We start from the raw sequence: 144,179 nt of genomic DNA on the forward strand, positions 1-144,179 counted from the left end.
CCTTAGGCATTATTTTTTTCTTGGAAGATTTATCAATCCTTAAATTATCTCATCACATTCAGCATTTTTTTTTTTTTTTTTGTATTATAGAGCTCTCATATGTTCTTCTGTTTGTTTTTCTTTAGATTTGGCTTTCTTAATTTTCCTTCTGCTTCTATATTTTTCCTTCTAATTTGGTTGCTCTCACTGTGTTTCTCTGTGTCTATCTCACTCTGTCTTTTATACCTCTGATTTCTCTCTCTCTCTCTCTTTCTGTGTGTGTGTGTGTGTGTGTGTGTGTGTGTGTGTGTGTGTGCGTGTCTGTCTCTGTCTCTCTCTGAGACCTTCTTATTTTGGAAAATGCCTCTGTCTTTTGTTCCAGTAGCTACCTTATTATTGGAGACTTTTTGTTTGATGATGGGATTTTACCCTAACAGAGAACTATTTCAGGGGGCCCTCTTGAGAATAACAAAGATTTTTGAAGAGATTTTTCTCCATGCTATGGATTTTTGGGGGGAAGAAAATGAAAAATAATAGGAATAGAAAACAGGAAAAAAAAGACAGAATAGTCACTATACTTTGTGAGATAGAAGAATCTAAGGGACAATCAGCAAATGCGGTATTTGGACAGTAGTTATTAAACCCATCATAATTAAACTATTCACTATTAATTGATGAATGGATATAATGCTTTCATATAAAGAGCAAGATGGACTGGGGCTGATGTAAAAAGTTTGCTAAGGTAAATGACACCCTTTTCTATATCCACCTATACAGTGTCAGCTCCTTCAGTATTCAATGTTCCAAAACTAATAATACCCTTCCAAGTAAACAGTGTTCCAAGCAACCCACATAGACATTAATTCTACCGTATAGGTTAGGCAGTTGGTCAACATGTAAAAGTAGCAGGTTACGCAATTTCGTAAGTTTTAATCATTCCAAACACCATATAGAGATTTGTTTGTTTAAATTTAGACTTCTAATTTCAACAATGTGGAGAATTCTTGATGTGGAAACTTCTCTATCAGTCAGATTAGCAACTCATTTGTAACTTTCCCCCAAGTTCTCCCTAATTCCTACCTACTCTTAAGGACGAACTAATATCCTTCATAAAGCCCTTCCCTGACTTCCCTAACCATACATTTTCTTTCTCTAAACTCCATAACCCATTGAATCTCTTTGGCAGTATTTTCACATTATTCCTTGTATTAGAATGATTTATATTCACTTATCTGATGTATCTCACTATAGGTTTAGGAGGTTGAGAATGCAATTTTATTTTTTATGACCCTAAGGCCAACCCTTTATCCACTATGTCACAGTGCCAAGGATATGACACTGAAGTAAAGTGGCAGTAAGGAACTAATTAAGAGCCTCAGGGAATTTGATTTTGATATGTTTCTTGAAAATGCATCATTCTGAGCTTATAGTAATCTAGGGCTTATAGTTTTTAGATAGACAGTTCAGAGTACTGAAAGTACCTATGGTGACTACATTGAGTTCTTGAATACTCTTCAAAAAGAGGAAGCTACAGTCAATTTTGTATTATTATTGGAAAGGTTGGTTGAAAGATCAATAATCCAAAGAGCAGAGGAACAAAACTAGGCCGATTCATTTGACCAGGAATAGTCTAAAACAAAATCCTATGATTATACGTATCTATGAGTGAGAGATCAATGAACTTCAAATATTACTGAAGAAGTTTGGGCTATATCTGTTGGAAAGAAATAAGCAAACAAATCCACCCCTCTTGACTTGGCAAAGGAACCTTGGACCAGAAATTAAGATGACTCAGTAACAACTAAACATAAAGAAAATGTTATTTTTTGTTATTACCATGAATAAAATGGAGGTCCACATTACCATGAGTAAAATGGAGGAATCCATTATTAGTTTGCCCAAAGCTGAAGCCCAGTGAAACAATGCTGAGGATGGACTTCTTCATCGGTTTGTCAAGATGGAAGTCCCCTAGACTTATATTTCTCATTGGCAAAAAAAATAAAGCACCAATACCAACTGCTTATGCTAATAATGGTGATTTTTCAGCAGTGCTAAGAAGAGGTAATGTGGCCAAAATGCTGGAAACAAGAAAAGGTTAGTGAGACTTATTGAATCATTTCAATTGTGCCCAACTCTTCATGACTCCAAGGACCACTGTTCATGGGGCTTTCTTGGCAAAAATAATGAAATGATTTGCTCTTTCCTTCTGCAGCAGCAAATAGAGATTAAGCAATTTGCCCAAAGTCACATAATTAGGATGTGTCCGAAGCTAGATTTGAATTCATCTTCCTAACTGCCAACCCAGCTCTCCATCCAGTGTGTCATCTAGCTTCCTAGGAAGATTTAGGAATACATAAGATGGATTATCAGCCTCCAATTGGCTATGTAGTCTTTTTTTCAGTTCATTAGCACGTAGTAGTTTCAATTACTTGTATGTTTATTTCAGCCGTTTTTCAATCATGTCTGACTTTTTGGGATTCCATTTGGAGTTTTCTTCGCAAAGTTATTGGCGTGATTTGCCATTTCCTTCTATACCTGATTTTATACAAGAGGGAACTGAAGCAAACAGGGTGAAGTAATTTTCCCAGGGTCACACAGCTAGGAAGTGTCTGAGACCAGATTTAAACTCAGAAAGACGAATCTTTCTGACTTGAAGCCCCGTACTCTAATTCATTGTGTCACTTAGTTGCCCAATAGCTTCAATGTAAACCACTGTAATTCAATAATGTACTAAGAGACTTTCACTAAAAAATGCTCCCAAAGAATCTAATGAAAAGACTCCAAAAATTATTCCTAAAACATCTATAGAGAGACAGCTAAGTGGTGTAGTGGATAGAGCACCAGCCCTGAAGTCAGGAGGACCCAAGTTCAAATCTGCTCTCGGACACTTAACAATTCCTAGCTGTGTGACCCTGGGCAAGTCACTTAACCTCAATTGCCTCAGCAAAAATCAACCAAACAAACAAAAAACCTCTAGGGTTTTAATTAATTAATATTCTTAGATAAATGGATTATGATTTCTGAAAAGTTGTAATAGATTTTAAAAACAAGAATTTTTATTTAAAAATTGGTAACTCAAATTTTCAAATAACAATGCTTGAAAAGTCATTAGTACAATTCATTTTTAAAAAACAATTGCAAAATTTGAAGACATTTTCATAGGGTAAACATTAGTGCCAATTCAGTAACCCTTCAAAGTCACTTTACTGCTGTTGCAGCTCATGGATATACATTAATCTCCTGTTACAACATGTTACTAAGGGAGATTAACATTTCTTTTTTCATATTTTTCACAGAAGTCACATGTTGTCATAATTATAAAAATTACTTAAAGTAATCTGAGAAAGTTTACTCAAGATTAACACTGATGATTTTATAACCATGATGAACATCAGAAATGTGCCTTTGGGGCTTCAACAAAAAGCCCCTGGCAGATAACATTTTGTCCTTCACTACTGGATTTAATTAAAAGACAACCCCAAAAGAAAGAATCAGTCATTGACCTACTTCCCAAGTTCTTTTTAATCAGATTGTTTTAGTGACTGATTAGAATTCACATGTTCATATTTATGTATATGTTTATATGTTTATTTACATACACATATACTCAGATGTTCTTGTACAAAGTTCTTCTTTCATTGGTCACGTATTTAAGCCATTGGAAGATCATGATAAGCTGCATATCTTCCAGTTACATGATGGTAGATCTAGAAGGAAATTTTTAAATTTTAATTCAAAATATGAATTAAAAAAACTCTTAGATTCAACGGGCCCCCCAACCCATCTCTCAATAGATTTCAAGGAAAGGATCATAGAATTTAGAACAAGAATGGTTAGAAATTATCCAGCCCAATTCCTACATTTTACAAATGAGGAAACAGAGGCCTAAGGAGGTTAAATTGTTTAATGGTATTTACAGAGCAAAGCAGGGATTGGAAGAGAGGCCCTTTGTCCTCAAAGCCAGTGCTCTTTCCACCACACTACGCTGACTCATCAGGGATAGATGAGGAAAGGCACAAAAGGGATTTGACAATAAAATGAAACAGATGGATTTTCATTTCCAGTTTTGGACTTTTAACTCCTCTCTGGAGACAACTATAATTTGCAAGTATTACACAGAGAGATATGCAACTTTTAATTTGTTTCTCAAAAACCCATGCAGATTTAATTGAAGAGGGGCTGGGGGGAGCCATACCTTGACGTGAAGGTCTTCCTGCAACTCACCTGTCTCTCAATGTCAGAAAGCAAAGTGCTGGCTCCTATGCGAAAGAGTTCTGGTTTCAGCCAATCATCCCCAAGCTCCTCTTTAATAAGTGAAAGCCAAGCAAGAGAATCCTTTGCAGTCCGGATACCTCCTGCTGGTTTAAAACCTATCTGAAAAAGGAAAGGAAAAGGGCCATTTGTTTTGTTTGAATGGCTAAAAATTGGCTGAGAATTGGTTCTCAAATATCTTTAGTCAATGGATCCCTGGAAAGCTAGAGACAATTCATTGGCAGCCATTTAGTTGTATCCCACAAACAGTTACTAAGCACTTTTCTTCATGGAATCCTATAAGGGATAAAACTTCACAGGAAATTTCAATGCACAATATAAACATTGAAGAAGTATAAAGCAAAATGCAGTCTGAAGGGATGTCACTTTCCCTGTTGTTTAATCTCTCTATTCCTCCCTCTCCCTATCTTTGCAGGTATTGTTTGAACAGAGTAACTTCATGGAGGAGTGGCACTTGAGCTATGTTTGAGAGAATGGGTAAAAATCCAATAAAGAAAAAGGAAGTAGAAGAATACTATTTCTGCTCTTCTCTATACCTGCACTTTTATTATAATGAAAAGGAGCTCAAATATAATGAAATATAATGAAAAGATCTCAAAAAGTGGTCAGGTAGAAAGATAGATATACAGAGATATATACACACAATCATAAGTGTATGTATCTGTGTGTGTATATGTATATAACACATATTTCAATCAAGTTCAACATGGGTCAATAAGCCTTCTGGACACAGCATGCATCTAAAGAGAGTTTCCATCTTTGAAAAAACAAGAAACATGAAAAGCATAAACCTGAAATGAAGCCTTTTATGAAATATTAAATCTTTACTTTCCGAAGGATCATTCAGCATGGACTGTGAGGCAGACAGCATCACACACTTAAAACACCTTTTACCTCAGTCACATAAAACTTTACAGGCTGAGATGCTGGAGCCAAAAAGGGCAGCAGAAGGAATCTAGTTCAACTCAGAGTTGGGATTAGAATATTCACTTTCTAAATCAGTGGTTGTTGGATTTTTTTTGTTTGCTTGTTTTGGGGTTTGTTTTTATTTTCCCTATTAGGTCACAGTATCTAATTATTAAGTTGTTATCAATATAAGAGAGTGTAACTTGCCAACATTTATTCAGTTGTTCATTTTTTTTTAACATAAATATACTTGGCTTGTATTTCTAGCTTTCTAAGTGAAAGACAGAAATTTGTCCATACTGCCTAAAGAAAGAAATCATCAACACAGTAACAAGAGACAAAACTGAGTTCTCAATAGTAAAAATTATTAGTTTCCAAGGACAATTATTCAGTTTTCATAACGTCTAAGGAACACACTAGTGGAATATTCTGAGACTCTCGTCTAAGACATCTTAGTTTAAAAAGGCAAAGGTCAGATCTATATTTGTGTCATGGCTATTCTGCCCAAAGTCAAGCACACTTCTACTTAACTAAGATATCATTGTCAAGTGCATGGCTCTGTATGTGTATATGTGTGTATATATTCACGTGTTTGAGGCCCTAAGGCTGAGAAGAATAAATCTCCAACAGATATATTTATTTTGTCAATACTATTCTTAATATGCCAGGATATGAAGTTATTCATCAGGAAAAAATTCTGGAAGGAAGAGGCCCATCCAAACCAAAAACGACCCTCTCCATAAATGAACTTGAATTGTAGCTACATATAAAGTTGTCACATCCAATTGGCAAAGGATTAAAGGATTTTTCAGTTTCCTTTCTGAAAGAATGTAAAGATTGGCTTTAAAGGGCTTCCCAGGAAGGAAAAGTAAAAATATTTTTGAAGCATGCTGTATTCTCCCCACTTGCGTGCTAAAAAAATAAAAAAAAAAAAAAATCCTCTAAGATAATTTGTAGCTAACAAGCAAGTTGATACAAAAAGAGAAAATCTAAGGACATTAAAAAAAAAAAAAAACCTCATATACTTTTTTCCCTTTTAACTTCATATATTTTCCCCCAAAATTATTATTTTTCAAAAGTTGACAAAGGCTAGCATATACCCTCCTCAGCTTAACAGTCTTCCAGAGAGCACATCCAACTGCCATAAAACGCAAAAATGGATATTTAATTCAAGAGCTATATAACGCCTAGCTACCTTTTCCCTGCTGTTTCACAGTATTTCATTATTTTGTTTAATAAGTTCATCTCCTCAAGAATTTTCTCTTCACCTCATATTATTAAAAGTAATAAGTTTTTCTGGACCAGGGGTTTCCCAACAGAAAAACCAATTTATGTGTGTCCTTCAATAATGACAGGAAAAGATTATTTCCCATTATATTGCATACTTTTCATATCACCACCACAGCTTATCATTCAATAAATGTTAGTCTGCAATTTTTTCCGTTCCTCAAGGAAGTTTAATTTCTGCATTAACCTGTTTTCACTAGCCAATGCCTTGCCAGAAAGCTTCTGTGTAGAAGCAAAATTAGTTCGTTAAAGAACCCATTTAGGAATCTCTTGTCAGTGATAAAATTGTCTTCAGTTAATAAAAGGAGAGAAAGTCAGTTTACATCTCGGTCACACACACTTACACCTCCACTCACACTCACTTTCTGTTAATGGAACGATTTTTACTATAAATTTATTCTTTTGTAATGAAAGGTAAATTAAACATTTATCTTAATAAAGGTAAGTCGTTCATGCCTTCAATATTAAAAAAAAAAAAAAGGTTATCATGGCTGCAACCTGGTATCATAAGCAACATTATTTTTATTTAGAAAAAAAGATCTGCTTGCAATAAAGATACCTTCTTTCCAGTTTTCCGATAGAAGTCTCTAATGGCCCGGACCATCACTACAGCTACAGGAAAGGTAGCATTTACTGTTTCTTTTCCCGTAGATGTCTTAATGAAATCAGAACCTAAAACAAAAAGAAATAAAATTTTCAAGCTAATTAGAAAACTCTTTAGAGCTTTAAATCAGCTGAAAACCAAACTGTGTAGTCTTTATTTAGAGAGAAAAAAAATTTAAGTTTATTGGAAAAATATAAATATTTTAAAATATTCCCCTTCTTAAAAATTCAACAGTAGATATAAGTACTGGTTACATATGTAATTTCAAAAAATTATTTTAACTTCCTATTATTAAATTTTATTCCAGACTTAACTATATTATGTATACTTAAGTCTGGGATAGGATTTTTAAAAGGAAATTTTTGTTGTTGTCACTAAGTAATAAATTTAATAGTAAGCTAAATTAGCCCTACTAACAAAACATAAGAGTCATAGAATTTGAGAGCACAAAAGGAATCCCCATTATAACATACCCACTACCTGTTTAAGCATCCTATTTCATTTTTGGACAACTCTAAATGTTAGGAAGTTTTTCCAGTCATCTAGTTTAAATCTCCAGCTTCCACTGATTCCTTTTGATTCTTCTTTCTGGGACCAAACTGAAGTTCAGGCTCTTCTCCATACATCAACCCTTCAAATATCATTATGTAAAACCCTAGGTCTTCAGTATTAGAAAATAAAGATCCCAATTCAATCAATGGACTAAAAACCCTTCACTATACTGGTTATTCTTCTCTGGACAGTCTCTGATTTATCAAAGTCCTTCCTAAACTGAGTCCAGAACTGAGAACAATATTCTAGGTAATGACTGTCTACTAAGGGCAGAATATTAGTAGGACAATCACCTCTGTTCCTAGAAACTATGCCCTTCAATGTAGGTTGATGGATATTTTTTCTTATAACTCCTGCTTAATCATTCCTTTCCCATCTTGAAGTCATGAAACTGAGATTTATTTGTTGTTGGTTTGCTGTTTTGCTGAGGGATTTTTGAACCCGAATAGAGAGCATTACCTTTATCATTATAAAATTTTATCTTACTAGAGTAAGTCCAGTAATATAGGCTGACAAAGCCTTTTTGGGTCCTGATTCTTAAGTTAGATATCCCTGCCACATTTATGTCATCAGCAAATTTCAGGAGCATACTATGTGTGCCTTTATCCAAGTGTAGAATAAAAAAAAATTCATTAGAACAGATCTCAGCACAGATCCCTGGGTACTCCACTAGAGACTTCTCACTTCATTGATATTGAATCATTTACAAGGACTCTGAGTTCAGCTATCCAACCACCATTTAACTCATCTGATTGCATTAGCATCAAATCCATATCCTTCCATTTTCTCCACATAGCATGAAAGATTTTACTGAAAATTGGGCTAAGATCTAGGTAGATAATATCCTACTAAATCATACTATATCATCTATATCAAACTATATCATCTATTAGCTTATTAATCCTGTCAAAAAAGGAAATGATATTTCACAATCTCACAGCTGTTTCTGTAATGATGTGTCACTAATTAAAATAAAGTCAGCTCATTTTACTCAATAACTAAATAATGAAGAAATAAAGAAAAATTGTCTTTTCCCCTCAAGATGTGTGGCAGCATAGTAGATAGAGAATTCTTTGGAATCAAGAATTGGTTTTAAGCAGGCAACTCTCTTTAAAAAAAAAAAAAAAGGTTTGCTGATTTGCATTGGAAAAAGTAGTTTCCACGTTGGGTATTTCCCACACTGATGAAATTACAGGTTCAGACCAAAATCAAGTATGTGTACATAGGGGCAGTGAGGGATGGAAAGAGGGAGGAGGGAAGAAAAAGAGTGAGAATAACAGCAAGGGAGAAAGAGAGCGAGAGAGAGAGAGAAAGAGATTCATTTAATAACCAATTTTTTTCAGCTCTCTCTTTTCCTAAAAAAACAAACACTTCTCATTCATTTTCTTTCCTTTTTTACTGCAAAATTTCCAGGGGGAAAAAGTAGCCTATACTCATTGTTTCCTCTTCTAAACTACTAGTTCATTTCTCAACAAATTAGATTATGAGCAACTTGAGTACAATCTCTGTCGTTTTTTTTTGGTATCCTAATTCTTAGCAGTGACTGGCCTGTGGCAGGTACTGAATAAATATTTGTTGACTGACTAACCGAGCTAGCAATATGATTTGTTTCCAGAAGTACTAAGAAAATAATGTAGTTCTACTGAAATTATATTCTCAGGGTCATCAATGATTGCTTAACTGTCAAATTAAAATACCTTTCCTTAATCTTCATCTCCACTTCCAAATTTAATCATTCAACAAGCTTTAATGATTGCATGTGTACTGAGGATATACAGATAAATATTTCTTGCCCTCAAGGAGCCTGGATTTTCCATAGCATTTGATTCTGTTGACAGCCCCATCTCCTTGATTCTTTCAAATTAAAATACTGTTTTAATAGTTTATTAGCTGTGTGACCTTGGACAAGTTCCTTAATCTCAGTTTCCTAAACAGCAAAATGTGAATAATAATAGAATCTATTTCTCAAGGATTGTTAGATTCAAATGAAATAGTATTTGTAAAGTATGCAGCCCAGGGTTTGACACATAGCTGGTACTATATATAATGGTTAATTGTTGTCATTGTTGTTATGCTTATAACAAAATCATTTCTGATTTTCCAGCTATCAAAGAATCTAGTGTTTTAGCACATGGATGAGAGATGAATTCTGTGGGTAACTCAAGTCTGGGTTTTGTTCCACTGAGTTTTATTTCTGCTTCCAAATAGAAAAAAGAATGGCATAGGTAGAATAGGATCCCTAACAAAATAGGGATAAAATTATGGAATTGGTTTCCAGAGTTTTATCTTCTGAAGAAGTCCAAAGATTAACCTGAGAAAGAAAAAGGAAAGAGAAAGATTGAATAAAAACTGAAAACAATTCAAATCGAAGGAGAAAAAGGGTTCAATGAGGAAGGACTCAATGTAAAGAAGAAAAAGATTGAAAAAGGAGGAGACTCAAGGAGAAGATAAGAAAAGATAAGGCAAGGTTAAGAAGTTAATAAAAAAAAAGATCAGAGAAATTGGGTGTGACTTTTAAGTTGTAGAGAGATAACAGAAGAGTAAGGAAAGATGTCAACAACTTACTAAAGGAGAAAGATTATAATCATGCACACACCAAGATTATAGTTACCCCCACACCCATAGCAATTTAAATTAAGAGAAAAGAAAATCTCACTACAAGCAAGACTAGAGAAGAGAGAGAATTTGGAATGGCTTGCATTAAATATGCCATGGCCAAGGGACTACTTTCCATATTCAAAATGCATGAATATTTGTAAATACAGTGAGGTGAAAGGACTAGAAAAATGTTTTTCTATATTCCAAAATATCAGGGACTATGAAGTGTTTAAAAAAGAAAGAAAGAAAGAAAGAAAGAAATAGAAGTTGTGCTTCAACAGGGAGGAGAAAGAGTTGAGAAGGAAGAAAGTGGAGAGAGGGAGGGTGATCTGAAAAGGAAGAAAGGACCCATGACCTCTATCAAGCATTTAAAGAGTGGAAGAAGAAAATAAGAAGTACTACTATATACTCAGAGTTTTAAATAAAAAGTACTTGAAATTCTTTCTGAAGTGAAACAAACTAGAAAACAGTTACTTGTCCTCTTAGAAAAGATCCAGCAAAACCAAAAGCACTGCCAATTAGAGGCCATTAGGTAAACCAGAAGAAGGTTCGAATACTGATAATTGCTGACTTCCTATTCAGGGGTACTATCCAAAACACAACAGAGAACTTTCTGATGTAAATCAGGGAGGATAGTGATTTGTGTCAGCATAAGTGATATTTTCAGAAGAGATCTAGAAAGCAATATTAAAGAAATCTAAATGCCTCCTTAAAATATAAGAATGACAGTATCCTGACCAAGAATTGACTGTGTCTAACAAAAGTATGTAAGAATATAATTGTCTGGTATCTTAGAAATTTAATCAAGAGCTATAAGCTTAAAAGGAAATGGGAAGAAATGCTGTACCCCGACATGTTGGAGAGAAGGGGTTTGGACCTCAAAAATATATTGGGGTCTTAGGTCAGTGTCACAAGATGAATGAAAAGAATTTGTAGTCTTAGACCTTCTCCAAATCAACTGGAAAAAATTTTATTACATTGCTGATAGCACACTAATTTCTAAAAGGGAGTTTTAGCAATTAACAAGGGGAAGAAGAGAGCTAAGTTCCCTAGTACAACTCACCATTAACAAGGAGGGAAGTATTCATTATGGCAGACTGAGCCTTAATGACCTGGCTATGACAAGGAGAAAGATAATATAAGGCAGTCAAAGTTACCTTACTACCATAAGGCGGGCAGTTCTTTAAAAATCCACAAAGAATCGGGGGATAGCACGATTGACTACAAACTAACCCTAAAAGGAGTTAGCTGGGGATTGGAGTACAGGTAGGTTCTATTAGGAGAAAAATAATTTCTGGCATTGACATCAGAAGTTGACCTTCCTACTGGATACAGTTATTGTGAGGTTATGATTTTTTTTTCATTGCCAAGAATTCAACCAGGGGCTGACTACAATAAAAGCCCACTTAAAGATAACAAAAGGCATTTTAATTAAGACGGAAAGATTGAAATACTCAGTGCTCCTCCTTGCCAGTCTCAGGGAGTAGCTTAGGCAACAAAATTCAGTCTCTTTCCCTATAATGCCATTCCCTGCTTCCAACAATACCCTAAGGAATAGATAAAGTATAGGATGAAGAAGAGTAGTTGAGATCTATAAGGCACACACACACACACACAAAAATATATATATATATGTATATATATATATATATATAAAATCATGGGACCATTAGTAAAACCAAAGGCCTGGAACAAAAGGCCACAAATGCACAAAATAAGAGGCAACAAGAAAGATGAACTAGAGGCATTAATGCAAGGAGGTCAACTTGACCTCTTGGAGTTCATAAAATCATGGTAGGATGATAATGGTAATATTAATATAGTTTATAAAGATATATATATATATATATATATATATATATATATATATATATATATATATATAAACATAAAATATATTACCTTATTCAGGTAGACCTATAACCAGAAAATGTTTCTAGATTGGTATATTATTCAAAGAAAACAGCAAGTACCTGATCTAAAATTATATTATAAAGCAGCAGTCACCAAAACCATCTGGTATTGGCTTAGAAATAGATTAGTTGATCAGTGGAAAAGGTTAGGTTCACAAGACAGAATAGTCAACTATAGCAATCTAGTGTTTGACAAACCCAAAGATTCTAAATTTTGGGATAAGATTTCATTATTTGATAAAAACTGCTGGGATAACTGGAAATTAGTATGGCAGAAATTAGGCAAGGACCCACACTTAACACCACATACCAAGATAAGATCAAAATGGGTCCATGACCTAGGCATAAAGAACGAGATTATAAATAAATTAGAAGAACATAGGATAGTTTATCTCTCAGACTTGTGGAGGAGAAAGAAATTTGTGACCAAAGATGAACTAGAGACCATTACCAATCACAAAATAGAAAATTTTGATTATATCAAATTAAAAAGCCTTTGTACAAACAGAACGAATGCAAACAAGATTAGTAGGGAAGTAACTAACTGGGAAAACATCTTTACAATTAAAGGTTCTGATAAAGGCCTCATTTCCAAAATATATAGAGAACTGACTCAAATTTATAAAAAATCAAGCCATTCTCCAATTGATAAATGGTCAAAGGATATGAACAGACAATTTTCAGATGAAGAAATTGAAACTATTACCACTCACATGAAAGAGTGTTCCAAATCACTATTGATCAGAGAAATGCAAATTAAGACAACTCTGAGATATCACTACACTCCTGTCAGATTGGCTAAGATGACAGGAAAAAATAATGATGAATGTTGGAGGGGATGCGGGAAAACGGGGACACTGATGCATTGTTGGTGGAGTTGTGAACGAATCCAGCCATTCTGGAGAGCGATCTGGAATTATGCCCAAAAAGTTATCAAACTGTGCATACCCTTTGATCCAACAGTGTTTCTATTGGGCTTATACCCCAAAGAGATACTAAAAAAGGGAAGGGGACCTGTATGTGCCAAAATGTTTGTAGCAGCCCTGTTTGTAGTGGCTAGAAACTGGAAAATGAATGGATGCCCATCAATTGGAGAATGGCTGGGTAAATTGTGGTATATGAACGTTATGGAATATTATTGCTCTGTAAGGAATGACCAGCAGGATGAATACAGAGAGGCTTGGAGAGACCTACATGGACTGATGCTAAGTGAGATGAGCAGAACCAGGAGATCATTATACACTTCGACAACGATATTGTATGAGGATGTATTCTGATGGAAGTGGATTTCTCTGACAAAGAGACTTAACTGAGTTTCATTGGAGAAATGATGGACAGAAACAGCTACACCCAAAGAAGGAATACTGGGAAATGAATGTGAACTATTTGCAATTTTGATTTTCTTCCCGAGTTATTTTTACCTTCTGAATCCAATTCTCCCTGTGCAACAAGAGAACTGTTTGGTTCTGCAAATATGTATTGTATCTAGGATATACTGCAACATGTTTAGCATATATAGGACTGCTTGCCATCCTGGGGGGGGGGGGGAGGAGGGAGGGAGGGGAAAAAACGAAACATAAGTGATTGCAAGGGATAATGTCGTGTAGAAATTATCCTGGCATGGATTCTGTCAATGCGAAGTTATTATTAAATAAAATAAAATTTATTATAAAAAAAAAAAAAAAAAAAAAAAAAAAAAAAAAGAATGAGTTAAATACAGAAGTAAAATCCATGTCTTTTGATGATGAGGCAAAAGTTTTTTCATCTGGTTCAGCTGTATCTAGACATAATCTCAATAAAACCTACCACCTCTTAAAAAAAAAAAAAAAAAAAAAAAAAAAAAAAAAAAAAAACAAAGAAAACAGCAAGAAGTAAAAAGCATGAATTCACAGAGTATTTTTGTTAAGAAAGCATACTCATACAAGATAATCCAGGAACCATAGTAAAAAGCATGGAGGAAAGCATTTAGATAAAGATCAATGGAGAGAGAAATGAAAATTATTTTATTTTCAGAGCATACAATATATCATTTCAATAGAAATGTCAGGAAAAACTTTTAGAAGCTTGCATTAGAGACATGTTGGAATAAAAAGGCAATAGCCCTATTGTACACTGCTTAGACTATATCTAAATGTTGTATTTAATTTTGTTGTTGTTGTACCATTTTCAGTTGTGTCTGACTCCTCAAAACACCTTTGGAGTTTTCTTAGCAAAGATGTTAGAGTGATCTGTCCCTTTTCTTCTCTAGATCATTTTAAAGATGAGGAAAATGAGGCAACAGGGTTAAGTGACTTGCCCAGGGTCACACAATTGATAATGTTTAGTTCTGACCACTATACATTAGGAAAGAAACTGACAACCTGGAGAATGTTCGGAAGCTCACAATCAGACTGGTACGAAGCCTTAAGTTTATGATGCCTAGGAACTGATTGAAGGAATTAGGACTACTTATCCTGGAGGAGGGATTGGATAGCTACCTTTAAGTTTTGTTCAGTAGGTTTGGGACTTACCTATCTGACCTGAGGACAGAACTAGAGAACGATAGATGAAATCCAGAGAGGTAAATTCAGCCTAGAAATAAGGGGAAAAGTTCAGAAAAAAAAAAAAAGTTATCCATAAATAGAATGGACTATCTCAGAAGGTTCCCTCTCTTTGGAGATCTGGTGGATGAGGGGAAGGGGGAGATGAAGGGGGTCTTTTGGGTGTTGGATTGGATAAACACATGGTCTCTTCCAAACTCCAAAATTTGTTGAGGAGGGGAAAAAAGAGGAAAAAACTGAGAGTAAGGTGAAAGAACACTAAATATGAGAAAGGTCTCAAGGAAAAAAATAAGACCGAGAAAAAGATGGACTCAAAGGAGAAGGTAAGTGGTAAAGCAAAGTAAGTATGAAAAGATAAAGAAAAATGGTAAGTGTATATAATTAGCAAATAATATACTCAGTGAAATGCATTTGTACCTGTCAATCAGTTGTTTGATTATGAAAATGAGGTCTGAATGTCAAAATTCACTTGTGAAAGAGGGCTTCTTTCTTCAGATATATTCATCCATGATACCTGGATCCATATAGTTTTATACATCAAGATCTGCCATTTCAACAATAGAATACTAATACAAATAACATCTACTACTTAGTAGATAAGTCCTGGAGAGCTTGTGAGAAAAGGCATGTGACTTGTTCATGGTATCATAGGTACTAAGAGGTATAAGCAAGATGGGAACCCATGCCTTCTCTCAAAGTCCATTACTCTTTCTTCTATAGTTCAACTTCTTAAACTATAGTTCAGAATCCCTATGGAGTCTCATACTTGAATGTGGAAGTTGCAATATTATGATTTATTATCAGTAAGTATTTGATTTGAATATCTATTTTATATACCTATATATATACCTGCGTCACATAAAAATTTCTTGGGTGTAAAGGAGGCATGAGTGGAAAAAGTTTAAGAAGTCCTGTTCTATGGCATAGTGCCTCTAAAAGTTTTTAAAGAGACGAGAAAATAGAAAAATAGTTCAGTATTTTATGTTCTTATGATTACCTTTATTGGTTATTGTTGCTAATATCATCTATAATTTTTTTTTTTTTTTTTTTTGCTAAGGCAATTGGGGTTAAGTGACTTGCCCAGGGTCACTCAGGTAGGAAGTGTTAAGTGTCTGAGACTAGATTTGAACTCAGATCCTCCTGACTTCAGGACTGGTGCTCTATCCACTGTGCTACCTAGCTGCCTCCTATAATTTTTTTAAATTAGTCTTTCTCCCAGAAATGTTAAAAATTATATTCCTCAATTTTTAAAATGGTGTCATTTTCAACACAGACTTCATCAGTGTGGCCTGAATATTTTTCATACTCAGCTTTTATACTTCCCTCATTTAACATCTTGGGGACTAAAGTGTGAGAGTCCCATTGTGGTGATATTTTTATTATGGATGATGAAACTAGTTTCCTCTAGAAATGCTGATAGATTGATTCCATTTTTCATCTGTTATCATCATTCCAGTTCATCTTTAAAACTTCTGGGGATGAATTGACATAACTGGATGTCATGTTAAGCTCTTTTCAAATTCATTTCCTCTCTTTTCTGAGACCCAATATTATTCATCTTTTATCATATTTCTCCATGATATTCTGCAAATGAATTTAAGGCTAAATTCAAATCATCTTTTCTTTCAGTCTTAAAGAAAAAAAGAAATCAAATGTTTCAGAAAAGCCTAGAAAGACTTACATGACCTGATGCTGAGAGAAGTGAGCAGAATCAGGAAAACATTGTACACAGTAACAGCAACACTGTGCAATGATCAACTGTGATAGACTTTGCTCTTCTCAGCAACACAATGATCCATATCAATTCCAAAAAACTCATGATGAAAAATGCCATTCACATGCTGAGAAAGAATTATGAAGTCTGAATGCAAATACTATATTTCCCTTTTGTTTTTTCTTTTTTTTTTCCTGGTGATTTTTTCCTTTTTTGTTCCTTCATTCACAACATGACTAATGTGGAAATATATTTACCATGATTACTCATGTATAACCATATCAGATAGCTTGCTACTTGAGGGGAAGGGGAAAGAAGAAATGAAGGGAGAAAAAATTTGGAACAATTCATTCCCTTAATCCTTTCCTCCATATTCTACTAGGAAAGAAGATACCAACTTATTTAAGTATATAAAAAAATCTACTTATATGGTACATACACAAGACATGAATTTATACAAAGAAATACAAGCTAATATTTTGGAGTAGAGACAGCATTAGCAATAAGGAGATAAGAAAAAAGTCGATAGAAAGTGATACTTCAGTTGAAGTTTGAAGGAAACAAGAGATTCTAAGAAATGAGGAGGAACTGAATTTCAAGCATAGGAAATTTATATAAAAGTACAAAAGAGAGACAGAATATCAACTGTGAGTGATACTAAGATCACTTTGGCTTGACTCTAAAGTATATAAAGTTAGAATAAGGTAAAAAGGCAAGTTGGAACCAAGTTGTGAAGATCTTAAAATTATTTTAAAAAAAAAGATTTATTTTTGACTAAACATCAACTATAAATAGGGAAACACTGAAGTTTAGTGAGTGGAAGATGGGTATGTGTGAGAACTATGCTTTGGGATAATCACTGTGCCAGTTGTATGACAGATTAGGATGGGGAAAGACTTGAGGAAAGGACACAAATTAGGAGATTTATTGCAATAGTTCAGTCAAGAAATGATAAGAGACTAAATTAGCGTGATTGTTATTTGAGTAAAGAGAAGAGGACAGATATGAGGGATATTGTGGAGGAAGAAATCAAGATGATCTGGCAACTGATTTAGATCTGTAGGGATGCCAGCATGAAATGTCCAATAGCAAGCTTATGATGTTGGACTGGAGTTTAGGAGAGAAATTTTGACTGGATACAGATCAACTACATACATAACAAGTTGTAGCTAAAGAACATTGACCCTTCTAGAAATCAATCTTTATCTACCTATCTATAAAGATATATATACTCTGGGCTTATTATGGACCAAGTTTAATTCTAGGGGCAATTTGTTCAAATCTTATTTCTTTGACTTGTTTGACACTAAAAAGAGTTTAGTCTGACAAATTTCAGGGTATGACTTATGTCTAAGTATCCACGGATATATGTAAAAAGGTCCCTAAATCCTAAATGAGCACAGTGAACCAAATATGCCAACTCTTGTGTTTGCTTCTTCAAAGAGAAGGTATCAGTCATTCATTCATTTAATGTAACATCCTAGTTTCTTCCAGTTTTATTTATAGGGAGAATGTAAAAAATATTAGGATTTTAGTTCCTCTTAGATTTAATAGATGATTAATTCATAAGTAATCCTAAATTTATAAGCTTTAATATTTGCTGTCCGCTTATCCACCATTCTGTCACTATCACCGTAGAAACAAAAAGAAATCTCTTTTTGTAGTTTTATTTACTTTTGTGGATATCTATGATCAAATAATTAATCTCCACTTAGCTAAACTACTAATGACTAATCTCTTCTTATTTATGGAAACTGCCCTTCAAACAGCAAAGCAGTAACTCTATAGAAATGTGAAATGTGAAAATTTAGATATATCTCCATTCCAAAGGTTCTATTTGTGCCCAACCTGTGGCAAATCTTTCCAAGCTCATATTAATCTGATAGTCATATTCAGACATATTATATCTTGACTCCAACATAGTGATGCCATTTTGGTCCTCTTCAGTTATGAAGGACAACCACCACTACTTTTCAGGTAGACATAGTCTTTCACCACAACCTTACTTTTCAACTTTAAAGTAAAACCTAATACGGCTTAAATCCTAATGATCTAGCCTTCAAAAACACAATGTCACCTGCATGGCACAATGAGGCATTGGAATAGTGAAGGAAACTATCTGTTGTGCAACATACATAGCAGTAAGGATGGATCCCCAGTTGCTATTGTAGAAAAGATAAATTATTTCCAACTAGGGTAATCAAAGAAAAGTAGGAATAGGTAGGATTTAGTATGAATATGCAGAGAGGAAGAGTTGAATATTCAAAGGTCAAAGGAATAATATGGCTATGGTGGAAAATTATAAGGCATGTTACTGGAAGGAAGAAGAACAGAAGAAAATGAGGCAATGAATGGACTAATCTGATTAGAGCAGAGTTGGTAAAAGGCATTAATAGAAGATAAGATTTAAAAAGTAGGATTAAGGAAGGGCCTTAAATGCCAGGCTAAAAAATTTGAATTATATCTTATATGACTTGGGAATACCCTGAAGGATTTTGATCAGGAAAATAATTGCTTTAGGAAGGATAAGATAATGGTAGAATGAAGAAAAGATTGAAGCAAGAAGAAGAGGCTATTGCAGCAAAATGAGAACTAAATTATTGTCAATTCTTTTTATCAAAGGATCTGATCTATCTTTATATCCAACCTACTTCAGAAAACACATTAATGTTCTACTACTATTAAAAGAACAATGTAATTAATAATTATATTAAATTTTGGTTTTTCTTCTAACACTACTATTCCAAACTTTCTGGCGTGTGAATTCAAATATCTCCTCAAATAAACACCTTCTATTTATTTCTATAATAGACAGCATTACCAAAAACACACAAGCTTTCTTTAAAGCTCTTCTAAGAATTGTACTGAGTTCAATTTTTCCCATTCATCTTGTAGGAGCCAAGCCCATGAGAAAACACCTTGAGACAAAATAAAGCCTACCAAAAAAAGGTCCTCTCATCACTGGACTCCAATTTTAAGCACAGACTCTTTGGCCTGGAAGGGAACTCTGGTAGTAATCAAATTCAAACCTCTCTCTTTTTACAGATGAAGAATTTGAGACCTAAAAAGGTCAAATGATCTCCTTAAGTTCACACAGCATTAATTGGCAGAGCAAGACATAGAATCCAAGCCAGAAAGTCTTTTAACTCTGTCATGCCTTTTCTTAGAATTTACATAAGTTTCACTAAACTAAAATTTAAAAGATTGAAAAAAGTCAAGACTACAAAGTAAATACACTGATAATCAACTCTGATTGACTGAAAGTAAATCTGATACATTTATATCATAATATCAAATAGTATTTTTTTATTTTTCCAATTTAAGCCCTTCAGTACAATATCGTTTTTTGTAGTTTAAAGCAAGTAAAAGCTTTTATAAGTCCCATAATTACAAGTCTCCATGGTACAGTTTCATTAAAAACTTTCATTAAGCAACAGCTGCCCTTGTATATGGTCGTCTAATCAATTTGGTCAAACAGAATGACTTCTAATCAGCTGTTGATAAAAATAGAAGATGAAATTTTAATTCTAATAGATTAACCACAAACTCAAGACAGTCTTCAAAATCTATCTAGCTCTATTCTCCAGTGGATTTAATGACTATTCAGCAACTCATTACTAAATAGAACAAGATGAACATTTTCCAGTTCATTAAAGAAATGTACTATGTATTTTTGCATTGTCCTCATGATTCGTTACAGGGAGTCTTAATTACAAGATAATGGATAATGGTTATTAAATGCAGACTGCAGTAATGAAGCTCTATTCATTTGCGAACCTCAGAGACTGCAAAGAGGGGAAAATAAAATTACTAGCTTCAAAAGATTAACGGATCAAATTATTATTCAATTTTGAAAATCTCATTCAGACTTCATAGAAACAAGGAGAGATTAAAAAGTAGTATTAAGACCAAAGTAGTGCTTTTAAAAATAATAATATTTTAAAGCTATTACTAGCATAATCAGTTTCAGATGTGATAATTAGAAAAACATATAGCTAGTTTAACAGCATCTCCTAACAATGAGAAAACTACATTTTAATTTCATGAACGATTCCTATTTATGATATAAGAAGTTGCTACCAGGAACCTGAAAAGTCTTGGGGAACATGGAAGATATATGATGCCACTAAAGAGCAATATAATGAAAGGTATTATTAACATTTTATATTTCACTAATGAAAAATGGGAATTAAAATCAAGTGCTGCTTGAGAAACCTTGTAATTAAGTGGAATGCATGCCAACCCTATAATAAGGGCTTCTGGACACATTATTCACTGGCTCCATATATTCTTCCCTTCTAAAACAAATTATAAATTAAAGTTTGCAAGTGAGTTTTGCATGGTGATTCTGGTGATTCTGATAATAGTTTATACACATAATAAGCAGGCAAATAGTTTTTATTTGTATTAGATAAGCAAAAGATGGACTTCTGGCACATAAAATGAAAGGCTAAAACCAGCATTTTCCAAACCTGTTTAAAACATCAAAACATGCATCAGATGAGTAATTAAAAACAAGAACAAGATAAGGAGAAAAGAAACTTCTCTATACAAGCCAGTTTTTGAAGGAAAATAAACAAAAAAGCAAAGGAAAGTTACTACATGACTATTACTACTCACCACTTGTAGCTGTGCCCATTGCCCAATGCTACCTTCATCAACCTGCCACATTGGGCTTTACATTTCACATTTCACTACATAATGGTAAAATGTTATTTCCCATCAATTTTTTCCCCCGTAATGATCCAGGTATACAGCCCCCTATTACCTAGCAGGTGAAAATTCTGGAAGATAGTGTGTGAGAATAGTTCCCCTCTATTGTTGGAATCCTTACTAACTGCTAAGTAATTAGAGTTGATCTAATCTTACAAGAAGTTGTTTTGGCCAGAACCTGAAACAAGGTACTAAGTAGAACTAATCAAGACAAGGCTTGTGTTCCCACCTTTACTCATTGGACTCCACAAGTATGCTAGCTTCACAAAGTACACTTTCTAACTTCAAGAGAGTTCACACCTCCCTTAAAGTCATTGGGCCAGAGAGCACTATGGGAGAAAACCCATAATCCCATTCTCTCAGAAGAGGCAGATAAAAAGCCAGCGATGAAGGATCTATGGCAGAATACATTTTTTCCTCTTGGCTGGCTGATCGCGCTAGACTCGAGAGAAACGACTCTGCTGCAGAGAACACTTTTGACGGACTTCAGTGGAGCTACGCCAGAAGCCCTCTCTCCGCAAATTGGTGGCTGGGCTCCCCAGAAGGAGATAAGAGAGATCTTCCATCTCTGTTGGAGGCAGAAGAAGGCAGAGGCAGAGGCTGAAGGACAGAACCTTTGGATTTGGAGACATCCGAAGGGCTCTAAGCCTCTAAACCGGCTGTCCTCTGAGAACAAACTCCAACATTTGAACTCTTAACACTCTATCATCTCAAATTCATCATAAACGTTCTAGTTAATGTAAAGGGAATAATAACAAATAGATAAGATGGTCTAGGAAAGAAATCAAAGCAGAAAATCTGATTTTTTGGGGAAAAAAAGTGAGCATGAGGATTCAATATGACTATATAATATGTACTGAAAGAAGCTAACTAGTAAAAATCTGAATGAAAAAGAAAATACTACAATAAACTCAATCAGAAAGGTTAGTTGTTATGTGAAACCTTATGACAAAATTAATTTTTAAAATTCTTCAAATATTCAAATAGACCCAACATCTCATGGACATTAGTGATCCCTCCAAATGGAATGGTCATTGGGAGACCACTGAAGGATGCATGCACAAGATAGTCTCTGCTTAGTTTCAGTTCTTAAAACATGCACAATTACTCTCTGACTGCTTCCAATCCAACTCAATGGAAACTTTGGGGAACTGAGTTTCAGTCAGAAGTGATTTAGAAATTGGTCCAATGTAATGAATTTTCTAATTAACTGCAAAAGTAGAAGCAATGAGTTGGTGAATTTAAAACAAGTGTGCATACATCTCAGCACCTTTCTTTAGTGGCCATAAGAAGGCAATACAGTTCTGAGCTTCCAGACAGAAAAAAAAGGAAGGTTTTCCTATATTTCCCCCCAGTTATTATGGGTCCATAGGCAAACCATCCTTCAGTTTCCTTTATATGTTTGCTCATTCCTGATTTAAATGAATAAGTATATTGAGATGACAGAACTAAAGTTCCATAGGTCCCATCAAAGTTGTCACTATCAAGTCAAGTCAGGCGTGAAGTCCACCAGAGCTGGTAGCAATAAACTCAGGAATCCAGAGGTGAATGAGCAACAATCTTGAGATATATATACTCAAGGATATACCCAGTGTTTTCAAACTTAGCAAGGTTATGCAAGATTGAAGGATGGCAACTGAGTGATCCAACCCTCAGTGGCTAATCAATCTGCTTGAACTGGGCCAGCAGTGGAGAAATTCATCTATCACCTACATCACACAAGATCAACTTAATGAAGACTACATGAAGAGAAAGAATTCTAGAGCCAGCAGTTGTGGATTCCTCTTGGCTGCATGTTCTTTTCTACATGTGTCTTGCTACTTTAAATTTTAGTCTAAAATCTCTAGGGATGGTATGTATAGAGGCAGACAGTGTGCCCTGCTTTGAGGATGGAGTGTGGAGAAAAAATGTACTGTACCAACTACAACTTAAATTTTTTCAGTAAATCCCTTTTGTAACAGCTAATGTAGTCAGTCAGCTGATTGATTGTTAAAGAAGAGTACACCCCCATTGGTGTGATGGTGGTGATTCATGGAGCATCAGGAGTAAAAAACCTTTAGCTTCTCAGAGTTATTCTTTTTTTTTTTTTTAATAACTTTTTTATTGACAGAGCCCATGCCAGGGTAATTTTTTTACAACATTATCCTTTGCATTCACTTCTGTTCCGATTTTTCCCCTCCCTCCCTCCATCCCCACCCCAGATGGCAAGCAGTCCTTTATGTGTTAAATATGTCGCAGTGTATCCTAGATACAATATATGTGTGCAGAACCGAACAGTTCTCTTGTTGCACAGGGAGAATTGGATTCAGAAGGTAGAAATAACCCGGGAAGAAATACAAAAATGCAAGCAGTTTACATTTATTTCCCAGTGTTGTTTCTTTGGGTGTAGCTGCTTCTGTCCATCCTTGATCAATTGAAACTGAGTTAGTTCTCTTTATTGAAGACATCCACTTCCATCAGAATACATCCTCAAATAGTATCGTTGTTGAGGTATATAATGATCTCTTGGTTCTGCTCATTTCACTTAGCATCAGTTCATGTAAGTCTCTCAGAGTTATTCTTAAAGCCCAAAAGGAGAGTAGCAGTTACCCCTCTCAGGACTCAATCTATGAATGCTGTTTGGAGTAAATTCAGGGAAAGTGCTATATAGTCATATAAATCACAACTATAAATGTCTTCCCATCTTATACAATTCTTATCTGTGTTCCCATAAGTCCACTACTGAGGAATAACCCAATGTGCTGGAAAGTTCTTCACTGTCTCTTAACATCATTGAAATTCCAATACAGTATGGAGGTTCTTTGTTGGTTATCCTTTTCTCTCATGTAACTAAGCTATCTCCTTTTTCTTGCATACATTTCTTTGATGATACATGTTACTCTTTTTGTTTTATAAACTTCATATTATTTATGTGATACAGCCTGCTCAAGTCTACCATGAGTTCTTTTTTCACCTATCAAGTCAATCAAATATATGTCAAGGATAATTGTAGATTCTTTTGGTCTCTAGTTACAATTGATTTATACCAGTTAAACGTCATATAAATTATTGTTAATTGATGTCAATGTCCTTTTATCTATCCACATTCATTTATTTGGCATCAATATGATTATTTTAAATAAAAGTTTTTTTAAATTGTTTTTGTTCTTCTAGTTTTATACTAATTTTTATTAGTCAGTGGTCTGACTATACACAGTTGATTCAGTAATGTCTCCCACATTAATTACACATAATTTCCCATCTGTTAAAATAATTAATTTTTTCTTATTATATTTGGTGTTCATCATGTAGAGGAATAAAGGCTATGTGTAAGCTATAAGCCTTTGGTCTTCCTCATCCCTTGTTTCTGATCTAGCCTCATTTTACATTGTAGTGTTCACGTATTTGCTAAGAAATTACCATAAAAATAATTGCAGTTTATGCACTAATATTTGATGCAAAGCATGAAGTTAGAGAAATGCTGTGAAAAATTCTGTAAGACCTTATAAATTAGATTAACATATACTTTAATAGTAATTACTTTACAAAGGTAAGAATGGTAAAGATATCATTGAAATGTATGAAAAATATGGGAGCATGATTAAAAAATTAGTTCTACCTATTTGTATTTATCTAAAAAAAACTGTTGTATTCTTCCTTCATTAATGAATAATTTGGGAGGTGGAGATGGATAAAAAAGCACAGAAAAAGGTCTTTCACGTAGGGAAAAGAAAGAAAAGGAGAAGTTGTCTAGCATTAGTACAAAAAAAAAAAATTCCTTTTAAAGGATGGGGATGGGAGGAAATTTTATAACCCCATTTAGATTTTGAGTTAGAAAGGAAATCATCACAGAGGATATAAAACCTTGAGCAGGAATAAGATTTGGGTTCCATTGATAAAAGGAAAGATTCCAGGAGTAAGTATGATGCCTTTTCCTAAAACTGGGTTTTCTCCCACTTCACAAGACTTTAAGGTAGAAGTTGTGGTTCCCAAGATCAGTTGCCACCCTACGAGAAGAAAAGTCCGAGTTGAATAGGAAATTATCTGATAAAGAAATAGAAATGTAATGAGAAATAGATTCAAAGAGATGGGTTATGGCTTTAGAATGGTCAAAAAATGACTGAAAGGGCTTCAACTTTGAAGTTGTATGGAGCCCTTTGACGCTGGATATAGAATATGGATACATACTACCATCCCTCACTTCTTCCATCATTAATAAATATTTCTAGGAATAATATTTCTTGAAAGAACCATTTTTTAAAAAGAGATGGGAAATAAAATGATTTAGGAAGCTCATATTCAAACTAATAATTTGGCTAAGTAAAAGAAAGAAGTAAAGCTTTTTGACTTCCAAAGACTTCACTTTGTTGATTATCACAGAATAAAAAATGAGTAAAAACAGGTAATAAGAAAATAGTGTGTTCTTGTAAAGGACTGAAACTCTAAAAAGATGTGCTTGAATCAGACAACCAAGCACTTAAGGCTAATTACCTATTGGACAATTACTCTATTAGCATATGCTTGGGAAAATGGCCTTTCTCACTATTTGGTGCTGGCTCGATCTTTTGGCATATACAGATAATCATAGGAGGGATTAGAGAGTAGAGAGAGACAAGCCAGACTCACTTGGCTGCAGGACAGATAGGAGAAAAATATGGAGATTCTGAACTCTAGATCCTTGGCAAAACTTCTGGCAGTTTTGTCCATCTCCTTCACTCCTCCCCCTAAAGACCAAGGACTTTTGCTCATCCTGACTCTGGCTGACCCTGAGGCCTTCAGGGAGCTAGCCCAGGACTTCATGTTCTGGGCAGAAGAAATTAATAGGAAAGGAATAAATTAAATTAACATTTTTCAAAAAGGAATACTGTAAAGTCAAAGAAGGAGAAGAGAATGATGGAAACAGAAACAAAACAATAATAATAATTTAAAAAAACAAGGAATTTGGACTGGATAAGAATAACAAGGAAAATGATTAGAGTCTAGGAGGAAAGAGAAATCAGATTGAGGTAAACAAACTAAACCACAAAGATTCATCATTGACTATTTTTTTTAAAGAGCTGAAAATCAAATTAATGTCAGAATTTAACAGGAAAAGAAAGCCTTAACAATTATAATAATAAATGTAAGTGGATTTCCAACTTCCAATAAAATGAAAGAATAAATTTTCAAAAGGAAAAACTTCCTACACATAAGAAATATTTTATGACAAAGACATATATGAAGTAAAAATGGCTTAAAACCAAATTATACTTCTTATGATTTCCTCCAAAGCAGAAATTCCAGTCACAATTTCAAATAAAACTACAAAAATAGATAATGTCAAGAAAAACAGGAAATCTACTTTATGCCTAAAGTCTAAGCAATGAAACAATGTTGTGGAATATGTATATATCCAAAGGTATAACACCTAAGTACTGAAAGAAAAAGCAAGATAAGTCACAAAAAATGATGTTGATCATAATGTGACCATCACGCACATCCACGTGCACACACACAGCTCAATGAGTTATTGGAAAAAATATTTCAAAGATCTATGGCAGTTTTTGAATGGGAATATTTTAAAAATGCATACTTAGCAGCAGTGAATTTTTATGTTCTAGGGCAAAAAAAAAAAAAAATAAATAATATACAAAGTAGAAATACTAAGCACATCAATTACCCAAAATATTCCAAAAAATCTGTGATCTAATAATGAAGGCATGCTTTCCAGTGATACAAACTATGCTTCATTCATACCTGTTTATCCTACAACTATTACCTCTCATAAGTTTATTTCAGTATGATACCCAGTATTCCAGAGGCCTTCCTCATATTTCTCTAATATCATATGCCTATCAGTGGAGTATTTAAGCTTTTTGCTTTTATTCCTCACTCTCACCATGTTCCCTATCCACATTATTTTTCAATTACATATTTCTTTAATACTATCCTTTATACTATTTTGCATATTTGTTTTTGGTTAAATGCAATGAAGCCTTTTTGGACATCCATTATATAATTCTCTATTCTCCTTTGGGTGATATTTAACTTCAATTTTTTGCAGATGGTGGTGTCCATAATTTGTAGCCATAAAAGACATCCAAAAAGATATCCAACTGATTCAGTGCTATGACTTTATTTTCATGAAGAACTCTCAGTAAGAAAACACCTCTCTCAATACAGATTGACAACCATTTTGTACATTAGTCCGAGAGTTTTCTGAAGTGATTGAGAAGTTAAATGATTTGCTGATAATCAACACAGTCAGGGAACTAATCCCTGACCAGATATAAAGTCCATTTTCAGGAACTTTTAGAGCTTAGAGAAGGTAATAAATCAAAGAAATACTGATCAATATAAAAATTGTAATAAATTTGATTGGTGGTTGTTCTTCATTCTCAGAGAGAACCTAAGTGATATCAAGCCTCAAATTACAGTATTCCTGACTATAGCTAATCAGATCGATAAGAATTTGGAATGCTCTACCACAGGTCAGGCACTAAAAGTCCATGTGAACATTTGGGATGGATTCTCTAAATTTGTTCATCTTGCATTTCTTTTGAGCTACTTCTATTTTGCTTTGCTCATAGAATACAGCATTTTCTTTGATGCAGGTACATCAGGCTGTCTTCCATGTCATATGATTAATTCTAAAGTTCTTCAAAGAGACCTTGAGAGAGTTCTTATATTGCTTCTTGTGATTGCCATATGAACACTTCCCCTGTTTGACTTTTCCACAAAATAATCTTTTAAGCAAGCAATGAAACAGCATAGCCAGCCCATCAGAGTTGTGCTCGCGGCAGAAGAATTTAAATGCTTGGCAGTTTAGCTTGAGAAAGGATGTCAGTGTCTAGTATTTTATCGTACCAGGTGATCTTCAGAATTGTCCTAAGACAATTCAAATGAAAGCAATTTAGTTTCCTGGCATAGTGCTTATATACTGTTCAGGTTTCATAGGTATACAACAATGAAGTCAGCACAACAGATCTTTAGACCTTTGGTTTAGCAGGTAACCTAATAGCTCTTCTGTTTGTTGCCTCCCAAACACTGAGCTAAGTCTTATAATGTATGTGTCAATGTCATTATCTATGTATACATCCCTGGAAAGCATACTGCAAAGGTAAATGAATTTATCCACAACATTCATAAATTCTCCATTTATAGTAACCAGTAGTTCAGCATATGGATGGTATGGTACTAGCTGGTAGGGCACCTGTGTTTTCTTGGTGTTGATTATTAGGCTAAAAATTAGCACAAGCACCAGAGAATTGATCCATACTTTGTTACATCACAGCTTCAGAAGCTGTAGTGAGGGCACAAGCATTTGCAAATACAAAATCATAGATAAATTCTGCCTCCACTTTAATCTTGGTGTCATAAATTTAGGAATCTCCCCAAAGAGAATAAAAAATGTTATATCAATTATACTCAGAAAATCGAAATAGATTCCTCACAAGAACTACATGAATTTCCAGAAGAAATGAAACTAGAAGGTTTTTTTTTTTTTTTTGACAAGTTCTGGAGGAAAGAACAATAAGGAAAATAAATATTTTAATAGAAAAATGGTAAAAACAAAAAAAGATGAAATCTTGGAATATATGATTCCAAAAGACTTTTTAAAAGATAGGAATTTACAGACAAGGATGTTATTTGCAAACTTAAGTATTATTCTACAAGAGGAAAAATAGACTTCTGATACAATAGAGGACTTCCAATTATTTTTGATAAAAAGGCCAAAACTCAGTAGAAAGTTTAAAATCCCAACATGAGTCCAAAGAAACTAGAAAGTTAAATTTATTTCAGAAATTGTAAGGAGCTATATGATGTAGTGCTAACATATAAAGAGAGAGAAATGTGTTCCTTCAGAATCTTAATGTTTCCAAACAGTTTTGAGGGAGTAAAATATAAGGAAAAAAAGGTCTTTGTTTTATTCTTAGGATATGAATAGCAGTTAGAATAAAAGAAATATACTAGTGTAGAAAAAAAGGATGAAAGAAACAGAATTTGCTATTTTTCTTAATGAAGGCATACAAGAAGAAGGTTATACAAACATGGATCTTAGAAGAATACCACTCTTAACTGAAATGAAGATAGAGTGGAACACATACACACAGTTTGATATAGAAATACATCAAACTCAACAGAGAAACATGAGAGTAGATGAGAGTGCAGGGTTGGAAGAAAGAAAATAACAGGGGAGAAAATCATTACAAGCAAAATAAACTTTCTTATCCTAAAGTGAGATTTTATTGGGAGGTAGAGAAAAGAGGAACAAAGTAGACTTTAAGGTGAAGAGAATTCTTTAAGATCGCCTCTCATACAACTGAGAAACTTCTGAACAAATTATAGTATACAAATGTAAAGTAATATGATAAAGCTAAGAAATAATGAAAGAGACAATTTCAGAGAATCTTGGGTAATATAAAACTAATGTAGGGTGAAATGGGAAGAATCAGGAAAATTATTTATATAAGTAAGAATAGCAACAATAAAATAAAAACAAGTTTGAAAGAATTAAGAATTCTGTCTTAATGTCTTCAGAAGACTTGGGATAAAGCATGCTACTGAACTCTTGATAGGAAGGTAATAGACACAAAGTTCTACAATATAAATTCCTAGACATAAACACTGTGTAGATGTGTCTTATTTGGCTATGTTTATTTGTCAGAAAGTTTTGGGTATTTTTTGAATGATTATTTTTTTTTTTTGTTTGTTTGTTTCTTAATATGGAAGAGGGGAAAGTAGGCTGGGGTAATGGAAGATTAGCAATAGGGATGATCAAAAGAGAAACTTTTTTTTAGTACACAGAAAACAGTTGGAAGATCAGTTCTAGACAACAAGTGATAGTCTGAAGGTGGTACATGAAGTATTTAAGAGAAGTAGATATGTCTTATGGGAAAGTTATGGGAAGGAGATTAAAATCAAGAGTTAAGGATGAGAGTAAGGTTGCAAAGCCCAGATGACTGGAAGGATGATGGTACTCTTGACAGCAATAGCAAAGTTCAGAAAAAGTGGAAAATGTGTGGAAGAAAATGAGTTCTACTTCTTACATGTTGAGTTTGAAATCTTAACAGGAAATCCAGTTCAAGATTCCAAATGACAGTTTATGAGGTGAGACTAGAGTTCAGAAAAGACTAGCTAGAACTGTATATATAGATTTGAGAATCTGCATAGAGATGATAATTAAATCAGAGACAAGTAATGAAGTAATCAAGTGAAATAGTATAAAGTATTAAGAAAAGAAGGTCCAGAATAATGCCATGAAATTTCCTAAAGGCAATACTGTCCTCTCCTCCTCTTAATCAACTGTAGGTCCACTGATAGTGTCAGTTCAAAATATAACAATAATAATATCTCACATTTATATAGATTTAAGGTGTAAAGGCATTTTGCATGTAAATATATTTTGATGGATGAGTTCTATAGGTTGTCCATTCAATTGTAAGGCCCATTTATCTGGAATTTAGAATACACTAAGGGGAATAATATATAATGAAATCAGTAGGATAGATTAGGGCCAAGTTATAAAAGGATTTAAGAGAAACAAAGAGGAGTTTATATTTGAACTTACAGACAATAAGGAGCCATTGGAGTTCATTAAGTAGGATAATGATATAGTTTACAATTTGGCAGCCATATGAAAAGTATAGGGGAGACTTGCTGTAGGAAGAGCAAGTATTGCACTATTGTGGAAGAAAGATGATGAGGGCCCAAACTAGATTGGTGATTATACAAATAAATAAAAGGAGTTGGATGTGAAGGGTTTTATGAAGATCGAAATAGTAACATTTGGCAACTGACTAGATTGCACTGTGAGGGAAAGTAAAGAGTTGAAGATATACTAAGTTTATGAACTTGGGAGCCTAGAAGAATAGTGGTGTCCTTAAAAGAAATCAGGAAGTTTAGCACCTGTTTGAAAAAATTTGAGAAATGTTTAAAGATCCAATGTCATGATTGAAAAATTAGCCAGTCAAAAGGCAGAAAAAGAAAGTATCTACAGACAGATCCCATATGATTTGCAGTTGGAAAAAAGGATGAAGAATTCCCTTCCCAGGAATATATATTAATAACAAGCTCTATAGGGATCATTATGCCACAAAGATATTATTTGTATGATCTAAGGATATGAGGTATCTTGTAAGGAAAAAATATATATCTTCCAGAGAGAGTATGACAACATATAAGCAGCAGGAACAAAATAAAAACACCTGCTCATGTAGTTTCTCTCTTCAATCTGAGTTCTGAGTACTGATACATTTCTCAATTCAGTAAACTTAATTTATCACACACACAAAGCAGTGTAGCACCATAATTAAGCAATATGGCATGAAAAAGCTGTATGACAATCAGGAAATAATCACAATCTTGGGGTTAAAAATCATTTCAAATACCTTGAGATAGGATTATGTCATGACAACCACATTCTTTGCAGTTACCTTATCCTCAATTTAAAAAAAAAAAGTAAACATTTAGAATAATGCAAGGCTGTATAGTTCAGCTTCAAAACTATGAAATATAATTTTGGAAATTTTACTCATAATAATCCATGGTAATTGCCAGTAACATGCTCTGGAGAGAATTCCACAATAATTACACTAACCACACCACGCAGAATCACTTAACTCCTTCTATAATAAAAAGTACTATTTATATAGTGCTTTAACATTTGTAAAGTATCTTATGCCAGTATCCCATTGGAGTCTCAAAATCATCCTATCAGAAAGATACTGCAGTTATTATTATTCCCACTTCAGGGGAAAGGAAACTGAGGTTTGAAGTGGTTAAATAATTTACTGGATTAGGACCTTAGTCTTACCACAGTGACTCATATGTGTAATTCAAAACATGCTCTGGTTTATTCATGAAACCTGAGTTATTGTAACTGAACGGCAATATTACCTTAATTTTTGTGGTAATAGTAAGACACAAATCCTCCTCATATAATTTGAAAATGAGATCAACTAATTTCCTTCAATCCTACAGATGTGGGAAGAAAATGAGAATTATTTAATCTGCTATAATGGTGTCTCCTTATTGTCATATGATCAGCATCTGAAACAGTCTTTGAAAGAAAACAAAAGAACGGTTGCTTCAGAATCCTACAATGAATGTGTATTTTAAATCCATAAAGCACTGGCAATCTCAAGGGAGATTTGTACCCTGACATTGCTAAACTAGTAGCATAAAACCAAAATTTCCCTTTTTTGAAAAAAAGTTTGCATCCTTTGACTTCCAAATTAGTGTTTAAATTAATGTTAGAGTCTACTTTCAAAGCTTTAATTTAAAATTATTACTGTATTAGTGCTTTAGATGCAATTTTAAAAGTCATTTTATTTTAATTATAAGTTAAATGTTTACTTCTAGAACAAATACTTCTATGATATAGGAAATTACTAGCATGATTCTCTGTCAGGCTCATCCTTCCCTAAAACTTCTCCCAAACCTAAGCCTGACTGAGATGAATAGCAATGGAAATACAAAATAGAAAAATGGAGGAGATTCACACACAGAAGGAATGATAAGTTCATTCATCAGTGTTAAAGGCAAGTAATATCAGGGAGTAAATAGTTATTTTCAAGGAGGCAAAACTGAACGTAGTCATCAATGCTTTTTTTCACATTTCTTTGGCTCTTTAGTTATCCCCTGGACTACTGAGGATCCTTAGTCTGCCACCATACCACTCCTGCAAGCTATCCAATGGTCTTTATCATCTCACCATTTATCAAAATGTTACTTTTGGTTTCATTTACTCAAAAATCTAGTTTATTGTCTGAGATAGTATTTAACATCTAACCTTTCACAAATAATAGAATATTCTAAACCCATCAATGAGTTAGGGGGGTGTTTACCCCCAAAATTTGAAAAAATTTCCCAATGGAATAGTTATATAAGAACAATTTGTTCTAATGGCCATAAAGGAAGCTAAATCAGATGCCGTGGAAGAATTTAATTACATAATAAAGATGCCCAAGGTTATCTGCTGCACAATGGGCCATCACCAGTTGTCTTGACTTTTGTTCTGCCATTGCACCTCAATGATTCAGGAGGAGAGAATAAAACTTTGTGCAACTCTGACTTACTAAAATCCAACTCATGCACAAATTAAAATATTGCTCATGTCATTGATCCCCTTCAAAAAAGATTCCAAAGTTGAACAGAATACTTCAAAGATCATGATCTCATGACACAGGTACTTCCTCCATAAGTCTTTACATTACTTAGCAGAATAGTTATTGGGCCTGAAAAAAAAAAAAATCACTACTCTGTGGCAAGTCTCTTATAATGGGTCTTTCCACCATAATTAGGTTAGTCATTGTACAACATACTCATAAGACTATTTTGGAATCTCTATAACAAGCAATTCTAAGGTGAGTATCTGACAGAAGTCAGTATTAGTACTGGTAACTGGAACAGACTTTACAGAATCTAGGATCACCTCACACCACATGAAATGCAAGAGGAAGACTTTACTGCATGGGTGTGTGTGAATATGTCTGTGTCAAGTTGCTTACTCTATGCCTCAGTTCTCTTAGGTATAAAATAGATATAACAGCATCTACATTGCAGGATTGTCAAGAGGATCAAATGGGATATTTGTAAAGCACTTAGCGCAATGCCTGGCACATGATAGGTGCTATATTAATGCTAACTATTACAATAATGGCTAGCATTTAAATTTTAATTATTATATTTTAAACCAATCAAAGTACATAAAAGGAATGACATTATTAACTAGGAATTTGGAAACTTAGAGATAGACAACAGGTGAGATAAAATTGGTCAGAAGGTTTTTCTGCATCACTAAATACCATCATACCACTAATGAAAAGAAATTCCTTAAAATTTGAACTTCTTTCCTACCAATCAGATATCATTAGTGCAACTTTTTTAAAAGTTTAATTTCTATGCTAAGCAAATGCCTTGTATTGATATATGATCATTTAAAAATTAACTTACCTTAAAATTGTTGAACCATATCTAACATGTAATTAGTACAATTAGAAGGAGGATAAGATAACATAATTTTAAGATAAATTGATCTGTAAACTACTATATCTAGATTAGACATTCGACTAGGCTAGATATATCCATGTTCTGCCAAGTTTATGTTCAGGAAAACAGCATCATAATTGTATTTATAAAATATGCAAAAAAACAAAAAACAAAAAATAGAAAAAGGCCTTTAAGCATGTAGAGCAGGTCACTTAAGGAGGAGGAATGGAAGGAAATGTGCAAGAATTTCAAAATATGAGAAGGCACATATGGTTTATGATATGTACCCATGGAGGAATTATCTATATCAATATCATTGATTCACAGAAATATCAACCCATCATTTTTCTATTATTTTTTGTCAGGGATAGAAGAGGGAGGAAGACCCCAAATTTTCAATAGAAGTATTAAAAAAAAAACTATTTGGTATCATGCTTTAGCAAAATGGAGAAAATGGAAAAAATGTTTTAACACAATAACACACTAGATATGCTTTAAACAACTGGATTTAATTTTGATTATATTTCCTATTATTATAGTGAGTTTGGAATATAGAGTATGCATTAACATTAAAAGTCAGATATTCTTGTGTGGAATCTATTAACTGAAGAGAAAATTGCTCAAATTGAAGAAATAGCTGCTTAAAATGGATTTAGAAATACATTTTACTGAACAAAAGCAAGTTAGAAAATTAGGCTACTTTATCAGGATTAGAAAGTACTATGAATTTTATACACAAAGCTTTTAAAAACAATGCAGAACACATTTAAGATTACCATACTTCAATGTCATCACAAATCTTTTTTTTCCTTTTCTTTTTTTTTTTTTTTTTTTTTAACATTTTATGATAAGTAAAGTGAGATTTTTTTTTCCCCCAGTGGCTTACCTAACATAAAGCAACTTGAGTTTCTTTCTCTTTTGGATGTGAAAAGTATTGTCAGGTAATATTTACAATGTATCTGGAGGTTTCTGATTTTTCTATTAGTAAATGAGAAATGGGTAAACTTTGTGTCAGGGTGGTAGTGGGGGTCTACTGAATTAATCAATCAATCATCCCACCTCACTTGACCTGGATGCATTTATAGGGTGAGAAGACATTGAAATTAAGTTAATCAATCATAGGCATGAACCAGTTGTGAACAAGTTCCAGAAATCTCTATTGACTCAATCAATCAATTAACGGCATTTCAACCAGGTGCAACAGAAGTCTTAGTTGAGGAATTTGCTCAAATCTCTTGAAGCTTATATCAAATCAACAAGGTACTTTGGAATTAAGAATTTTGAGTGTCTGGTATCTCAATGGTAGAATTTGCTAATCAATCCCTGAGAAGGAAAAGCTTGTTTGAGGAAGAAACCCAGCCTTGACTATAATCTTCTTATCCTGAACCCTATACTGGAATCAGAACCTTGTGAACTTCAGACAATTACAAGATTTGATATTTTAGCATCTTGTTCCTGGAAGTATCAAAACAGTTGATAAAGTGCCCATGTCAAAAAACAAGAACAAACTAAACACTGAAGAAAAGTAGCTTCAAGATTTTACAAGAATCCAAGCAAAGATGCTATACCTTGTCTAAGGGAAACTTCATGAGTGCCCCACAAAAGGCAGAAAATGATTTTGGAAACCTAGAGCTACAAATTAACATTATGCAACAGGTAATCTCCTGTAGCACTTTCTCCTGAACTCTAGATATACTGGAAAGTGTATAACAGATTTCTGGGGAAGAAGTTTTATACTAATTGTTATTATACCAGTTCAGAAAATTCTTCTTTCTAAAAGCAAATTGTCTGCCTGTTATCGATTGATCATCAATAGGGGAAGCACAATGGTAGGGCTCATGAATCACCCTTCCTCCCAATCTTGCTGAGTTACCATTAGAACCATATGTGAAAAAAATAGCCAATTAAGTCCCAGGGACCCAACTTAACAATGAAAAAGGAAGTTAGAAGACCAGCTCTAGATTATTATCTAGATTATTATCCCTTAAAAGGATTTTGACCAAGTTTCTGTTTACATGAAGAAATTACAATGTAAGAGCAATGATAAATGGTCAAAGGATATGAACAGACAATTCTCAGACGAAGAAATTGAAACTATTTTTAGCCATAGAAAAGATGCTCCAAATCATTATTAATCAGAGAAATGCAAATTAAGACAACTCTGAGATATCACTACACACCTGTCAGACTGGCTAGAATGACAGGGAAAGATAATACGGAATGCTGGAGGGAATGTGGGAAAACTGGGACACTGATACATTGTTGGTGGAATTGTGAATACATCCAGCTATTCTGGAGAGTAATTTTGAACTATGCTCAAAAAGTTATCAAACTGTGTATACACTTTGATCCAGCAGTGACATTACTGGGCTTATATCCCAAAGAGATTTTAAAGAAGGGAAAGGGACCTGTATGTGCAAGAATGTTTGTGGCAGCCCTCTTTGTAGTGACCAGAAACTGGAAACTGAATGGATGCCCATCAATTGGAGAATGGCTGAATAAATTGTGGTATATGAATATTATGGAATATTATTGTTCTGTAAGAAATGATCAGCAGGATGATTTCAGAAAGGCCTGGAGATTCAGAAAAGCCATGAACTAATGCTGAGTGAAATGAGCAGGACCAGGAGATCATTATATAGTCAACAACAATACTATATGATGATCAATTCTAATGGATTTGGCTCTCTTCAACAATGAGATGAACCAAATCAGTTCAAATAGAGCAGTAATGAATTGAATCAGCTACACCCAGGAAAAGAACTCTGGAAGATGACTATGAACCACTACATAGAATTCCCAATCCCTCTATTTTTATCAGCCTGCATGCTTGATTTCCTTTACAGGCTAATTGTACACTATTTCAAAGTCCAATTCTTTTTATACAGCAAAATAACTGTTTGGACATGTATACATATATTTTATTTAATTTATACTTTAACATATTTGTCAACCTGCCATCTAGGGGAGGGGGGAGAAGGAAAAAGTTGGAATAAAAGGATTTGCAACTGTCAATGCTGAAAAATTACCTATGCATATATCTTGTAAATAAAAAGCTATAATAAACACACACACACACACACACAAACAATGTAAGGGCAATGTCTCTGCCATAAGAGGCAGTCTCCGTGGTCCCAAACACTTTTTTGAAGCTTATCAAATGTTCAAAACAATTTGAAAGAGCCTTCAGATGAGAAATTATCTAGTAAGAATCAGAAGAGGAGAAGAATAGTGTAGTTAGCAAATCCCTTGTTGGAGGGTACTAAAGCAACTATCCATCAACCTAACAACAACAGAAAAGTCTATTGTATTTCTAGGACAGGTATCCAAAACATAATAGAGAATCTCCCTGTCAAAACCTATTACTATTCATCTTCTGGTCATTCAAATGGACACAAATTACATTAATAGACAGAGCCTCAAAAACATCATGCTGAACTCTTGTGCAAGGAACTGAGGAACAAAGGGGTTAACTGCTTTTGAAACAACACACGAAGAAGAGAAAAGCAGGTTTGTAAGACAAAAATATGAGAACATAGTATCTCTGCAATAGATTTGGATTTGAATTTATGGACCATAGCTTAAAATATAGCAATTATAGGCTACTGATAAAAGTTTCATTTGCCTATTATCTTGCAAATCAAATAAAAATGGATTTAAACTAAAAAGAATGTAAGGATAAACAAACACACACACACACACACACACACACACACACACACACACACACACACATACACACACACACACCACTAGATGCAATAAAGAAAGAGTACCTCCAACAAAGAAAAAAAATAGCAGCTAAGGTAACTAGAAATTTGCAAGAGACAAATCTAAAAAAGGAGTAAGTAGTAAAACACACTGCCCCAATTACAAATATTTTTAAACAAATACATAAAATTTAGGTCACAAACAAAATGAACAAGAGATACTAACGCAAAAAGGCAAGTTTTACCTCACTGAGATTTGATATAATAAAACTCATGACTGGAATTTGGTTCTGGATGTTATTTCATTAAAAATTAACAAAATAGGTAAAAAAGATGGGGTAGCAATAGGTACTAAGAATATGTCACATAAAGAAATCCAGGAATCAGAGTTGAGAAGCAGCGTTGAATTGCAAATTCGAAGAAGTAGCTTAAGCGCTGCTGGAGCTTTTGAGAGAGCTTAGCTTAATTAAAGTGCTCGATTTGCGTTGGAGTGATGTAAGGTAAAGTCTTATAGTTCTTAGTTATGATAGTGTAATGAATAGGGGGGGTTAGGGGAAGTTGGAGAGAAGAGATGATTGTTGTTGCTTTTAAATGAAAATTAATGGAGAAAGCTATTTGAAGCAATTTTGAAACTAGAACTTTTCACACAGCACTAGTTCATATAAATCTTTGCAGGCTTTTCTAAAATCAGCTTGTTCATCATTTTTTATAGAACAATAATATTCCATTATTTTCATATACTATAACTTGTTTAGCCATTCTTCAATTGATGGGCATCTATTCATTTTCCAATTCTTTGCTACCACAAAAAGAGTTGCTGCAAACATTTTTGCATACATGAGTCCTTTTCCTTCCTTTATGAAGGAATTTCCCAAGGATTTCCTTGGGATACAGACCCAAGAGAGACACTACTGGATCAAAGGATATGCACAGTTTGATAGCCCTTCCAAATTGCTCTCCAGAACAGTTGGATCATTTCACAACTCCACCAATAATGCATTAGTGTCCCAGTTTTCTCACATCCTCTCCAACATTTATCACTATCTTTTCCTGTCATATTAGTCAATTTGAGAGGTGTGAGGTAGTACCTCAGAGTTTTTTTTTTGTTTTTTTTTTTTGGTTTGTTTGTAATTTGCATTTCTCAAGTCAATAGTGATTTAGAGCATTTTTTCATATAATTACAGATGGCTTTAATTTTGTCATCTGAAAATTGTCATTTCATATCCTTTTACCATTTATTAATTAGAGAATGACTTGTCTTATTATAAATTTGCCACAGTTCTTTATATATTTTAGAAATGAGACCTTTATCAGAAACACTCTCTAAAAATTTTTGTCTCAACTTTGTACTTTTCTTTTAATCTTGTTTCTGTTGGTTTTGTTTGTGCAAAACCTTTTTAATTTAATGTAATGAAAGTTGTACATTTTGCCTTTCATAAAGTTCTCTAGTTCTTCTTTGATCATAAATTCCTCCCTTCTCCAAAGATCTTATAAGTAAATTATCCCATGCATTCCTAATTTGTTTATGGTAGCATCCTTTATGTCCAAATCATGTACCCATTTTGACCTTATTTTGGTATGGAGTGAGAGGTGTAGGTCTATACCAAGTTTCTGACATCATTTTTTAGCTTTCCTAGCAATTTTTGTCAAATAGTGAGGTTTTACTCCAGAAGCTGGAGTTTGGGGGGGTTATCAAACACTAGGTTAAAATAGGTCTTGATTATTGTGTCATATGTATCTAATCTATTGAACTGATCTATCACTCTTTCTTAGCCCCTACCAAATGGTTTGATGACTGCTGTTTTATAATATAGTTTTAGTTTGCTACTGTTAAGCCACCATCCTTTGCATTTTTTTTCCTCATTAATTCCCTTGACATTCATGACTTATTATTTTTCCAGATGAATTTTTTTATTATTTTTTCTAGTTCTATAAAATAATTTTTTGGCAGATTGATTGGTATGGCACTGAACAAGTAGCCTAATTTAGACAAAATTGTCATTTTTATTATATTAGCTTGCTTACTCATAAGCAATTAATATTTTTCCAGTTGTTTAGATCTGACTTATTTGTATAAGAAGAGTTTTGTAATAATATTCATATAGTTCTTGAGTTTGTCTTGACAGGTAGACACCCAAGTATTTTATTTTGTCTACAGAATTCTCTTTCTAGTTCTTGCTGATGGGCTTTGTCAGTAATATATAAAAATGCTTGTGTGGGTTTATTTTATATCCTGCAACTTTGCTAAAGCTGTTAATTGTTTCCAGTAGGTTTTTGGATAATTTTCTAGGATTCTCTAAGTATATCATCATATCATCTGCAAACAATGATAATTTTATTTCTTCACTGTCTAATCTAATTCCTTTATTTTTTTCCCTTACTGCTAAAGCCAACATTTCTAGTACAAGGGAAAGAATTTATCTTTTAGATATTCAAGAGCTAAAAGTCTTTTCTGCCCTTTACCCAACATTTAGTAGCAAGTGCTCTCCAAATGGATATTATGTAGTAAGTTTGCTAGCATAATAGAAAAAGGGAAGTCAAAATTCACCGCAAGCTAATGGATTCGAGAAAGATTTACTGAAGGCAATTTTTTTTTATTTTTTTTAATGATAGCTAGGGCTCTAAGGCTAAAAACATAGGCATTATAATTCTTCCAAGTGCTTCTAGGGAAAATATGTCTAGAATGAGTTTCATGCCAACCATCTGTACCATATAGCACCAGAGTCCCCAGATCAGTTTAAGAAATATAACAGCATAAAAATGGCTTCCAAGCTTTCCTCATATCATTCATACACACACATACACACACACACACACACACATACACACACACACTACACACATTCTCATATCTGATACATGAGAATTATGCTTCACTGGTTCTCTTCACATTCCAGGAATTCTGGAGTAATGATTAATGAGAAGACAAAGTATTATCACTTGCCTCCACTTCCAAATCTATGCTTTAGTATCTGAGCTATATAATTGGCCATCTTAGAGCAAAGGGAAGAAAGAGTAAAGGGTTGCAGGAGGGATTGGCTCACCCCATAGCTAACCTTGCAAACTTATTATTTAAAGCATAGAGATCAGGGATTGCTTTTATGGTCTTGGCTTGGATCTGTGAAACTTTCTTATCTGTATTCACAGAGCTGACATTAGCAAACAGCAACAAAGAAAAGAATAAGGATGCTATTAAGTTTGTTCATGGCTTGAGTTTCTGACTTAACTCTTAACTCTCCTGAGCCATTCTCTAAATTTTAAAACAGACTTTCTATATATAGATGCATGAAAAAGGTATTATTCTAAAGATTTTGTCCAGTACTTCATATATTAGGATGTCTTCACAGCCATCATCTTGCAACCCCTATGGAATTATTTACAACCAGGCATTTGCTCCTATAGGTACTATAATCATATTTTTTTGAAAACTTCAAGAAGAAAATTCTTTTCACCAAAATCTTTGGAATTATCAAATGGTTCAATATAGAAAAATGATATGATTGTTATCAATGGAAATAACAATAAAAAAAGAAGCACTATCATCTACTTTGTTACTGCATTCTGAGATCCATGATTACTGATCAGGGCCATGAATTCTGATTTACAGCTAAAGCCTCCCATATGCACCTTGAGAACAGGGGACTGTCATTTCTAGTTGTATCTCCAGTACTTTACACATAGTAAATGCTTCACTCATAAAGAGCATAAATACAAATATATATAAAGTAGTCAAATAAAGGTAGTTTAAATGGATTTTTAAAATGCTTCATATAGAAAGTGGTACTTGAGCTGCATCTTAAATGAAGAGAGGGACTGAATGAAGTAGAGGGGAGGAAAGAATTTATTCTAGGCATTGGAAACAGTGAAAGCATGAGGGAACCATGACCAAATGAAATAACACACAAAGTGCTTTCCAAAACTTAACGTGCTACGTAAACACTAATAAAGACAATGATGGTGATAAAGTAAGTCAGTTTGGTAAGACAGACTAAAAGCCAATGTGAGGAAGGAGAAAGGTTAGTTATGGTAAGGTGAGACAATAACTGATAGTTCTGAATTTGAAGAAACCCACATGCATTTTGATATAAAAGTTCTCCTGAGGAATGGCCAGCATATGGATTTGTTTCAACAAGAATAGAGAGCATGGGGAATTTTGTCATGTGATATTTTATATCTCTGCTATGACAAATGATTGCTAGCTGAACTCAAAGCTCAGGCTGGTCTTCTTTCTAGAAGCAAGAAACTCAAAGAATGAATTTCTATTTTACACACAGTCAAGGGAGAGGGAGAAAGAGGAGAGAAAGAGAGGGAGGGAGGGAGGAAAAGAGAGAGGGAGGGAAGAAAAGAGAGAGGGAGGGAGGGAGGAAGGGAGGGAAGGAGAGAGAGAGAGAGAAAGAGAGAGAGAGAGAGAGAGATACGGAGGGAGGGAGGGATGAAGGAAGATGGGGAGGAAGGGAAGGAGGAGCGAGGGAGCAAAGAGGAAGGGGGAAAAAAGAGGAGAGGAAGGAAAGAAAAAAGAGTAATTTATTGTCACACTTATATAAGATGCCATATGACAAAATCCATTGTTGAAAATTAGTCAATAGCTCTGCTATCACTTTTGGTACTAAAAATACCTAATATTGTGAATACCTGAAGCTAAGGAAAAAATAGGAGCCTCTTCTGTAAGAGGAAGTGGCTGACCCTTGTGAATAGGAAGCATCTACTTTCTGTTACTTAATTTCATGAGAAATTTATTCAGAAAGGAAGAAGAGACAAAGACAGATAGATTGTTCCATATCGACTGGATACTAAGAGAGTTATTTGCTGCCCTAATAACAATAGAAAGGTCTACTATCTTTTCAGAATATATAGCCAAGACCTAATAAAAAACCACCCAAAATTAAGAGGAAGGATAATTGAGTGACTACTAACCAATAATCATGCCAGTAAAATCTAGAAAGCATTTTTAAAGATTTTAAAGTATTGAACAAGAAGTTATTAGAGGTATATAGATGGTGTTTTGTTTTTATTTTTTTCTTCATCACTGCTGCCCATTGAGGACAAGAGCTTCATAAGAGAAAGATATAGGAAGTGAATGGCTTAAGATGACATCCAGAAATTTAATATGAATTTCTGGACCCCAAAATTCAACTTTTCAATAAAATTACATTTTTATATTTTAAAATTTAAAACTGTCAAATTCTTAGCTAAGAGCTATTAAAAATGTATTTGCCTGAAGATTTACAAATATTAAAAAATCCAATCCTGGCATTCATTAAAGTATCTTCTATGTGTAATTTACTATGCTAAATTGTATCCTCTTGATATAACTATAAAAATAAAAAGTTATTGCCTTCAAAAAGGACATTCTATATGAGAGATACATTATATCATTTACTAAATGTAATCATGACTATTTGAAGAAGGAGAGAGTATCTCAAAGGAGGTAGATACATGAGTTGATGTTGAAAGAAAACCAGGGGTCACATATTCCAAATACATAGGGAAGCCTGTGAAAAGATAAAGTGCTACAGGAAAGATGACCTAATTTGGGAAGGAGAGAGTAGACCACAGTGATCAGAACATAGTTTTTAAAGGAGAATGTGAAATAAATCTGTAAAGGTAAATTGAAGACAGATTATAAAGGGCAAATCTTTTCATCATTCTGGGCTTCAGTTTCCTTCAGTTTGTAAAACCCCTCATTTTGAAGAAAGTATGGATATTTAGTTTGAAGAAGATATCTACCTTTAAGTGTCTGAAGGACAAGATTAGAAAGATTAGAAGATTCTCCTTCGAGCCATGGCTAGAATCAAAAGCAAGTGCTAGAGATTGTAGGATCTAATTTAGATTTCAAATTGGGAACAACTTTCTAATCATTTGGGTATCCTAAAGTGAAATGAGTTATCTAGAAAAGTGGTGACTTCCACCTCCATGAAGGAGTACTTTCACTTGGAATGTCCATAAGAGGAATGCCTTTGAGGATGAATGTGGATAAAATAACACAGTTGTTTTGAATGGGTTCACTATAAATTTATGTTATACAACTTCAACTGGGCCTGAATGATGCCAGGCAATTTTTCTATACCATATTTATCAATTTATTATTCCACTCTCTCTACAGTGACTATTCCAAACTTTTTCATCCCTCCTCAAACTTTCCATGACCCTCCTTCCCTTAGTGCTCTCAGTTGAGAACCTTGCCTCATATTTTACAGGGAAAAAAATGAGGCAATTTACTGAGAACTCCCTCTTCTTCCCTTTTCTTCATCTACTACTTATATAACTTTAAAACATTAGACTGAATCTAGTAAGATGAAATTTAATAAGAATAAATACAAAATCCTATAGTTTGTCTTTTTTGGTTCTCTTCAGACCTGTTTGATCACTCCTTGATATCCTTTCATCTTTCAGATATTACACTCACTATTTCTGGATGAACTCCAAGATTCTATCCCAAATTCAAAAGAAGGAAGGAAGGAAATGTGAGGGAAACACTATTAGTGAATGAAGAAAAGTTTCATAAAGAAGATGGTGTCAAAGATGAATGTTAAAGAAAAAGAAGCAATCTATAAGGCAGAAATAATGAAGGAGTGCATTCTAGACATGTAGAGCAACTATTTCCAAATAGTGTTGTTGGAAAGAAACATCACAGGAAAAAAATATCCAATAACATTGTAAAGGTAGACTGGGACCAGGTGATATAAGGATTTAAAAACTAAACAAAAAAGTTCATTTTTAAGCTAGAGATAATGTTGTTGTTTGTCCTTCATTTTCAAAAAGCATCAATGACATCTTAGGTAATGTCTTGACTTGCACTTGAATTAGATTAAAATGAGACAGAGAAATGCGAAGTTATAAGGTTAAGTCATCAAAGTCCAGTGGCAGGACAAAAGTCAGCCCTGGCAATGGCAGGGGATGAACTTGGCATTTTCTATGTCTGACCAAGCCCAAATTCTCCTTCAGCTTCTTTTATGGTCACTGGAACAAATTGCTTTCATCTTCTCATTCCATTGGAGGAAGTCTTCTCATGCTTGGAGTAGACATTCCTTAACTCACTAATAGGTTTGAAGCCTATAGGTTAGCCCACCTGCTGAGATAGTTTACCAAAGTGAGGCTACTGAACATATTGCAACTTCTTGGAGCCACCAGTGAGAGTTGGATGAATCAGATGAATAGCAAAAGTGGATTTGCAAGCCCTCCACCAAAGGTGCTCATCCTTCTGAACTTCACTCCATTAGAGACAATAAGAAGATAATGGGAGTTGATTAAATAGGGAAATCCCAGTCAGATGTGATTAAGGGAAATTATTTTGGCAGCAGTATGTGGAACAGACTAAATTGTTGAGAGACATGAGGCAGGAAAATCAGTAAGGAGACTTGCAAAAATCTAGATAAGACCACCATAAAGAGTGGAGAGCTTGGAATATGATATTTCAGAAGCCAAAGAATCTAGGCTTCCAATCTAGGGATAGGTCTAACTTATGTTGCAGTGAAACACTGGTAGATATTAGTTCTATTGCAACCAATTCCAGCAAAAGCCTTATTGGTCTCCTTGCCTCAAGTCTCTCTTCTCCTTCGATCCATCATCCAATCTAGATTGTGATCACTTTGTAAACAGAACATACTCTTCAGGTTCTCGGGTTGACAAAGTTAAGTCTTGACCCAACTTCCTTTGAAACCCATAAATTTTTGATGCATATTTGATGTTTTTAACACTACATATATAATTACTTTAAATTTGGCATTTAATTCCTCCCACTAAAGTACATGGGAGGAATTAAATGTTAGAGCCCTTTAAAATGAGAATTAGATGTAAAATTCCTCCCAGGTATTTCAGGGGGAGTTATTAAATGTCAAAATCCAAAGTGATTACATGGTTACATTTAAAATATAAAACCCTGGTGTATAAAAGAAAAAAATTTATTGCAAGGCTTATTACCAAAAGTGGGAGATGGGCTTCACAATGACAACTTACAAAATACAAAGGCATCTAGAAAACCAGGGTAGAACAGTTTACAGTTAGTCACATTTTTGCCAAAGAGCTCCTTATACTTTTGATACAGATAACAGAAATTTTTCTGAGTTGGCCAGGTCCAATTCTACACATTTATTCCATGAAAAACAAATGAAAAATAAATGGAATTCTAAATGTGAGTGTCTAAGAGGTGCTTGTTAACATAGAATAGAAAGGCATGACTTCTGGCAAACAAACATGAATAAAAATAAGAGACAAAATTATAACACACAAGTATTTTTGCTTCCAGGATATCACTGCTTTCAATATGTAATGTTTTTCCCTTTCCAATTATAAATGGAACACAGGGAATTGGATTAAGCCATCACCTCAAACAAGAATGTGGGTGACAAGTGGTGTTATAATGAGGTGAAAAAAAGTCCTTTCCTTAGTGTACACATATTGTTGAATATACATTTGTTCCTGGAGCTAGAACATTAGCTTCTCAGTTTTTTTTTCAAATACCTATGTCTGTATATGTTAATTAAGAGATTCCCTTTCATCTGCCCTGCAGCTGAACCCTTCCATACATACTGTCTCCCCCAGTCAGAATGTGAGTTCCATAAGAGCTAGACTATCTCACTTTTCTATTTAGCACAGTGCTTGGCACACAGTTCAGCCTTAATAAATACTTTTTTATTCACTTATGCATTTATTTGGACTTTAATTTGATACTAATGGCCCACTAAAAGAAATGAAAGACAAGCAGAGTCCCCAGGTATAATATAGTATAAGGAAGAAAAGAGGAAAATCAATTAGAAATTAGTAGAAAACAGAAATGGGAAGTTAGCAAATAGAAGAGACATATAAGGATATGAGTTATCTGCTCCCTTAATAACTAGAAGAAAGAACTCTTGAGACTAGTACTAAAAAAAGTAAATTAAAGTCCAAAGATATAATTCTCATCCAGCTAGGTTGAGAAGTATTTAGGTCTAGAACAAGTTTGAATTAGGTCACTATTCAGAGAAAATCAGAACTTGAAGATTTAATGATCAAGCTAAACATTCCTTAATTCTGTAATTAAATGCCAGAATAATTAGCTATCTGTATATCATTTGTACTATGTTAAACCCTCACATTTTCCTCTCTTTCAATGATAAATCATTGTGATGTGGTCAAGTAATTTTGATACATTTAATAATTCTGTTGATGTTTTAATGGTAAGTAGACTCTACTAAGCCAAATGCAAAAAATATGCAAAGTGCCATAATAAGAAACACAGATATGACATAGGTCCTGTTCATGTGGATCTTATAATTCAATGGGGGTAAAGTAGTGAATGGACAGTTACACAAATAACTACTATGAAGGGGAGAATGAAATAAGGGGAAAGTACAGATCTGTGCAAAGTGTTAAGAGAAATCTGAGGAAGAAAATTCCTCAGCAGCAGCAGCAGCAGCAGCAGAAAGAGGAGAAGGAGGAGGAGGAAGAAGAAGAAGCAGTCATAAGTGAAAGTTTAAGGAAAGGTTTAAGAAAGAGACAAGAGCAGAGGATAGGATGCTATTAATAAGAAATTTGGGAGCAAATGACTATTAAAACTTGATGATATAAGAAGGAAAGCCATTCCTAGAGTGCCATGTATAAATTAGTGTCATTCCCTGAATTCAAAAGATTTTCTTATTCTAAAAAGTTCTATGCATTTTATTTCCTATATTTAGTGACAAATACTGCTTCTTTTCTTTTTTTTTTTTTAAGTCAATCTAGGTGGCATGGTAGACAGAGAACTACATTTTGAATCAGGAACACCTGAGTTAGAATTCTAACTTAGAAATTTACTTGCTATATGACACTGGGCAAGTCACTTAATTTCTATTTGCTTATTTTCTTATCTATAAAACGAGTATAACAGCACCCATCTCCCTGAATTGCTGTAAGGATCAAATGAGATAATATTTCAAAATTTTAAAACACTATATAAATGTTACCTTATTTTTTTTATTATTATTAAAACATCTGCACTAAGAAAGGAAAGAGTTACATAAAACATAAAACATCTCAAATGGAATTAATTCTAGATACTGGATTACACACCATTGTATCACACAGCAACCATTTATGTAACTGTGCATAAGCCACAGTTCTCCAGATTTCATTTTCCTTATCTGTGAAATGATGGGGTTGGACTAGATGGCATCTTGGCTTCCTTCCAGCTCAAAATTGATGATTTACACACTTTATGGCTAAACAAGGGGAATGTTACATATCTTTATCAATAACAGATCAATATATGGGGAACAAGGTAACAAAAATGACTTTACAGGTCCCTTTTTTAAAAGGTCGCATCCCCTCATGTCCCAGTGATGTTTTAACAGTTTTTCTCATTTCCCAGAAGATTGAGGACAGTGATTGGTGGGAAAACAAAGTTTATATATTATCAATATTTATAGATCTAAGTATTGGAGTCATTGGGCACTATAATTGGGGGAAGAAGAAAAGGGGTCTTTAAATTTCATTTGAATATGTATATTTTATGGATAGTTCTTTTTTCTTTTGGAGTATAGATATTGCTATAAAATAATTAATAAATGATTATGAAAATTATGATAAGGATAGAAACAAAAAAAGGAAAGAAAGAAAGAAGGAAGGACTGAAGGAAGGACGGAAGGAAGGACGGAAGGAAGGAAGGAAGGAAGGAAGGAAGGAAGGAAGGAAGGAAGGAAGGAAGGAAGGAAGGGAGGGGAAAAAAAGTCTGACTTTCCAAATCATGGTCTGGGGAAGTTGGAAATGAAGGCCAATTCTTTTGGTCATGACTATATTGAAATTTTTTCCTAGAGCCTGAGGCTTACTCCTATGAACAAGTGATCATTATCTCATAAGAAACTTTATGGAAAAGCAAAGAACTAAAATTCTATTAAGTCTGTTCATTGACAGAATTTCTAATTTAACCCATAACTATATAAACAGATTCAACAGTATGCTCTGGATGCAATTAACAGATATTTTGTTCAATATTTCCTATACTGAAGTATTTTATATCTATGGGATGGATCAGCAGGACTCACTGAGGCTAGAATATGTACCCTGGATTTTAGGAAAATAAATTTCAAAACACAAAGAGGAAGGGTAGGTAAAATTTCATACACTAAAATTTTACAAGAGGAATGAGCTTAGAAGGGAAGGAAAACTCTCAAGTTGAATTTTGAAGACACAGAAAAACAATTCTGATGAAGAATAAAAAAGAGTTGTCTGCAGACGTCAATGCAGACACATAGAAAAACTGCCAATGAATTTAGTTTAAATAGGCACATGTGTGCACACACATCCCTATATGTCTGTCTGAATCTCTACACACACAAATATTACACACACGTCAAATGCATGGTATGACATATTAACAATAGTTTAGGAGATCAATGTTCAGAATGATCTAAGGCTGGTGAAGGAAGGTAAGATAAACAAGGATAAAGAATGAAATAATGGGCTTTTGCGGGGAAGTCAATTAGTAGGGAAAAATAAAAGAATCAAAGTTTCTGCACAAAAGTCTCTGTGAGGATATATGTATATTTGTGTCTGTGTTTTTCTCTCTGAAGATGTCTGTCTCTCTTCTGTGGGTCATTAGTCTTCAACAGAAAAAAAAAAAATTCTCCCTATGATCCAACCACTATGATCCAAAAGTCTCCTTAATAGAAAAATAAATAAATAAATAAAAGTTGGAGGGGAAAAAATTAATCAATAACCATTTATTATTCCCTACTGTGTGTCAAATACTGCACTGGTTATTGGGGAAACAAATTTTTTTAAAAATTGTACTGTTAAAAAGAAAATATTGTTCAATTAAAGTAAAGCTAATGCTCCACTCATGGGAGAATGAGTTAAAAAGTGAATGATGAAAGGAACTCTCTACTTTCCCCAAATGTGTGCTTATAGTCAGAAATATTAACATATTTGAGAAATTTGCTTTAAAGAATTTTTTCAGCAATTTAAAAAAAATCACTAATCATTCCTTAATATATCCTCCCTTCATTTAAAAAATGTCCCTGGGGGAAAAAAATGACATGAAAAGTTTTAAAAGCTTTAATTTCTTTTCTAAAACTCATAATTTTGAATACTGAAAGATAAGAATAAAGTACAAGTCAAAGGAAATTTGCTTTTTAATTATGCATATAATTTATTCTTGCTTAAAATCCTAGTTAGATGCCCCACCTAACTGTTCGATAGCAAGGGTAAGTAACATTACAAATCCAGAGACAATTTGTATTTTTTTTCCTTTTTATTAAAAAATAAACAGGAATGTTTTAATTATTCACTAGAATATTAACATAAAATCAGTATGGAAGCTACTAGCATTCTATTAAAAAGGCTTATGTGACATAGATGATATAAGCCCTTCCAAATTTCATTGACTATTCAGTGTCTCTTCTGTTTTCCCTGCCCAATTTAGCAGCATTCTAAGTTAGGAAACTTATATCAATGTCCCAGTTGGTGATTTTTTTTTTTTAAGTACAGGCTATAAGAGTCATTTTAAGCAAAACAAATTGGGATATCATCCATATAACCCATACAAAGTGAAAACTGTTTCTAACTCCTCCCTCCTTGAATTATAAAAGAAAAAAAAAAGGTTTTAATTCTAAATTTACCTTTCCAAACTGGAAAAAAAATTCATGTTTTTTTTTTTTTCTCAAATATATTTATTCAATTAACTAAAAGTTTATCTTGGTAACTCTTAAGGGAACATCCCCAGACTCTATTCAAGGAAGAAGTCATTGCTATGGGGAAAATGACAGAAACCTTGAGGGGAAGTGACAACCCTTTATTTGAACTGCAGGAGAGAATAATATGATATACCCCTTAGATTGTGGGAAGGTACATTTCAGAGAATGGATATATAGGTAGGACATTTAGATCAGGAGTCTTCAGAAATAAATTCTAAAGATATTTCTTAGAGGCACTTTTGATAAAGGGGAGTGGGGAATAGTTTTCTAAAGGGACTGATATGGATTCACAGATAACTAACAGATTTTTTTAAACTCATAGAAGATGGAAGCAAAGGCAAATTAACAGAAGATAAATACAAAAGTATAGCTCATTTTTTGTGAAATTAATTTTAGGAATACTAAGCCTTCAGAATGAATTGAAGCTGCTAAGAAAAACTAAAGACAATAACAAATATGGTTTTTGTTTTGAATTTTACTTTTGTTGGGGATAGCACTAGAGCTTAGGATGAATAAGACAGTAAAAATTTTTGGTTGAAAGAAAATAGAAATAAAATTCTTCAACTCTTATGTTACTTCTATTTTTCTCTGCCAAGGAAAACCATTTTAGCCTGCTAAGGACAAAAAAAAAAAAAAAAAAGATTATAGGAAGTTGATACCAAAAATAAAATAAAAATAATTACGTGCATACATAAAATGATCTCATTGAGTTCAAATCACCTAGATTTGCAACTCTATCTCTTTACCTCTGAAACTGGATTACAGCTCTGAAAGTCAAGCAGGATAGAATATTCAGTCCTCTGCTGCCTGGTAGATGGGGATTGAACCTTCAATCCTGTCATTAAAACTTTAAAGATTTCTAGCTAGCTTATAAAAGCCGAGTCAAATAACTTTCTAGGGGCGGAGCCAAGATAGCAAGAGAAGGCACACGTGACTTTCTAAGCTCCTCTCATGCCCTCACGACCAACATTAAATTCAGCCTCAAAAATAGCACTTGACTGGTAAAACCCAGGAAGATTAACAACTCATCAGCCAAAAATAATCTGGAAGATCGCCAGAAAAGGTTTGTCCTGAGGGGTCAGAAACACACTAGCGCAGGCAGCAAGAGAATAGCTTCTGGAGCAGACCAGGGGTAGGGGTGGCTAGAGAAGTTATAGAGAGACTCTGCTATAGGCTAACTGCTCTGCCTTAATTATAAAGCAGTAAACCACCAGAGAAATTAAAGCCTAAAACAGAGGGTACTCTCTAAAAAACACCAGAACCTAACAAGATCTGGCTATAACCACCTAAAAGCAGAAGTGACTCAGGCAGACCTATAACACAGCCCCGCAACCACATTCTACAATTCGGGGTTTTTGCTGGGGCAGTTACAAATCTGCAGGCAGGGGGGGCACAGCCTGGGGCAGCCTCTAATCTGCACAGTGCGGGACTTGGCCTGGGGCAATAAAACTTTCACAGCACGACCCTGCTTCTCTCAGCAGTGACACTTCCAGTCCTTGCAGGGCTACTCACTGATCAGCTGCTAATACCACGGCCCCAGGCAGGCTTTGGCTTGGGGTAGTAAAACTTTCACTGCTGCACTCCTGTACCTCACTGCTCTTTGTAGCCGGTTGGCAGGATAGCTATCCTTGCTCTGCAGAGGAAGCTGGTAACCTCCTAGCTCTGAAGGGAGACCCTACAGGCTTTAACAAAATGAGTAAAAATTATCAAAAGGACATCGACAGCTTCTATACTGAAAGAGAGCAGCTTTTCAACCCCGAGAAGACTAATAGCAGTCTCCAGACAATTTTTGGTCCCCAACACAAAAGGCTCTCCTAGAAGAGACTATTAAAAATCTTAAAAGAGAACTAGAAGAAAAATGGGGAAAGGAAAGAGAAGCTATGCAAGAGAGCAAACTTCCTGAAGTATGAATTGGAAAAGGTAAAAAACTCCCAAGAAGTGCAGGGAAACAGAATTTATGAATTGGAAAAGGTTAAGAATTCACAAAGAAAGTAGGATTTGTGAAATGGAAAAAGAAAATAACTCAATAAAAAAAAAATAGCAAAATAGCATAGCAAAAAAAAAAAAAAAATAGCCTCCCCCTTCTCCCCCCCCCAAAAAAAAAAACTCAAGAAAAATAAAGTTTTAAAAATGTGCTTTAATCCATATTCAGACACAAGCAGTTCTTTTGAGTATGGATAACATTTTTCATCTTAAGTCCTCCAGAGCAGTTTTGGATCATTGTCACAATGAGAATAGCAAATCATTCACAGCTGAGCATCCCACAACATTGCTATTACTTTATACACAGTACATTAATAAAGATGTTTTTTAAAAAATAAATTAAGAATTTTGGCAGAAAGTCTTAGAAAGTGAATTACCTAATACAAGAGGTGTAAAATTTTACCCAAGTATAAATACCATGAAAATTAGAATGGAGCAAACAGAATGTAATATCCCCATCTGTCAGGCTATGTTAAAACAAAGTTAAAAGATAGAGAAAAAAGAAAAGAAGAAAAAATTCAAAAGTATCTCCTTTCAAAAACAACTGACCTGGTTAAGGAGAAATAATTTAAGAATCACTAGGCTACTTAAAATGTATGATTAAAAAGAACCACACTTATATTTCAAGAAATCATGAATAAAAATTGTCCAGATCTATTAGAACCAGATGAATGACAAAATGAGATTGAATCTGCTCATCATCTCCTGAAGGAAAACTATAAAGTGAAAACTCCCAGGAACATAACAGTTAAAATCAAGAAATTCTAGGCCAAAGAGAACATACTATACATAGTTAGAAAGCTAACTGGCTCAAATGAACTACATATATCTTAGGTCACTATCAATAATGTTTAGAAGATCATGAAGATTAGAAAAAGTATGGCATTAATGAAAAAAAATTCCTATTTTTTTAAAAGGAGAAGAATAAAACATTTAACTTAAAGAATGGTTAAGTTTTTACTGATTCCTAACAAAATTTAAAATATTTTTAAAGTAATGGCTAGTGGATATAAAGAAAAAGAAGCAGTGAATATTACAACATGACTGCAGATATTTGATAACTATGACAGATTAGCTTGATCTCTCTGTCTGTCTCAGTTTCTGTCTCTCTCTCTCTCTCACACACACACACACACACAAAATATTATACTGTAGATCAATGTAACCAATTATATCCAGTTCTTCCTTTTAGAATCAAAGTTCAGAACAAGTACTACCTCCTATAAGAAGTATTTCCCGATTACTCTCAGCACTATGCATTTCTTTTGTATATATATCTGCTATGACAACTAAGACTATAGATTGTAAAAGTACTTTGCTGTTTTTTTTTTCTTTTAATTTAGTTACGCTTTTTGTTTTTTTAAATTTCATTTGCTTATGAATATGTGTGTGTGTGTGTGTGTGTGTGTATACAGACACACACACACACCCCAGGAGTGACATAGAGGTATAAATATACCAGGGTGATGGGTGTAACAGAAGAAAAAGAGATTTTCTTAATGACAATGTATAGTTGGAGAGAGATTAAGAGCTTATATAACCTTAAGAGTCTAACAAAAAGTGGGGAAATGAGATAGTAACTGGTCTTTACTAGGTGAAGGAGGTAAGGTGGTTATATTGGAGAACACCTCCAGGAGACAAGGATGTTTGAGCTGCGATTCAGCTTTCTACCATATAATTGGCTGATCATGGTCTCTATGAGGTTAAGTCATGGCTTCGTGGTAGTAGCAGGGCAGCCACTTTGGAAACCACAATTCTAAAATAATGATAATTAGAGGAACTATGTCTGGAAAGACATCAAACCCTAGCTATGTCACTTGGGGGAGAGGGGGTTACTTAAACTCTGTGTGCCTCAGTTTCCTCATCTGTAAAATGAGAAAGTTTAGGTTCCATAATTTCTAAGGCTCCTCTCCACTCTAACTCTTTCAATCTAGAATTACCGACTGACTTGTTCTAACTGAATGAGTGGGATATGGAGTGTGGCTGCAGAGCAATAAACAAAATTTACCTCAATGATTTCTCACTTAGCAGGTTTGTCCAGGATCACATAGCCATTATATATTTGTTAACACTTGCTATAATAATCCAGGCATCTAGTTAAGTATACAAAGTATAATCAAAGACAGGCAAAAACAGTACCAATCCTCAAGAACTCCACATTCTAATATAGGAGAAAAGGAGAAGGCAACATGCAAATGACCAGATACATATAAGATATATATATATATATATATAAAATGCATGAAAGTTAATTCAGAAGGGGGAGAGAAGTTATGAGTAACTAGAAAAACTGAGGAAAGGCCTCCTGCAAAAGGCAGGATTTGGAATCAGTCTTGGAAAAACTCCAGGGAAACTGGCAGAAGTGAGGACACAGAGCATTCTAGCCAATACAAAGAGATGGACACAAGAGGGAAATATTTTGCAGAGAACTATAACTGGGATAGTGAAGCTCTATTACAGAGTAATTGGAAGAGAGTGTAATGATGACTAAAAAGGTAGAATGGAACCAGGTTATAAAAGGTTTTAAATAGTAGTATTAAAGATCTTCTTGGCTTTAAGATTAACTTTACCCACTATAACATGTTGCCTTGATTTTTTTTTTTTTTTTTTGGGCAAGGCAATAGCAGTTAAATAATTTGCCCAGGATCACACAGCTACTAAGTATCAAATGTATCAGGTACTCCTGATTCCAAATCCAATGTTCTAATCACTGAGCCATCTAGCTGCCCTTACTTTAATTTCTTAATAAATTAAATGTAGCAAGCATCTACTATATGTTAATCACTGGGCCTTATAATATCTCTCCTGCTTTAGAACTTCAAAATTGGTATCATATATATTATTTAATTTGATCCTTACAACCCTAGGGCAGGGCACTAGTTCTAAGTCCCTACTCAAATCTTAACTCCTCTATCCTTTCCTTTGGAGATTTTCAGAGTCCTCAATTAACTTCCACATTCCCAATTCTGCAAAAGCTACTCCCTATACAGTAGAATAGGGCAGAGTAAACTGACCCAAGGATCAAATTTAGTCCTTTGGGCAGAGATTACACTCTCCTGATTTAGAACAGAAAGTACTATTGTCAACACTACCCAGGCCCACGTTGGAATAAGTAAATGAGATAGCTTGATGAACTTTTGGAGATCATTTAAAAGAAAAATCATAAGCCATCGCAAAGAGTGAAAATTTTTTGGCAATACTAAAAGTGTAAAATTAAAAAAAAAGAATAAGGAAGCGATGAAGTTCCTGTTTAAGTTGGTGAAAAGCAAAATCAACGAGCAGCATTCAACACAATTCATGAGCAAGAGCACCATCTACTGTACATGAATAGCACAGCAAAGAAGTCACAACAGTCAAGGAGGACAATAAATATAAAGTCAGTTTTTGATCACTGCACTTTTCTACAAAAGTAGAAAACTAAATAAACTTCAAATGATTAGCACTTTCAGAGGATTTTGATAGGATATCATGAAGGAAATCAAAATCATTCTCCCTGATTGCTTTAACAAATCAAAAACATTTAAATACAATTGCTTACCTGCCATCATAGCTATCATACTGGCTCTATAGACATTAGTAAGGGAACCAAGTTCTCCCGTTGCCAGAATGGTTTTGAGGTGTGCATCTCCACAGGCTTTGCGAAACTGACAGATCTCATCATACAGAGCTGTTGGGGGGAAAGAATGTGGCAGTTAAAACTCAGGCAATTGACAATATGATTTGCCAGCAGTTTAGAACAAGAGAGTTTATTTAAAATTTAAATAAAACATTTATCATGTTTAATTATTCAAAATCAATAATACCTGTTATATGCCAAAAGAAAATTTTGCTTTAAGCCCCCAAAAAGTCCTTTTTTTCAGCTTTCAAGAAAAGTTAAAAAAAAAAAAAAAGGTAACAAGTTGACATAGAATATTGATTTGAAACTATGAAATATTCTTGAAAGATCCTCTGCAAAGGCTTTAAGAGGTCAGTTGGCCAGGGTACTTCATAAGCTATATATGGGGAAGACTGAGCCCTGATGGCCATTGACTAATGCAATTCTGAAAGAGAACAAAATTCTCCAGATAGAGTAATGATATTCGTGGCCAAAAAGTCTTCTGATGAGCCCCATCATTGCCTGTACTGAGGGGTACTGCCTCTTGCAATAGGCTCCTTTTTTTTTTTTTTTTAAAGTTAATGAGATCGTCAAACACAACAGTATATAACTATGAATGTATTTCATGGCTCAATTAAAAGCTCTCTGGTATTTGGGTTTTTAAAAATCATCATCTAAAAAAAAAATAAAACAAAACCCACTGCTCAAATGGAGACATAAAACACTTAACTAAATTAAATTTCTGATTTTTTTCTTGTTGTAGAATAGTACTGTAGATTTATTATTTAGAAAATATAATTTCTTCCTTTAACTACATAGCTCAGATTAACTCAGATACTAAATCAGTAAGGCAACAATCATTTATCAGTATTCATCTATGCTCAGCATTGTATTAGGCGCTGTGATAAACAGTGATGAAGTGAGAAAGAAAATGTTCCCTGACTTCAAGGAACTTGAAACAAAGGCTCTTTAGGACAATATCTAGAGCAAATGGTTACTATATTTTAAGACATTGCTCATCACAAGCTTTAAAATATTTGACCCACGACTCTGTTTATTAAATGTCATTAACATAAAATACAAAAAAATTTCTCAAGATTCTTGAGAACAGTTATTTCCCAAAGATCAATAAGTAAAGGAACACATACAGTATATTTCCAATATAGCCCCATGAAAGTTCAATAAGTATTTATTGACTAACAGTTAACTTCAGAAGCATTATCAGTCACCAAGTGTTTTAGCACGCTGCCTAGCCATTATAATGATGGGTATCTTGGCAACTAGATGGATAATGTATCCCAATCAGAGAGATTAGATGGATGAAATGTAACCTAGTCAATCTCAAATCATAATATTCATTAACATTTTCAACTGTAACTTTCCTTCCAATATAAATGAGCAAAATGATGGAAAAACTAATGGCCTATTTTCTTCTACATTAGTGGAAAGGGAGAGAAGCAGGATGTAGATTTATTATAATTGCTATTGAACTGTATATGTAGAGGAAATTACAAATGAAGTAATAAGTTCAAGAGATTCCCATTCCTAAAAATTCTTCATAAAAAGTAATTGCTCAACAGAATGAGTAATCCCTTGAAATTTCAAAGCATCATTCTTCAAAAGCTCCCTTATATACACTATTTCAACATCATAATAAGCTATCATTTCTATTTTATAGATGTAAAAACTGAAACACACAAAGGTGGATGACTTGGCCAAGATCTCATCAATGGGCAACCATAGAACAGAAATCAGGACTCAGGTTTTCAAGACACTGAGTAAAACCTTATGGCTAAACTAGTTTGCCTCTATCCCAAAAAAGTACACCTACAGCTCTCACAGAATTCATATCTACCTCTACAATCATTTTTTTTTTCTTAAAAGCAAGCAACCTGCAATAGGAGTAAGAGCTAGGTTTCTTCTGAAAATTTAAAAAAAATTTTTAAAAAGTATTTGGGTTTTTATAGACCATAAAAAATGTGATATTGATCTATATCTTTCAGATGAGAACAAAATAGGAAAAACATGCTAAAAGGAAAAGGATTGCAAAAGGAGTGAAGAGACTCAGAGCCTAGTTCCAGACCTGCTTGTAATTAAATTGTATGACCTTTTAAAAAAGTCATAAACTCTCTGTTCCTTGGTTTCTTCATCTGTAAAATGAAGAAGCAGGGAAAAAATAACTGACAAGGTTCTTTTACTCATTAAAAAGAGTATGATTTTATGAATTAATTCAAAGGTGATTTTTCATGATCAGGAAAATCCTTCATAGTTTATTCACTGGAACCCACTCTGATATACACAGTAGATTTGATAAAACTTCAATGAGTGCAAGATGTTCAAATTTACTACAGAAAATGCACACAAGCACCTCTTGTTGCCAACCTGAAAAGAAAATCTCGCCAGTAACAAGATAAATTAGAAAGCTACTGACAATGACTGACAAATAAAAATGAAATTCCAACACAAGGGTTATAAATAATTTAAGATATGTACCTAATGTAAAATTAAGCTAGAGTGATATTAAAAAATTGAGAAATGTCTAGGATATAGATGATGCTTAGAAATAAATTCTTACAATAGATGTTTTTAATATTATGTATAGTATATATGTATGTGTGTCAGCGTATGTGTATTATATACACACATACACACATATCTTTTATCAATCCCTATAATATAATAGAAAGAATTAATTTGGATCCAGATCCTGGCTCTGTCAATTGCTACCTTTTGACTTTGGGAAAGTCACTAAATGTAGTAAATTTACAATAGTGACCTCTTCTCATAAGACTTTTAGGATCGAACAATTTCTTACAAAGATAAAGTAAAAAAATCATCCCATTTCTCAGTGAAACTGAATGAAAACGGGCACATACAAACACAAATCAGTAGAGAAGACACTGAAAAAGACAAGCTGAGCTTGTTAAGAACTGCCAGCATGGTATACGATGCCCCTACTTCTTCTGTACCAAGTCCAAACCCTTCATCAAGCCATCATCCTTACTAAGAAGAGTCACTACCTTTCCAAGTTTGGAAGTTGTTCATTAGGTTGCAAAGACAAAAACATTTGTTGTTGAAGAGACAGTTCCCATTCTTTTGTTTTTGTGCACTGGTTCAGTTGACTGGTCCAATAATAAATGACATTTTAGACTACTATAAGCAGCATCCTTGTTTGGATTCTAATTTTATAATTGAAAGGTAGCACCATGAGAGGGAATGTCCATAATGAAAAAAGTACCAGTCATGAAGACTTCAATATAAATCCTGCCTCAAACTTTTGATATGTGATCATGAAGTAGTCCCTTGAGTTCTCTGAATCTGTTTCCTCATGCACTTGCCTCCCAAGGTTGCTGTGGGGATCAAGTGATATGATACCTGATGCAATCTGCAGGCTTTAAAAGTGCCATATAAATATAAGCTAGCTCACTCAGAGGATGTATGGCTGGTTCTACACTAATTAAAGACACAGTCAGGAGAGTTTACTGGTGACCTGCAGCTTATTTTACTAAAGATAGATTGTTTCCTTTCGTGGGTGACTTGTGGTTCCTGGCGTGGGAATTTCATAAATAACTGTATTTTTGTTTGGAAAGCTCAGTTCCTGTAGAGACTAGATTTGGTGCAGGAGAGGTGGCACACCAAATCAAGCTTCAGGTACTAATTAGTGATGAGACCATAGGCAAGTCACTTAATCCCTATCTGCCTCAGTTTCCTCAATTCCTACAATTGATAGAATTGTATCAAGTAGCCGTATCAAGACAGATCTGAACTCAGAAAGATAAGTATTCCTGACTCCAGGTCCAGAATTCCATGCATTGTGCCATCTAGCTGCCCCTACTTGACACACAGTAGTGCTTCATAAATGTCTGATGCCTTCCCTTCTCATTTGCTGAAGGCTTAATTCTGCCAAGGGAGTTGGGAGGGGAGGGAGGAAGGAAAGAAAGAGAAAGAAGAGAGGGAGAGAAGGAAAGAAGGCTTGGTAGGAGGAATGAAAAAGAGGAAAGGAGAAGGAAAGAAGGCAGAAAAAAGAAAAAGAGAAACAGGCATATGAGGGAAGAAAGGAAGAATGGGAGACTGGCAAAGAAGAAAGTATCTGAGGAAAGAAAGAAATGAAAGGAGGGTAGAAGGGAAAGGAAAAAAGAGAGAGGAAGGCAGAAAGGAAAGCAGAAAGGAAGAGAGAAAGGGAAGAAAGAAGGAAGGAAGGAGGAAGGAAGGAAGAAGAGAGAAGGAAGGGAAAAAGGGGAAAGGGAAACAGGAAAAGAAAAATGGAAAACAGAAAGAGGAGAGGAGAGGAGAAGAAAGGGGTAAAGGGAGGAATGTGGAGGGAAGAGAGGGGAGGGGAGGGAGGGGGAAAGTAGAAAATAGAGAGGAGGGAAGAAGAGAGGAAGAAGAGAAAGAAAGAAAGTTACCCAAATTTTATTTTTCAGTAACCTCTAAATCTGTGATCTTATGAAAATGGGTATAGAAGTCTAAGGTAATTATATTATTGATGTTTATTTTTAATTAATTAATTTTAATTAATTAAATATTTAATTATGAAATTTATCAAATAGGTATCTCCTACCTGCCTCATCCCAGAGAAAAATAGGCACACAGAAAGTTTTATCCATCAAGTGAACTAACAATGCTTTTAGTTAACAATAATAATGAAAACTAAGAGAAAACTTAGGAGAGCCAACTAACATCAGAAGTTGGGTAGGACTCAAAAAGTTACTGGCTTGGAATATTGGGTTGAATCTATTTCTTAATTTTTTTATTTGAGTTTTGATTTTGTTATTGTAAGGGATTCCAAGGGTGAGAACTCCTTTCACCTAAGTATATTAAAAACTAATAATTTAAAAGTCTTAGTAGAGTCACCCAAGACAGTGAGTGGTTAAACAGATTCTAGTAAATTGTTACAGAGTTTTTATGTTTCAAAGATAGGATAATAACTGGATATTTCTGATCCTAGGGTAATCCTCTATCTACAAAATCATGGTCTCTTTCAAGCTAAAATTTAAGAGAATTATAAAGTCTTTACTTGGGTTCAAAATTATCAGCTTCATAGGTATACATAAGGGAGAGATGGCAAGATAGTTGTTTCTTTAGAAGGCACTAGGGAGTTGTAGGTGATTTAAATCTCAACAGTAATCAGCAATGTGATAAGACTATTTTTTTTTTTAATCTAAGCTCCTTATGGGTAGAGACTGATTTTTGCTTTTTTCTTTGTATTCTCAGCTCCCAGCACAATATCTGGCAATTGAGTGACTGACTGACTCCTTAGACTTCTGACTAGAAATAGCACGGTGACCAGAATTATGAAGAGAACTGTTCTGCTCTAGTCTTAAGATCAGACTACAAGAGTAATATATTCAGCTCTAGATGCTGCATTTTAGGAAAAACATTGATAAGGTGGAAAGAATTTGAAGAATAGCAAATAGGATGATGAACAGCTTTGGGGGGCATTCCATATTAATAGTAGTTGATGAAACTGTGGTGATTTAGTTTAGAGAAAAGAAGGGAGAAAGAGAAGAACAAGCATTTATTAAGCACTTAACAAGTACCAATCACTGTGTTTATATATTACAAATATTGATCTCATTTGAGAAAACAAGGTCGGGGCAGCTACGTGTGCTATCTAGATAGTAGATAGAGCACCAGCCCTGAAGTCAGGAGGACCTGAGTTCAAATCTGACCTCAGATACTTAACACTTCCTAGCTGTGTGACCCTGGGCAAGTCACTTAACCCCAAGTGTCTCAGCAGAAAGAGAGAAAGAGAGAGAGAGAAAGAGAGAGAGAGAAAGAGAGAGAGAGAGAGAGAGAGAGAGAGAGAGAGAGAGAGAGAGAGAACAGAGAGGAGACATAATGGTTGTATTCAAGTAGTTGGCAGAGCATCAGAGACCTTAGCTTATGTCCTGTGGCTAAAACAGTCCTGGCTGTGTGATCCTGGACAAATAACTTAATCTCTAGGTACCACTCTAGGTAATTTACTAAGAATGTAAATTTCATAGAAGGCAAAGGGGATAAGATAACAGATCCAGTCCCATAACGTGAAGCAGAATAAATGGATTTTTTTAATGCCTAAAGAATTTTTTTTTAAATAGAAAGGGGATGTGTTACAAATGACCTAAAAAGTTAGACATAATCAAAAAAGCCCAAGATTCAGTAAACCCAAGAACACCAACTACTGAAGGAAAGACTTCTTATTCAGTAAAAATCAGTGGAAAATTTGGCAGAAAATACATTTTGATCAGCATTTTATACTATGCATCACAATAATCATAATCCAACCATTCTGGAGAGCAATTTGGAACTATGCCCAAAGGCTTATCAAACTGTGCATAGCCTTTAATTATGCAGTATTTCTACTGGGCTTGTAACCCAAAGATATCATAAAGGAAGGAAAAGGACCTATATGTGCAAAAATGTTTGCAGCAGCCCTTTTTGTAGTGGTAAGAAACGGGAAATTGAGTGAATGCTCATAAGTTGGGGAATGGCTGAATAAAGGAATGGTATTGTTCTATAAGAAATGATGAGCAAGTTGATTTCAGAAAAGTTGAAAGACTTACACGAACTGATGCTAAGCAAAATGAGTAGAACCAAGAGAACATTGTACACAGCAACAATAAAATTTTGTGATGATGAACTGATGGACTTGGTTCTTTTCAATAATGAGGTGATTCAAGGCAGTTCCGATAGACTTGTGATAGAAGGAGCCATCTGCATCCAGAGAGACAACTATGGAGACTGTAGATCAAAGCATATATTTCCACTTTCATTGCTGCTGTTGTTTATTGGCTTGTTTTTTTTTTTTTTTTCCTTTCACCTTTTGAACCAGGTTTTTTTTTTTTTTTTCTTTTTTGGTTTGGACTGGATTTCTACATTGCCTCACTACTCCCACTAAGCCTTCTCATGGAAGAAAAAAACAAAACTAAAAACAAAAAACAACCAACATATCAACCTCATCTTATGGTATATGCCAAATTCTACATCTGTAATCCTTTTCCTCTCCTCCCCACTAAAAGGAAAGAGATATTCATGATACAATATACACATTGTATATATTGTTCTCCTGGTTCTGCTTACTTCCCTTTGCATACCCTACCCAGATACTCAACTAGATGAGAACACATCTCAATCAATCAAAGACTTTAGACTAGGTTTGAAAAATCCTTGAAAAAATTGTATAAACTTTAGTGGCACTGTATAGGAAATATACTGAGAATGGCTGAGGAAAAACCTAGTCATGCCCTGTGGGCCAGTTTCTGAAGTGATAAATTTGAGAGTGAATGATTAGGCAGAAAAAGGCATTCCCACCAAAGCCCTGAGAAGAACCAGCTTGGAGGAGGTAGGGGGAATTTCAGGCTGGGTCTTGATCTCTCCATGCTTTGGTCAGAGGAAGACCTTGTGAGAGTCAAAAGTTCTGAATAATGTTTGTTACTATTAGCACCCTAGCAGTGTCCCCAGAACAGCTCTCAGAAGTGACTACATTGAGAGCCAAGGGTAGGGTAGACAAGATGAAGAAAACAATAAAGAACCCAGTAGAAAATCTCCCCAATGTCTAAGGAAAACATCTTGAGACAGGACTTCCAAGGGCTGTGAAGTAACACTTTGCCGCTTGTGCTCTCCAAACTTGAACCCATTGTTCCCTGAACTTCTTATGTACTTGTGGGAGAGTATGTCACAGGCTTGTGACCAGTGTAATAGTACTATAATAAATAACTATTTTTGAATATTGTCTGACTAATGGGTTGATATCAACTAATAATCATGGGGGAGAAAGATTTTAGCATTGTCAGGACTCAAAATTGTTCTCAGTAATTAAAAGACAAAGAATTCAAGCAATATCCATCTCTATGGCTGCACAGGTACACTTATTTGCAACTCTAAAGACAAGAATAGTATTGATGCGGGTTGCGGTCCCTTTAAGAAACTGGTCCCATCAGATTCATTTATTCCTTTCTGATTCCCAACCCAACCCAACCCTGGCTGATACATTATCTTTTTTTTTTTTTTGAAAATTTAATTTTATTTAATAATAACTTTGTATTGACAGAATCCATGCCAGCATAATTTTTATACAGCATTATCCCTTGCAATCACTTATGTTTCGTTTTTTCCCCTCTCTCCCTCCCTCCCCCCCCCCCCCCATGGCTGATACATTATCAATTCAAGAAGCTAGGACCTTTGATTCACAAATCCTGGTCAAAAGCATCCCTTTGAATTCCAATAGGAGATCCCAGGCTCTCCCAGTCCCCATTGGATCTGAGTCAACTTGGGCTGTCCCAGTCCCCATTCTAATGATCTGTTCAGGTTTCCCAACCTCCATCAAGAAAATTCTAGCCCTAGCTGAAACCCAGCAGGGAAACCCAACTTGGGACCCCACCCACAGGCCCCTTTAGCCAAATCTCTCATTATAAAAGAGCCAAGCTGGAGCCTTTTCTTTGCAGAGGGTGGAAACATGGTAGCACCATGCCTGGCACCAACGATTCTGCCCACTGGAATCCTGTGTCTGGTGCCCTTCTTATCTCTACCTTCACCTATTTCCTTAACTAGACTTTAACCTTACTTCCAAACCCCATAATAAACCTCTTTTATCAATCTAGGTTTTTGGGTCTATAAATTCCTTTACAGGGGATTGTTGTGCTGCAACTAGACATCATTTAACTCTGTATCCTTGCACTGACTCCAAAGGGGTTGCAGGGGAGCTCTATTTGACTCCGTGCACCCCGAACCTGCTACTAGACCTCAATTAAACCCTAATTTCATTTGGGTACCCCAAATCTAGACCTTATCAGTATCATTGGTAAACCTGTATATTGGTATGTTAAATATATCATAAGCCACTTAACCTGTTGGCAGATTTTGGATGTTTTTATCCAATAATTAGGATAATTACATCCCAAAAGTAAATTTAGACTAACTTTTCCACTAACAAGCTGTGTAACTTTGGGCAAACCATTTAAACTGTTCTCGAATTCAGTTTCTCCATCTATAAAGTACAATAATGATCTCCGGTGCTTCTGAGTTCTCAATTTATCATGCTATGCATTAATAAGTTTATTTCCAACTTATGTGCACTGTAGCTTCTCTCCTTTTTTTTTTTTTTTTTTTTTAAATTCTGGTCCATTAATCCTTTGACTGAAGTTTCTATATAATAATTAACCAAAAGAACTTATCAGATAGACATGAAGTCCTTCTAAAATAAATATTAATTTATAGTATGCTCCTGTAGATTTATCTATTATATGACTTCATGAGAGATAATATAGCATTCTAGAGACATATTTGGTCTTAAGTCAAAAAGACTGATTCAAACCTGGCCTTTGATACCTACTGACCATGGGACTCAGGGAAGATATTTAACTTCTCAGTGTCCGCAGGCAACTCTCCAAGATTATAAACTTTTGGTCAGTTGCTGATCTTATTATTAAGGAATCTATTCATTGGAAGTTCCCTATTCCAATGAAATACCAGTCAGGTTCTTTCTAAAAAATGATTTTGCTAAGACATTCCGAATAGATCAAAACAATGTATTGAAATGATTCTTTCAAGTTAAGTGGTTAAACAGGCAGAGAATTTGTATTTGTTTCTATCTGTCAACACCTTGTCATTTAGTCTGCATAATAAACTCAGGGCAAAGGTGAAACCTTTGTAATCCCTTTAAAATTGAGTTGTAACAACCATAGCATATTACCAAAATGACAGGCTATTTTAGCACCAATTCCACAATGACCTATTATAATCTGTTGTAGTAGCAAACAAATCTCAAGGGTGAATAAAATATATGTATATTTTAACAGTCAAATTTGAACTCTGGTTTTTAGGAACACCAAAAAGAAAAAGGGAAATGCATTTTCCAAAATATATGCATGATATTAATAATTCTACATCCTTAAAAATCAAGACAAATTGATAAGAACAAAACAAAGAATTTCTCTCTTAATTATAGTGAAAGAAACTGCTGGACAGATAGTACTTTCCTTGAATGAATAATGCTTTATGCTTAAAAGTAGTAAAAGACTGCTGGGAAAAACTGTAGATTCACACATGCAAAACACCACTTCACCTAGAATGCATGAAAATTTCATAAAAGTAGGCAACTTGATAGGTTTGTGAGTGGTTTCAAGAGGAAAAAAAAATAAGACTATACTAGCTATGTTATACCTTTTGATTCAATTTAATTTTAATTCCTTTTCTTTCCCTCCCCTAATATTTCCTGCTGTTCTAGAGTTTTATTTTCAATTATAATAAATTCATGAAGTCTTTTAAGCTCAAAATTGTTATTCTATAATACAAACTCAAAAACACATATATATTCAAATTTGGAGTGATCGTGATAATGATAATAATTACTGTTTTCTTTTCTAGATCAAGGAGAGAAATATTAGAATCAATGGGTATAAGCATAGGAAGGCAGATTTTTTTCCTCAGCAAATGGAAATAGTTATCCAAAAGCAGAATATTCTGTTAGATAGTGAGTTCTCAATCATTAGAATCATTTCTTCAATTGAAGAAATATGTGCTATAAGCAAGATTTGGACTAAACAATCTTAATCTCTTTCAACTCTAAAACTCTTAATTTGCCTAAAAGTCTGATTCCCATCTTAGCCATAAAATACTTCCCAATTTTTTCCACTTCCAATTTTGACAACTTGCTCAATCATTGGCCCCAGAAAAACCATCTGTATTTTATCTGTTGCTGACTGTTTATTTGTTATTTCAGTTTCTTTTTCTGTTACTCTCAGTACCTATCTGATTCATGATTTTCCACCTTTCTTGTAAACAGCAACAGCAGCATTTCACAGAATTCTACCAAGTGGCAAAATAAATAAATAAAGATTAGACAGTGACTACAATAGAGAAAAAGATTTTTTTCATGTTCCAAAGCTGTTTCCAAGGGATGGAGCCAAGATGGAGGAGACAAGATTGTGGAGAATATATAGGTCTTTAAGCTCTCCCTGACTTCCTTCAGATCAGCACCAGATCAAGCCTCTGAATGGATTTTTGGATTGTAGCAAATTTCCAGCAGAAGATATTTTGGAAGAACTTCAGGAAATGTCTGTCTCAATTGGGCAGTGGGAAGAAAGGGGTGGGGGTGGGGGAGTTCGCAGGACAACACAAGTATGGCACAATACAGTGTAGGGAGACCCAGGGCAGGGAGGCTTCTGCATGCTGGGGAAGTCTAGTGGGAGACTTGTAGCCAACATACAGTAGTATTTGCTACTCTCTCCTAGTTCAGAAGCCAGTGGATCAGCAGATTAGCTATGAGACTTCCAATGCAACTACAGAAGGCAAACATTGAGCCCCTGAACCCCAGCATAACACAGGACTTATCCATGCTCACCCAGCACCAGCTGGAAGCCAGCAATACTAGCTCCAAGACAGCATGAAGCCGCTGTAGCCTGTAGAGGAAGCTTAAAACAATCTCCCCTTTGCCCTAAGAGCAGACATCAACCTTTAAAAATGAGCAAAAAAGAAAAGTGAACTCTGACCATACCTTTTATGGAGGCAGAAAAGGATAGACCTCAAACCCTGAGGACATTAGTGTCTTTTAGAAGCAAAATATCTCCAAATGAAGTCTCAAAGAGTGATATAAATTGGTCTCCATCTCACAAGACTTTCTTGGAAGAATTCAAAAAGGATCTTAAAAGAGAGTTAGAAGAAAAATGGGGAAAGGAAATGAGAGCTCTGGAAAAGAAACAAAGATATTATCTGAAGAAAATCACATCTTAAAGAATAGTTTGGGGGCAGCTAAGTGATACAGTAGAAAGAGCACCAATCCTGAAGTCAGGAGAACCTGAGTTCAAATCTGGTCTCAGACAATTAACACTCCCTAGCTGTGTGACCCTGAGCAAGTCTCTTAACCCAAACAGTCCCAGCAAAAAAAAAAAAAAAAAAAGTTTTGGCAAAATGGAAAACTGTTTTCAAGAACGCAAATTAGGACTCTCTTGCTGCTTACTTCTCAGGAAGCAAGATGATATAACCACAAAATTTGAATGCTAAGAGAAAAGCTCCTACTGCTTTTACCATTAAGTAGTTCTATTGAGCAAGCAATTTCATTTCTTTAAACTTCAAGTTTCTATATCCACCACATGAGATTACTAGAACACTTCATGTTAGGTATTCAATTTTGGAGCCAGGATGATCAATTCAGAAAATTTCTAGCTGTGTAATCTCAAATCCCTTAATCTCTGTCTATTTATTTCCTTAACTGTGAAATAGGAATAATAATAATTGTTCTTATCTCATTAAGTTGTGATCAAAAGAGATATGTGTAAATCACTTGATCTCTCTCCAGTTTTTGATGCGTCATTGTCTTTTTGTGATTCCCTCTCCTCCGCTACAGATTTTCGTAACTGCTCTTCTGTGTGTTCTCCCCAACTGTTTTCTCCCCAAGTGTCCTTTGTTGGCTCTTCATCAAGGTCACACTTGATAATTGTAGATGTCTTCTTTCTCCCCAAAACCTCCTCTCTTGCTAACTTTCTTATTGCTTTTGGACCATTTTATTTCCAACTAACCAGGCTCAAATCCTAGATATCATCCTCAACTCACTTTCTTTCAACTTCCATATCCAATGTGTTGTGAAGACTTATTTGAGCAGCTACATGGTACAGCCGATGGAATACTGAGCATGGAGTCAGGTCATCTTTCTGAGTTTAAATCTATCCTCAGACACTTATTAGCTATATGACCCTGGGCAAGTCACTTAATTCTGTTTGCTTCAATTTTTTTATTTATTAAAATGAGCTAGAGAAGAAAATGGCAAACCATTCCAGTATCTTTGCCAGGAAAACCCCAAATCACAAAGAATAATAACTAAATAAACTAAAAAGCAACAACTGATTTTACCTTTGTAACAATTCACGGATATATCTCCTCTCCTCTCACAATACAATCACTTTCATTCAGGTCATCATTAACTCATTACCAGATTATCTTCTGATTGGTCTCTCTATTTCAAGTCTCTCTTCACTCCAGTCTATCCTCAACTATCAAAGTAATCTGTTTGAACTTCAGGTTTGACCATGCTACATTCTCCACTCTGGTCCAATTCAATAAACACTAATGGCCTCCCATCACCTCTAGGATTAAACATAAAATCCTCTTTTACTTTCAAAGCCCTTTACAATTTGATACCTTCCTATTTCTCCAATCTTTTAACATCTTATTCCCCATCTTCTCCATGCATTCTACAATACAGTGACACACTTTGCTGTTTATATCATAAATAACTCCTTCTCCTGACTTTGGGTATTTTCACTGGCTGTCCCCTATACCTGGAATGCTTACTTTTCTCATAACTGGCCCTTAGCTTCCCAGGCTTCCTTCAGATCTCTACTAAAATCCCACCTTTTGCAAAAACCTTTTGATGATACTTCTTAATGTTTGTGTTGTCCCTGTGAGATTATCTCTACCTTATTATATCCTGAGTATAATTGTTTCCCCTAAACTGTGAGCTCCTTGAAAGAGATTTTTTACCTTTTGTGATGATTCCAGTATTTAGCACAGTATTTGGCACATAGGTGTTCCTTAATTTGCTTGTTGATGTGAACCAAGACAAACTTTTCTTTCTACCCACACAACCAGAGTTTGAGAACTTTCTGTGTCCTTTTGAAAAGGACATGAAAAACATATTTAGCTTGAACCTTCTCTATGACTAACTCTCTCAGTATTTCTCTCATAACTGCTTTGTTTTTTGTCCATTTCAATTAGCAAACCTTTGGAATTTAATTGAAATAGGATTAAATGTGTAAATCAATGTTGGTAACCTGGTAATTTTCCTTATATTAGCATAGTAAAATGACTGGCAATAACTAAAATATTGCATTATTTATTTTTCTTCACTTACTTTTTTTTAAAAAGAGGAGTTTATAATTGTAATTTCAAGGGTCTCTTTGATAGGTAAATCTTAGATATTTTGAGCACTTTATATTTGAAATGGGATTTCATTTTTTATCTTTTCCCCCAAGTTTATTACTATATATAGAAACAATGAAAATGTGGATTTATTTTTGTCCTATATTTATCAAAGAGAATTGCTTAATTAATATTAATTCCTTAATTTACTAATAATTAAAATATCAACACAAATAATTTCTTTTCTGTCTCTAAGTTTTTCTAAGTTAACCATCATGTGATGTTCATTTTAATAAAATTGTATCTCCTCTTTGCCAAAAGGTATACAATTCTTTCTCTTTTGCTAATGTTAACAGTCTTAAAAGTTTGTCAAATAATAATGTGGAAAGAAAGCATTCTTGCTGTTGGGAAAGTTTTTAGTATTTCTCCTCATCAAATAATGTTATCTTTGATTTTCAAAATATATTATATATAATATTTTAAAAGGTCTTTTCATTTCTATGCTTTTCAAGATAAATACTATATTTTGATCATTTTTTATCTATTTATATAATTATATGTTTTTATTATGATTAACTATACTATTTTTCTAACATTCAACTACTTTCAATGCTGGTATAAATCCAACAGTCATAATGAATAATTATATTGATACCTACCTTCAGTCCTTTAGGTGTTAAATAAAATTTTTACACCATTTATACATTAGTTCTAAATTTCTCATTCTCTGTTTTATTTTTCCCTGGTTTAGGCATTAGGACCACATTTGTCTCATTAAAAGAGTTGTATAGAGTGATCTCTTTTTTTAAAACTATTTAGAATGTCAGATATAGCATTCCTTTTGAAATATTTCATAGAATTCATTTGTAAATCTGTCCAGATCAGGAATCCTCTACCTCCCTCCCCTGCCTTCTGATGCTTTACCTTATTTATGTCTTAGATTATTTATGGTTTATTCACTTTCATTTTCTGAGATGGAATTGTTTAAAATGACAACTTCTTGTTTTGTTCAGGAATTTTATGTCTCTCTCTATATTATCATCCATTTCTTTTATGCCAGTTATACTTACCAAATAACTATAACAGTTTATGGAAATTGTTTCTATTTCTTCTCTGTTCACTGGGAATATTATGCTTTTCTTGAATTTAACAATTTGCTTTTTCTACTTAAAAAAATTAGGTTAGCTAAAGGTTTATATTTTTTAGTCCTTTTTATCAAACAACTTTTAGATTTATCATTTCTTAATTTTGTCTTTTTCTCCCCAGTTCGAAAACTTTACTCTTTTGTGGTAATGCTGTGCTTAACAGTGCCTTTCTAAATTAAAAAACATTTTGTCAGTATGTGTTTCCGGAGGAAATTTGTCTTCTGAAGACTAAAATAGTCTTAAGTATATAATCACAAAATCTTTTTTTTTGTATCACAAAACTTTTTTATACATTGCCTCATTGTGATCACTCTCTTTTACAAAGTTATTGTTTCTACCATTTGTTCTTTCATTCATTTATTATTCAGATATTTGTTCATTAGTTTCTAAGTATGAATCTTTTTTTTTTACCTTATATTAATGATTATGTTTAACTGTATTGTGCTCTATAAAGAATGTATTTAATATTTCCCTCTTTATACTTATGGATAATTTCTCTATTCCATTTTTACTGTGGCATCTGGGGTTCTGAGAAATGTGTATTTTTTTGGTGATTTCATTCAGAGAGAGTCACAAGTTTTCCAAATCAAACTTTTCACTTTGTTCCATTATAAATATATATACATAAATACATACATATACACGAATATATATATATATACACATACATATTATATGTTAACTTTCAGATAGATTTATATAGCTTTGAAATAACATTGAAGTCTCCTATAATAACTGAATTGTGCTCCTCTTATTTTGCACTTCAGTTAGCTTTTTCCCTTATTTATCATTTGGTACATACATTTCATAATGCAACTGGTTCATTTTCTCTTGCTTTTAAGCACAATATAATCTTTCTATTTATCTCCTCTGATAATACAATTTTTATTTTTATTTTTTTGTCTTGCCTGATAGCATAATCACAAATCCTGTTTTCTTTAGAATACCAAGTACATATTAAATTTTATTAAAATTCCTCATCCCGTGTCTGTTTTATTTTTATTCTTTTAAAATTTTTAACAAATAACAAACTGTTGGATTTTGTTTCTGATCCATTCTGATATCTGTCTTTTTATTAGCGAATTTAATCCATTTATATATAAAAAGTATAACTTCAGATTTGCATTTTTAAAAATTGATTCTTATTCCTCTTTTAAATAATTACTTATATCCTATGATTAGTTTTGTTTATATTAATTTGATCTGAGTCTCTTCCTAAATAAATAAATAAATCATTTCCCTCCCCCCCTCCACGTGGCATCCCATCTCATATCCAACAAAATGTTTTTAGACAGTACTTTTTGTAATAGCAAAGAATGTAAAACAAAATAGATTGAGAAAACTGAGAATTGCTAATTAAGAAATTGCTAAGTAAAATGTTGTAAATTAGTATTTTTCATCATAAGAAACAATGAACATGAAAAAGTTAGAGAAATATGGGAAGATATGAATTGGTGCAGAGTATAATAAGCAGAACCAAAACTATGTGGTTATAATAAAGGTTGACTGTTTTCCTTTCTTTGTATAGATGAGGGACTATAGGTGTGAAATATTGCATAGTCAGTCAGTCAGCAAACAATTATTCAGTCAGTTGGCATATTGGTTGATTTTGTGCACTTTTTTCTTTTTAACTACTGTTTATTAAAAATAATGGTTCTCAAGAGTAGAGGCAGGGAAGGGATATAGAGGATGTGCCAAAAGCTGCAGTGCAATTTTAAGCTTTAACCTATTAAAGCTTAAAACCTCACTAAGACTTTTGGGACATATGGATTTGGAAAATATCTTTCTGTAGAAATAAATTAATTTAAAAAAATACTACACTCTCAGATAACATTTGCAGCTAGAGTCTGTCTTTAAGCATAAAGTGATCATTTTAAACAGATTTAGATCATTTAAATAATTTTTTAAAATATATTCACATATTTGATAAAATTTAGTTTTTACAACTATATGAGGTAGGGAGGGATTATTATTCCCATTTTAAAGATGAGCAAACTCACAGAGAGAAGTCCAGTGATTTGTACTAGATGATAAAGACAAGGATAAAACCTAGAAATTCTCATTATTTGTCCTGTGCTACCATATTGATTTTCTAAGTCAAAGAGGCAAATTTGTGACTCTTAACTTAGACATGAACACATACCTTTCCACTGACCAGTGAGCACCAGAGATCTATTAATTACCACATCAATTTCTTTAGCACCATCTTCAACAGCCAATGTTATCTCATCCAATCGAGTTTTCAAATGAGTCTGCCCAGCTGGAAAGCCAGTAGCCACTATTAAAGGAAAACAAACAAAAAAGTTAACAGATCTATCTGAAATTTTACAACTAAAATTGGCAGAAGAAAATGAAGAACATGGCTAAACTATCATCCTAGGGATAAAATTTTTCAAAATTTCATATTCATTTAGTCCTTGAAGTAAATTTGAATTATTGCAATCTATAGTCAATAATTTGGGCTCTTATCCTGGGTCAAGTTGACCAATCTTGTATGACTATATTTCCTGCTTTACACCTCTTCAACTTCCTCTTATGAAACTTTTCATAATGCTGGTACCACTGCTGCAGCTAATAATCACAGCAGCCTGCCAAGCAGATACAAGATGCAAAGGAGAAAGAAATTATGCACGAAAAAAGAAATGAATCACATACTGACTCAAAATTGTAGAAGGAATAGGAAATAAAAAAGAAGAATATGTGAATAAATGCAGCTATGTGGGAAGATACAAAGTGCCTCTAATATATACATCAAAAAACGGTGTGTTGCAAAAATACAGAGAACATGTAAAAATTCAAATAAATTGGGGAATGGGGTGATGAGGGAACCTGGGAACTTCTGTGCATTTTTAGTTCTCCTGTATTTTGACTACTTTCAAAGTTAATTCATGGTGTTTACTTCAAAGCATTAAATAACATTGGCTTGCTGCCTTTGAGGAAAGTGTACTTTTTCCATGAAGAAAGGGAAGAATTTTTCAATGGGTAGCTTATTTCTTACTTTGCACTAGCTTCTAAAGAAGTTGAGCTGAATGAAGAGGCCTGAGTCAGGCTTCCAAGAAATTCAGCTGCACAAGGGTATATAACAAAAAGAGAAATGAGCCCTTAATTGTAGGGTGCCTTGGGACCCCTTGAGGAAAAGGCAGTACTATACAAATACAACAAATTACTGATATTGTGATAACATCTCACAGAATAGGCTCAACTGAAGTCTAGCATCATATAGAATTCAAACTTAACAATTCGGACTTTTCTTTCAATTACACAAAAAGCTGATACACATCTTCAAGATTTTTTCTATACAATACAACCCATATAACAAATGGTATGTCACACTGCATTAACACAACTTTGAACATACCAGGCAAATAATAGTATCCATAGTTTGCCTTGTGGGTAGAAGGAAGGATGAAGACTTCTGATTTTATCAATGAGGAACTCTAACCATGGAACCTATTTCTATTGATATGGATTATTAACTCAACTTATAATTCTAGAGAGTTGTCCATTGCAATAAGACTTTATGTGACTTTTCTGTGGTCAGATATATAATATGTGTCAGAGGAAGGATTTACATCTGGGTCTTCTTATTCTAAGACCAGCCAGTCTTCTAACCATTATTCTACACTGCCTTCACTATAACTATATAGCTGTATCTAAGTTTTGCACATCAGATATTTTTATATCACACCTGAAGCCACTGGAATGTCACAACCTGCATCTTTCAGGGCTTGTACAGCATCACGCACACGAGCAGGATAAACACAAACAGCTGCTGTGGTAATACCTAAAAAGGAAAAAGTCAAAATCTGTAAATTTAACAAACACATTCTAAACCAAGTTTATGAACTCTCAGAATTGTTTCAAGGATAAAAATGGTCTCAGAATGTATACTCACATAAGCATATATAGAAACCAAAGGAGAAAAACTTAGTGAGGATCAAGATGGATAGAATTAAGAGCAATATTGTTACATGGAATTACATGAAGGAAAAGGGGAAAATATATAAAGAATTTGAGAAACCCAATTCCAAATCTGGAAGGGAATTATAATTCTCTAATGACACAAGGACCCTCTACTGACATGTTTTCTCTGGCAAATTCAAAACAGTTGATAAATTTATATCTTGCCTGAATGGGTTTTTATCCTTCAAAAGATAGAAGTGTCAGAACCATTAGTCTGAACTTGATTCTGATTGAGTAATATCAATTGCTAAAAAAAGATATGAAAGGAACTTTAGGAGCAAGTGATCATTTCATCTTAGAGTTCCTTGGGGAAACAAATTCAAGAGAAATGGAAAGTTCTCAAGAATGAAATTATGAAAAGACAAGTAAAAATGTTCCTGATGGGAAGAAAATGGAGCCACCTAGAGACTAATGTTTGCATGGGAAATTCGTGAATAAACATATTTGAAAAGGATATGGATTGAAAGAATATATAAAGAAGGCTGATGCACTAGAGCAGAAGATAAGACCTAGATCACTTGGGATGCAATAGACAAGAAAATTTTCTGTTTTGCCACAAAGATAATATTTGATGACTCCCAACTTATCCAACTGGGCTGGACAGTTATGTAGTTTTTCTCACACAGCTCCCTATGTGGCTCGGGGGCTCAGGGGAGGAGGAAAAGGAAAGAGTTAGAGAACTTGCTTTACTATTGATTCTTACTGCCTGCCTACTTCATGGGACCTAGATGGCCTAGGAAATCTGAAGAGTAGGGGATAAACTGCCCCAATAGTACATCTTGCTGACCAGCTGCTTTAGAAGGGTCTGGATATCTTCTCTTTTTTCAGATACTTTTAAAATCACCCTTCAATATCCTCAAAATTATGTCATTTCCTGTTGCAAAGACTCTGTCGGTCTGCTCTAACCTTTTCCAATTTTGATTTCTAATGGGAAAAAAAATATCCATATCTGCTTCTACTACAATACATAACAAGTCTGTGATGTTACAGTTCTAATAAGGTAACTGTCAGTGATAGCAAAAAGAAAAAAAAAGTTATAGAAATCTGTAAAAGTCTTTTTTTGATCTATTAAACATTTTCCTTAGACACACCTTCAGGATGACTTTACTTAGATGAGTGCCTCATCAAGCTTTCTATAAATTTTTCTTTCTTTCTTTTGTAGACTCCATCCTATTTTTCTACTATTTTATTTCAGAAGATCTTAAAGATGAATTTATACTCTAAACCAGTGTTGCCCTTCACTTTCATTTCTCTGATTGGTGAAGACATCAAATATTGGTTTAATGAGCTAGTTTTTAGACTCACTTGTTCTTTTTATTGTAGTAATCAATAAACCCTGGTTAAACTTCCTTAGGAAATGGAAGTAATCTATGTCAAAGTCTGCTCTCTCATGCATTTCCTATTTTTCAACATTATGAACTTGTCTAAATAGCTCTAGATAGAGTTATCTCAGTTACACATTATATTTTTTCATATTAACTATTTCTCCTAATTTGATAATTATTTTCTTTCCTGTGATCTATTATAAATTTGTAAACTGCACAGAGAAAATTTATTTGGAAATTATTTTCATACTCACAACCAGGTTTGTTTGGGGTTTTTTCCCTTTCTAGATTTTATTTATTAATTTATTTGTTTTTTTTTTTTTTTTCCCCTTTCTTTGTATCCTCAGTGCTTAGCATAAAGTCTGATACACAATAGGCCCTTATTGGATGCATGCTGGATTGAACCAAAACAAAAAATCATTTTTAATGATACTATTTAGTTTCTTTCACATACAGAGACTCTTAATCTAGTTCTCAAGAGAAGTATTTATGACATATGTTTTTCACTAACTTTTTTTACATCTACCTTTGCACTAAAATCATAAAGCAATAAAATAAACGTTTATTTGATTTGAAGGTTTTTATCAAGTTCCTTCTAGCAAATATCTCCCTATTCTCTATAATAGATACTGGCACACAAATCAGTTATTTTCTGTGACTTTCTTGAAAACAAGAAGGCTTTCAAAAAATATAGTTCCACAATCATACAATTGATTAAAAGGAATATGATGGAAGGAAATAAGCATTTACTAAGTGCCTACTATTTACCAGGCATTTTGCTAAGCACTTTAAAAATATTACCTCATTTGATTCTTGCAATAACCCTAAGATGTAGAAGCAATTACTATCTCCATCATAGAAAGGGATTAAATGAATTGTAAAACATTTAGGCTGAATTTGAACTCAGATCTTCCTGACCCCAAGCCCAACAATCTGTCTAAATAGAAAGCAGCATTTGATTGGGTAAGGCAAAATTTCACTTTAGAGGCTTTCTTCCTACCAATTTTCCACACATATATTAAAGACAAAATCATACTAGTCCATCCTAAATATGTAATGGAGATAACAATATAATGTCCTATTGATGATTAATATTTAGAGACGTAAAAATCAGAAATATATATATATATTTGCCACAATGATTTGCCACCACTACTGAGGATGCCCTATATAATCCAATATAAGAGGAATTTCCCATTAAGAAAAAAAAAAAAAAAAAAAAAAAGGATTCTTAACCTAGGGTCCATAGATTCCTTTCATCCACGAACTTGGATGGGGAAAAGTTACACCTTCCTTTCGATATAATTGTTTTCTTCTATAAAAAAAGAAAGGAAAAAAGTATTAAGAATTCAATTTATGTCATTTATCTCAGATAAACCTAAGAAGTAGGTGCTATTCTGATCCCCATTTTACAGTTGAGGAAATTGAGGCAAACAGAGGTAAGTGTTCTACTCAGGGTGAGATAGCTAGTAAGTAAGTGTCTAAGGCTACCTTGGAATTCAAATCTTCCTTTACTAAAGACCCTGCATTCTATCCATTCTGCTATCTGGTTGCCTATGTAATTCTATGTATTTTATCTTACATATTTAAATATATATAATGAATAGTCCATAGTCTTCACCAGACTATACAAAAAAGGTTGAGAATTCCTGCTATCAGTGGTAAACTTCACCAGATGTAATCAGTATGTTAACTGCAAACAGGAGGGTCAACCCCGTAAGACTGAAGAGTCTCCTAAATGAAACTCATGATTTCTCACAAAGAGTTCAGTCTAGTTCTCCACATTAAAAAAGTTTAATGAATAAAGACTGTCTAGTGTTCAGACTTTCACATGCATTTGGACAGGTAACTCACCAATGTATTAATTAGTCTGTTAGTACATTGCTTCTGGATAATGAGCTGTGTTCAAAATTGAACAGAAAGGAAGGTGTAAGCTAGTTTGCCTTTGGAAAATTGGGAAATGATTTTAATGATCCAAAAGTTGTTCCTAAGACAAAGACTTACATTTTCAATGATATTCTTTAACTGATGCTATATGCAGCAAATTACAGATTACAATCTTTGAAGAATGGTTCAATCTTTTTAATCATGTCCAATTCTTCACGATTTCATTTGGGATTTTCTTGGAAAGACAATGGGGTAGTTTGGCATTTTCTTCTCCAACTCATTTTACAGATGAAGAAACTGGGGCAAATAGGATAAAGTGACTTGACTAGGGTCTCACAATAAATGTGTGTCTGAGAACACATTTCAACTCAGATTTTCTGATATCAGGTCATTCAAGTCACCAAGATTAGGTGAATTACATTACCCCTTTCACTTTGTGACTTTTGATATACTGCCATTCAGCATAAAAAATGAAATAGAAAATTTGGGAGAGTTTTGCAAAAGCTACAGATAACACAAAGTCTGTGACCAAATATTTAACCCAAATTTTACAATAAGATACTACAAATAACCTATAAAAGAAAAAGAAAAAAATCAGACTTCTTTTCTGCTATGAAGGGAAGGTCAAAAAGTTTTATGAAGCTTTTCCAGATCATGGTGGTACTGCACCCCTAACTACGGCAATGCAGAAGAGATAAAAGTATCTCCAGCACACTGAAATATATTCTCTAGCAGATGTGATTGCTAAGCAACTCTGATAAATCTCTGAAAGATCATGGAGAATGGGAGAAACCACAGTATTAGAAAAGGGAACACCTACTTTTTTTGTTTGTTTTTTTAAAGAGTAAAGGATTCTGAAAAGGATAGTCCAATGAGCTTCACTTCATTTCCTGACAATATTCTGGAACAATAAATATATAAGAAAAGAAAATAGTGATTGCAAAAAGTCAATGGCATAATCAAGAACAATAGGTCTAAGTTAGACTAAGTTTATTTGCTTTTATGAAGTAATTAATAGAATAGGAAAATAATATAGATAGAACTTACTTAGCTTTTAGCAAAATATTTAATAAAACCTCACATGCCGTTCTTAAAGAAAATATGGAGAAATGTAGCCTCTATGGCAGTGCAATTAGTTTGATTTGGAATTCATTAAATGGCCAGACCCCAAAAATAGTCAATAATGGTTTGATGTCAATTATGAAATATGTCTCCAGTAGAGTATCTTTTCCCCAACCCCAAGGGATCTGTACTCGGCCCTTTTCCAGTTAACATTTTTATCAATCACTGTGATAAAGTCATAGATGGCATGCTTATCAAATTTGCAAATGACAGAAAGCTGGCACACACAGTGAGCAGACTGAATGAAAGTCAGCATCCAAAAAGATTTTGACAGGCTATAATGTTGAGCCAAATCTAATAAAGTGAAATGTAAGTGGAATAAATGTAAAATAATATCCTTTTAAGTTTGAATATCAGAATGACACTTTGATTCCCCAAATGAAGCATGGAAGGAATTTTAAACTGGAAACAACTATAATGGAAATAGTAATAATAATTCATCACTAAAATGAATACCCCCTGGAAATTTTTAAAACAATGGACCCCAATCTTCATTAAAATTTTTAAAAAATTATTTATAGCATTATATCTAGCTTAATTATAGCACTCTTCCTCCAAACTTTACAATTCTAAGGTGACACTGTTCTCATTAAAACATTGTGACAAATTAAGCTTCCAAAAGTCCTGGGCCTACCTAAATTATATATAGTTCATAACAACTCAATTTCCAGTGCTGCCTATCACGGTAAAATTTTATGAAGCCAAAAAACATTCTATGATTGGAATAAAAATCTATCCTTAACATCAATTCTACTACTTCTAGCTAATAAATTCTGGGTAAGTAATTTCCCTGTGAAATCCCTTCCAGTTCTAATTCTCTGAATTTATGACCTTACTATTGTTATCTGTAAAACAATTAGATAAATTCTAAGGTCTCTTAGAATAGGGTTTATTTTGGGGTCCATGAACTTGAAGTTATTTAATATTCTAATAAGTGTCTATTAATTTAATTGACTTCCTTTGTAATCCTATGTATTTTACGTTGTATATTTAAAAATATCATTCTGAGAAGTGCGTAAGTTTCATCAGACTGTTGAATGGATTCATAACATTAACACACAAAGGATTCTTTAAAAGTTCTTCATATAAACTATGGGAAAAATATAGCTCAATATCATTTAAAGAATTGATATAAAAATGGCCAAATATTTCCCATTGATAGTTTATACTAAAAGTTTACTGTAAACTTAGTCTTTTAAAAAAATACTTTATATATCTGGGTTATGATTAATTTTCTGGCCATTTCCCATGATTCTAAAATCCTCCCCTTCCCATTTTATGTTCTTTTTTATTTGTTCTTTTCCCTTGTTAGAATGTAAGCTCTTTGCTTGCTTGTATTTCTATTCCCAGTGCTTAGCATAATAGTTGGCATGTAGCATTTAATAAATACCTTATCCTTTATTTATAAATAAATAAAACTGATTCTCATGTGGCTATAGAGTCAACTCATTAATTTAGAGTAACATAAATGCCTTGATATGAATGAAAATAGGAAATAAATAATAATAGGAGATTTAGGAATTGGGAACTACAGACATTTCCCTGTGACCATAAATCTCGTTGGAAGAAATTGTCCCTAAAAATCAAAAGGCAGTATGAGAGCAAACCAGGAATAACAAGACTGAGGTATCTAGTCCTGACTCTACCACAACTAGTCTCTAAATGTTTGAGGAAGTCATTTTTTTTTCTTTATACATAGCTCTTTTCTCATCTATAAAAGGTGCTACGAATTCTAAGTTATCTTCTTAGAAGCAGTTAGATAGTAGAGTGAACAAGGCATTGCCCCTGGAATCAGGAAAACCTAACCTTCTTAGATGTCCCTTAACCTCTGTTTGCCTCAGATTCCTCAATTATAAATGAGGATAATAATGACACCTGCCTCCCAGGATTATTGTGAGGATGAAATGAGATAATATTTCTGAAGTGTTTAGTGTAGTATCTGGTACATAGTATTTCATATGTACTTATTAATAAGTGCTTAATTCCTTCCTTTTGTCTTTTCTTTCTTTCCACTCTTAGATATTTATGGTTCTATGATTTTTTTGGTCCCACTGAATAATACATTTTCCAATTAAATGTAAAAATAGTTTTCAACATTCATTTTTTATAATATTTTGAGTTCCAAATTTTTTCTACCTCCCTCCCCAATACAATTTGATATAGGTTATACATGTTATAATATGTTAAACACATTTCCACATTAGTCATGTTGTAAAAGAAGAATCAGAACAAAAGGGAAAAACCACGAGAAAGGAAAAAAAAAAAAAAAAAGCAAAAATACTATGTTTCTAACTGCATTTAGACTCCATACCTCTTTTGGATGTGTATAGTATTTTCCATCATGAGTCTTTTGGCATTGTTTTGGATCATTTTGTTACTGAGAAGAGCTAAGCCTATCATAGTTGATCACTGCACAACTTTGTTGTTACTGTTAACATGTTCTGATTCTGCTCACTTCACTCAGCACCAGTTCATGCAAGTCTTTTCAAGTTCTTCTGAAATCTGCTTGCTCATCACTTCTTGAAGAAAATAGTTTTCCATTACATTCATATCCTACAATTTTCTCAGCCATTCCCCAATTCATTCAATTCTCCTCAATTTCCAATTCTTCACCACTACAAAAAGAGCTGCTATAAATATTTTTGTACATGTGGGTCCTTTTTTAGTTTTTTTTTTTTTTAAATGATCTGGCAGTAATGATCAAAGGGTTATCACAATCTTATAGCCCTCTGCATAAAGTTCCAAATTGCTCTCCAAAATGATTGGATCAGTTCACAACTCTACCAACAGTATATTAGTGTTCCAATTTTCCCACATCTTCTCCAACATTTATTATTTTCATTTTGTGTCATGTTAAGGTTTGAGATAGTACTTCAGAGTTTTTTTAATTTGCATTTCCCTAATCAGTGGTGATTTGGAGCATGTTTTCTTATGACGCTAGATAGCTTTTCATATCTAATAACCATTTATCAATTGGGATTTACTTTCTAATGTAACACCCCCATCTTCCCTGAGTTACTCTAGATTTCTCATTCACAGTTTTGCAGGTTAAGTTCCCAGGGAAAAACAAATTACTCAGGCTCTAGAGTTAATCCTGTGAATGACTCTCTTAGTTACAAAAGACCCATCTAATATATTATCCACTAACAATTCAACCAACAGACATAATTTGTTTTTACGAAAGGCATTTACTAAGATGGCAAAGTAAAAACAATGACTATATATAAAACATTCCTCCATCAATCTGGGATAAACTTCCCCACAAATACATGCAATATCCATAGAAAGAGGGGGGTTAATTTTAGAATCCAATCGTAATATGGCACAGATATAGCATACAAATGAATAAATGTAATCATCAGCTCCTGGTACTACAGAGCTTATTAGTCCATTCTCCCTTCATAGAATATCTTGGAACTATCCTTATCTGCAACATCTCTGGGTGAGTTCTCAGCTGAGTTTCCAAGGTCTGTGCTCAAAGTTATCTTTTCTATCACCAGGAGTCTCATTTCTCAAAACCACTAATTTCCTCAAATGACTACCTCTCTGTATATATTCCTGTCCCATATATTCATCTCAGGTCCCTGCTGAATGGATTGTCTCCTATCACACAAGTGACTATGTCTAAAAGTAACATGGCCAATCAGGGGTAAAGAGAAAGTCACACCTCTCAGATTGGCTAAGATGACAGGAAAAGATAATAAACGTTGGAAGGGATGTGGGAAAACTGGGACATTAATGCATTGTTGATGGAGTTGTGAAATGATCCAACCATTCTGGAGAACAATCTGGAACTATACCCAAAGGGCTATAAAACTGGGCATACCCTTTAATCCAGCAGTCATTACTGGGTCTCTACCTCAAGGAAATCATAAAGGGGGGAAAAGGACCCACATGTTCATAGCAGCTCTTTATGTGGTAGCAAAGAATTGGAAAAGAAGTGGATGCTCATCAATCAATATACATGAAGATAAATAGAATATTATTGTTCTATGAAAAATGATGAACAACAAGCTGATTTTAGAAAGGCTTGGAAAGACTTACATGAACTGAAGCTGAGTGAAACAAGAAGAACCAAGAATACACTGTTCACATTAACAGCAAGACTGTGTGATGATCAACTACAAAAGGCTTGGTTCTTCTCAGTAGTTCAGTTAAAAAGAACTATAGAGACTGAATGTAAATCAACACATGCTATGTTCACTTCTTTTTTCTGCTTTTAAAAAAAATCTCTCCCATAGTTTTTCCCTTTTTCCTCTGATTTTTCTTTCCCAACATGATTCATAAAGCAATATGTATCAAAAATAAACTTCAATAATGAGAGAGAGAGTGTATGTGTGTCAGAGTCTGTCCTTCCACAAAAGCAATTCCCTCTCATCAGAAGCATTCTTTTTCCACTTCTCAGTTTGGAAATGTCTGAGGCAGATTTCTAATGGCCTTCAAAGTTATGGTTGGTTTAGAGTTCACATATAACATTACTTCACTTCTGATAAACGTAGAGGACTATTTTTACATCCTAGGATCACAGATCTGAAAAGGATCTTAGGAAGCCATTAAGCCATAAAGGAAACATTGATGTGGATGTCTTTTTGTAGCTACTTTGTTATGACATCAAAATGTCATCATCTATGATCAAATCTTATGACTATATCAACCAAACTGGGGTTCAGACTAAGTATCTTGCCCAAGGTCATGGTGATTTTATATGTGACATATGTGACTTGAGCCTACATCTGACTTTAGAATTAATGGTCTTTCATTTCTTCATGATGGTTGTTGAAAAGGAATTTATCATTATTATCAATTCATTTTGTAATTCATTTGAGCCTCATGCTTACTCATTATAAATAATATATTTTCAGGAGCATTACCTTTATCTTGCATATTGAAAGGGAATTATGTCCCCTTCATTCCTTATGCTAGAAATCCTGTTGTCTTTTGGGAAGATGAGGTCTAGAACTGTGATTTCTAAGTAAGATCCAATGCAGATCAGTAACCATTTACAAACTCACAAAGAGGTCATCTGGTCTAGTCCCCTTATTTTAAAGAGGAAGAAACTGAGGACTAAAGAGATTAAATGACTTGCTCAAAGTCACATGGTTTCCGACAGGATTCAAATTCTTGATGCCAAGTCCAATGCTTAAACTACTGCAATAATCTAAAGAGCGTTACCTGAGACACTAATAAAGTATTCACATATCCTATGTATGTCAAAGGTAAAACTTAAAGCCAGGTTTTCCCAACTCTCAAGTTCCTAACCACCATGCCAAACTTCCTCTGAAGCAAAAATTTCCCAATGAATAGATACATGTATTAGAGGGTGCCTGCCACAGGTAAAACCATTGCTCCATTTTTTTTTTTCAGTTTCATTTGTTTTAATAGTATTTATTTTTCCAAATACATGCAAAGATAGTTTTCAATATTCACCATTACAAAACCTTGTGTTCCAAATTTTTCTCTCTTCCTCCTTGCCCCCTCCCCAAGACAGAAAGCAATCTGATAAAGATTAAACATGCAATTCTTCTAAAAACATTTCCATATTCATCATGCTACACACACACACACACACACACACACACACACACACACACACACACAATCAAATCAAAAGGGATAAAGAGGAAAGGAAAAAAACCCAAGCAAATAAGTAACAATAAAAAGGTGAAAATACTATGCTTGTACAATATCCTGTATACTGTCCATGTATACTTTATGAAATTAAGTCCACATTCTCTGGGCTTAGCACTCAATAGGAGTGATAACTAACCCATTATTTATGATTTACATTATTGTATAATTCACATTTATTCTCCATATTTCTTTCTTAAGTAGATAACACTTTCCATCACAAGTCTATTGGAATTACTTTGAAACACTTTACTGTTGAAAAGAGCCAAGTCCATCACAGTTGATCATCACATAATCTTGTTGTTGCTGTGTACAACATTCCCTCACTTTGCTTAGCATCAGTTTTTATAAGTCCTTCCATGCTTTTCTGAAATCAGCCTGCTCATCATTTCTTATAGAACAACAATACCATAACCTATTCAGTCAATTTCCAGATGATAGGCATCCACTCAGTTTCCAGTTCCTTGCATGGCTTCATTCTTTAGATGAGCCAAATAAACTATTTGCTCAAGAAATAAAGTAGTGGAACTCAGCCAGGCAATATGTATTAGAAATTTTTACCAGAGTGGGCTGCGAATTAATATTAAGACAGGCAAAATACATGAGCACAGAAATTTCTGGCCTCAGGGTAGATAATATAACAATAGTTTAGAGCTAGAAGAGACCTTGAAGATTATCTCATCAAACCTCCTTATTTTACAGAAAAGGAAACTGGGGTTCAAACTAAGTATCTTGCCTAAGGTCATGGTGATTTATATGTGACATATGTGATTTGAGCATACATCTGACTTTAGAATTAATGATCTTTCATTTCTTCATGATGGTTGTTGAAAAGAAATTTATTATTATCAATTCATTTTATAATTCATTTGAGCCTCATGCTTACTCATTATAAACTATATATTTTCAGAAGCATTACCTTTATCTTGCATATTCAAAGCTTTCAAAAGATCTTCTCGAATTGGATACTTGGCTTTATAACAAAGCCTCTGAACATTTGAAGAAGTGTCATCACCTGAAAGTGTAGTGAGATCAATAAAGGTAACAGCTTTCAGGAGCCAAGCAGCCTATATTAGGGAGAAAAAAAGAAAAATTCATATAGAAAGAAAAAATCACTTTCACTCAAATTATTGCAGCTAATCAGATATAAACAATGAAATTTAAAGATTTCATTTCACAAGAAGATTCAGATGTATGATATACTGTCTGGTTAAAAGTTAAATTTTGAACATTGTTATTAAAGTTAAAAATCAAGGAAAACAAATATATAAAAAGAAAATACAGTAATCATAATAAAAGCAAAAAGTCATGGCATCATAGATTTAGAATGATAGGGACCTTTAAAAAGCCATTTAGTCCAATCCTCTCATTAGGACAACTGATTTCTACAGTATGGAGGTAACAAGAGTCAGAGTCAAAATTCAAACCTAAGTCACCCAAATTCCCAATCTAGTCACTTCTCTAAATACAGGTCTTAGATCTCCACATCTGGACTATATAATTCAATCTAAAACCTTTCTAGGTCAAGTATCCTATATTCTATGTCTTCATCATACCACTAAATCAATCATATTATGCCTATTTGATCTCTCTATACTCATCATTATTCTAGAATATGAGATTACAATAAATAGAAAAATTTCTTCAATTTTATTTTAATGCTGTGCTTTTAAAAAAACAACAAGTCTATGGGGTATACAGGGAAAAAAAAGCAATGGGTTTGGAGTCAGTACCTATTTTTAAAACCCACTAGTCACAACTACCTCTATGATTTTTAACTTCTCTGAGCCTAATTTCCTCATCCATAAAATGAGAAGGGTGTGTTGGATGATCTCTAAGGTCCCTTCCAGATATAAAATTCTATGACCTCTAAAATGACAAACGCTATAAAAATGGTTGAACACAGATGTTCGATGGGTTTTCCATTTTGATCTATTTTGACTTTAAAAATAAGTCACATTTTATGGCTAATTCCAAGTGAATAATTTCACCTCAAGAACTTTAAACTGAACATGGTTCAGTTGAAGCATGAAATGGTACCCCAGAAGATTCTAATACAAACTTCCTAAGATATATATTTCATGAAATTAAGTCTACATTCTCTGGGTAGCACCCAATAGAAGTAATTAACCAGTCCATTATTTATTAATTATTCCATGAAACTGAGCTCTCTGAATTACAAAAATTATTTGTGAAAAAGAGCAGATTAAAAAAAAAAATACAAAAACCACATGTACTTAAGATCCTTAAAATGAAATGAAGATGGTCAAAGGAAGCTAATTCTTATACCTGATAGCCACAACAGTAACCAGAAAGATTCAGAATTTACTGCTATATGATTAAAATATAAAACAACCAATGGATGTATATTTGGGAAAGATATATTTTATGATAAATCTATCTCAAAGTCATTTGCAGTTTTGCCACTAAAGAGCAATAAAATATTTACTTTGTATAAATATATTATTCTTCTCTAATCCAATTATCTTTTCTTTAAACCAAACATCATAGACTAAGGATAGGTAATTCTCAAGAGGATAAAAAAGAAGGCTGGTTTAGATTTTTCTAAAGTTTCCAAAATCCTCCCTTTAACTAATAGGTTAACCAATGAGTCATAGACAACTTTTTTTAAAGTCTCCAAAACCTTATTCTTAACTAATGAGTCATAAGAAAAACACACACACACACACATTTGTGTGTGTGTGTGTGTGTGTGTGTGTGTGTGTGTGTTGTTTAACTTCAGAATTAATCTTGAGGAAAATTTAATATTATGGCCTTAAAGGAGGAGTCTAAGTATTTTAAGACAAAAAAAGCCAAATGTTCAACAACACTTACTTGCCAATCCTTTTTGACAGTTCTTCGAGTTTGGATTTGCTCTGCACGTCTTAAAACTGCTGGTTGGTTCACTTGTACATTAGAAATCCAGGTAACATCTAAAAAGGGAAAAAATATAGACATGTGTGTATGCATACACATATACAAATGAATATGTCCTACATGACTTCTTAAAAAAACAAAGTTTTCAAATTTATCCAAAGTACTTAAATTTAAATGTATCACTTCATGAATAGGCTAAAATTAAATAACCTGAAATGAGTTATTCATTGCTCAAAGAATACTCCCACAAAAATCTTCCAGATGTGCAGTATTTTTTGGTAGGCCATACTGCCTCCACAAAACTGTCCAAGAAAATCTTATGATATGTAGCCCAAAAGCAGTCTCAAAACACTTTTCAAAAATATTATGAATGAATCCTTGAAGGTATTAGAAAATATGTGTTCTACATTGGATGGTTCTAAATCAATCACAAAGAAAATCAATTTTTATTAAAATAGTTTAGTTGATTTCTGTTGTCTTTAAAAATACCAAGCATATTAAAATCTCAAGGTTAATCTAAGGGCTAAAGTGCTGGCAAAAAAAAAAATCTTATTTATATACCTATCTTTAACTGAACCTTACAATGTCAGCTACAATGTCACTGATTAAATTAGAGATTTTAAGATCACTTTTCAAGGAAGCTAACAGGCATTTTTTACAGCAATTTTTCAAACAAGCGCTTTAGAGAAGTCATCATTATTTTCTAAGTTACTATTATTTTATAAGTCGGCATTAGAAAGAAGTAAGGCAAAATTCAGGTAATAATAACTATCTTCTATTTCCCAACCTACTAGTCAATCTCACTACAAGAGGAAACACTATCTCAAGTCCCTCTAAAGTCTCCTGAACCTTGTTCAAGAACCCAGAAGACATCTAAAGATGCTGTATTCCATCCCCTTCCAACTCCCAGCTCTGAAGTCTCACTATGCAAAATCAGATCTGAATTCCAATTCCAGATGATCATGGAATCAGTCTAATCTCCCAATGTTTTCTCCAGACCAGGGATAAACAAAGCCTTCTCAAAACTATTCTTGATTCAAGAGATCATTCTGAGATAATCATGCTCATTGATATTTTACAACTCATAATATTGCTTTCACAACCCAGCATACAATACATACCTTCCATGAGGTCTCTGAAGAAAATCAACTAAAAAATGAGATAAAACGACTTGTGTTGGTTATGGGGTATACAAATGTTGGTTATGAGTATATACTTGTAGAGATGTCAGAACTATACTGATCCACATTTGATTTACTCCTGGACTTTCTAAAATGTAGAAATTAGCTAACCAGTTAGAGAGCATCGCATATGTGTATAGTTACCAGAGGATGAAGGAACTACATTACAAATGTTTGTTATTTAACCTTCCTATAGCATCAGCTCTTCAGAGATGAACCAGTGATACCCATGAAGACTATAGTTCATAAGCTAAAGCCCACAGACACATTAGGAGGTTAGGTTTCAGGAGATCTGTGAACTTTCATGGGAAAAAAATAGTATAATTGGCAACTCTTGTAATCTTACTTATTTTATTTTATGCTCATAAAAACATTGCTCTGAGAAGGAGCAAATAAGCTTTACAGGACACACACACACACACACACACACACACACATTTAAGAATACATGATCTAGTTGCACAAAATGGAATATGATCCATTTTTGAACTTCTGGTCGATTAACTCCCTTTATGCCTTCTTCAGAAAAAAAAAATGCAAATAGCCAAGATCTAATGTGAAACTAAACTGTCTTCCACAACAAAATAAAACAAAATAAAAGTCAACCAAAAGTCCATGGCCAATAGGAAAGGGAACCATCAGGAAAACTAGCCCCAGGTCAGTGCCTCCCAACTGACTAGAATAGAGACATATGTAGCCTGTGAGATTCTATATCCTGTAGCAGCAATAATGGAAAGGCTCAAGAAAATATCAGGGAGATCAGGCAAGATCTTTGAAAGTAACAAAGAGATAAAGTGATCTTTGAGGAACAGACTGAGATAGTTCAGGGCTCTAAAGTCCCTAAAACTCCATTCTGTGACACCATAGAGGATTCTGAAGATTGAATGCGCTGAAGCTCAAAAATTCACAAAGGGCTTAGCCCTAGGAGATGGAAGTGAACAAAGACACCAAAGTGACTCAGGTTTAAACCAAACATAACTAGCTAGTCTTATTTCCCCACATCCCATGCTTCCCAAAAAAGTATAATAAGAGAAGGGGAGAGGTATGGAACTAGCCCTCAAACAAATCTCTGAGTCATAAACTAAGGCTGGAGAGATAAGTTAAAGATAGAGAATTTATGAAAAATTATAATAGATCAAAAAAAATGCTCTTTCTATCCCCCCAAAAACTAAAAGAAATGAACTTCACAACTAAAAGCTCAAAGGAAAAAGGGGATTTTCTACAAGAAGTATAGAAGAAATGAAGCAAGACACAAAGAATAAAATCTTTGGAGGAAAGAGTTGGAAGGAAAATCAATAGCTTAGGAGAAAAAGTAATAGGCCTTATCCAAATAACAGATTTCTTAAAAATTTGAAAAGACCAAAGAGAAATCAATAACTCTATGAGACAGCAAAAATGTTAAAACAAAATCAAAACATTGAACAAATAAAGAAAAATTTAAGACATCTGATATCAAAAACAGCTGCTCTGGAAAAGAGATCAAGAAGAGATAATTTAAGAATCACTGAATGATGATTTTACCTAAACTAATTTATATATTCAATGTCATCTTAATTAAATTACAATTTTTTTATTGAATTAGAAAAATTTTAAAAATTCATTTGGAAGAACAAAAAGTTAAGAATATCAATGGGAAAAAAAGTAATGGAAGGAGATTTGAGAGTACCAAATCTTAAACTATATTTTAATGCAGTAATTATCAAAACTAGTGCTGGCTAAAAATTGGAAAGGTAAATATATAGAACAGGGTAGACTTAAAATTTGCAGCAATAAAATAAATACATTAACCTTATATTTGACAAGTGTAAAGACTTGAGATTTTGGAATAAGAATTCATTATGTGGTAAAAATTATTGGAAAAACTAAAAAGCAGTTAGTAGAAATTCAGCATAGATCAACATTTTACACCATTTATCAAGATAATGCAAAAATGGATACATGACCCAGATATAGAGATATACAAGAAAATATGAAGGACATGGAACATACTATTTATCAGATTTATGATAGGCAAACACTTTATGAATAAACAAGAGATAGAGAGCAAAGTGAGGTATGAAGTGGATGATTTTGATTCCCTCAAACTAAAAAGGATTTGTAAAAAAAAACCAAAGCAGTCAAGATCAGAAGTTAAGCCAAAAAATTAAAGAAAAAATTTATAGGCAGATTAGATTAAAGTCTCATATCTTAAATATATTTAAAAAAAACCTTGTAAAATTAATAAGAATATGAGTCAATTCCCAATAATAAATGGTCAAAGAATATAAACAGGCAGTTTTCTGATGAAGAAATAAAAACAATTTATAGTCAAATAAAAAAATGCTCTAAATCATTATTGAATAGAGAAATGCAAATTCTTGAAGTGTTATTTTACACCTGCCAGATTGGCTAAAATCAGTCTCCTTCAGCCAAAGGAGAAGGAACAAATATTGGAAGGAATGTGGGAAAATGGGACATATTGATTATTGATGAAATTGTGAAATCATCTAATCATTATGTAGAGCAATTTAATATTATACCCAAAGAGTTATTAAATGTCTATACCCAGTAATATCACTACTACATCTACTTCCAAAAATGATTAGGGAGGCAGAGAAAAACCTACAAGTTCTAAATTATTTATAGCAACTTTTTTTATGCTGGCAAAGAACTGGAAATTGCAGACATGCCCACCTATTGAGAAAGTTGTGGAAAATGGTTGTGATGAAATATTATTGTGCTCTAATAGATGATGAGTTCAATGATCTTAGGAAAACATGGATAGACTTGCATCAAATAGTGAAAAACAAAATGAGCAAAACCAAAAGAATAATTTATATGGTAAGAATAATATTGTTTTAAGAATAACTTTGGGCAAATAAAGTAATTTAGACTATTATACTATTATGCCCAAATTAAGGACATGTAAAGAGCGATCTGTATGTAATGATAGTCATCTTTAGGCAGAAGGGAAAGGGGAAAATAAATTTACGAATAACTTTATCATATATTTAAAAGGAATAGCAAAATATTCATAATAGATTTACAATTCCATTTTATTATACTGTGTTATGGAAGTTTTTGTTTTTTTAATAAACTAAAAATTAAATAATTATTTTTTTAAAAGAATTGTTGAACTCCCTAAAAAACATGATCAAAAAAAGAAGAAAAGCCTGACAAATATATTTATTGAAATTATATATGAAAATTTCCTAGATCTATTAAACAAAGAAATTTAAAAAAAGAAAAAAATTCATCTATCACCTTTTGAAAGGAAGCTCAAAAGGAAAATTCCCAGGAATGTTGTATCTAAAATCCAGGGCTCCTCCATAAAAGGAAAAATTCTATAAGGATCTAGAAAGAAGTAGTTCAAGTACCCAGAAACAATCAGGATCACATAAGACTTGGAAACTTGTACAATAAATGAGAGAAATTTTTGAAATACAATATCCCAAAAGGCAAAAGAGATTGCTTTCCAACCAAAACTAACTATAAATATGAATATAATCCTACAAGAGGGGGAAATGGTTCTCTGATGAAATAGAAAACTTTCAAGCATTTCTCACTGAGAAAACAGAGTTGAGTAGAAACTTTGAAATGCAAACACAAGTCAAGAAAACCTTAGAAAAATAAAATTTGAGCAAGTAGAAGGAACTGTATTATTTAAGCTGACATTCTAATAGGAGGAGAAAAAACAAGGGTCCTATAGAATCGTGATATCTTCTAAATATATTTAATTAAGAAAAAACAAAAGTCAGAAGGAGTATGTTTTCCCTCTAGAAGCAAGTTAAAAGAAATATACCAGTCTGTAGAAAGAAGTTGATACTTATAACTGGGGAACATGAAAAGAAGAGTTTTTTAAAATGGGTAGAGGGAGAAGACAAGATATACATACCTCACTTTTACAGCAATCAGATAAAAGGAAGATCTCTCTCTCTCTCTCTCTCTCTCTCTCTCTCTCTCTCTCTCTCTCTCTCTGTTTCTCTCTCTTTCTCTCTCTCTCTCTGTTTCTCGCTCTCTCTCTCTCTCTCTCTCTCTCTCTCTCTCTCTCTCTCTGTCTCTCTCTCTGTTTCTCTCTCTCTTTCTCTCTTACTTACTCTATTCTTTGGTGAAACATTGTTGTCTTCCTCCTGACAGAAAGGCAATACATCCAACAAGAAACAATTTTTGGATATGACCACCATGTGAATATGTTTTATTTGACTATGCTTATTTGTGATAAAGTAGACTTTTGTTGATGTTTTTCTTTTCGGATTTTAATTGGAGAAGAGGGGGCGAGAAACAGAATAGGAGTCAGTAAAAGTGATTGGTTATTTTTCAGTCATGTCCTATCTTTATGAACCCATAGAGGGTTTTCTTGGCAAAGATATTTATATGTGAAGTTTTTTTATATACTTTTTTAAAAGAGTAAATGGCATAAGATATTCATAGTTCCACATGCATTTCTTTCTTTTTATGCTGCTATGTATATGGAAATGCTCATGGCAGGGAAAGGTAAGTTTATAACAAAATAATAAAACTTAAATGAATTGGGTAGGGGAGGGGAGAGAGAAATAGTATATTCCAGAATTTCTAAAAATAGATAATTCCCTTATCTCTGTTCTCTAACCCATATCCTTATTTAGAAGACCTAACTTCATTCATGATAAACTGACCTAATTCATGGGATTGAGATAATTTATTTTTTAATGACCATATGATATATTGAAACACAGTAAAGAAATCATAAAGTAAGCAAGTACACAGGAGTGTGACCAATGGGCTGGAAGATGTGAATTTATTAATAAGTTGAAGGAGTTGGAATTTTACAGCAAATAGAAAAGATAATTTTACAACAAGAGAAGAGTTGTCAGATCAACTTTTGTCAATCTAAAACTCTTTAATCCTGTGCTTCTGAAATTAAAAGTGTAGAATTTTACATTTAGCTTCAAAAATGCCATTGAATTTTGTGTGGCCAGTTGTCTCAATTCATATAGAAGGATACTGATTCTCTCATTTAAATCATTAGCTCTTTGTTTTAGCTTTGTGTTATCTATAAAGTTGGAAGGAAAAAATACTTTCTATATTACAATCTAAATCAAATGATAAAAAAACTGAACAGCATAAAGCCAAGGAGAATTCCTGGGGTAGTCCATTGGAGACTGCCCTCCAAGATGACATTCATTCATTTAAAAACTCCTTATGTTTAGTCAACCAGTTATAAATCCAATTAATTATACAATTAAGTGATTTAATCAAAACATTTATTAAGTGCCTCATATATTCTATACACCTTGCATTGGGGATAAAGAGACATAAATGAATAAGTTCTTGTCTTCAAAAAAAAATAGCTTAAGGTATAGGGTGAAGGAAAAACTTCTGATAATGTCCATTACAGTATTACAGTCAGATTCAGTAACTTTTTTCCTGTGTGGTAATTTTTTTTTTTAATTTTAAAATTTTTAAATTAAATTTTAAATTTAAATTTTAAAAATTTAAAAATTATTAAAACAATTATTTTCATTAAAAAATGTTTTTAGTAGTCTCCAGACTCAAATACATTCCCTTTCTGTTTCTTCTCCCCAGCACCCAGTAGAGAATGTCCCAGGAAACAGGGAACAGTGGAAGGGCAGATGGAAAGTCTTAGAAGTTCTTAGGGCATTGAGGGGATGGAATGAGGAGTCAGGGGGAGTTTCAGATGATTATACTCAGTGGTTTTCCATCTCATTAGAAGGACTATAGTTAATTTCTTGTTCAAAGTGCTATGAGTAGCTAAGTCTGACTTATAATCAGGATGGGTGAGAGAAGGGAATAGGCCCCAAGTCAGGTTAAAGGAGCTATCATACCACTAGAGATGGAGATGGAGGGAACACTGACAAAAAGGAGGTTGGTAGAAAGGAGAAATCCCAGTGGTTCTGGGCAGGTAGTGGGCTAGCATGGGAGAAAAGGATTTCTGTTGTGTATTCCCCTGGACTCTTCTTGAAGGAATCTGGGAATTATAAGAGGCAGAGAGATGAAGAGTGGTATACATTACAATATGGGATTGACCTATACAAAGGCACAAAGGTGCTAGATAGAATGACAAATTCATAGTCAATCAATAAACATTTATTAAGAGTATGTCTTAAGAGTACAAGCAAGGAAGCATGATATTCATGGAGTCAATAAGAAATAAAGTTCAAGGAAGAACAAGTAGTTCATTTAGTAGAAATATGAGTATATGAAGAGGAGTAATATAATAATCTCAGTTTGAACCAGATCGCAAAGGACTTGGAATGCTAATTAAGGAGTTTATAATTTAGGAGTTTAACTTTAGGGTTTGATGTTTTTATTTTTAAACATTTTGATAATTGTATATCAATACAACCTAACTCTCCTTAGGTTTCACCAGACAGCCAAAGAGATCCATGACACACACCAAAAAAACTTCTGTGAAGCTCAAATAAAAGCATGCTTTGTCATTTTAATATTCATATTATATATGTTATTATTATTAATAATTTTAAACAATTTCTTTAATTCTATAATCCCACCTTTTTTCATATGGCATGTAGTAGAAAGAACTTTGTATTTAGAATCAAAAGAACTGGATTTAAATTTTTATCTATGCCACAATTAGCAAGCTGTTTTAACTATTCTGGACCTCAGTTTCCTTGGCTTTAAAATGAGATAAACTTTAAGATCCATTCCAATTCTAAATCTATGAATTAACTTGGAAAATATGTATGTTTGTTTTTTCTCTTGAGAAATTTAGGCCACATTTTTTCTTAAAGATTACACTGAAAAAGAAAATCACACTTTATCTCAAGGATATTATCTTTTTGATAGGCATAGAGGAAATAGGGATTAAAAAAAAAAGTCTACAAGATATTCAGGAGGGACATCCAATAATTGACTTTGGTATTTTGACACTTAAGAGTCAGTGAATCATCATTTTAAAACTAAATCACTTAGTCCAAACCTCTCAATTTGCAAATGAGAAAACTGAGACCCAAAGAGATTAGTTGATTTGTCAAAAATTACACAGATAATAAGTACAAAATTAATTTACGAACTTAGATATTTTGACTTGTAATCCAAAATCTTTTCACTATGTTACTGTTTCCATAATGAAATGGAAAAGCAAGCATGCTTGAAATGGCATGTCCTCTTGAACATGCATCCATTTAAAATTTTTTTGTTTCAAAATTTTCAGAAAAATCAATACCTTAAGCACACTTTTAAAAGGAAGAAACTTCCTAGACTACAAGAACTTCATTACCAAGATGCCAATGTTACTGACAGACTTTCATGAGGAGATACCCCAAAGAATCCCTGAACAACATCTTGATTTCCTGAACTATTACACAGTCTTTCAACAAGATGTACAGGGAGAAAACTATCTGATGAAAGTGTTTCTCTAAACCTCCATATGTGCCAAGTGTTCAGGAAGAATCATTATACCTGAGTGAAATTCATTAAGAAGCCAGATAACTTTAGTCCCCTGTTGAGTACAGGTCCAACCTTTCAGTCCCTTAGGAAAACTTGATCAATTATTCCAGGATCCAAGTGCCTCAGGGAAAACCCATTTAACTCTTCTTGATAAGACATCATAAGACTGAAGGAGTTGCCTAAATCCAGATGTCTTGTTGCTTTTCGACTCACATGCCAAATACTAGCTAATATTATAGAACCAAATTAGTTACACTCTCCACAGGTGCTTATATGCCCAAGGCAGTCATCAATGTGGACCTACACATAATGAATCTGAAACAAATAAATAATATAGGCAAAATAGGGAGATATGAAACAAAACTGAAATAAGGCCAAAACAATAGCTGTGAAAGCCCAAAACTGACAAAAAGAACAAATGAATAACATCAAAATGTTTAAATAATGGCAACACAATTAGAAAACTGAAAGCAAATTCAATTTAATTCAAACAAGTGGCTAGAATACTGCATAGAATATCAAGCTTGTTGAATGTGTTAGTTAGTTTTTCTAAATTGCTTTTTCTTGTCATTTTTATTTTCTGTTATATGAGATAGCTCTCTGGGTGGAGAGGGAAAGGAATATAGTTTTTAGGTCCTGATGAGAGGCAATAATGAATCCTAAATAGTAGCATTATTTGAATTCATACTACAAATTTCCACCAGGTTTTATATGAGATAAAAATATTATATTTTCCATAATTATAACTCCATAAGCATCTGAATATGTACAACCATTTCACACAGTCCTCTTTGATCAGAACCTAACTTTATTAAAAAATGATGGTGAAGAAAAAACAAAAACTATCACTAAAAAAAACTTTTAAAAAATTAATGTGACTGCTACTGCTACACTCAGGGTAATTTTAAGTCATATACTTGATGACAAGATAACTACTGAAAATTTAGTTGAGTTCTAAAGTATCTTCAGTACTTCTGTCATATTTTGATTTTCCCTGAAAGAGTAGTATTGCATCCATGATTCCATTGACTTACCAGTTAGCTTGTAAAGTATGTAGGTTGTTGCTGGGAGTGCCAGCTTTATTATAATTAGTAACCAGTTTCCTGGTGATAGGAATCATACCTGAAATTTTACCATTAGATTCTATCATTTGGCTTAAGGGTTTTCCTCTACTAAAAGGCAAAGATCATTAAGAAGAGAAGGTCAATTCTTATTAGCAATAAACTGATATACACAATGTTGTTCATCAATTCTTTTTTCTTAAGATGAGTTTTGCAAAGGGTGTATGAGAAAGGTAACAAGAAAACACAGGGTTGGACTCAACCTGAAAAGTAAAAGAGTTCTTAAAAAAAAAAAAAAAAAAAGTTTTATCAGCTTCTTTATTTGGCAAATTTACCTTTATTCCCCAGGGGCAGCTATGACATAGAGCAAAGCTTCTTCCCCCTTTACTGAATGTGGGGATTGGGAAATTATGATTTGTTTTCAGGAAATGTTTGATTTGTATAACTTTTTATATACCTGGGGACATGTAAAAGTTTTTCAGGTGAAAAAGGGTGATGAGTAGAAAAAATTTAAGGAGCCTTGATAAATAGGAAACAACTTTGGATTTATAGTCAAAAAGTAAGCTTGAAATTTAGCTCTGCCATTAACTTAATGGTTGAGTAATCATAATATGTGACTTCACTACTCTTGAGATTCAACATTTTCATCTCAACATTTGATGATTAGTTGAAGATGAACTAAAGAAGGTTTAGAGAGGGAGTAGGGAATTTGGAATATGATAGCAGTCTTTAATATTGGCTTGTGGAAGAAGGATTAGGATTGATCCCAGAAGGAAGAACTAGATGGAAACTGGGTAAAAGTTGAATAGTCGAAAACAAATCTGTGGTAAAGAAAAGCTCCCTAATAATCTGAACTGTTCAAAACTGGAATAGAGCTACCTTGGAAAGTAGCCAGTCTGAGGTTTTCAAGAAAAATCTGTATAACCCTTTTTGAGATATGCTATAGCACAGGATCAAGTCCAAATATAGATTGAATCCCGATAGCCTCAGAAGTTACCTCTACCATTCAGTGAACTGTTTCCCTCAGGAAAGACAAAGGTATTAGGAATTTGGTTCTTAGAATAATTAAACAAATTTAAGATTTTCGAAAGGGATTGAAAGGTCAGTTCAATGTCCACTCTATATACTAAATTTAGTTTCATTAATGACCTTTGCTCTCTCATCTTCCCAATTAATTCAAATCTATTCTTAGGACAAAAGTTGACCTTCCCTACAAGTATTTGCATTTTGAAAATTAACTGGGAGGTAGCTAGGTGGTGCAGTGGATAGAGGAGTAGCCCTGAAGTCAAGACTCAGTCCTAACCTGAGTTCAAATCTGATCTCAGACACTTAATACTTCCTAGCTGTATGGCCTGGGCAAGTCACTTAACCTCAAATGCCTCAGCAAAAAAAAAAAAAAAAAAAAGAAAAGAAAAGAAAGAAAAAAAGACTGGGTACTGTCAGATTAAAGTTGAAGTTTTTTATGTTTTAATTCTGGGTCCAACAATTTTAAGAGGAACATTTTATCATTCAACTACCAGGATAGTTAAGGAGTCTAGAAGTCATGTCAGGTTAGGAGTGATTTTAAAAATTGGGAATATTTAACCTTAGAGAGGAAAGATTTTGAAGGACTTTCAGATGGAAAGTGAAGCTAATTCAGAATGGCTTGAGGGAACTCAATTAGAATCATCTACAACAAAAACAAGAAATAAAGTGGCCTATAAACTATAAACATAATAAACTATAGTAGTAACAAAGATGGTTTTAAAATATAAGACTAAAGAAATATAGAAAAGCCTTTTGACAAAATACAATACTCATCTATCTTATAAGAAAGAAAAAGCAGAGAAATAGCTATTTTTTCATCAACATGATAAATAATATCTATCCAAAATCAAGAGTTAACGTTTTATCAATCAGACAATAAACATGTGTTAAGTCTTCTATATGTCAGGCACTGTGCTAAGTGCTTTACAAATATTATCTCATTTGAATGAATGAAACATACGTTTTCAGATATGGCCAATGATTTCAATTAATCGACCAAGTATGTGCCTGAAATGTGCTGATTTCTGGGAGCTACACAAAGAAAAATCCAAGTTTCTTGGCTTCTTCAATACAATCTCTTGTAAATTGTATTCGCAATTTCTTGAGAAAAACAAGATGCACTTATATGAGAATATACAAAATACATACAAAGCAGATATAAGACAGAAGAGATATTGGGAAGCAGAGACCAATAAAATGAGGTCGGTGCTATTATTATACTTATTTTACAGTTGAGGAAACTGACACACTCTATCCATTATAATACTATAACTGCTTCAATTCATACATTTTGATCCAGAATGTCTTATTATAAAGTATATGCCCCAAGAAGAACAAAAACAGAGAGGGCCATAGATAGTAAAATATTCATTCTAGAACTTTTTGTTGCAATAAAGTGACAAAACAAAACAGGAATAAATTGGGTAGCCACAGATATTATGCAATGCTATATGAATGGAATGAAATATGATTGGACTCTACAAAATGATAAATAATGAGAATTCAGACATGTATGAACTGATACAGAGTAGAATCAGTAGAATAATTAGAACCAAGCAAATAATATACACAATGATTATGATGATCTAATTGAAAAGAATACTTTAAAAAAAAAACAAAAACTAATCTCCAATTAGCTTCCAGAAGACTATGGCAAGGCCTGCTTTAAACTATGATTGCCACAGTTCACTCCACAACACTTAGTCTATGGTTGCTATGGCTTTCTCTATATTTTATACTTGCTACTTAAGACTTCTGTAATTGCATGAGCCACATGTCCTCCTTTATGAAGGAAAACAAAGTGACACTGCATGCTAGAAAATGTATGCATATGTATATTAGTAACTACTGTCCATTTCATGAATACAAGATACCCTAACGTAGGAAACATTGAACAAGAAGCCCAGTTTGAATTCAACCTGCTTAAAGTACCTATAGCTTGCTTCAGAATATACAGACCAATTCAAAAGTATTAAGTTAAATCACACTATGGACAAACAACATGAAGCCTGGATTCTTCATTTTACCATAAAGCTCTTTCTGAGTTTATGGATACCTTTACAGATGGATGAGTCTCCCAACTCTGTAGTCACAAAGAGTTGGATAAATGCCTGAAACAACTGAACAACACAATAACAAAGATCAATGATGAAACACTGGTCTCTCTGGTATAGAATGTTGCTCATGCTGTCAATTATAGCTACTATCTCAGTTCTTTGATTTAATTCTCCATTTACGATAAGAAAGGGTTCATGTGGATAAAATACCAAGAAATGGATGATACAAAAATCACGAGGCACCAATAATTTTTAAAAAGTAAAACACAAAAATTCTTGACATCTTCATGATAATTTTATTTTTCAAAACTGTAAAAAATCCTCCTTATCTTAGACAGCAGTGTTAGCTATATCTTGTTCCAAATTCCTCTCTTCATTCCTAATTTCCAGGAATATACCCCAAGAAGAATCTTTTTTGTGTGCTGTTCTATGTATGGAAATGTTCTCCTTTTTTGGTGTTTAGGTTCAAAAAATTTTAAATTAAATATAGCTAGAAAAGTTATTTCAACAGATAATTTAGAGAAACAAAAAATTTAAAGGAAGAACTATTTTTCATAACATATTTTCACCTGAAAAAATGAAGACATTCTATTCTGACTAATACTTGCCAGGACTCCCATTTCATGAGGAACTAAAATATTCTCACTTTACTCCTAGCTCAATTCCTCATTCTCTATATTTTCCCACTTTTTCCTCCTCTGCCATCCCCACTCCCACCAGGTCCTTTTTCCCTCCACTTTCAACCTTCTTTTATATATTATCTTTCCACTTTAGCATGAAAGCTATTTAGGGAGTTTCTTTTATGCAGTTTTAGTCTCTCTTCCATAGGTTTATAAGAAAGAGCCAGTACCTACTTAGTTTTCCCTTGAGGAAGCAATTCTAGTCATGACATATCCCTGCCAATATCAATAGTAGCCCAACTCCTATCAACAGAAAAGCAAGTCAACTTAGCAGAAGCAGAAATGTAACCCACAGAAGACATAGGAGATGGCTTTTGTCAGACTGGGCAAATCAGTGCTACCTTTGACCACTCCCCTCTCTTCATTCCCTCATGGATGCAATTGAGGACCAAAAGCCTCATGAATGGCTGTTTCCCATGCAACCAGTAGGCTTTTAGCTCAATTTCCATAGACACCATCTTGGGAAAAATTTTTGTAGTGAGGCATTTTCTCTGTTCCTTAAGTCTAGAATGTTCTTCCTCCTCATCTCTACCTCTTGGGTTCTTTTAAATTCCAAATAAAATTCCAACTTATACGGCAAGTCTTTAGCAGTCTCTCTTAATTTCAGTGCCTTCTTTTTTAAAAATCCTATTTATATTCCTATTATTCCTATATATTCTATTATCCTATTTATCCTATATATTCCTATATATCCTATTATCCTAATATCCTATTATATCCTATTTATATGACATGTTTGTCTCCAATTAGATTATGAGTTTCTTGAAGACAGGAACTCTCTTTTCCCTGTTTGTATCCCCAGGGTTTAGCAAAGTAGGTGCTAATAAAATTAATTTATTAATTATAATTCCTGTAATTTCAACATCCATAGAAGCCAGAGCTACTTAAGAGGTGTTGGTTCTACCAAATAACTAGAAAAGACTATTATTTTACCAGTGAAGTAACATGAAATAGGAGTAGAGAAGCTGGTTCCATTACTTCTGAGGGAATGAATAGACCCCAGAAAAATACTACATTCCTGGTAGCAACCCAATATCTGAATGGACCTTAGTAAGGAAAAAGCTGACCCTGTAAAATTATCTTGTATTGAACTTATCATGTACTATCCTGTAGTGATTCCTAATCAATATCTCAAAAGGTTATTTAAAAATACCCAGAGGTTGAGGGATGGACAAAAGAGTTCTATCAGCACAGTTCACAACTTCAGTCTATATAAACAGGATAGTCTGGGAATTTTATTATATCTGATAATAGCTGGTTGGGCTTCTTCCTGACAGGGGAAGAAAATAAGGGACACCGAAAGGCTCAGGTCACATTTTGCTTAAAATTGGGTATATTTTATTCCTTATAAGGAAGAACAGTAACCTGAACCTGAAGGAAGAAATGGGGCTAAATAAACCCTATAAAAAGGCTTGACCTGGCCTTTGTAAGTATGTCCCCAACCTACAGAATTGGGGAACACCCATTCTTGCAAGAATGTAAAATAAATTTTTCTTGCATTCTTCAGTAAGTCAGTGGAGTTCTTCATAAGATATTTTGTTTCTTACAGAGGCATATTAGCACATTTGTAAGTTTGAATGAATAACATTTCCTTGGTCCAACTATCATACTTTCATTAATAATTGCAAATTTCAGTTTTGTCCCCTTTCAACTTCATGCTACCTTGGGATTTCCATTTGGGAAGCCCACCAAGCTCTTTCCTTAGGTAGTATCCTATGTTCTATCTAGAGAGAAGGTATGGGTCCCAAATGGCAATGAAACCAAGGGTTTCTGTTAAAATCTGTTAAAAGCTAGATCAACATTAGACTTAAGTGAAAATGAAAAAAAAATCTGGTGGTAATTGTCTACTCTGTATATTATTTTTACATATATAATAAACACAAATGTGAAATTTTAGAGCTGGAAGAGGTATTATATATCTTTTGCTCTGACCCTCATTTGCAACTAAATAAACTTGAGATTGGATAGTTAAATGATTTGCCCAGAGTCACAACTATTTAGCGGCAGACCCAGAACTAGAACCCAGTGCCAATTCCTCCCTAAATGATATAACTTTTCATTTTAATGGCTGACAACGCATATCATATTAGAGATATCAGGAAATGAAGCTATAGAAGAAAGACCCCTCAAGCATCTTCCTGATATCCTTGAGTAGTAAGCCATCCCTATGCACTGGGGATGGAGCCTTCTGTTTGGGAGCAGTGTGAGATGGATCCATATTGTCTCACACACCTGTTTCTCTATTTTCTACTATTGTTCCCTTATTGCCATAATCTCTGGTTCACTGGTAATTTATTTTTTTGAGATAAGTGTCTGGGAAAATGTGTGTACTCCATAAACAGCAGGCCATCTAATATGCTAAAATATCTCTAACTATAGGCAATCAGAACTTCAGGTTATATGTCCTCCCAAAACAAACAAACACACCAAATCCCTATGCCACATTATGAAGCACAATGATTGCCAGACAATCTTGGAGTATCTGTCAAGCACTGAAATAGAGTGAAAATTACCACCTGCTGAGTGTCAATTCAAAACATAGCTTCCAACACCTGTTTCTCTTGTGTGGTTGCTCCTTAGGGAAGGTTTCAGAATAAAGGATTTAGAGGTTAGTTTTTTAAAGTGTCTGTGTGTGGGGTGCCTTTTAAATGATTTTTAGCGGCAGATTTTATAACTCAACTGGGAAGAACTCTTTTTTTCCCATTACTTTTAGATGATTTGCGACATCATCAAAAACTTAACTGTGTTTTAATAAGACTATGATGTGCCAACTCAGAAGGTAGTCTGTTATCTCTACAATTATTGCTCAATGGAGATGATTCTCCATCTACAGTGTACTATATGAAAAGAAACTTCTTACCATGCAATTTCACTAGCCCAATAATAACTTTCTAGAAAAAGTAATACTGAGATAGCTTCCTAAAGTATGTATCTGAGCCTTGTCCACAGTCTATTTGGGTCTTTACAAGGTATTAATGAAGAAAATATGGAAATAAAGAATTAAGAAGCTTTCTCTGATTCCTGACCCCTAATCCTAGCTAACAATACTTTATCTGATCTGATAGTACTTTAAATTTGTAACACTTCCTTTGGGATATATCCTCAACTTATCTCCAAAGGGTAGCTGCTATTTTATGATTCCAGCACACCCTGGGATTCTCAATTCTGCTTAATTGTTCATCCCTTACCAATGAGCTTCCCTGTAACAACCAACCAGTAGATAAAAGTAACTCAAAACAAAAGGATTTACTAAGATGGCACAGTAAGAACAATAACTACAAAACGCTTCCCCCCCTCAATAAATCTGACATGCACTCTTCTATAGTGCTCTTGGGAAAAGTAGACACAGGGAGAAAACAATAGTAATGAAGCCAAAGTAAGTCATTCTTCCAATATTTTAGGGCCAAAAAGTCCTTTTTTGCCTCATGAAATTATGATGTTACTTCCCCATTCCTATCCCGTAATAATTTTGTGCCTCTGTGAGTCCATCACCTGGGCTCTATCAGGTCAGCTCCCATCTTTAAAAAGCCCCTCACTGTGAATCTCCCTTGAATTCACCATTGTCTCTCTATGCTATAGCCAAAGGTCCCATTCCTTATATATACTTCAAATCTTCAGTGATTGCATTTTATTGTCTATAATCTGTCTAGAGATAGATGTCTCAAGGGTAGACATCAATGGTCCTTGATGAATATGATCTTGAAGTAATTAAGGAAAAAAATTCCTCCCCTCCCTTATAAGCATAGGGATCACAATCCACAAACTCACTGGATACCATTAGAGCTAGTGAGCTCAAAGACATCAGGTATCACTAACCTTCATCCACCCAATGGATTGCTACTTACAATGCAATCAAGACATGTTTCATAAAAGAAAGATAGGGCTAAGACTATCAGTTGCCTCTCTAATTCCATTAAGGAGAAATTTTTTCATATTTCATAAAGAAATATTAAGGTTTCAAAGGTCTCTGGTCTTCATTAACATATCAAAAGACAATTCTCCATCCCTCATTTTCAGTGATTAAAAAGTGGGAGGAGAGGAGATTTGGGTGGGAAGAAAAGGTTACTACATCTACTGATACCAGGTTTTACAACCTGTATTATATTAATAACAATTTGCATATTATAATTAATAATAGCTAGCATTTACATGGCACTTTAAGATTTTCAAAGCACTTTAGAAATATTATCTCGGTTTATCATACATTATTTTATTATGTCAATTTATTATCCAATTGCCAACCTTCTGAAAAAAGAATCTCTCAATACTTTGCACAGTTAGTACTTAGGTGGCAGAAGTAGATAGAGAGCCAGACCTGGAATCAGGAAGACCTTCCTGTTGTTCAGTCATTTCAGTTGTGTCCCTCATGACCATTTGGAGTTTTCTTGGCAAAAATACTGAAGTTTGCCATTCCTTTCTCTAGTTCATTTTATAGATAAGGGAAAGTAAGGCATATGGGGGTTAGGGACTTGCCTGGGCTCACAAAGCTAATAAGTGTTTGAGGTCATATTTGAATTCAGGTCTTCCTCACTCCAGATCTGGCTCTTTATCTACTTCAAAACCAACCTTCCCTAGTAATCACACTAGTGTATCACATTGAGCTTGAAGTCCATTTAAATATATGCAAACAGTTATTTACATCTGCCCTATTTTGAGCCTAAAATTGTTTTTTTAACCCAATATTTATCTTTTTTTTTAAATTTTTATTTTATTTTATTTTTGCCAAGGCAAATGGGGTTAAATGACTTACCCAGGGTCACACAGCTAGGAAGTGTTAAGGGTCTGAGACCAGATTTGAACTCAGGTCCTCCTGACTTCAGGGCTGGTTCTCTATCCACTGCACCACCTAGCTGCCCCTATAGTCATCTTTTACATTACATCTTAAAAAGTACCATGATATAGACAGAGCAAGGAAAACCAAGGTTCAATTCTCATCTCTAACACATACTGACTATGTGACCCTAACCTTACAGTGTTTTAGGCACTTCTCTAAGACTACTGGTTGAAGAAAATTTCCTCACCTGGGAGTTTACTATATCAAACATTATATCATAGTGAAATCAGGTATAGTTCCTATTCCTAAACTTCATCTTGTTAAACTTGGTCCATAATCCTAACCCCATAAAGAACTAGTTTAATGTTTAGCATATAATTGATTACTTGCTTTCTGGGCAGGGTAGGGGGGGAGGAGGGAAGAAAGGAGGTAGAAAAATTTGGAATACAAGACTTTGCAAGGATGAATGTTGAAAACTATCTTTGCATATATTTTGAAAATAAAAAGCCATTATTAAAAAGAAAGAACTGGGGGCAGCGAGGTGGTACAGTGGATAAGGCACCAGCCCTGAAGTCAGGAGGATCGGAGTTCAAATCTGGCCTTAGACACTTAACACCTCCTAGCTGTGTGACCCAGGGCAAGTCACTTAACCCCAATTGCCTCAGCAAAAAAAAAAAAAAAAGAACTGGTTTAGATCCTAATTGTGTCATCTAATATGTTGAATTCTTTAACCTAGGTTTCTGCTATGTGCAAAACAGCAACCTCAAAATAAATATAGATAAGAAAGACCAAGTCCAGGTACTTGAAACACTCTATTAAACTACTTCCCTTGGAATTAACATCAAACGATTAATGACTACTTTCTCTTCAACCAGTTCAGAATCCACCTGACTATATTATCATCCAGCCTACATGTTTCTATCTTTTCCATAACATCAGTATGAGACATTGTCTACACAAAATCTAGCCAGATTCTATCTATGAAAAGTAATCCTTTCATATATCAGTGTGGTCATTCTATGAAAAAAGAAAAAAGAAGTTAGTCTGAATAATGTGTCATTGATGAAGCTATGTCAATTTTCTGTGATCATTCCTGTCTTTTCTAGATGATCAATAACTATCCCTTTAGTACTTACCAGAATTTTGTCAAGAGTTCAAATCAAGCTTGGGGGCCCAGAAGTCACAGGCTATCCTCTTCCCTTTATTAAATTTTATTAAAATTGGGATTGTTTCCAGGACTCTGATATCTCTCCCATTATACACAGTCTTTCAGAGATCACTGATAGTAGCGCAGGATTCAAACTTCTCATTTCTTTAACGTACCAAGGATGCTCTTAACATCTCTCTAATTATCCTTGGTATTAAAAGGGCAGTCATTTTTTGTTCAATCCAAAGGATGATTCTTCTTCTTCTTCTTCTTCTTCTTCTTCTTCTTCTTCTTCTTCTTCTTCTTCTTCTTCTTCTTCTTCTCCTTCTTCTCCTTCTTCTCCTTCTTCTCCTTCTTCTTCTTCTTTTCTTCCTTCTCCTTCTCCTTCTCCTCCTTCTCCTTCTCCTTCTCCTTCCTTCTCCTCGTTCTCCTCCTCCTTCTTCTCCTTCTCCTTCTCCTTCTCCTTCTCCTTCTTCTTTTTCTTCTTTCTTTTGCTAAGGCAATTGGGGTTAACATCAAGCCATGCTTTCTCATATTTGTATTCCATCACTTGCCTTCACATCCATCCTCTGTATATATCTTTTTTAAAGTAGTGGATGAGTTCTCTGTGCATTCATGACTGAGTACAAATTGAATTTTTTAAAAATTTCTAAATAAATGAAAAAATGGTATATGTATGGAGAGGGAAATTTTCCTGTGATTATCGCTGTTCAAATGGATTAAAGACAAAGATTTCCCTTACTTTAATCCTCTTTACTAAAAATTATACCAAGTATCAAAGAAATCTGCTTTTTCCCAACAAATAGACAAATAAAGAACTGTAGTTTTAATTATTCTCAAAAATACAGATGTGAGATAGGGACTAGACCTGTTATTTCATTGATATTAGGAATGTCCTGATGAAGATATCCTTTCTACCCTTATAAGTTAACCCTTTTTCTACAACTTATAGCATTAAAAGAATTGCTTAGAATACCAGAAGCCAAATGACTTGCCTAATCACACACATGCAACCAGTACGTACATAATTAGCTCTCTATACATTTAAACTACTCGCCTTCTCTAAAATAAATATATCAAAAATAAACTATATTATATTCCCTCCCCCCTAAAAAAAAAAAACCTTAAATAACCACATCCAAAAGTATAGGTTTCCATCTCATTAAACAAGGAACCAAAATTCTCTCTCTGACTCCACTATATAAATCTACCTTTCAGAAGGAGACCTTATCACCTTTCCTGTCTTCACATCCATTCTACTTTCTGAGACCAAGGAGTACAAATATTGCTTCCTCCTAGTTCATCTTTCCAAAGATTAACAAAATAATTGATGACAAATGCCCAGATAGCAGTCTTATATCTGTCATAAAACAGGGTCCCTTTCGAATTCATTTCTGGATTTTGTAATTCAAGTTGAGAAATAGCTAATCCTATTAATTTTTAAGAAATCTGTGCTAAAAAAAAATAAGTTACAAGGGGATCATTTTAAAATATTTCTTCATGTCCTATCAAAAAATGAAAATCTCATTTCTCTATAGTTTCCTTTACAATCTATCAAATGCAAATACCTGATTTGTGATAACACTATTATCTTAAGAACAGAAAGAAAGCACTGGCTTCTCTAAACCACTGATCAATGTTCCAGTTTTACAGACAACAAAAATAATAGTACAAGAAATAGTGTAATAATAACAGTTGGTATGTTTATGCTTTTAAACTCTATAACAACAATAATAATAGCTATAATTTACATAGTGCTTTAAGGTTTGCAAAATGTTTTACAAATGTCATCTCATCAGAAGTTTATAAAATACTTTATCCCTATTTAATAATTCAACATATTTTGATAAATGAAACTCTCTATTCCATTCTCTGAAAGAATATAATGGTTTCAAAAGCTTAGGAAAAATGTGTCCACTAGGTGTCTCTATTGAAAAACTTATCTGAATCTTGAATGAAAAAGATCTGCTATTTATTTCTATTACTTTTCTACACTTTAAAAAGCACAAATGACTGAGGAATAACATAAATGGAACAATTTAGAAAAGTAAATAACCCTTGGCTACTGCAGCAACAGAACCACAATTATTTCCTAAGTTTTTCAAGATTAAAAAAAAAAAGAAGAACTCTGCTATATCCTAATGCTAAAATTAACCATTGATCCTACTCTTGCATCCACATAATTTTCTATAAAACAGACTATGACTGCAAAAGTAAGTACATATTGTGGAGTTAACTGAAATTTTTCAAATCTCTTTTCATGCTTTTAACTCAAAGAAGATCTATTTCAGTGCATCAATTCTCCAGTGACCATGTTTTTAAAGGGGACAGCTCTTTCCACTTAAATAATTTCTAGGGACAAACTTAAATCACATTCTTAAGAGATCTGCCAACTGTTACTTTTATTCATCTTTTCTACCAAAGGCATACATTTTAAGTGAAAAAAGCCATTTAATTTCAAATAATTAAAATCTGTTTTTTATTTATTTGGCTATTTATTTTAATTTTATTTTAATTCCATTAACAATGAATATTCACTAGAAAAAGAAAAGGTGAGCATAAAGAGCTAGCATGGCTTCATCCATAAGAGGTCATTTCAAAATAACCTTATTTCTTTTTTGGACATATTAAAGAAATATATTAGAGGAATGTGTTAGACTGAGTTTGGGGAAAGCATTTAATAAAATAGGTCATAAAACTCTTGTGGAAAAGACAAAGAAAGGTGGACTAAACAATAGTACAATTCAATACATTAATAACTAGTTGAATTTTCAAAAGCAGTCATTAATTCAAGTTAATTTGATATCACTTTGAAAAAATGGTCTCTAAGGCAATATCACAGAGATCCATGCTTGGTCCTATATGGTTAACATTTTTATCAGTGAAAAGAAAAGTATAAGATAGTATCTTTATCAAATTTGCAAAAAACACAAAACTGAATGGAAGAGAAAATGTTGAATGACAGATCCAAAAAAATGTTCACAAACCAGTATATTGGTTCAAACCTAATAAGGTGAAAATTCTTATATGTAATTCATTCTCTCATAAGGTTCCTCTTACATGATTTTTTTTTTTTTAAACGATGTGTTACAACTCATTCATATCCACCACATACCTTCTGCTCTTTGGTGAGCCTCAATTTCAATACTTTGAAGACAGTAGTATTCCATGATTTGTAGCCATAAAACATCAGTGAAAAAAACATTAGTGATTAAAAAAATTTTAAAAGGAAAGGAAAGAAGCATTTATTAAGCATCTACTATGTGCCAGGAACCATGTCATGCACTTAGAAATATTATCTCATATGAAACTCACAACAAACCCTAGGAAATATTTGCTATTATTATTATTTGCATTTTTTAGTTGAGGAAACAGACTGCCAGAAGTTAAATGACTTCCCAGGATCACATGGTTCAAGGTTAGATTTGAACTTGAACTTTTCTGATTTTAGACTTAGCATTCTATTTATCATACATCTAAGGAAAAAGATGGCTCTTTATTTCAGGAGAAGCTTAAGATCAGGAAAAGATCTGTTTTAGTTGGCCAAAGCAAGCCATCCAGTCTGCTTCCCCCACCTCCTGGTCAGTTCCAGATCCAATTCATGATTTACTTCAAGTCTAACTAAGAGTGTCTATAGTTTTCGATCTGACTGCATATCAAAAGCCATTTGGTTTTTCAAAATCCACTTTGTTTTTCCTATTTAGAATTTAGGATTGACTCTTTTGATGATTATGAAGTTCAACTAGGAGATAATGTCATCCACAAAGAGGAGCTATTTATTTTCAAAGTGAACTAGGTGTTCACTTCAACCCTTCAGGTATTCAGAGTGAACAAAGTTGTTCAAAAACAACAAAGCATCTTCTGCTCATAGACCTCTGCGATATTTTTTACTCTACTTCATTTAGGCGATTCTTGATTGGTATAACATACTGCAGCCTATTCACCTCCCTCTATGCATCTCTTTAAGAAACCTATAATTCTTTAGCAGTTATAGTATTCCTTGAAAAGTGGTCACATGGTATCACCAGAAGAATACCATTTTCAAAAGATGGGTTTATGTTTCAGGGCAAAACCAAAAAGCAGAATGCATGTCCTCAAAGGCAAGTTCACCTATCTTCTCCTTTTGTTTAATTCTGAGCCCAGCTTACTGCCCATAAGCAGTCATAATGGCTCTTCTCAAAGGGTTGTCTGTCAAAGTATGGGCAACAGAACTTTTTATCTCCTTGTTTTGGGTTTTTTTTATATTTTTTGTTTTTCTACTATATAAATTAGACCCAACTTTTGTGAGTGATCATGGATATCACTTAGGAGGCTCTGTAGTGCCACCTGAAAGATATATTGCCAGAAAAGAAGGTGGGATTGGTTATGTGGATGATGACAGCCCTCTTACTCCACTAATAAGCCCAGTTCAACAAAAGAACTGAAAGGTTTCCAGAATGTTGGGTGGGCCCTTTCTGCAGTATTTAAAGAAGGACTTTAACAATAACTATACAAAATGAGAGGGCATGGATGGGTGATAATCAGCATCATTATAGGGAGTACTCATGTTGTTGAGCTCAAAGGTCCATTTAAGTATGATGACATTTTGGAGTTAAGTGGGAACTTAACAATTATCATCTTGTCCAACCCTCTCATTTTGAAGATAAGGAAATTAATGCTGAAAAGGTTAAATGACAGGTATTTGGTGACAGAGCCAACACCCAGTGTTTTTTGGAGCTTTTTAGCACTATAAAGTACTAAAAATATTAATTGTTTACTATAGTACTTCAGAACACTGTACTAGGTACTAGGAACAGGGAAGACATAAAGTTTAAGAACAATTCAAGTTCCTGCCCTAGAAAAACATATGATCTACTTAGGTAAAAGGACACAAACATATAGCTATAATATAGAGTTTTACATGATAATTGTATTAGATTTACAAAGTAAAGCTATTTAAGGGAGAAGGTCATTCCCAATGTGGTAGGGATAGAATGATACCAGAAAAGGCTTTCTGGAGAAAGCAGATTTGCAGTTGGGCCTTTAAAGCATAGTAAAAATTTAACAGAATAAAAGAGGTAGAGAGGATAGTCTGGGGAATGGAGGAATGAGAGTACATTTAGTGATTGCAGCACAAAGACCCGTCTGATGTAGCAGAAGCATCAAATCCATGGAAGGACATAGTATGAGATGAAGCCAAAAGTATTATAGGATTGTCAATGGTTCAACAGAAGAATCTGATATTTATCACGGGCAATGGGGAATCATTGAATGGTTTTTATCAATCAGTATGCATTTAAGTACCCAGAATGTGCAGGCACTATGCTAAAAAAAGACAATGAATGAATTAGTCCTTGCCTTTAAGGATCTTATAAATGAGAGAATTCTAAAAGGGAGAAGTAAAGCAGTGAGAAAGGAAGTCATTCCAAACATGGGTGACAGATGATTCAAAGGCCCTTGCCTTTAATAGGAAATGAAGCATCATTTGTAAGACAACAATAAAGGCCAGTCTGGCTAAATCAGAGTGTGTGTAGAGGAGTAATGTGGAATAAGACTGAAAATGTAGGTTGGAACAGCCAGATTGACTTTTAGAACCCAAACAGATAATTTGGGGAGAAAGCTAAGAATTTTCTTCTGGAAATATAGTCTTGAGACATTTATCAGATACATGGTTTGAAAATGTCTAATAGGTAACTGAAGATATGTGAATAGAGGTCAGAAGACACAGTTGAACTAGACATTTAGATTTGGGAATCATCTAAATAAAAATAATTAAATTCATGGGAGATGATGAGATCAACTGGTAGAAGAATATAGAGAGAAGATCTGTAAAGATGAGGAAAAAAGTGAATAGACTGAAGGGAAGGAAGAGGGAGGAAGGGAGAGAGGAAGGAAGAGAGAGAGAGAGAGAGAGAGAGAGTGTGTGTGTTAATTGTACATATACAAAATCAGAGAGGAAAAATAAGTATCCAAGAAGGGAAAATTGAGCACCAAGTGCTACAGAGTGTTTGATAAGACCCAGCATTGAGAAAAATCAATCAGATTCAACAATTAAAAGATCATTGGTCAACTTAAATATGTGGCCTAATAATCAATGCTCACAGATTAGTTGTGCCAATATAATAAAAATAATACCACCAAAATCAATTTAAACTTCTAGTGCCATATAATTATAAAATTACCAAGGGAATACTTTATAAAACTAGGTAAAATAATAATGAAATTCATTTAGAAAAACTAAGGAGATATTGAAAATATATAGGAACGAATATGAAATAGCACTTCCAGTCCCTAAATTACATTTTAAAGTGATAGTCATCAAAAAAAGAGAGTTGACAGATTAATAGAACTAACTAGACAAGGGAGAATCAGAATGAATGGAACTCATTCACTAATCTTTGATAAAATAGAAAACATAAATTACCTAGAAAAAATTCTTTATTTGATAAAAACTGCTGGGAAAACTGGAAAGCATCTGGAGAAATTAGGCTTAGACCCCATATCTTATACTACCTAGTATAAGAAAATGGTCAAGTGGAGGAAAAAATATTCATATCAAATTTCTCTGATATGCGTTTATTTTGTACATATGTATTTACGTGTGTATATATCCATGTGTATGAATATGTATAAAATAGTCATTTCCCACATGACAAGTGGTCAAAGGATTTGAACAGTTTTCATAAAAAATATTGCTCCTATAGATTTGAGATGGAAAGAGCTATCCACATCCATAGAGAACTATGGATACTGAATAGGGATCAAAGCATAGTATTTTCACCTTTTTTTGATTGCTGTTGTTTGTTGCTTGTTTTTTATTTTTCTTTCTCCTGCTTTTTTTCCCTTTTGATCTGATTTTTCTTGTGCAACATGATGAATATGGAAATATGTTTAAAAGAACTGCATATACGATTGCTTGCTGTTTGGGGGGGAAGGGAAACGAGGGAAAAAATTTGGAATACAAAGTTTTGCAAAGCTGAATGTTGAAAACTATCTTTGCAAGTATTTGGAAAAATAAAATACTATTAAAAATATGAGGAAATATTACAAAATATTTACAACAAAATGAATACCACTCCAAATCACTAATAAGCAAATCAAAACAATCATAAAGTTTTACTTCACATCCTGCAAATTGCAAAAAGGATGAAAAATGACAATAGTCAATTTTGGAGGGATTGTGGAATGATGAGCACACTAATATATTATTGGTGGAGTAGTGAAATTATGTAACTATTTTGGAAAGCAATTTAGAATTATGCTAATATATCTATGCTTTTTGAACCAAACATTCCATTACTCTGCTTATACTTTAAATAAGCTATCAATACAAAAAAAGTCCCCAAATAGCAGCACTTTCTATAATAGGAGAGAATTAGAAACCAAGCAGATGTCCATCAATTAGGGAATGGCTAAACAAGAATGTAATGAAATATCACCATGTTGTCAGAAGTGATATATGTGATGAATAGAGAGAAGCATGGAAAATCAACATAAACTGATGCAGAATAAAGTAAGCATATTCAAGTAAACGATATACACAATAAGTACCAAAATGTAAATGAAAAGAACAATTGCATACCAAAAAATCAAAAGTGAATGTAGCAAAATTATAAAAAATAAAGCGTGAGTTAAATAAAAAGATATGAGAGGAGACCTAGTCTACCCTTTGGAGGTGCACAAGTGTTGGCACATTACACATGTTTTCTGACTTCTTCAATGTATAAATTCAGTTGTGTAAATTTTTTTTCTCTTTTAAAAAATACTATTTGTTATGCAGGATGCCTTTCTGAGGAGAAAGGGAGAGGAAAATTACTATGGTTATATAAAAAATAATATATCAAAACTTTTTTAAAAAAAGCTCTTTGGTAACTGATAAAGTTGGAAGCTAAGATGCAAAAAGAGTGATAGAAAGTAATAGAGTAAATAATAGCAAGTAATAGAAAGAAAATGTGGATGATTTTTTTTTTTCCTAGGAGTTTGGCTTTGAAAGGGAAGAAGTTATAGAATGATAGCTTCAGAGGACCCAGTAAGAGCATTTTAAGGATATAAACCAAATGTGTGTCCAAATTGAACTAAAAAAAAACTTAGAAAGTAGAAGAGAGTAGAGATAGAAAAATCTATAAAACTGCAACAGTCTAAAGCCAAATTGGTCGTTTCATGCTAATATCACTGGTAGGAAGAGACAGGAGACAGAAATGGATTGCTAGATAAATGAAATCAAAACAGGGCCTGATAAATGAGACATAAGAGGTAACTGAGAAGAAACAATCAAATACATCCATAAGGCTAATAAAATAAGTGAAAACTGATTATTCTACAGAAAATTAATAACATTTTCTTTTTTGTTCAATATACCTAGAAGCAAAGATAAGTGAAGTTAATGGTCTGATGAAGACCTTAACATTTTAAATAATATTAAATTATCAGAGATAATATTAATCACCAAATATTGACACAAATAATTAATAATAAAATAGAGGAATTTGTGGGGAACCACTTTTTTTTTCTCTAGGGACAAATATCTAAAAATATGAAACAGCTAAAATTAAATTGAAAATTTTCCTCCAAGACCATTGAAATAGATAGATATTAGGTATAAAAATATGAAGGACAAAGGGGATGGAAAGAAATAAAACCTTCCCAACTATACATTATATTTTAACATATTTAACATGTATTAGACTACTTGCCATCTAAAGGAGGGGGAGGGGAAAGAGGGGAAAATTTAGAACAGAAAGTTTTGCAAAGGTCAATGCTGAAAAATTACTCATGCCTGTTTTGTAAATAAAAAGTTTAATAAAATTTAAAAAAAGCCACACACAAAAAAATAAAGTATCTGCTGAAGCCAAATATTCAGAAATAAGACACATTTTAAAAAAATATAAAATGCTAAGAAGCAATGATTAAAGACTACTCAGTGCTTAAATTAACTAGATTTACAAAGTAAATAGACTCTGCTCCCAGAAATTCTTAAGCAATGAAAACTAGATTTTTTTATTCTATTAGAATTTATATAGCCTATTCTAAAAATTAGCCTGTCACAAAACCTTTGCACATACTACAGCTCAAGCAGTTTTGCTGAATTTTAGTTTGAAAATTCTGAGGAAATCTGAACTTAAATTCCTATGTCACCCACATTTTCCACACTGAACTAAAACAACAAACTATATTCTGAAAAAAAAATTACTAGAGATGTAGCTCTCTCTCTCTCTCTCTTTTTTTTTTTTTACATTTAGTTATACACAACTCATAACTATGTTTAACGCTATCTGCCTTTCCAATAACTTTAGCTTGTTTTGAAATTCAAGAGTATCTCTGAAAAAGAATGCTAAGATTTTTTTCCTTGTAGGTTTGTTTTTGTTTTTGTTTTTGTTTTTTAAATTAAGACAAGGAAACTGAAAGAGAGAAAGGAAAGACTTAAAGTAAGAGAATGCACATTGAACTTGGAGCCAAAAGATCTGGGCTCAAGGTACAAAGCAATGTGCTCTTGGGAAGTCATTAGATTCACTTTCCTTTTAGTAAAATGCCCTACCTCCCACATTATTGAAAGAGTTAAATGAGATCATTTAGGTAACGTCCCATATAATGTAGATTGCCATTACTATTACAGTTATCATTGCCAATGGTACTGAAATAATAGTGGAGACGGGAAAAAAAATAATGCTAGTGACGCATCCTTTTCACAGTTCCCACCATTCTCCCCTGATAAGAAAAACTGATTGAAGTGATTGAACACTATGAATTAAACTTTCTCAGAGAAAATAGTTTTAACCGAAGTGAGACAAGCATACACTCCAGTGAGAAGCCGTCTTTCTAGGGTTCCAATATCCAGAAGGCTGAGGAGTTGCTGTCCTGCCAGTATTCTAAAGGATTCTGGCAGAGAGGATACCATGCACAAACCTAAGAATTCCCGAATAAACCCACCCTCACGTCTTATTGAGCATTTGCTCACTTGCTTTAAGACAGAAATTGGAGCCTAGAAAACCTCCACCCCTTATCTCCCTTTTTTATGGGTAGTCCCACAAAGGCAGAAGCCCATGGGAAGAAATGGAAGTGAGAGCAGACAAGTATTCGCTGTAAATAAAGACCTCGAGTCCCTTACCAAATTCTATCTCTTGATTCTGGGCAGACATAATCAAATAGCGGCAACAGCGTAAAGTCACAGCAGCAAGAGAAGCAATGGAAGGTTAAATTAATAGCCCGCTTTCAGATCTAGCACTTCCTTCTTCCTCTCCTTTCCCATGTGTCATCAAACTACGCCCCCATTTTCACGTTACCCTTTCCTCCCACCCACATTGGAGGCGGGGCATGACAATTGACTTCAATCTTCTCCAAGAGGAAAACTTTAAAAACATAAACAAACAAACAAAACCTAGCCGCCTTTTAAAGTAAAATCTATGGGTCACATAAATTTTCTCCTTTCAATTTCTTTGTAATTATGTTTTTTTGGCTGTGCAAGATCGATTTTACAAAAATTACCCCAGCACAGATAACTTATTTCTTAGATTTTCCAGCTCCCTTCATCGGGATACACTAGCATTTAGTTTAAACATTCTGCTCAGAGTAAACAATCAAAACCACTAAAAAACAGTTTAAGTAGATGAAATGAGAGAGAAGAGGAGAAGGATGTCTTTACCAAAAGTTTCTTGCTTGGAATGTTTTGTTTTGTTTTTCCCCTTTCTAAGTTTTCTGAGCATTCATTCCTTCCTTCGGTTTTGTCCTTCATTCTCGAAAAGGACCGTGACATCAGGAGGATGCTGTCACCACTTACAAGTGAATTGGATTTAAATGATGGAGGGGTATGCAAAGTGACCAGCCTCTCATTCTGTCCTTCGAAGACATTTGGGACAAGTGGCATGATATAGATTAGGATAACTAAAGCTTGCCCCCCAGTGCAATGGGAAGTATTGGTAGGTAGCCCAGTGTCTAAAACTGTGGTTCCGGAACGGTATAGGGGTCTCTTAGCTAAACATGAGGGTCTCAAAATTATGATTTATTATCAGTAAATGTTTAATTTGTATACCTATTTATATACTGAAGTCACATAAAAAATCTGGGGGAAAAGAGATCGTCACTGGAAAAAGTTTAAGAAACTTTGCAGTATAGTGGATAGATTGCTAGGCATGAAACCAGGATGGGTCTGGGTTTGGATTCTGACTCAATTTCTTATTAGATGTTTGATCCTGGTCAAGTTATTTGGCCTATTTTCCTCATCTGTAAAGCAGGAGTGACAATACCTCCTACCTCATTTGAATATTATAGGCACTTTGCAAATCTTTAAAATGCTATGTAAATGCTATTCATTTTTATTATAACAATAATACATAATCATACACAAATGTGGGGGAAATTTCTCCTTACATTATTTAACAGAAGGATGATACAATACTATATATAAATTTTCATTAGTGGTTAACATATAGCTTTTTCTCTCCTCACTCTGAACAAAGGATACAAAACTATAGAAAGACCAAAGACCACTGGGTTTACAGATATCATGGAAGCATTACATATATCTTTGAATGTGATCTTCATGTCCACCCTGTGAGTTAAAGGGAAAATACTGGGGTTTTTTGTTTGTTTGTTTGCTGAGGCAATTGGGATTAAATGACTTGCCCAGGGTCCCATAGCCAGGAAGTGTTAAGTATGAGTCCAAATTTGAGCTCAAGTCTTCCTGACTTCAGGACTGGTGCTCTATCCACTACACCACCTCACTGCGCCCCTCTCCCCCCCCCCCCCCCCCGCCCAGATTTAGAGAAAGATAAAGGGTTTGTTTTGACAAATGAGTAGGATATATCAATGGACCCTCCATTTGGAAGCTATCTAGTAAACAATTGTAAAAGTAGGTCTGGAGTTAAGAAGAGTGATCAGGATTGGAAATATAAATTTGGGATTTTTTCAAAAGAAGTGACAATTAAAAGTGAAGAAGTGGATGAGATCATTATGGAAAAATGTAAAATGGAAGAGTACTGACAACACTACCTTAGGGATCATCCTCTTTCAAGGGATTAAAAAAAGGAAGATGATCTTGGGAGTAGAGTGGAGGAGTAACTAGAAAGATAAGAGAACTACAAAAGTATCGTTAAAAATGTAAGGCAAATATACCAAAAAAAAATTAAAAGACCATACTACTAAGATAATTGGGGGCCAAAAATAACTTTCAAGATGAGATTTTGTGGAAAGCAATTAAATATAAAGCAATGGAAGATTTGAATGAAAGGAAAGGGAGGAATGCAATAGTTTAATGAAGAAGATCAAGAGAAGGCTTTTGCAGGGATGAATATATTTCATCATATCTCACTACCAATTCAACAATATTTATTACATACATACTACATGACAAATATATTTCTAAGTGCTGGGGAATACAAAGATATAAAATGAAACAATTCCAGCCTTCAAAAATTTATCTTCTATTGGAGTTAAAAGCACACATATATAAATTTATATACATACATATATGTATGTGTGTGTGTGTGTATATATATATATATATACACACACACACACATAGGAATACACACATACTATATATGTATATACAGAAAGAGAATACATATTTATTTCTAAGCTGGATTCCTCTATTTCCTTCTGTGTATTTGTGTGTGCATACCTTCCTAATCCCATTCAGCCCTGAGGAGCTAATGCCCACTGGAGAAAGTTGCATTAGATCTACTATAAATAGGAAAAAAAAGATATATTTTTTAAAATCTATTATAAGTTTATGTTTCCTAATGACAACTGAATCCTCCATTCTTCTATTCCAAATCTACTTGTCTGTTTTTAAGTCACCAATACCAAGCTCCTTCAGTCATTCTCCTCACTGGTTTTCAATTTCATTTCTCCATAGCTTTTCTACTACTACCAACAAACACAGCTAAATCTCCCCCATTCTTAAACAACCTTTATTAGATGATGTATCTATGTAATTTTGCAGAAAATATGCATATATATTTATATGAACACATAGAGTATTATGTATATATATGAGAGACAAACAGAAAGACACACTTAGAGAATAACTACATATATTATTTTCTAATGAGAGTTGTTTAAGAATGTCAATGTTGGAAGTCATAAGTTGTATTGAAATTGTATCTTGTGCTGGTTCCTCTGCCACCATGTTCCCTTCTAAGTCAGTATAACAATTAAGCTTAAAAGTAGCCAGTATAAAGTAACAATATCAGGAAATAGGATTGTAAAGAGGAATCTTGAAGTAGTGTAGACTGTCACAAAGGTTCAAAAATCACATCCTATTCAGAAGTGCATTCAGTTCTGGAAAGTCTGGCTAGGAATAAAATATCTCATTGGAGAAAGTGGGTTTCTGTGATTGGATATGTGTAAGCAAAAGACAAAGTAAGGCAATGAGTACAAATTAAGCACTTAGCCATGGGTCAGGTACTATGCTAATCATTGGGTATATAATCACATGCAAAAGAAGACCCCTTCCCAATGTGTGGGAAGAACTATAGAAAACTAGAAGCAAAGCCAAAAGGGGAATAAAGGTTTGCTGGCCTGAGCCTGTCCCCAAAATGGGTTTGCTGGCCTGAGCCTGTCCCCAAAACGGGGGCTCCAGGAGGAAATCATTAAGGAGCCTTAACAGTGAGAAGGCTATAGGGACACTTTGCTTTCTCAGGATAAAGAGACTTGAGGAAAATTCCAGAGTAAGATAATCTCCAAGATATGATACCAAAGTATAGAAAATGAGAATCAAAGTGAAAGAGAAAGTTTCAAGTTCAATTTTTGAGATGTGGATAAAGAGAATTAAGAGCTCAAAGCATGTGCCTTTGACTTTCTTTGACAGTAAATAGTAAAGCCATTTGCTGAAATATAAATTTGGCACTGGGTGGGAACTTGAACAATTATTGTGGGAAAGATGATGTATTCAATTTAAAGTTCTGATTAGTGAGGGACCACCACTTCATCAGATGCCCAAATCATGCTCTTCTCCTCACTCTTCAGACTTCTCCTTCCTCCCCAATAGTTTTGCACCATGTGAAAACCACATTTCCCCATATCTTTGAATGCTTTTTGTTGTCTTTCTCCATTAGAATATAAGTTTTTTGAGGGGAAGGGCTTTTTTTGGCTTATATTTGTAGGCCCAGAACTGAGCCTACACACAGGAGTACTTGATATATAGATAGTGATAGAGACAGAGATATATGCTTTATTCCCCTATATCCATTTCTCACATATATGCTTTATTCCTTATCTTCATTTTCCAGATAATGAATAGATCAGGATTGGAAGGGACGTTGGAGATCTTGTCTAACACCTGATTTTACAGAGGAGGAAGCCTAAATCCAAAAAATGGTGATGACTTGCTTTTAATGGTGCATGGCTAGTTAAGGACAGGGCTCAGAGCAGAATTGAAAATATCTTAAGGGAAAAAGAGAAGAGAGTTTGAAGAAGGCGATTAGGGAAGAGGAAAGAGATTAAGCATATATAGAGCATTTACTATGTGCCACATACTTTGCTATGTGCTTTTCATAAATATTAATATTAGATCCTTAAAACCCTATAAGGTAGATGCTATTATTATCCCTATTTTATAGCTGAGGAAATTGAGGTAGAGAGGTTAAGTGATTTGCCCAGGATCACACAGATGGCAAGAGTCTGAGGCCAAATCTCAACTCAGGTCTCTCTAATCCTAACTCTTTTATCTTCTGGGCTACCAGCTGCCTCTGACTTATAGCAAATTGTTTTTTTCCTTAAACCATATTCATGCAGACTTTATACATGCGGAGTGAAAAATATTATGCATGACTGTACCAAACAAGATAGCCAAGAGTCGTAGGAATTATTGGCTGAGAAACCTGAAAAGAAGTCTGATGGACAAGTTCAAGTCAGAAAGCATTTACTTATCACTTACTATGTGACAAGGACCATACTAGGTACTGAGTATTTATAAAAAGGCAAAAAGTCTTTGCCCAAGAAGCACACAATCTATCAGGAAAATAACATGCAGATAACTATGTACAAACTATAGCAGACAGGATAAAATGGAGATAATCTCAGAGGGGAGGTACTAGCATTAGATCAGAAATTGCAATTTTTTTTTTTTTAAAGAAAACAGTATTTAAGCTGCCAGTGGAAGGAAATAATTGAAGACAAGGAAGGCAGGAGCCAGAGATGAGGAGGGAAGACATTTCAAGCATGAAGTTCAGCCAGTAAAACTTTTTGCTGGGGGACAGGATGTTGTGAGCAAGGATGCCAGTATTACTAGAATGTAAAATTTATGGAGGGGAATAAAGTGCAAGAAGACCGATTAGAAAGGAAAAAGGTAAACTATCAGTATGATAGACAGTATCAAAAACAAAAGTAAAACAAATCTTATGATTACCTTAATGGATGCAGAAAAAGCTTTTGACAATACAATACTTATTAGAGCATAGGAATAAATGGAGCTTTTTTTTTTTTTTTTTAATTAAAGCTTTACAAATGAGCAAATTTTTCAACATTGACCTTTGCAAAACTTTCTGTTCCAAATTTTCCCCTCCTTGTTGTGAACGAATCCAGCCATTCTGGAGAGCGATCTGGAATTATGCCCAAAAAGTTATCAAACTGTGCATACCCTTTGATCCAGCAGTGTTTCTATTGGGCTTATACCCCAAAGAGATACTAAAAAAGGGAAGGGGACCTGTATGTGCCAAAATGTTTGTAGCAGCCCTGTTTGTAGTGGCTAGAAACTGGAAAATGAATGGATGCCCATCAATTGGAGAATGGCTGGGTAAATTGTGGTATATGAATGTTATGGAATATTATTGCTCTGTAAGGAATGACCAGCAGGATGAATACAGAGAGGCTTGGAGAGACCTACATGGACTTATGCTAAGTGAGATGAGCAGAACCAGGAGATCATTATATACTTCGACAACGATATTGTATGAGGATGTATTCTGATGGAAGTGGATTTCTCTGACAAAGAGACTTAACTGAGTTTCATTGGAGAAATGATGGACAGAAACAGCTACACCCAAAGAAGGAATACTGGGAAATGAATGTGAACTATTTGCATTTTTTATTTTCTTCCCGAGTTATTTTTACCTTCTGAATCCAATTCTCCCTGTGCAACAAGAGAACTGTTCGGTTCTGCAAATATGTATTGTATCTAGGATATACTGCAACATATTTAACATATAAAGGACTGCTTGCCATCCGGGGGGGGGGGGGGGGGGGGGGAGAGGAGGGAGGGAGGGGAAAAAACGAAACATAAGTGATTGCAAGGGATAATGTCGTGTAAAAATTATCCTGGCATGGATTCTGTCAATACAAAGTTATTATTAAATAAAATAAAATTTAAAAAAAAAAAAAAAAAAAAAAAAAAAAAAACAAATTTTCCCCTCCTTCCTCCCACCTCCTTCTCTAGATGGCAGTTAGTCTAATACATGCTAAATATGTTAAAATATAGGTTAGATCCTATATATATATATATATATATATATATATATATACACACACACACACATATTTATACAGTTATCTTGCTGTACAAAAAAAAAAAAAAAATTGAATCTGGAGAATAAAAAAAACCTGAGAAGGAAAGCAAAATGGAAGCAACACCAACAGAAACATCAACATCAACATCAACAGAAAGCTATGTTGTGGTCCAAACTCAGTTCCCACAGGCCTCACTGTGGGTGTAAATGGATTTCATCATCATTGGGCAATTGGTACTGGTTTGAATTATCTTATTATTGAAGAGAGCCATGTCCATCAGAATTGATCATCATATGAAGTTTTCTTTAAAATGATAAGTAGTACTCATCTAAAACCATCAGCAAGCTTTATCTATAATGATAAGCTAGAAGCCTTCCCAATCAGATAAGAGGTGAAGCAAAGATGTTCATCACCACTAATATTTAACAGTGATAGCAATAAGAGAAGAACATTGAAGGAATTAGAATAGGCAATAAGGAAATAGAACTATCTATCTTTGCAGATGTTAACCTTGGAGAATCCTAGAGAATCTACTAAAAACAGCTGAAATAATTAACAATCTTAGCAAAGTTGCAGGTTCTAAAATAAATCCACATAAATCATCAGCATTTCTATGTATTACCAACACTATCCAGCAGCAAGAAATAGAAAGTCCACTTAAAACAACCAATGTTAAAACAACATTGTTAAAACAAGTATTAACAATACAAAATACTTGAGAGTCTACCTGCCAAGATAAACCCAAGAACTATATGAAAACAATTTAAAAACTTTTTTCACATTAATATAGTCAAATCTGTACTGGAAAAATATTAATTGCTCATGGGTAGGCCAAGCCAATAAGAAATAAATAATATAATAAAATTAATTTTAAAATTCTACCTAATATACTTCAGTGCTATATCAAACTACCAAAAATTATTTTATAGAGTTAAAAAAAATTAATAAAATTCAACTGGAAGAACAAAAATTCAAGTATATGGAGGGAATTGTTGGGGAAAAAAACATGAAATGTCCTACCTAGCCATCAGCAATCATTAAAACTATTTGTTATTGGCTAAAAGATAAAGTGGTGGATTATGGAATAGATGAGGTACACAGTACAGTCAGTAATGACTATATTAATATAGTGTTTGATAAATGCAATGATTACTGCTTTTAGGACAAGAACTCATTTGACAAAAATTATTGGGAAGACTGGAGAGCAGCTTGATAGAAACTAGCCATAAATGACTTTTTCACGCCATCTCCTAAGAAGGTCATAAACATAAAGATATAAAAGAGTGGTATCATAAGTAATTTAGGGGAGCATGGTGTAGTTTATCTGTCAGAAATATGGATAAGAATTTGTGACCAAATAAGAGCAAGAGAGCACTACAAGATATAAAATGAATAATTCTGATTACATTAGAAGGATTTTACAGACAAAACCAAAGCAACCAAAATTAGAAGGAAAGCAGAAATCTGAGAGGGAGGTAGAATTTCATATAAAGTATCTCTGAGAAAGACCTCATTTTTTAAATAGAGAAATAAGTCAAATTCATAAGAACAGAAGTCACTCCACAATTAGTAAATGGCCAAAGAAAATGTACATGAAGTTTTCAGATGGAGAAATCAAAGCTATCTATAGTAATATGAAAAAAAATTGATTAAAGAAATACAAATGCTGTTACTACTTCACAGCTACCAGATTGACTCATATTATAAAAAAGGAAAATGGTAAATGTTGGAGGGAATGTGAAAAAACTGGGACCCTGGGTAGAGTTGTGAAATGATTCAATCATTCTGGAGAACAATATGGAACTAAGCCCAAAAAACAAGCAAACTGTGCATATCCTTTCCCAAAGAGATCATACAAATGAAAAAGGACTCATATGTATAAAAATATTTATAGCAACTCTTTTTGTGGTGACAAAGAACTGGAAACTAAGGGATTGCCCATCAAAATGAAGAACAATAGAACAAATGATGGTATATGATAGTGATGTAATTGTGTTGTAAGCAATGAAAGGATTTTAGAAAAACATGAACTTACACAAATGGAAAAAGTGAATTAGAACCAAAACACTGTACATGACAACAGCAATACTGTATAACAACCAACTAATAATGACCTAGCTATTCTCAGCAAAACAAAGATTCAAGACAAATCTGAGACATGTGAAAAATGATATCTACTTCCAAAAAAAGAGCTGAGGGAGTCTGAATGCAGATTAAAGCATATTAATTTTTTTATTGTTTTTTGGTTTCTTTTCTTTAACAATGTGACTAATATGAAAATGTTTTGTGATTACATACATATAAGTATATCAAATTATTTGCCATCTTATGAAAGGAGCAGAGGAAGAAAGAATTTGGAACTCAAAACTTTAAAAAAGCAAATGTTAAAAATTGTTCTTGCATGTAAGTGAAAAAAAATCATAAAACATCTTAAACGTGAAAGAAAGGTCCCAGAGAAGTAGCAAAGAAACTAAGATGGTAGCTTCAATAACTTAACAGGAAATAAAATAGATAAAAATTTAAAAAATAATAAAAGGATAAATAAAGAAGGCCTTTAAAAATCAAAGAGGAGATTTTATATGTGATCCAGGAAATAATAGGAAGCCACTGTAGTCTGATCAGATCAAAAGACAAAGGAAAAGTTAGTGTTAACAGGCAAGCCAAACCTGATTTTTCATCATTTTCTCCAACCTTTTTCAGACTCCAAAAATTTATCAAAGCAAAAGCACAAAGAAAAAAAAAAAAAAAAAAGGTGAATTATACAGTAACATCATACATAGATATTACATAAAAATCTTCAGTGAAAACAAACTACTTCCCAATGCAGCTAAATCTACTTTTGGACAACTCTGAACATTGAGATGTTTTTCTTTACATCAAACTAAAATCCCTTCGATTTTTATTCATGGCTTCACCACAGCAAAGCAGCAAGTCTTCCACATGACAGACCTTCTAATATTTGAATATAAATGTCACCCCTAAGCTTTCTGTTCACTAAATTATACCTCTATAGTTCCTGCAATTAATCCTTATATAGTTCCAGTCAATTTGGAAGTCTCTTGTAGAAGTTTACAAGTCTGTGCTAACTTTTTACCAATAACATTGCACAGATCAAGGATAGGAAGGAAAGCTAACATTAGATTTAGGATACAGTAAGATCTCAGAAAGTAACACTGGACTCAATTGAGACTTAATAGAAACATCACATTGGATTCAAAATATATTTTCTCAAGTACAAAATAGGAGTTTCGAAGTTTAATTAAGAAATCATCTGATTTCCCATCCCCTAACTAATGATTTCATTGAGTCTTGGGAGAATGATTGGGAGGAAAGGATTCTGTGTGGAAACTCCATGGATGCAAGGTATATTAGTCTAAGAGAATTACTGAGAACTAAAAAGTTAACCATATTAGACTAACCAGTCATAAAAGCTATATCTGAGGCAAAGTCTCACTACATCTGAGGCTAGCCCATAATTGCCTCTGTGTATCTCAAATTTCCATAAAAATCAATGATCAGACTGGTAGGCAAAATCCATGATGAATTCTGCCCTAGTCAGCTCTCTAGAGCACTATGATCATTTTTTGGCTCCTTTTTATGATACTGACAATGAAGAGCCCATCCAAACCTGGGTGACAAGGATGCCAAAGGGCCTTAATATAATATCATATGAGATTTTATTGAAGGAACTGGTAATGTTTTTCCTTAGAAGAGACTTTTTTTGCTTATCCTATATAATAGAACCAAAAATTATGGATAAACATGAAGAGGCAAGCAAGTACACTGCTAAGCTGTGATCATAAATTAGATTTGGATTGGATGTTTATTCCACTTGCTTTGTTTTATTTCTTAAGACTAATTTCCTTGATATAACTAAGGTCACATGGGAAAAGTAAAGGATTTGACCCCAGGTCTCCACACCTTGGATCCCTAATTTTTTCCACTGCACTATTAAAATCTAATAATTGGAGCAAGTAAAAAATGCAAGTTTACTAGAATCCTCCCTCACAAGAGGTTTCAAAAAAAAAAAATCTGGGTAACCACTCAGAGGAAATTTTAAGATTTTCATTAAGACATCAAACCATGTCTCTACTGAGATTAATTCTACAGCTAATAATCATCTTTCTTCTATTTAACCTTTCATATATGGATGGTGGGGCTAATTGTTTTTTTAATAATCATAGCCCTTTACTTTTGAGGTTTAACTTGGAACAAAACCCTCTAAGAAAAATGTTAGAGAATCTTTCCCTTTAGACTATGTAAGGAGCATTCTTCGTAACAACTGTAACAAAGATTTTGATTCCTTTTTCACCTCATTTCATTGCTTAAAATGGCCCTTTCAGCTGTTTTTACTCTGATATCTTGGCATAGGTGAGGACACCCTGCTGCAAGAGAACTCTTAAGGTTTCATTTCACTTTATTGACTCAAATTCACTTAACTGCTTTGGATATCAGTTTCATTTATAAAAAACTTGTGGGGGCAGCTACGTGACGCAGTGCAAGCATACCAGTCAGGAGGACCAGAGTTCAAATCTGGCCTAAGATACTTCCTAGCTGTGTGACTTTGCACAAGTTATTTAATCCCAATTGCCTCAGCTAAAAAAAGAAAAAAAAAAAAAAAAGTTGGACTATATGACCTACTTGTCAATTTAAACTACTATTCATAAAAATCAACTTTTTTTTTTGCAGAATTTTTTAATTTTTCAAAGACAAAAATTTGTGAATAAGTTCAATGTAGCCCTATCAAAGCCAACAGTAAAATAGTTTCATTTTACAGTAATCATTTGTTTTATGAACTTTTTGTTCCTTCACCTGAAATGGTACATAGAACTTATTCTGTTAAAGGTTCTATTCAAATCTTTTTGCCAATAGCTCATTTTCACAAAAAAATTCACTAAATAAAAATGGTCATTTGTTCTCAAAACACTGAAAAACACATAACCACTATTTTTATTCTGGTGAAACAGAAATGTATTTTAAATACACTGAAGAGAAATGAACTTTATTCATTTTATATTTCTGAAGTTCAAATTTCCCCCCACAATAACCAAAACATGAGACCGTTGTAGAGGCATTTTATTTAGACAACTGAAAACAATTAGATGTTCAGAAGCAGTGTACAATGAAAGAGAAATCAAACCAAATACTTTATCATGTACTCCCTTCTTAACAACTAAAGCAAAAGTCTTTCTGCTTTCAGAAAAAAAAAGTAAAATAGGCCATTACATTTTTTTTTCTCCATAATAAAGTAAAATGGCTACAAGAAATCTAATTGAAATAGGAGAAATTGGATGTTGGCTTACACATGTTCATTCAAAAAGGCAGTAGGATAGTGGACTAAATGAGCACAACTCTACCCGCCATTTTTTGATATTCTCATAGTTTTCACTTAAGAGACAACACCAAGCTAGTTCCAACAATGGAGCTATCACATTCCCCATCATTTACTGCCCATGTTTGCCTTATGTAGAGGGTAACTCTGTAAGGCATCTGCTAATTGCTGTTTTAGTCCACATGTGGCATAATATCTGTGGCAAATGCCAAGTGCTCAGGCCTTCACTTCAGGAGTTGAACTATAGATGGAATCTGAGTTTTCTGAACCAAGATCTTCTGCAATGAGAAAGAAACAACATCTTAATATCATAGTCACAAGTTTATACAAGTCATTTTAGGGAATTAAAGTCACTTAGAATCTTAAGAATTTTATAATTCAAGAAGGGACTTAAAAATCATTTAGTCTATCTTGACAAACTAAAGCAAGGGATTTCATGTTTCTTGCTATTAAATTTCATATTAAGATTCAGCTCATTATTTTAGTTTGTCAAGATCTATGTGAATCCCAATAAGTTAACATTTTAATTATTCCATCCAACTTAGCACCATCTACAAATTTGATGAATGTTCTTTATGTCTTCATTCAAATCAATGACAAAGATGTTGAACAGAATAAGCCAAACACACTTAAATACTTCAATAAATATTTCTGTCCAGCATAACACTCATCCTAAACCTTAGTCAGTTATAAATTCATTTAGCTAAGCTATCATCCAGTTGACAATGTTTATATATTCATTTTATGCAACAAACTAATGATGTACAAAGCAAAGAAAGCTGCTCCAAGATATAAGTTTTAAGTTTGACATAAATATAAATGTTAAACCTTCAGGATTGTCTTTCTCATTATGAACTTCAACTTTAGTGATGTTCAACATCCTAACTAAAAAAATGTTTGATTTGATTAAAGTAAATTAAAATGATACCTAGCTCCTCTTCTGTTGTTTCTGGAAAACTGATCTTCGGTTTTGCTAGGTCTCCACCCTCTTCTTCTGTGAAAACAAAGCCTTAAGTATTAAGTAATCCTCAAATCGATTATCAGGCACCAGAATTTTCTATTATCTTTTGAACAAGAACTTTAGACAAAAATTGTGCTGTAGAAAGCTTTGTGATGAAATATTACTACACAGAACAGATATGTAAGTTCTTACTGAAGAATCCAAAATACTATATGATGCCTCTCTCCCAAAATATCATTTAGGCTCAGAAAACTATTTTTGTTTTTAGTTGTTTATCAGTTGTATCCAACTCTTGGTAACCCCATTTGAGTTTTTCTTGACAAAGGTACTTTAAAATAGTTAGCATTTAGTTTTCCAGATCATTTTATAGATGAAAAACTAAGGCAAATGATTAACTAACTTGCCCAGGGTCACACAGCCACTCAATATATGAAGCCATATTTAGAGTCAGAAAAATCAATCTCTAACTCTAGATTTAGCACGTATCCCACTTCATCACCTAGCCACCCACAGACGACTATGAGTAGTAACAATTCTACATCTTGACACTGGTGAGTAAATTTTTCTGGTTCCAAAAGAATCTTAAGTATACCCAACATTCAATTAGAATAATTTTGGATAGTTACACTCTAATAAATATAGCACTGGTCAATTTTACAAAAACACATATATGTATGCATATATCTATATATAAAAATCTAAACATGTTTGTTTTCCAAAATAGATCCTGCAATAGAGCAACTAAAAAATTATCTCAAGTAACCAATTTTTAATCCTCTATCCTGCTACTTTATGCCACCTTGTGGTTTATTTATAGAAAAGTTTACAAAAATAGGTTAAAACAAATGGGAAATTCCCCATCCCCATTTATTTTTTTAAAAATAATTAAGCTATATTATCCTATTCTAATAACTTATTTAACTATAAAAAAATGAGGCATGTAATGCCAAAAATTACAAATAAAATTCTTACCAGGAAGCACACATTTCCAAAGGCCATATGTTTTCCCTACCACAGTCTGCCATAGTCTCAATGTCCCATCTTCAGAACCGCTGGCATATAGTTCTCCATCAGCACTAAACCTCACACAGTGAATAGGACCAAAGTGCCCTTTGTAGGATTCTTTAAAAAAAAAAAAAAAAAGAAACATTTGATTAGATGATTTAATAGTTAATAAATAGGCAATATTTGGTGATCTATAGAGAAAAACCTATACACACACACACACACACACACACACAGCAGGTGAGAGGGAGAGGCTCTCTAAAAATCTACAAATATCATTATACTCTGCAAAGGTGCTGACAGCTACACAGTTTTGTTTTTTTTTCCCCTAAAGTTACCTCTTTTGAATACTCTTATAAATTTTTTGGGGGGGCAAAAAGGACAGTCAGACATCTTGCTTCTAACTCTAACCAAAAAGGAAACAGGTAGTTCCATAGGTAAAAATATGGATAGCAATTAGCAGTTCCAATTTTAGTACCTTCCCATTTCTGAGCTTTAAGATTATTATCTAAGCACAAGGAAACAAATTCAAATTACAATCCAGAAAGGAAAAAAATTTTCTCATTTGAAGACTGCCAGTCCTGGGTCTCTAACAAAAATTAGGATTAGTTCTCTACTTTCTCTTGAATTCAGTTAATATGAAAAAAGTCCAATATATGAATCTAATAATGTTGCCACTTTCAGTCATTTGCTTAAATAACAAAAAATTCCATTTACTTTCTACCATAGATTCTTTCCAAACTTTTTTGTGTTTACATTGATGATCCTATTCTTGGTTTGCTAAATTTCAAAGATTTACTTTTCTACTCCTCACCCAATGCAACAATAAGTACACAATCTATCAATTCATATATTATTTTACAACTAAGATTCTTATTCAATTTTAATCTAGCATGGTACTTTGTACATAGAAGATACTCAAATGATTGCTGAATGTATTTCTATATTCACAAAACGTTGACCAGGCATGACAAATGCCTAGAAACTAAATATAATCAATAAATAGCAAAGTCAGTGGGGAAATTAGAAATACAGGCTCAGAGATTAGACCTACTCAGATAAATCAAAACCTTTCTATGACTTCATTTCTTAATCTATATCCTAACTATTCTAAGATAAAATGAAAAATAAAAGCAAAAACCATTTTGTAAATCCAAGAAAACAAAAACCAATGGTAAAACAACTAAATGTTATCTGTGCTATGGAATATGGAAAAGAAAAAATGGGGATCAATTTATAATCCAAAAATTCTGAGACACTCCAGAATTAATATAAAAAGCAAATAATTTGTATTTCTCTCCTTTCTATATGTCCACCCTAATAATTAAAGTACAAAAGTGTCTAAGGGAGACATGAAAGGCAATTAGCAAATGAACAAAATCAATAAGAACTCATATTCAATAAAATTCTTAAGTGAAGAAAAATACAAAATCTAGCAACATATAGTTATGATTTCTAACACTCTTGTTAACTTCAGTTCTCTGGAACTGAGATTCAAAACTAGATAAATTGGCCTTCATTAATTTTTTTTTAAAAGCATGAAATACGTAAACTTAATCTGATAGGAATCTTTGATGTGAAATCACATTCAAAGTGTTTCATTTGAGAAAATCCTATTACCTCTATTTTTAATTCATGGGCTGTCCCCAAAACAGTAAACAAAAAGGAGGATCTGAGCAACCAGAGGATATTACTATCACTCAGTAATCCTCCTATATTACATTCGTAGAAAAGTTCTTGGGAGTCCATTTATTCTTATTTTATATGCAACTGTAACAAATTTGACAAGGTAAATGGAGTACTAGAAAATAATGTGTTAACAGTAAGAAATTATAACTCAATAGAATTTCAATCATGTTCTATGACCCTATTTGGGGTTTTCTTGATAAAGATAATGGAGTAGTTTGCCATTTCCTTCTCCAGCTCCTTTTACAAATGAGAAAACCAAGGGAAATATTAAGTAATTTGCCTAAGGTCATGCAATTATTAAATGTCTTGAGAGCAGATATTAACTCATCTTCCTGACTCCAGATATAGTACTTATCCATTGTTCTACTTCGCTGTCTCTTATACATATACACAAAAAAAGGATAACTCCAACTTTTTTTTTAATTACTCACCTAGCTCTTCTCCACTATTATAATCATATTTATAAAGCTTAAAATCTTCACCACCTGCAACAAGAAATTCTTTTTCTGGATGAAGAGATGCAGAATTGATGGGAGCAGGAGCTTCAAAGGATTTAATTGGCTCCAGACTAAAAAGGAGAGAAAAAAGTTTAAATACAATATATACAAAGAAAAAACAATAAATGCAGAACACATTTTTGTCTTATATGCAAATTTGGTCAAACTTCCAGTCAATGTAATTGTTCTCGATTAAAAAACAAAAACAAAAAAGTATTATCTATACTATAGTATAAGGTTAAAAATTTCGACTAGCATATGATAATCAATCAAAACTGTAAAACAGAAACTTGGTTCTATGGTCTAAAAGCAAAATCAAATGGAAATCTCCATAAAGTGTGACTAAACAGTTATGGCATGGATTTTCTTGGGTGACTTGTAGAAGCAGCAGAAGAATAAAATAGTATGAATACTGAAACAACTTTGCTCTATCAAAACTTTCAGCTGGATAATTAGCCTGGGCTTGGCAGTGGTGCTAAGTCCATGTATATTGTTTCTTTGTTAATAGAAAAATATGAGACCATTAAAGAAAAAAACAAAATATCCAAATAAATTTGCTAGTGAGATACTGGGTGTGTTTTAAAAAAAGTTTATGCAAATAAAGCTGTTTTAATAAAACTAAGTTTTGAAAATCAAAAAAAGATTTAAAGGTAGAACATGTCCACAAAGAAGCAATCATTCATTACTCAAGAGTAACTATCCAATGATAACTAAGTAACAGAGTACCTGTCAAACAGTAATGAAGACCAATAACTAAGAATTAAATTTAAATAGAAAACGAGAGCCAAGATTCCATAAAGAAATGTGCCTAAAGATTGCATATGGAAGCAAAAAAATTATGCAAAATGAAACCAAGTTGCTCATTTTGAAAATATATTAATCTGAAATTTTAATTAAAAATCAAAATTCCAAGTTACCCAATTTCTTTATATAAAAATACAAAATACAAAAAAGCATTATTAATGTGACTTACCTTGCTGCACTATGAAAAGCAATAGATCTCCCATAGGTTATTACCAGAATCTCTCCTTCAGGAATATATTCCATACTGCTAACTGACATACTAAAATTTAGAGACTTTACTTCTGTCATTGTTGCTCTATCCCAGAGGCTATAAATAAATAAAAAAAAAAAAAAAAAAAAGGGGGGGGGGGAAGAGTGGGGAAGTAGGGGAGGGAAAAAGGTAAGAGTAAACTCAGATAAGGTTTATAAAACTGGACCAAAGTTAGCAGTAAGGTACAATCACAACTCTTAGTATAACAATCATATATTTAGATCCAAACTTTAACTACATTTTAGGTTCCTTATAATACCACATATGATATGGTATCATGCCATATAATTTATTAATCTTTTGGTAAAGTGAACTAACCTATGCTTTTGCCAAGGCAACTGTGTCCTAAACTTTTCATAAGAATAACCAAGAAACTAAAAAGTTAAAACTTTTATTATTACTTAAGATTCTCTCAAAAAAGTAAATACAAGCAACATTGTTCTAAAATCTAAGATACTTCTCCATCCAATTACTCAAGTATAAGTAAAAAATTCTAAACAGAAAAATTTCTTCATACATTTCTTTACAATCTATATAGTACAGCTGAAGACATAAGTCAAGTAAAAGTACTCAATAGAAGATGTCTGTATGAATTTAAACATAAATCAAACCATGAAAAAAAATACATAATTCTTTAAATGAGGGGATTCTTAAATATTTTTGTCATGGATCTATATACCCCTTTGACAGTCCGGTGAAATGTATAGACTTCATTGCTAGAATGTTTTTAATGCATAAAATAAAACAAAAGATTACAAAACAAACCAACTATTTTGAGATAGCTATAATTTTTTTTTTTTAAATTGATAGGCTTTAGGTTAAGAATCCCTGCCTTTTAGAAGAATACTCACCGGACAGTTTTGTCATCAGCTGAAAGAATCTGTGTATCATCTCTACACCATAAAGCCTTTTTAATACCAGAGGTGTGACCACTGATTTCCTTGGGTTCTTAAAATAAGAGAGAAGAATTACTTCAGTAGGAAAAGGACTCGATATTTCTGTAAATACACATTTAGCTAGCATTATATTTCTCAAAATAATTATGAAGTAACTAGTTTAAGTATCATATCCTCGGGCTTCTAGAAAAGTTATGACTTCTCTAGAGTTACAATGCTAGTATTCATAATGATTATATAGTACATGCTAGTAATCCTTTCTAAAGTAATCCATAGTTAATAATTCATGTATTTATCTTCACTATACTATATAGAACTTGTTTAGTACTACATATGTGATAATTCTATTAAGATAGAGTGATATAGTAAACATAGTGCTGGATTTGGACTCAGAAGCACTTGATTCCAAATCTCATCTAAGATAATTAATAACTTTATAACTAAGGAATTCACTTTATGTCCGTTTTCTCATCTGTAAAATGAAGGGGCTGTAGATATATGACTTCAAAAGTCCCTTTTGGCTCTACATTTACAATATTTTTATTTTATAAGGTTCTCAAAACATTACATAAAAAAGGTCTGAATCTACACATGTGCACATGTGTATACACACGCACACACAAGAGATTAAAAAAACCAACAACAAGAAAAAGCCAGTCTTAATGGATTTGAGTCCTGCCACAAAAGCCACAGATCCCAGGCAACTCCTTACGATTCTAAATTATAGAACAGATGTCTATTTACATTGATAAAGGTAATTTGTTCCTCAGAATTTGTCAGTACCTGTGACAAATAACATAGGAGTTTTATGGCCTATGTTTTATTCATTTCGTGGAAAGATCTGTTTAAGTTCTACATCTGTTTTAGAATTACAAAACTAGAAGGGAACACAGAGTTTAACTACCATATATTATCAGGAAACTTTTTGCTTATCTTACAGGAACGTAATTCCAAATTAAGGTCAAAATATGCTTCCCTGTAATTAACACAACTGATTCTAACTTCTAGACAATGAAGCCACACAGAAAAGAGACTGTAAGCACGTGTGTGTGTGTGTGTGTGTGTGTGTATTCCTTCAAGACTATTCCATTCCCCCAATCATCTCTAGTTGACTCAATACATTTATTAAATACCTATTATTTGACAGCAAATTAATTGTTAGGCCTAGGTTAGGTTCTTCTTTTGGAAGAACACAAAAATTTCCAATTTAAAGAGACCCTTTGTTCCTGAATGAAGAATGCATGCAATCAGACCAAATTCTTCCTTGTTTGCCATTGCTACTAAGTTTACAAGAAATGTATACTTACCTGCTTCAGATTTGTTCAAATCATATATGCGTAAGAGTTTATCCTGTCCACCTGTCAACAGATAGTTACTATCCTGGGAAAAAATATACAAGTAAAATATTAATAGATTTCAAAAAGATTCAACATGTAACATTAACCTTAAAAAGTCAAGAAGTAATTGCGATTGACACCTAAGTCTAAAGGGTATTCCCTTTCAATTCAACAATGCTGTTCTTTTAACCTTCCAACATTCCAGTAATGTCTTCTTTTTCTCTGGTTTTGACCCTGGCTCCCTCAACATCCTTTTGCTTTGGCCCCAAATCTCCATTTTACTTTAACTTTCAAAAACACTCAGGCATTATGACCTTGCTGGAGATTTGATATCTACAAGGGCATTGCAAGAAAAAAAAAAAAAAATCATTATTTTTTTTTCCCCCTGAGGCAATTAGGGTTAAGTGACTTGCCCAAGTCACACATTTAGGAAGTGTTAAGTGTATGACATCAAATTTGAACTCAGGTCCTCCAGACTTTAGGGCTGGTGCTCTATCTACTACACCACTTAACTGCTCCGCCCCTCCCCCCCAAAAAAAATCACTATTAAAAAAAGTTTAAAAACAAATATTTGGCCCATGTAATCTTAGGTTTGGTTTTGCTTGATTATAGCTGTGATAAGAAAGGGCTTCTAATTGGCAAGATTTGTGGGAATAGGTTGGAGATGAGAGGACAAGGCGTATGATCCTGAGCAAGTCACTTAAGAGAGAAAGAAACTCAATAATACTTTTTTAAAATGTCATATAAAAAACAAATCAATGATCTACTTAATCTCTAACAGTGGATATTATCTAGATCCTTATAATAAAACTAAATTAACATACCTGAGTGAAATCCACACTCTTGACAATGTGTTTATGAGCCAAGGTCATCAGTTCATCTCCTGAAACAGCATCCCACACTTTGCTTTAAAAAGAAACAAATAGATAAATTATATGATAGAATGAATTTGATTACTAACTATAAACTGATATGAATGTGAAATGAAAGCAAAACAGTAAGTCATCAAACTAATACATGATTTAAACGTTCAACACAACCATAATGGTATTTGATTAGCAACATGAATTTTTTACTGGTCTTCCAAAATACCCACAGATTCTTAATCTCAGAAATGTTTAGGAAAATGAAAGATGCAATTTTAATGTCTTTGTGAACTTTATCACCTTTTATATTGATTGTTATAGCTTAATGTAGGACTTGGAAGGTAAAGGATTTGAGGTCTCCATATTCTCAAGCTTATATAATAAAGACCTTCTAGAATAAGCAGAGAGGAAATACAAGCAGGCCATAAAAATGAATTGTATTTTATTTTAAAAAGTGACCAAATCAGTTTAGATTGGTATTTTAATCTGAGAGAAGTTCAATGAATGAGTCAGTCATAAAAGTACAAATATTTCCTAAATACATCATTATAGAATATGATTTTATTTTTTGCTTTGATCTCTGAATTCTCTGAATTTTAGGAACAACAGCCAAATATACACATGAGTAACATGTAAGCCCCTTCAAGGCAGAAGCTGTTTTACTTTTTTCCCCGTTGTATCTCTAGGGTCTAGTAGTGCCAGACAGAGCAAGATGTTGCTAACTGGTATGTTCTAATTTTTGTAGCTTAGTTCTGTCTCAATCAGAATAGGAGTTTCTTGAGGAAAGAAATTTTGTCTTGTACTTAGAATTATAATAGAAGAGCCCTTAGACATCACCTAGCCCCCAGCTTCTTAAACTGTGATTCATGACCTCATAAGAGATTCTCCTAATTGAATATTTAACAAAATGCAAAGATCAATGATTCTTTATAGATTACTATTAACACCTCAAGCTAATTAATTAATAATGGGAAAAGAGTATAAAGGAAACTATAAGAAAGAAGAATCTGACAAAAGGCAAGAAATAAATTACTGTGAGTTGTTACTTCAATTATGTAAAATTTTTATCTTCTTAACTGCACTGTAAGACTAACATTTTTCTATAAGGATGTGCCTGTGCTTTGTATTTCATAAGTACTCATGATGTCTGTTGTTAATGAGGATGGATACCTAAACTAGCCTAAAAGATTTTAATTAAATTAGAAAATAGAAAATCCCAGTTCATTATCTAATAAACTTATCTCTCTTTATAAGAATGGAATGCACATGTCAAAGAATCTCATACCCTGGAATAGTGCTTTAAAAAAAAAAAAAATGATGCCTTTAAAAGGTGATATCTTTAGAAGGGCAAGAAATAGTTTACCTGACAGGTCTATAGAGAAGAGAAGAAGCTATGACCTAACAAGACAGAGAGCATTACAAAATGCAAAATGAATAATTTTGATTATATCAAATTTAAAAGATTTTACATAAACAAAACCAATGCAACCAAGATAAGAAGGAAAGCAGAAAGGTAGGGGAAATGTTCTATAGTATGTACCATTGATAAAGATCTCATTTCTCAAAAAATAGAGAATACAAGTCATCCCCCAATTGATAAAGGGTCAAAGGATATGAACAAGCAGTTTTCAGAAGAACAAATCAAAGCTATCTATAGTCATATAAAAAAAAACACTGCATTAAATTACTATTGATTAGAGAAATGAACATTTAAACAACTCTAAAGGTACCACACTTCACACCTATCAGACTGACAAGACCAAAAAGGAAGATGATAGATATTGGAGAAGATATGGGAAAAGTGGAAAACTAAGATTTACAAAAATATTTATAGCAATTCTTTTGTGGTGGCAAAAAATTAGAAATTGAGGGGATGGATGCCCATTACTGGGAAATGGCTGAACAAGTTCAGGTACATGAACATAATGGAATGCTATTGTTCTATTAAGAAATGAGGAGCAGGCAGATTTCAGAAAAAAATGGAAAGTCTTACATGAACTGACACTGAATGAAGTCAGCAAAACCAGGAAAACAGTAACAGCAACACTGTGATGACTGACTACGACTTAGCACTTCTCCACAGTAATATGATTCAAGATAATTCCAAAAGAATCATGATGGAAAATGCCATCTACATCCAAAGAACTGAAGAAATCTGAAGGCAGATTGAAACATACTATCCTCACTTTTTTTTTTCATGGCTTTTCCCTTTTGCTCTGTTTCTTCTTTTAAAACAAGACTAATGTGGAAATGTTTTACATGAGTGCACATGTATAACCTGTATCATCAGATTGCTGTCCTTCTTGGAAACAAGGGAAGAAAAATAATTTGGAACTCAAAATCTTATTTGAAAAAATGAAAATTGTCTTTACATGTAGTTGAAAATAAAACACTACAATGAAAAAAAGTTTTAAAGCAGTGGCATCAAAAAGAAATAGCCTCTAAATGCTGTATAAGACTCCTCTACTTAAGATTCCTAATCCTTCATTTTGACTTAGAAAACCACATATTAGCATTATCTGCATTCTATTTTATTTTGTTAAATATTTCCCAATTATAGTTTAACTTGGCCTGAGCTGCACTCAGGATGCATGTTTAACCTTTACCTTAAAGCATATAGTTCCTTGCATGTAATAAGCACTTAAATGCAGAATTGACTTAAAATGTAAGACTGCTGTATTTGTAAAAGCCTTAAAGTCTATTAAGAAAAAGATTCATTCATTCGAAACAAAAAGTATTTTGCAAAATACTGAGCCAGATACTGGGAGAAATACAAATAAGGCACAGGCTCTATCCTTAAAACTTTCTATTAGGAAAAAATGAGAAGAATCATAGGACTGTTTTTTTTAGAAGGGAAGGAAGAGACTTTGGAGGATATCTAGTTCAATCTTCTAATTTTACAGAAAAGAGAAATAAGGTCTAGAGATTTGCTTTGCTTAAAGTCATACAAGCTATAAGTGGAAGATCGACAAAAACTCAAGATAGCAGGTTCTAAATTTAGCACTCTTTCCATTGGGATTGTAAATTATTTCATCCAAAATAACTTCATTTAAAAAAAAAGATCTTAAATATGGCTCAGACATTACAACTTGGTATAAGAAATTATTATTTTAAAAATGTTTTATCTTCTAACAAACTAATTTGAGAAGGGTGACTATTACATGCATTCCAACAGAAAAAGTTACAAATGAAACCAGTGGCATATATTGTAGTAATTTTATATATTCAAGGAGAACACAACTAGCCTCTGACATTACCCATCATCTTTTCTTAATTTTCATGACAATACTCTCCTGATTCTCCTTCAGACTGAAGACTCCAAATCCCCTTTGGGGAAGCTATGTCCAGGTCAAGCCTAGATCTTTCCATGTCTGGAAAGAGATCAGTATATAACTCTTTATTATCTCACTTAGTGATCAACAGCTTCCACAGATTCAACTATCACATATGCTAATGATTTTCAGATAAATTTATCCAGCCCTATCAGACAGACATCGTGAAGGAGAGATGTTCTATAGACATATTAAATTCAACAAAATAATATCCAATACTAAATTAATTAGCTGTCCATTCCAGTTTTTAGAATGATCTTCCTCAAGCATGTCTCATCATATTTTACACATTCATATCCATATCTCATCCTATACTCAAGAGTAGAATCTGTCTTTTACCTTTCATTTTAACTCTAGAACTTAGAACAGAAGCTGGCACATTGCGAGTGCTCAGAAAATGCCTGGTAACTGAAATGACAACCAGACTTAGTTGAAATTTGGCAAACTTGAGGATGTTTTAACTTTGTCTTAAAAAATTGGCTTGCTGAATGAAACTATCACCTTTTTGTGAGGAACATAATAAAAATGGGAGACCTTGACTAATTTCCTTTAAAAGTTGCCATATCAACATTAATTGCAACAAGCAAATCAATCTGATTCTTCAAGAGTTAAATGAGCTTGAATTTATTTTCTCCCCCAATATCCCCAGCCAATTGCTGACCTTGAAAAAAAATAGTCCAACTTTGAGAATCAGATAAACTTAGTGGCATAGCAGACTATATTGGATTATTCTCTTTACCCTGTTTTACATAAGATTTCCTCAAATATACACCTCTAGCTTCCACACTTGGCTCAAGTGTCTCACAGGTCCTAAATACTGTAGCTGGGATCAAGACAAAACTCAAAAGGGGAACAAGAATAATTAGCTCAACAAATGTGCACCAAATGCTACAAGAATAAAACATTTTTCTTACTAAATTCCACTTAATTTCTGAGTCAAAGTGATTTTCACACACATTTCAAAATATACATATACTGACTCTCAAAGCAGAAACCTAAACAAAGATAACAATTCACTACCAATTAACATTTTTAATATCTTTTGTTCGCATGTGCCCTGTATTCTTTCACAGTTCCACTTCAAATTTAATCCCATACTGACACTGATTTCTTACAGAGCACCTCTTATGAACTAATATAAAATCAAAGTTACACACCAAAATATTTCTATGGATTCTATGATTTCCGACCCAACTTCATAGAAAAAACTTTTATGTCTCGCTTAATCTGAACTTGACTTGCAGCAGGCAGGGATATCAAGCATGCAGATAAATAAATAAAATCTAGTGAAGGAGGTAAGATAAGTAGTAGTATAAACAGCTCTAGACAAGTTGTTCTCAAACTTTTGTCCAAAGATCTTTGCCAGTCAGCCACTAATTTCTGTTTCTGGCATTAACAAATTTAATTATTTGTTTAAAAAACAATACTTTGTTGGTCATACATATTTAGGTTACTAAAAATATAATCAAAATGAGCTCATCTACCACAGCTGGATATAAAATAAATTGTTTCCTAATTCCTCTATAAAACCAAAGTATCACTGCCATAGAGAAGAAGATCCAGTAAGGATCACATACATAATACAATCAAGAGAGTAGAGTAACAATGAAGCCAAAAGAGGAGGAAATATTAAAGTTCAAGAGGGATTACCTGTATCAAATAACAGAGAATCAATATAGGTAAAATAGGGGGTTAATAAAACCTGGATTCGGATACTATATCTGACATTTATTAGATGTGTAAGTCTCCATCCCCTCTGCTAAATGAGAATAGTGATACTTTAACAAAGACGTTATGAAACTCAAATGACAATTATGTATAGCACTGTCAATTATTACTATGAAATTAAGGATTTCAAATTACACAAATGTAATCAGTTCCCTATTTCAGTATGTGTATATGCATGTATATGTGTGTGTATCTATATATCATCTCTACTACATTATAGGCAGTATGTCTGCCATTGGGTGTGGTGGCCTTCCGGTGAGGAAGACTTGCGTTCAAATCCTGTCACTGACAACAACTATGATACTGGACACGTTACCTAACTTCAGTCTCAATCAATGTCTGCCATCTACCAAGTTAGAGATAAACTATTCTCCAACAGCAAAACCAGATTCTAGACATATATATGTGCTTGTGAATATACATATACCTAAAATCCCTAGTAAAAAGACTACAAAGTTTATGAGTTAAAAATTCTTTATACTGAATTAAATAGTACTAACATCTCTCAGCCTGTTCTTCAAAATGAAGAGTAGCAACAACTCACACCTGTGTTTACACACTCTCTATCCTCAGTCTCCCAATATCTTCTCATTACCTCAAGTGGACTACTGTGATAATCTCTTAATTGGTCTCTTTGCCCTTTGCATGCTATTTTCCTCACTACAGTTATCAAATGGATTCAGTGATTTAATCAAATTACTGCCCTATTAAAAAATCTTCCATGACTCCTTGTTGTCTTTAGGATAAAATATGAACTCCGTAGATGAAATTTAAAACCTTTTACCTTTCCAAACTTATTTCCCATTACAGTCCTTCTTACATACTCCCTTCTGATCAAATTAACTTATCAGTCAATATCTGTGCATACTATTCTATCTCCCACTGATTAAGGGAGATTTTGCACACATGTTCTCCTCTGATGTCTGAATGATATTCCTTCACTCTTGGAATCTCTTACCTTTATGTTAAATATAACTCAGGTTCTACTTCCTCCATAAATCCTTTTCTTCTGCCTGGCACCTTCCACCTCCCAAATCACAAACACTTTTTATCTCTTGAAATTACTTCTAGTTTTCTTTATGTACATGTTTTAACATACCAATAAAATGTAAATCCTTGAAGATAGGGATTTTTATTTTGTCTATCCAGAGAGTAAACATTAAATGTTTCTTGCACTGATTTAAACTTATCTGTGTTCATATTTTACTTATTTAGTAAAACTTTAGATAATTGTAAGCAGGGACTTTTCCATATTTTCAGTAACACTCTAAACAATGATATTTCATTTACACTATAAGAAGTCTTGCTACTCTAAAACAGTGAAAACCAGATCCAATCACTTTTCTTACAATTTTTAAAAACAATAAATTCTACAATTGTATGCCACGCCTTGAACACGAGAGGATTCAATGATTATTTGCTGAATGATTAACAAGTATGGCTTGTTGATGTTTCTAGATATTTCACAATATAATTCACAAATAGACAGGTTAAGAGAGAAAACATGCCTTTACTTACGCTGTAAAATCTGCAGCTGCTGTAGCTGCTTTTGTAGCATCTTTATTCAAAGTAGCACCCCATACAGCACCTTTATGACCCAAAAATGTTCCAATCCAGTCTCCTGTATCTCCTTGGCGTAGCATAGGTTTACCATCTAAATAAATTTTTTAAAAGAGATTAAGTTGTTTCAGGTACATTCCTAAAAATTCAGTAGACAGAAGTTTTCAAATACTCAACTCTTCTGAATTATAGTTGTAAATATTTTTTTTTGTTTGTTTCAACATGTGATTTCATTGGTATAATGAACTCCCAAAGAGGAAACAATTGTCCTGGTTTTTTTTTTGTTTGTTTGTTTGTTTTTAGAGCTATGTGAGGAATTGAGAAGTTAAGTAAATCTGGGCAAATCACTTCAGTCTCTCAGGGCAACTAAGACAAAGAAGCTAGCAAATCTACACTGATAAAAGTTCTTCATCTGAGAGGGCTTCTCAGAGAATTGGT

General features: G+C 33.6%; 2 protein-coding genes across 4 annotated transcripts in view; both read right to left on the reverse strand.

Annotated features, from left to right (window-relative positions):
• Positions 1-3,013: 3,013 nt before the first annotated feature.
• Positions 3,014-117,284, reverse strand: DERA (deoxyribose-phosphate aldolase). Of its 2 annotated transcripts, XM_052000231.1 has the most exons (10): positions 117,147-117,283; positions 88,869-88,896; positions 87,706-87,803; positions 85,790-85,937; positions 74,634-74,729; positions 73,089-73,223; positions 55,908-56,036; positions 7,004-7,116; positions 4,204-4,353; positions 3,014-3,686 (listed from the first exon to the last, which is right to left on the reverse strand). In XM_052000231.1, exons 2-10 carry the CDS (start codon positions 88,873-88,875, stop codon positions 3,630-3,632), a joined length of 933 nt encoding a protein of 310 aa, XP_051856191.1. In that variant the 5' UTR covers positions 88,876-88,896; positions 117,147-117,283; the 3' UTR covers positions 3,014-3,629. The 2 variants fall into 2 exon arrangements, with proteins under 2 accessions (XP_051856191.1, XP_051856190.1); XM_052000230.1 differs by lacking the exon at positions 88,869-88,896 and having other exon boundaries at positions 117,147-117,284.
• An 11,259-nt stretch (positions 117,285-128,543) lies between these two features.
• Positions 128,544-144,179, reverse strand: part of STRAP (serine/threonine kinase receptor associated protein) — a 17,404-nt gene continuing 1,768 nt past the window's right edge. The window contains exons 2-10 of one of the 2 annotated variants that reach the window (XM_052000229.1): positions 143,700-143,835; positions 137,080-137,161; positions 136,226-136,298; positions 134,874-134,970; positions 133,942-134,079; positions 132,903-133,039; positions 130,750-130,899; positions 129,745-129,807; positions 128,544-129,094 (exon numbers count right to left, since the gene is read on the reverse strand). In XM_052000229.1, coding sequence (XP_051856189.1) covers positions 129,033-129,094; positions 129,745-129,807; positions 130,750-130,899; positions 132,903-133,039; positions 133,942-134,079; positions 134,874-134,970; positions 136,226-136,298; positions 137,080-137,161; positions 143,700-143,835 — 938 coding nt within the window. In that variant the 3' untranslated portion in view covers positions 128,544-129,032. Of the gene's footprint in view, positions 129,095-129,744; positions 129,811-130,749; positions 130,900-132,902; positions 133,040-133,941; positions 134,080-134,873; positions 134,971-136,225; positions 136,299-137,079; positions 137,162-143,699; positions 143,836-144,179 lie in introns of both variants that reach the window. The other variant, XM_052000227.1, reaches the window with a different exon arrangement.

The sequence above is a fragment of the Antechinus flavipes genome, chromosome 5 (assembly GCF_016432865.1).
Source record: "Antechinus flavipes isolate AdamAnt ecotype Samford, QLD, Australia chromosome 5, AdamAnt_v2, whole genome shotgun sequence".
NCBI lineage: Eukaryota > Metazoa > Chordata > Mammalia > Dasyuromorphia > Dasyuridae > Antechinus > Antechinus flavipes.

What these genes read in the sequence shown, in the direction of transcription:
- DERA (XM_052000230.1), bottom strand. Translation starts at nt 117,177, where the DNA reads ATGTCTGCCCAGAATCAAGAGATAGAATTTG. An exon ending in TATGATAGCTATGATGGCAG is followed by an intron (nt 7,117 to 55,907) that starts GTAAGCAATTGT and finishes TTTTTGTTTTAG; the next exon opens with GTTCTGATTTCATTAAGACA. An exon ending in TTTCTGACATTGAGAGACAG is followed by an intron (nt 3,687 to 4,203) that starts GTGAGTTGCAGG and finishes ATTTCCTTCTAG; the next exon opens with ATCTACCATCATGTAACTGG.